Below are 121,896 nucleotides of genomic sequence, written 5' to 3'. Positions count from 1 at the left end.
CATCTCACTTTCCTGAACTGTTCAACATTTTGTGAAACTTTATTAATATTTTTATCTGCTTCAGAGGTTGTCCTCTTCTCTTTTCTGCTACAATGTGCAGGTTTATTTTAAAAAGGGCAGAGATCCTTAAGTTTGATGATGTCTCAAACTGTATAACTGAATGTTTTTACCAAATAAATGTTTTACCATTCATCTTACACCATTCTATCAACCTGACCCAGTGTAAGGGTTTATGTGTATTTTCTTACACAAACTACATTGGTGCATTCTCTGAAACCCAGTGGACCATGCAAGATGTCATAATGACACACCTTAACAGTTTCTGATGTTGGCACACTGGCATCAGGTTTGAAAACCTGGGAAGAGGAACAGGATATTATTATGCCATACTTTTTTGGCTGCTGAAACTGTGTTGTAGTTTAGTAACCAGAATAACATTCAGCTGCACAAAGCAAGATCACTTCGTGTAAGTTGTGTCTTAAGCCATACACATTTAGTATGAGTGGTTATTTGTAGCACAGCCTTGCAGGTATTACATACTGTTCTAAGACAACATGATCTCTACTGAAACCATTGTTCCTTGTATTTGGTTACACATTCCCAAACAGATTTATTATAGTTTTTGTTTTTAGTACAATGGCAAAAAAGATGGATTCCCATAAAAGTAAGAGCTTACTGGTGGAGGGTGGGTGATGGCCAATTGTGGGAACAATTTTATTCTCAGATATATGCCAAGTTGGTAGACTGACTTCTGTCTAAATTCACAGTTTGAAATATTATTGGATGTGTTGAGCAGTACTTGCTCAGATGTGGCAAAGCATTCATATAACCAGTCACCACAAGCTCTCCAAGTAAGCTGTGGCTTAATGAAGCCATCCATAATCTTCAAGGGACGTATGAATCTACCTTAAGAGCTGAAAATAACTATTCAATATTATATGTTCAACTGGATGGCTTCCACTTTTGCTTCTTCTTCGTAGCAAGCGGGGGGCAAACCAATACCAGTTACCCACACCTTGTACCCAATGAAGTAAGCTAAACACCCTATAGGATCCAGACATAGAGGTCTTAATACCAAAGCCTAAAAGGTTTGTCCCCCCCACCTTTTAATATCCTGCCTCATAGAGTTCTTGCAAACTCAAAAGCTTGCACAACTGGTTGTGTTATTTTGTTGGTCTTAAAAGATATTACATGATTTCTGCTTTCATTTTGCCCAGAATAATTTTTCTCTGAATATTTGGGGCATCACAAAGACAGGTATCTCCACATAAACCCTACTGAAGAATTCAACTTGGATCGACAACATTCTATGATTTTTGATCACTCAGTACGTAGAAACTGGTTGAGCTAGTATCTGGAAGCCATATGCACTTTGGGGGCATTATTTTCCAAACGTCACTAAATACTGAGAAATTCTCTTATTCTGAATGACTGCTAACATTGGTTCTTGTAGGTTATCCGGGCTGTGTAACCGTGGTCTTGGAATTTTCTTTCCTGACGTTTCGCCAGCTTGCCTGCCACAGTTGCTGGCGAAACGTCAGGAAAGAAAATCCCAAGACCACGGTTACACAGCCCGGATAACCTACAAGAACCAATGAATTCTGACCGTGAAAGCCTTCGACTGCTAACATTAGTTATGAATAATATCGTAGAGGAATTCTTAAAGGATGCTTTTTTCCTATTAAATATTTTTAATTATACTATCAAAGGAGATGGAGGTTGCAAACCATTTTTATGTTTAAAGCTTTTCTACACGGAAAAGCCTGTGGAGTTGTAACAAAAGGGTAGTGACAGCATCCTGGTCTTAGTACAAACAAACAGCACCACAGCTACTAGATTTCCTAGAGGAGTAATCTGGACAGCATCCGGAACCTAGAATAGAAGAACTGTGAATGCTAACCTACTCGAAGTTATGGAAAGTTACCACACTCATGAGATTTCCCCACGGGATCGTAAGGAGGTCACAGGCACTTTTCTTGTCTTTACATTGGACACTCAAGTTAAAGGAGACAAACAATATTTTTTAACTAGATCCATGTGTTATTTGAAGAGGGAATTTTCTCTATAGTGGTATATTTACATAGTCCTATTCAAGGGACTGTAAAGTCTGTTGCTTGAACCTTAAGAATCTATATTCTTGAAAAATTCCAGTCAGCACATACCAAATCCGGTGCTGTACTATGTAGTTGTAGGCAAAGTATTTTCCACCCCAACCCACAGACAATAACAAGAAGACCTTTTGGCAACCAAAGCGACACTGAGAATCTTCAGCACTTATGTGCATATTCAGCTACAAAACCATGAACAGACTATAGATAAAGTCAACTGTGTCATGTCTCTTTCCCCCCAAGTGACAGCTCTTCATCAGATAAAACTTGTCTTTTAGCTTTACAAGAATCTCCATGGAAAATATTTTATATTTGCCACAAAATGTGTGTGTCAAGGGGACAAGGATTAACAGTAAGTGCTCAGGTTTGCTGAATACAACCCACAATCAATGAATATATAAACATCATTTGAAAAAAGCAGTGCTGTTAGGCAACTTACTAAGTATACGTCCAGCACAGAAGCATTATCATTCTCTGTCTCTACTGTGCTCTGTTCTGAAGTCAAGTAGATAGCACTGTCTTCTAAGGTGAATGTTGAACTTGAAGGCAATCCTTTACTGGATATAAAAGGAACACACAAGGAGCATGAAAAGAAAATCAAGTACAGTGTTAGAATACACATTTATGGTCTCCCCTGCAGTGAATAATTGTCATTTAACTTTGTGCAAAGGCCTTTGCTAGCTATGCATAATTCACTGTAATTGTGACTAGAAGGATCCATTCCTTTGCAGCTGAAGCCCTCCTTTGTTTTACTATCAACATCCACCTGGGGTCCTGCCCAATACCCCCAAATACTGGCTAATTTTAGCAGAAAGACCAGAGTGCACAAAGGTCTGGGGAACAGCTGGGAAGAGGATGCTAAAGGCAAGGCCCAGAAAAGATTTGGCTGGTACTGAATAGTTAACGTGGGTTTCAGGAATTACTGTGTGTTCTGAACTGTATGACTGCAGAGTGCTGGATCATACCTTAAACATAATTTTTCATTTCACAAAATGCATCTAATTGTAATGTTTGGCTCTTCAGCGTGGTTCAAAAAATCTGCCAGAAGGGGACACCTAGGTCTACATGATATGTTTCTGCGAAACTAGAGTAACTGCCAGACTTGCAGAAAAATACAAAAAGTTTTAAAATATATGCAGGTTACCTCCCACCCCAACAGCAGGGATCTGTCAAGGGAAGTGGGGGAATTTGCAACTAGATGGATGGGCAAGGAAACGGCATGAACAGGAAAGTGGGGGGGCGGAAGGGAAAGAAAACAGGCCATCAGGAAGAGCAAAGAGGGGAGGAAGCAGTGACCTTCCCTCCAAGTTCTCATAGGCCACCCTCTTGTTAAGTGAGAGGGGGAAAGGGGGGAGTGTAATTTTTATGCACTATTCATTTGATCCACTAAAAATGGTATCTTCCTAAATCTGCAGAGATTCCAGTGGCATCAGAACAAAGGTTACTGTGGGTGGGGGGGGGGATGGGTGTAACCTGTGTGCCTGTGTTATTTTTTAAGCAATATTTAACATATCCACCTCATCAAAAGCTTGAGGCAGCCTTATGACATTTCTGCTTTCTTTCAGTCTGTTTACATACACACAATATTTAAAAGACAATTTGTGATTATAGTTATTGAGGGAAACAGGAAAAGCTCACAGAATGGGTCAGGCTACACAGAGAGTCATGTGTCATGGCTTTTCCTGTTTCACTCATCTTAAGCTATAAACAAAGATACTATTAATGCTGTGGATTTTTTCATGTGATATATATTGCTAGCCAATATGCCACATAAAGAAACTGAATGGAACAGGAGCCCCAGAAAACAGAATGCTGATGTTGAAGTTGAAAGCCTGGTTTTCCCATAAGAAATTCATAGGATGGAGAGTATTCTCATCACAGAAAGTATGCTTACACAAGTCTGAATGAGAAAGAGAAAATACAACTACTGCAGCTATATAACAAGGAGACTAGCCATTGCATATATAGTCCCCATGGTTTCACACACACACAACCGTATGGGCTAGAGCAAGTTCTCTATTCATATCCCACATAGCAACATTTTACTCTTGCTGGTACTTTCTCCAGTGCTGAGCTAAATGCAAACAAACAAACATTGTCTGATTGCTAGAAGAACACTAGAATGGCTTGTTTAATGTGCACTATATTTCATCATTTTTGCAACTTAAGACTCTGGCTTAGAAAGCAGTGCCGACTGCAGAAAATAGCGAGAGAGAGCGCAAGAGAGAGAGATCATTTTAGAGAGGAGTTCATTTTAGATGGGGCATAATAAATAGTTGGCAGTAAATGCAAGCCTGAGACTGTGCATAGTGCATGTCAAAAAAGAGAAAGCATTAGGAAAAAAAAACTGAGAGGTTATAAGTTTTATCACAGCATTTATCATCCTTAACAAACAATAATGCCAACTAACAAACGGATTCAAATTAGGGTATGGCAAAAATTGCAACATCTTTGGTGTTGGATAAATTCATGGAGAATTGGGCAGTTGCAGCATGTACCCAAAGCTTTCTCCACAAATTTGAAAACCATTTAATTCTAGAAGCTCAGATGAAAGCAAAGCATAGAAGCCAAGCCACATCCCAAAATGGTTTACCATGAGTTAGGGTAATTTACAACTGCAACTATTAAATCTACTTCACATGTAACTCTGACATAAATACTCAAAAGTTGCACAATTATATTGAAGCGGTACCTCCCTCACTGAAATCACTGTTTTCAATCCAAAAATCAGAATTAGAGAATACCTGCCAAATACATTTCTCAGCATCTTTGCTAAACTACTGTCCCCATGATACTTTGGAGAAAACTGGTAACTATTAAACACTTAGGGAAAAAATCAATCTATGTTTGTAGTAGAGCTATTTTGAAAGACGGCAATTTTAATACTTGCCATTTATGGAATACAGAGTGAATGATCAAGTATTAAATATGTCTTGTGTGTGTGTTAAGTGCTGTCAAGTCGCTTCCGACTCATGGCGACCCTATGAATGAAAGTCCTCCAAAATGTCCTATCTTTGACAGCCTTGCTCAGATCTTGCAAATTGAAGGCTGTGGATACCTTTATTGAGTCAATCCATCTCTTGTTGGGTCTTCCTCTTTTCCTGCTGCCCTCAACTTTTCCTAGCATGACTGTCTTTTCCAGTGACTCTTGTCGTCTCATGACGTGACCATGTCTTACACTTAGAGTTAATATGTGTACAAAAGATGAGTTCTTTTACAGAATTTTCAGGGCTGTTTCACACATCATATTTCTCATAGCGATCACCTACATATATCAACATCCCCCACAAAAAACAAAACAAACAAAACTGTGCACACAACTATATGTAGAAATGGAATAAACATAATTTTATCTCGATATGTTTGGAAGCTGGCAAAATAGAGTACCACGGCCTGTGAGGCCAGTCTGGTGCTATAAATAGGACCGTGGCCCTCTCTTGGCGAACCTTCCTCAGGGCCCTCAGAATGACTGGGAGTGGTGGAAAGGCGTACAGTACCCCTCTTGACCACGGTGACAGTAAGACATCGACCTGCTTGGCCCGGTGGTGAGCATACCTCGTGAAGAAGCGTGGCATCTGGTGGTTGTTCGGGGAGGTGAAGAGGTCCACTGCTGGCATCCCGAAGCGATCTGTGAGCAGTGTGAATGTTTCCTGGCTTAGGCCCACTCCCCCTCGTCAATCCTCTGGCAGCTGAGCCAGTCATCTTGGATGTTCAGGTCTCCAGTATATGCTCTGCCATGATTGACAGCAAGTGTTTCTCTCCCCAGAAGAGGATTGCCCCTGCTTCCTTGTGGAGTGTCGTGGACCTGGAGCCGCCTTGCTTGTTGATGTGTGCCTTTGCCGAGATGTTGTCCATCCGAATCAGGATGTGTTGACCCTGGACGATGTGGCAAGAGGTTGCCAAGGCTCTGCGTATCGCCCTGAGCTCTAGGCGATTGATGTGCATTGTCTGTTCTGCTGTGGTTGATGCTCCCTGGGTCAGTTGTTGGTTGACGGTGCCCCCCCATCCATCCAGACTGGTGTCGGTGAAGATCTGGATGACATAGTCGTGGATGTAAGGCTGCCCCTTGCTGATGGAGGGCTTGGACCACCAGGGGAAGCTTTGCCTTGTAACTGTTGGGATGACCAGGCAAGGATTCTTCCTTCGCAAAATCTGGTTTTGATAGGGTTTGAGGAACCATTGTAGTGGGTGTGCGTGTAGCCGGGCCCAGGGTACCGCCTCTATGCATTCAATCATCATGCCTTGGAGCTGAGCAAGGGCTGACAGACCTGTGGACCTGGATCTGATGGCTTGCTTGGCCAGGCGTGAAATCCTGTCAATCTTCTCTCTGGGAAGGGCGAAGGTGTTGTGCCTGGTGTCTATCATGATGCCCAGGTGCTGAATTTGCTGTGTAGGTGTAAGTGTGCTCTTGGTACAGTTGAGGAGGTATCCATGTTGTTCCAGTACCTGGATCACCCTGGTTGTGTGAGAGATGGTCGTTTCTGCGGTGGGGGCACAGACCAGGATGTCATCCAAGTAGGGATGAATCTGGATGAGCTCTCTCTGGAGCAACACAACCAGTGTGATGAGGACCTTGGTGAAGACTCTGGGTGCTGATGACAGATCGAACGGAAGTCCTGTGTCTGGTACGTGAACTGGAACTGGCCTTGAACTGGAAGTGCTGTGTCTGGTACATGAAGCATAGGAAACGTTGGTGTGTTGAATGAATGGGGATGTGCAGGTACCCTTCCGTGAGGTCAATTGATGACATGAAAGTCCCTGGGCCGAGGGCCTCCATAATGGACTGCAACATCTCCATACAGAAATGTTTCGGCAAAATGAACTTGTTGAAGAATTTCAAGTCCAAGATGGCGCGCCAGTCTCCGTTTTTTTTGGGAATGGTGAAAAAGATGAAGTAAACTCTGGAGGATTTCTCTGCTGGAGGGACTGGCTTGATGGCCTCAATGCTGAGGAGATGGTTGATTGCTGCTAAGATCCTCTGGTGTTTTTCTGGTTTGTGTGAGGTTGGTGACTGGACGAACCGGTCTGGGGGGAGCCACTGGAACTCGATGAGGTGGCCCGCCTGGATGAGCTGTCTTATCCACCGGTCTGGCTCTGTTTGTTCCCACTGATTGCGGAAGAGTTGTAGTCGTCCCCCCAACTTGACTCGGTTTAGCATCACTGTTGCTTTGGTTTGTGGAAACAGTCTGCCTTGTCGGATTTCTGGCTTTGGCACTGATTGAGTTTGTTGAATCTGTTTTCTCCTCTGAATGAGCCCCTTCTGCTTGACCAGTCCTGGTGTCTGGGCTCGTGTCTTGTACGTGGCAGGGCGTGGAAGGACCGAAAGGAGGGAAATGAAGAACTCCTGCTGTCCTTCTGGAGACTGTGTGGCATGGCTTTCTTCTTATCCCTGGTTTCCACCAGGATTGAGTCCAGCCTATCCTCGAAGAAACATCTGTATTGGAATGGGTAGGCTAGTAGAATAGATTTGGAAGCGTAGTCTGCCTGACACGCTCTGACCCATAGGGCCTGCCTGGTGACTGCACTGGTGGCCAGCTTAGGCCTTCTGCCGCTCTGTGGTGTTCCAGAGGTAATAGCTTGGCCAGTTTCCTGGCCCACACAATGGCTGCCCTGGCAATCAGGGTTGCTGTGGCTGAAGCTTGGAGAGAGACAGCCAAGGCCTTGTGGGTTTTTCCTTGATGTGAGGTCAGCATGCCTGTCGAGAGGGTCCTTGAGTGCCTCCATGCTGTCCTTGGAGAGTATGCCTGAGGACTGGAGCGCCGTAAGGGGAGCTGCATTAGTTCCATGGCATGCAGGGCAAGCGTATACATTTTCCTGGGCCTGGTGGGAAAACACCTATTAGCTAGGGGCTTTTTCCATTCAATTTTTAAAACGTCCTCGAAGAACTCTGGGAACGGAATGGTTTTGATGGAACTCTGTTTGCGTGGAAAGAATTCCTTAGGGCCCCTGGGTCGTGCCTTCTCTCTGGTCTCCTCCCCCTGTTCTGTGGGCTCGGATAGATCCAGGGCCATGATGGCCTTAGCTAGGAGACTCTGCTAGTCCTCTCCTGAAAAAAGCCTGATTTGTAGCTCCTCAGGTGGGATTTCGTTCTCTTCAGAGAACTCCCCTTCCTCCCGTTCCTCCTCATCTGAGTCCCAATGGGAGGGGGGGGAAGCTGGCCTGTGGGTAGGATCTCTGGAAGGTCCTGGCTGGTAGGTGTCCCTGCTAGTACTGGGCCCTTCCCCCCCCCATTCCCTTCCCCCCCATGATGGAACCAGCTCATGAGGTCTCAGATCCCCCCATGGGTTAGGAGGTGGTTGGGGCCTGTAAGAAGGGGAACTCCTCCCTGAGGGCCCTTCTCATCAGTGCCAGTAGTTCCCCGTTTTTGCCCCCCCCCCCCCCCGGTGATCTCAAGACTGGGAGCCAGTACCTGGTGTTGTGGTGGCTGGAAAGATGGTGGCGTCCAGGGGGGTGCTGCCTCCGCTGATTGCTCTCAGGGGCCCTCATTGCCTCTCTGGGCTGAAGGGACCAAACAGGCCATATCCAGGGCCTCTCCTTCCAGCCACATCTTTTTTGTGGCCTTGTTGTCTGGTTCCTGCCTCTTCCTCTTTTTGCTGTCTTCCTTGGAAGCCGGGTCCTCCGTGGCTCTGCATTCACGGCCGTGGGAAGGCTGAGCGGCCGTGTGCCATGCCTGTTCTTCTTCTTCCACTTGGTCCAGGCCGCAGGAGGGCTGGATAGCTCCCTGCCGCGCCGCGGGTTCTTCCTCGCTGCGGTCTCGGCTGGGGGGCCCCTGAGTGGCTGGCTGCCACTTTGATGTTTCCTCCTTTTTGTAGTCTCTGCTGCGGGAGGGTTGAGTGGCCGCATGCTGCGCTGCAGCCTTCTCCTCCCTGTGGTCCAGACCTAGGGAGGGCTGAGTGGCCGTCTGTTGCCTCATTGGGAGGAGGCCTTCCAGGTGTTCCTCAGGAGCAAGGAAACCATCGGCTCCTGTACCCTGGATGTCTGCCATTAGGTGGGTTGTGTCCCTGGCTTCCTGGAACGGCGACTCAAGAGTTGCTCTGGCTGGAGCGTACTGTCCCCCCCCCCTTCTGGAGGTGGTGGAGGAGGAGGGGAATAAGAGCCAAGGAAAAAACAAAGAAAAGAAGAAACAAGGTAGGATCTTTGTCCACAGGGTTGCCTCTGGAGCAACTGCAGGTGCTACCTTCCCTGTGCGAGGTGGGAGGAAAACTGGAGAACGGGCGATTCTGGGCAGGAAATGAAAATTGATCCTGCCTACCCTGACTACAGGAAGGGAATCATCCGTCTCTCCAGATGCCCTCCCCCTCAGAGTGAGAACGAAGTTTGTTCATAATGTCCAGATGCAGCCATTTTGCTTCAAATGCATATAATTAAGAAAATGGCACCACAGAGGAACATCAAGGTGAGCTCAACTAGTGGCCTTTCTCATACTAACAGCGATCACAACGTGTACTTAAAAAAATCTTTTTAAGTAGTTGTTAGAAACTGCACTATTAAAAACTCTAATATTCAGTAATATAACTTGAGGCAAAATTAGGGTTGGTTAATACATTTATTAATAGTTTTAAAATTGGATTTTAAGGCTCTTTTTTCATCTATACCACCATGAACAGAAGCACATAATACTTGCATTTAACACAGACCTAAATGTGGCAGCTCATATAGGAGCCTTAACCAGGCCTCATGTGAACTATCTGCCTAACCAGAGAAAAGTCTGGGCACACACTCAAGATCACTCCTGCAATTGGCGTGACTGCTCCAATAAAATGATGAATGATCCTAGTAAATAAAAAAATAGGGAATTCTACACAACATTCATGACTTAGGAGTAAAAAATCATGGCTATTGCAGTTGTTGAAAATTGCACTCCATCATTTTGTGGATGTAATGTTTATCTCCATTTCAGGGCATCAAAGTAGGGACAGAGGAGAAACACAGTGTTCTACACAGTAACTGTTCGTGTGAAGATAGCCAGAGACACAAACAACAATACAGATTGTTTTATTTTGGACAGTGATGCTTTGCTTAAATTATCCGATTTCACACATTTATGAGCAAACATTTTAATGTACGCTACTGGAAGCTGCCACTTAAATCAGCTTATCTTAAAACATAGCTATTCAGTCTTAATAGTGCTTAAGACTGGCTTCTAAGTTACTTAAAAGGAGGCTGACATATAACTTAGACACATTTCAATTACTCCTCCCTAGCCAGAACAGATAAAGAACGGCTTGAAAAACCAATTACTTGAGGAGAAATTACTGGGGCTGTCAAAATTTCAAACAAAATGCCTGGCCAAGCACTTCACAAAAACATCTTGAGCACACTATATTTCTCCTTATGAAGCATAGTACACAAAAACGCTCTTTAATGACAACCTCCTCCTTCCTCCTCAATCTTTTTTTCCACTGTATAAATACAGCTCTATTAGCTAAGTCAGTGCAGGAATCCCTAATGCAGCACTGTGGAGCCGTGGAAGAGAGAATTCTAATCTAACGACTGTATTTGCTACCGCAGTATAATCAATCTAGTATTTTGTCCTGAAAAGAAATATTATGTAATTAATAGTACAGTCCTATGGGGGGGTACTCCAGTCTAAGTCCACTGAAGTCAACGGACTTAGACTGGAGTAACACTCCATAGGATGGCACTGTAAATGTTCATTATAAAATGGACCATATGACCAAAAACCCTGAAAGTAAAATGTACACACAGCAATTATCTTGCTCAACCGATGAGGTCCTTTGTGCTGTTCTTATACTCTCTCTGTTAAATCCAGTGTGTCAACCAGAAGGGGCAAATGGAGGTTTCCTATCAGTTCTGGATGGTATATTGAAAACCTCCAGTGCCTTGGAGCACTGGGGACTTGATCTGTAAATAATTTTTTGTTCTGGGATAATAATAAAATCAAAACAGGGCAAGGCAGGGAGAATACGTTATCTCCATCTCTAGTGTATACAAATTAAGTATTTTGATTACCTGTTAGAATAAAGCCTAGTTCCATCATGTTGGTAACTGTCATCTACATACAGGGAAGAAGAAGAAATTGTGGTTGCTAAAGAAGCTGCTTCAAACAGGGACGGGGTGCTTGGCACTAAGTCTGGCCGATGTTGCGAAGCTAAGACTGTACAGAAAAGAAAGGAAAAGACCTCTTTAGATAATTTTTGCACATGTTTCATTTTAAACATGCGAAATGAATTACACAAATTTAATCTACTATTATGGGAAAAGATCATATAGTTACTTATTTACCAATAGTGAAGACACATGAAAACCAGTCAATGAAAGTTCATTTTCAAAGGCCAATTAACTGACATTAATGATAGGAGGATGATCTAGGCTTCTTTTGGTCCACATTTTGGAGAAAGCTGGGTATAAATAAATAATAAATATAGCTGAAGATGAAGGGGCAACTAAAGGATAGATTGGTGGGTCGATGGGGAGAAGGAAGCAAGGAAATGGGGTTGTTAGGAGGGAATGAGAAATAGTGTGGGGAAGGGGACAGAGGAGAAAATGAAGTGCCTTCAGAAAGTCTTTGTGAGTTCCCCACCATGCAACTGGGCCTTGTGGCTGGCACCGCACAATTCAGCCATAGTTTTCTTGGGTAGAGGCTGCCAGGGGGAGGTAAGGAGGAAAAGATGAAGACAAGCAGATAAAGGTAGGCTGGTGGGTGGGTGGGTGGGAAGGAAGGAAGGAAGCAGGAGAAGAGAAGAGGCTATGAGGGCTTTCAGAGAAGGGAAAGAGGAAAGAGTGGGGGAGGGGAAAATAAAGTGGTCCTTGCAGGTACCCAACTTGTCAATATATCTCAACATAGCCCGGGAGATAGGTTTCTAGAAAGATCTGTCATGTGCCCATGGCACCTAAGAAAAGCACTAAATTTGCCAAAAAAATCCTAAAAATTATTGGGTGATTTAAGAAATCCCCAAAATGATAGGAGCAGTGCCTGTAGCTTTAATTAACAAATGACTGAAGTTGCCATTGCTAGGCAACCACAACAGTATTACTAGCCTACAAGCCCTGGATTCTGTCATTAAAGGTAACGGGAGGGGCAGGGCCCTTTCCAGGGCTGTTTTAGCCTTCGAAGGAAGACTCATCGGGACCAGGACCACCAGCACCCACCAGGCTACTTGCTACTACATGACTTTTTTTAGTTGTTTTTATATGCTGATTTTCTCTACCTTTTTAAGGAGTATCAAACCAGCTTACAATTGCCTTCTCTTCCTCTCCCTACAACAGACATCTTGTAAGGTAGGTGGGGCTGAGTTAGCTCTAAGAGAACTAACTAGTCCAAGGTCACCCAGCTGGCTTCATGTGTAGGAGTGGGGAAACCAACCCGGTTCACCAGATTCACCCGGTTCACCAGAGTCTACCACTCATGTGGAGGAATAGGGAATCCAACCCGGTTCTCCAGATTAGAGTCCACTGCTCTTAACCACTACACCATGCTGGATCTCACTTGCATGACTCACTTGCATGACTCACAGGAGCAAGGGAGGTGACCCAACAAGTCCTTACTGGGCTCAGTCTGTCTGACACCAAGCAACGTGGTCCAGCCCAGTGGCTGGCACCATGCTATTGGGCCAGACTTTTCCTGGGAAAAGGCTGCTAAGGGGAAGGAAGAAGGAAAAACTGGGGGAAGATAAAGGCAAGTTGGCTGGTGGGTGGAAAGAAGTGAAGGAAAGGAAAAGAGTTATGGGAGCTTTCAAGGAAGGAAAATTCAACTCAAACAAACATCTTATTAACTATAAATGTTCTCTTGCCCAAACAGCAACTACTGTCTAATGTTGTTCTGTGCCAATCAATCAACGTCAGTGTTCTCCCACTACCAAAATATAATACTTTCCGAAGTCACAGATCTGTTTCAAGATAAGATGTTTTTCCGGGTAAGCTCTCAGAGAAAAAGCATAAGCCACGCAGCAGAAAATTTGGACAAGGATGCAACAGCCAAGAATGATGCAAGAACTTTTGGGCAGACTGCTGAAATATAAATGGCATCAAATAGTAATCCAGATTGCTCAGGAAAGTGAAGATTGTGAGCATGGAAACCAATCACTGGGGGGAGGCCACTGGACAGTGGGAAAGGACAGTTTACAATTCCAGGTCAGTCGCAACCAAAAACAGTGACCAGAGAAGCAAGTGCCTGCTTCATAGCCCAATGACTGTTCAACTGTTTGCTAGGGCCTACATGTCTTGATATTTAAACAAAAAATATAAGTGGATAAGAATGCATTCCTGAAACAACAACAACAAAAGAATCATTGTATTGTCGAAGGCTTTCACAGTCAGAGTTCATTGGTTCTTGTACGTTATTCGGGCTGTGTGACCGTGGTCTTGGTATTTTCTTTCCTGACGTTTCGCCAGCAGCTGTGGCAGGCATCTTCAGAGGAGTAACACTGAAGGACAGTGTCTCCTTTCGGCCCGACCGCGCCACCCCCCTCGCCTCCTTCGCCAGCTCCGCCGGCACCCGGTCGCCCTGGCAGTCCAGCCATCCAACCCCCCTCGGGGACATCCCCTCTCTCCAACACGGAGCCCACACCTCCAGATGGGGTGGATCTAACAGACTCTTTTTTGGCCTCGCTTCGTTCCGATTGCCAAGCCGAACTCTCTGCGCAAACCCTTCCCTCTGCTCTGACTGAACGTGGAGGTTTTTGGTACAAAGACTCTAAGCTGTATGTGCCTAAAGGGCTACGGAAGGAAGTACTACAGCTAGTCAATGGAGCCAAGACCACGGGACACTTTGGGTTTCTAAAAACGTTACATTTGTTAAGGAGGCAGTTTTGGTGGGCGGGCATGTGAACTGACGTGGATTTGTTCATCCGCAGTTGTCCAGTCTGCGCTACTGTTAAAAGGGCCCAAGGGAAGCCTCCCGGATTATTGCAACTGTTAGAGACCCCCCTAGACCCTGGGAAGTAATTGCTATGGACTTTATGACTGACCTCCCCCTCAGCGAGGGAAAAACTGTACTCTGGGTAATCACTGACCTGTTCTCTAAACAGGTGCATCTCGTCCCTTGCGCAGGTATCCCGTCTGCCCCAAAACTGGCCCGCCTCTTTGTGTCACATGTCTTCCGTCTACATTCCTTTCCGCGCAAGGTGGTGAGCGACCGCGGAAGTAACTACGTGGCTAAGTTTTGGAAAGCTTTCTTAAAATTAGTGGGGGTAGAACAAGGTCTCTCAAGTGCTTTCCACCCCCAAACCGATGGCCAGACGGAACGAGTAAATGCTGTACTAGAATGCTACTCGTGCTGTTATGTTAACTATCATCAGGATGATTGGGTTGAATTGTTACCCTTTGCTGAATATGTGTACAATAATGCTGTGCATCAATCCACTGGATTTAGCCCCTTTCGGGCTGTTTATGGGCAAGACTTCGGACCCATAAGCCATAACGATGTCTCCAGGGTGGAGGGGGGTGAAAGTGTTGCTGACTGGGTGCACACGATTCAGACAACCTGGCCTTGGCTGGTACGAAACCTGGAGTGAGCTAAACGTAAATACAAGGCTCAAGCTGATAAACATCGCTCACCAGGCAAGGACTACTCAGTGGGGGACATGGTTTATTTGTCCACCAAAAATCTACGGTCCAACCGCCCATGTAACAAACTCGGTGCCAAGTACGTGGGTCCCTTCCCCATTGCTCGTATCATTAACCCAGTGACTGTGGAACTTTCACTCCCAAAATCACTCAGGCGGATCCATCCTGTCTTTCATGTCAGTTTGCTAAAACCACATGTACCTTCTCCCGAGTGGCATCCTGAACCGCTTCCTGAAATACCGGTGATGGTTGGGTGGGGAGGAACATTTTGAGATTGCAAAGGTCTTGGACTCATGTATCCGTCATGGATCTCTCCAATATCTAGTTCGTTGGAAACATTTTGGTTCCGCTCACGATGAGTGGGTAAGCGCACGTGATGTGTCTGCACCCCGTTTGGTCCGCCAATTCCATACTGCCTACCCTCACAAACCAGCGCCCCCGGATGGAACAGTGGGGGAACAGCGGGGGGGGGGGACTAAAGGAGGGCAGGATGTCAGGCCTGCTTTCCACTGCTCTCAGCAGCCTGTCAGACTGAGAATGTTTTGGTTTTGGTTCCACCAGGTGCATCTCAAGGCCGAGCCTGCTAACTGCTGAATTCCTGTTCCAGCGCTATCTCCCGTGGGAACGGCTCCTCGTTAGGAGTGGGGTTGCCATGACTCGTTGTGACTAATGCTTTCCCATATAGGCCCTGTACTGTGCTACCAGTTCCCATTCATGCCAATTTACCTGTTAGCTCTGTATACCTGTAGGTTTTCTAATAAATCAACTCTCTTTTGGACTCCTCGTCTGTGGATGTTGTTTGTGGGATTACCACGGGGACAAGTGCTTACACAGTGTCCTTCAGTGTTACTCCTCTGAAGATGCCTGCCACAGCTGCTGGCGAAACGTCAGGAAAGAAAATACCAAGACCACGGTCACACAGCCCGGATAACCTACAAGAACCAAAGAATCATTGTGTTTGTCCAGGCAATCTAGAATCAATTGCCATTATTCTCAAAGAATAGCTTTAAGCTGGTCATCTTTTCTTTCTTTTTCTTTTCTTTTTAAACCCTACAACTTTAGGAGGACTACAGCTAGCTTTGGAAAAACTTTGGATTTATTCACAGTGCCTGAGCCACTACTGAAGCATTACCTTCTTCATCAAGACTAGAATAGCTCTGTCCTTCTGTAAGCAAGTCACGCTTTTCATCTTTCCAATCCTGGCTAACAGCAGACACAAATTCTTGTGATGTTGCTTTTAGAGCAGCAATGGAATTGCATCGTTTCTTGGAGGGAGAGGATTTTAAAGCTGTGTTGAAAACAGAAAATTAAAGCAAATATAGTTTAAATGAGGGTTCTTCTTAAGCCCAATCTATATTTTTCTACAAGCTCATTCACAATCCTTTTTAAAATTCAATTTCACATTTCTGTTGGTTCTCTTTCAATTAAAGTCCTTCAATTATTAGAACAAACTAATAGTGCCATTTCTCCCAAATATTATGCAAAAATGTTAATTGGCTTCTGACATTTTTAGAGTATAAGCCAACATAAATCTAAGAAATACTGGCTTTTATCAATATTATAAAGAACCTAACTTTTTAGTGGAAGGAGCTATTAAGAACCTAAATATCTGAGTTTCACCATATCATCTTTTATGGTTGTATAAGCATAAACCCTCTTGTGAAATAAAATAACAAAAGAAAACTTGATTGGATTCAAAACAGAATCCCAAATAAACAAAATATTTATGGTCATTCTTGATGACATAAGGCATTCCTTAAGGTGAAGAGCTTCAACAGCATTTTAAAAAAATAAAATAAACCCAGAATCTGCATAATTTATATTAAAGAAAGATACAAATATCTGTGCCTGTGTTAGAGTTGCCAGCTCCATGTTGCGAAATACCTGAAAAGTTTGGGGGTGGAGCCTGAGGAGGGGAGGGACTTCAATACGGTATAATGCTATAGAGTCCACCTTCTAAAGTGGCAATTTTCTCCAGGTGAACTGATCTCTGTTGCCTGAAGATCAGTTGTAATAGGGCGAGATGTCCAGCCACCACCTGGAGATTGGCAACCCTCATCTGTATAAATCCACCCCTATTCTAAAAGCACTGCTATCGTACCTGGGCACTATGGAAAATGGGAAGCCTTTGAGGGTTTCACATATCTTCATCAAGCTCTCCCTGCGACTGGGTTAAGCAGCGCAAGTGCTGAGGTGATGCTTCTTTTCCAAGCAGAGGGGGAAACTCCAAATAAGGGCATGAAAAGCATGCACAGGCTTTCTACTTCCTACAACAATCAGGCATGCTGACTAGTGTGGTGTAGTGTGGTTAAGAGCGGTGGCTTGGAGTGGTGGAGTCTGATCTGGAGAACCAGGTTTGTAAGTGAAATAATTACACTGAAACTATTTCCAAGTGGTCTCCCATGGAAAAAGACGTGTTGCCTGGCCCTAAGGTAAGTAATGATGAGATGGTACCTACCCTGATTTTTTTTGAATACCCTTGAACTCATAAACTTTAAAAACCTGTCAGCATAGAAACTTGGTCTGTGGACTGAAACTGTGTCCTACAAGACAAAACAAGAACTCAATATTAAGAGAGAAATAAAAGGGGGGACTGAACAACAACAGACCACATATACCTTTTTTGACAAATGGGATTCTAAATTAAGTTGTGAATCTTCAATAAATCATGGATATAAAATTCAATGTTTGCACCTCACTATACACATCAATCTACTATTGAATTATCATTGGCAAAATATACTACACGTCTGCAATTCATTAAGTTTCCTAATGTTTATAAAATACTGAGATTCATTTTTTTACATCATCAAGAAAAGTTAGATTCCTCCCTCTGTTTAAACACTAAGGTAATGTTTACTGAAGTGTTCCCCCCTGTTTTCTCTGACAGATCCATAGCATACAGAAATTCCAAAGACAGTTGCCTGAATGTCTCGCCAGCTCTTGTATGTATGCTACTCTGCTGAGGCCTGAGATAAAACGTGTCTCTATTGGATAAATTACCAACACTGTCCAATTTGACAGGAGTCAAGATTTTGCCTACACGTATATTTGCTGCATGATAAGACATTATAGTTAAGGTGCATTATAGTCACTCATGTCTAATCCAGACTGCATTTGCTCATATTTTCTCTTTCTTACCCTTGCCTTTTTCTCTCCCTTCCTCCCAAATTGTCTCCTCCACTTTAAAAATGTATACTGAAAATTCCATGGCAGTAGGAAGCTAGGTTTCTTTAAAAATATATTATTCAGTACAGTATCATATAAATAACTAAATCCATAATGTGAATAACCTCCAAGTGTATAATGATACCCATATAAATATGGAATAAGGGTTTCACTGGAAGAAACTAATGAAAAATCAAAAATGCGTATAACCTAAAACATGGCTTACCCCATCATAAACAAGTGCCTTCCAGGAATGTTCCAACTTCTTTATTAACCTGATTACATAACAACAAAAATTAACTTGGTGAAGTATGCTTCATCTTACAACATCCATATTTTAATTTGGTGTCTGAGCAGATATTAAAACAGCAGTGTTCTATATTACCTGTAAGACTGCAGGATATCAATAATGCCCATGAATAGCAGCAGTTTTTCTCCTTTGTGGCTTTTAGCAGGTATGCCTCCCAGTCTGATGGCAGTAACAAAATAATTTTGATATACTGTATGTTAAAAATCACCACTGAATTGTACTAACTCAATTAAAAATAAAAACCTACGCTGCTTAGATTTAAGAGTTCAGCGCCGCATGCCAGGAAAACATGACTTGGGCAACAAAATGGACTATGAATATTCCTATTTTCTTGTCAGATATTTTCACTGCATTTTCATTTAGATAGCTGAAATGGACTCAATGTGCCCCCCCAACAATTACTGTTATTTTTTACTCATTGTTGCCTGAGTAATTGCATTATTGATAATACCAGGACTTAGATTACCAATTTCTTTTTAAATTTTTAGTCTACAGGAAAACAGTCTAAATGCTTTCTCAAAATCATTTTGATTTAATGTATTTTTGCATTATTCATAAACTGAAAGACAGCTGGCCTATTTTGAATGTCAATCAGGTGGAAAACGTATTTAGCCCTTTTCTAGAGTAGATTTTCAGAAACTCACGTGTTTGTACTTTCTGTGATGACACAGTCTCCAGTTTTTCCTGGACCCTGTATGGATTCCATAGCAGTAGAATAAAGAACTCTCTGACCTCCTGGACGTTTAGAATCAGATACATTCTGAGAGCTCTCGCCTTCTCTCTCTTTTGCAGCACTGTCTAATATGTGGATTCCAAGCAGCAAGCTATAATCCATTATTTTAAAGCTTTCCAGCACCTATTAATAAACATTTTTAGATCGAAACTAGTTATTTTGCATCAGGCAAAGGTATATAAAAAAGACAGCAACAAATGCATTCAAGTAAAATGTATCTGCATACACTTGGTCAATAAACAATTTGCACCACAGGAAGACCTATGTTAAAATAACTAACATAAAATCCAAGTAAAAAGTACTATACTTCCACCTATAGAACAGTGTGAAAACATAAGAGAGACAGAAGATAGTCAAAATAAATGAGACCTGACCTTTGAAATAAAAGCAGTGTTTGTACTGTGGAATGCCAAGATGGCGGCACCTTAGCTATGCATTTCATAAAACCTGAATAAAGACTAATTAATAAGAACATAAGATCAGACCAAGGCCCATCAAGGCCAGCAGTCTGTTCACACAGTGGCCAACCAGGTGCCTCTAGGAAGCCACTAACAAGACGAGTGCAGCAGCACCATCCTGCCTGTGTTCCACTGCACCCAAAATAATAGGCATGCTCCTCTGATACTAGAGAGAATAGGTAAGCAGCATGACTAGTATCCATTCTAACTAACAGCCATGAATACCCCTCTCCTCCATGAATATGTCCACTCCCCTCTTAAAGCCCTCCAAGCTGGCAGCCATCACCACATCCTGGACAGGGAGTTCCACAATTTAACTACGCGTTGTGTGAAAAAATACTTCCTTTTATCTGTTTTGAATCTCTCACCCTCCAGCTTTAGCAGATGACCCCGTGTTCTAGTATTATGGGAGAGGGAGAAAAACGTCTCCCTGTCCACTCTCTCCAAACCATGCATAATTTTATAGACCTCTATCATGTCTCCCCTCATCCGCCTTCTTTCCAAGCTAAACAGCCCTAAGCGTCTTAACCGTTCCCCATAGGACAGTTGCTCTAGTCCCCTAATCATTTTGGTTGCTCTTTTCTGCACCTTCTCAAGCTCTGTAATATCCTTTTTTAGGTGTGGTGACCAGAACTGTACACAGTATTCCAAGTGTGGTCTAATGTAAATAATTTGCATGTTTACTTATAATGAGATGTTCAAATTTATCATTTAAGCATGACAGTTAGCAGAATCACCAGACAGCAGCTTTCACCACTTCTGTGAATTCTTCTACTTCACTTGTTGATAAATGTGTTGAGACATTGGTTTCCAATGGAGGGCTCTTGAAGAGGTTACTAAAACATAGACCTGAAAGCCACAGTCAGTCATACTAACAATCTATCTAGCTCAGTACTGTGTAAATGGGAAATGCTCTGACTCCAAGGTAACAGGAAAAGGTCTTTCCCAGTTTTACTACAGAAATTCCCTGGTTGAATTGGACATGTCAGGGATTGAACCTGGGACCCTGTCAATATTTCACCAAGCCCTATAACTATAGCCTGAATGGACAGTGTTGCTCATATGTCTGGATTTCCTTTATAATTGGACATTTATGTGAAGAGCTAAAATAATTCTCAGAATTTAATTTTTGGAAGAAAGTTCAGTGTTCTTTTCTAATGAAATAAAAGGCAATAAAGGCTGTGACAAGCACAGCAACTCTCAATGGTACAAATACTAACATAAGAATGCTACTATTCAACATGTGTCTTTGCCTACAGCAATTCTTATATTACCGGTTAAAATAATTTACCTAATATAAATCTGTAAATAAAAAACAGCAATGCCAACACGAACACTTATATTTGAGTAAAATTCTTCGATGTATAATTTGGGCAGTAGTCAACTTCCAGATGCATAGTCATTCCAGTCTGATCCCACTGATTTGCGTAGGTTCAGACTGGAGTGATCCTGCATAAGATAGTACTGCTTATATCTTAACGAGCCATTGATTTCTTTTCCTGTTGTGTCAGCTTGACTCCAGAGAAACAAACATTTGTCAATTGACATGAAGAGTTGTTGATTTTCTGATTCAGCTAATGCTGCAATATTTGCTATTGTATAAATTGTAACTGTACAAACCCTAAAACACAAATATATGTATATATACCAATGCAGGATATTCAATATGCAAGTTGTAGAACCACAACAAATTGCCATGAGAAAGTGGAATTTGGGGGGAGGGGGGGACAAGAACCATCTCTCCTTCCAGGATTCAATCTACTTTTAGAAGCCTGAGTGGCCTAATCCTCCCTTATGCTCCCTCCTCCCTTTAAGTGTCACTCCATTGCTCTAAATATTTTCTACTTACTTGAGTGCAATAACAATGTTTCTTCCTCTTCGGGTCATTTGAGTGGAGGGGGGGGGCGTGGTGCCTTTTATACAGTAAATTTTTATACAGTAGTATATTTTATACAGAGATTTTTATACAGTAGTATTTTCCTATGTACTCGGGGAATTCCCTGCTTTGTTCCAATGCCTACTAACAGGCACTTGACTATCAAGTGTGCTTTCGAAAATTTAGAGAAGAGCAGAGACCTATTTCATTATATGATTACTGCTGCAAGAGTGACATTGGTAATGTTCTGGAAACAAGAAGATATCCAGGAACTGGAAAAATGGCAAGATAAGATGGCTGAATATGTAGTGATGGCGAAACTATCCAATTTGTTAAAAGGAGAATTGATGGAAGATTTTCAGAAGAAATGGGCATCTTATTACGAATATACAAAGCTTAAGGTGTAATACAGTAAAGTAGAAGTTAGTAGATATCAGTATTTAGATGCTTAGTAACATGTATATCCTAAATGGTATAAGCTGAAATGATTTGATAACTGACTTCATATGTAATAAAAAGTAGAAATAGAGGGTGCAGCAAAGCCTGAGGGGGAGAATAAGTTTAATTAAGAACAGCTACAATAAATATTGTATAATCTTTAAATGGAGAATGGGAAAGTAGTTGGAATAGTCACAAATGCAATTATAACTACAGTAGATATAATGGCAATGCCAACAGAACAGTATATTAAGAAGATTAACTTCTTTTTAAAATACAAAATGCGAGTTTTTGAAAAGACAATTATTTACCAAGAAGGGTGAAAAAAGACTGTGTGAATGTGTATGTTTGTTATTGTCTTGTTTGTTTTATAAAATTAATAATAAAATATGTTTTTAAAAGTTTGGTTTCGGAAGGATGATAACACATGAACACCACCAACAAAAAAAACTTTTAAATGGAATGCAGGCATTTCGTGGTTATATGATGGAACTGAAAAGGTTGTAAGAATAATTTTTAGACAGATATTTGCTGAAGAGGAACTAGAAGAAGAGGCACTAGAGATCATATTGCAAATATACACTGGTTACTGGAGCATACAAGAGAATTTCAGAAGAAAATCAGCTTGTGTTTCATAGATTACAGCAAAGCTTTTGACTGTGTGGATCATGAAAAGCTATGAATGGTTTTAAAGGAAATGGGTGTGCCACTACATCTGATCGTTTTGATGCGCAACCTGTACTCTGGACAAGAGGCCACAGTTAGAACAGAATATGGAGAAACGGAATGGTTTCCAATTGGCAAAGGTGTCAGACAAGGATGTATTTTATCTCCCTATCTCTTCAATCTATATGCAGAACATATCATTAGGAAAACTGGATTAGATTTAGAGGAAGGTGGAGTGAAAATTGGAGGGAGGAACATTAATAATTTGAGATATGCCGATGACACTACATTATTGGCAGAAAAAAGTGAAGATTTGAAACGACTACTACTGAAAGTTAAAAGAGAAAGTGCCAAAGCAGGACTACAGCTGAACATCAAGAAAACAAAAGTAATGACTACAGGAGAATTACACAACTTTAAGGTTGACAATGAGGAAATTGAAATTGTTCAAGACTTTCTATTCCTTGGCTCCACCATCAACCAAAAGGGAGACTGCAGCCAAGAAATCAGAAGGAGATTGGGACTGGGAAGGGCAGCCAAGAAGGAGCTAGAAAAGATTTTGAAGTGTAAGGATGTGTCACTGGCCACCAAGACTAGATTAATTCATGCCATCGTATTCCCTATTACTATGTATGGGTGTGAAAGCTGGACAATGAAGAAAGCTGATAGGAAGAAAATAGATTCCTTTGAAATGTGGTGTTGGAGGAGAGTGTTATGGATTCCGTGGACTGCCAAAAAAACACAAATCAGTGGGTTATAGACCAAATCAAGCCTGAACTGACCCTAGAAGCTAAAATGACTAAACTGAGGCTATTGTATTTTGGTCACGTCATGAGACGACAAGAGTCACTGGAAAACACAGTCATGCTAGGAAAAGTTGAGGGCAGCAGGAAAAGAGGAAGACCCAACAAGAGATGGATTGACTCAATAAAGGAAGCCACAGCCTTCAATTTGCAAGATCTGAGCAAGGCTGTCAAAGATAGGACATTTTGGAGGACTTTCATTCATAGGGTCGCCATGAGTCGGAAGCAACTTGATGGCACTTAACACATACACAATCCCGTGCCCACAGCCAGCTTCAATATAATTTTAGCAGCCACTAAAGCACACTAAGGGCCAAGTGACACTTGACACTGGGGACCCATGACTAGAACTCCACTGAATATTTGAACTGATAAAAAGTCCTGTGGGGCCAGATGTACATTGGGGCTGTGGATTAAGCACAATATAAGTACCTCTCTTTTAAGCTGCCCCTTCCCTGGCACTGGAGCTCTAACCAATATTAGCCCCCACACACAGGTGTTCGCTGCTGCTATCAGGAGATAGGTAGTTCAAGGACCCTTGAACATCCTATGTAGTTGTAATTTGGCTGAACGTGCTTTTATCCCAACTTCCTCCAAAGGAGACCAAGTCCTATGAGGAAAGGTTGAAGGAGCTGGGTATGTTTAGCCTGAAGAGGAGAAGACTGAGAGGGGATATGATAACCATCTTCACGTATTTGAAGGGCTGTCATATAGAGGATGGTGCTGAGTTGCTTTCTGTTACCCCAGAAGGTCGGACCAGAACCAACAGGTTGAAATTAAATCAAAAGAATTTCCGCCTAGACAATAGGAAGAATTTTCTAACAGTTAGAGTGGTTCCTCAGTGGAACAGGGTTCCTCGGGAGGTGGTAAGCTCTCCTTCCCTGGAGGTTTTTAAGCAGAGGCTAGATGGCCATCTGTCAGCAATGCAGATTCTATGATTTCAGGCAGATCATGAGAGGGAGGGCACCTTGGCCATCTTCTGGGCATGGAGTAGGGGTCGCTGGAGGTGTGGGGGGGAGGTAGGTGTGAATTTGCTGCATTGTGCAGGGGTTGGACTGCTGGCCCCTTCGGACTCTTATGATTTTCTTTTTAGTTATTTTATTAATTTGTCTTTTAATTTTGAGCTTGAAGTATTTTATATGGAGAGAACAGATTTAAGAGTACAGGTTGAGTATCCTTTATCCAGAAATCTGTTATCCCTTATCCAGAAATCTGTTATCCAAAATGATCCAAAATCCAAAACTTTTTGAGCGCCCACAAAGGGTAATAAAATAGCACGTGTGCAGGCTGGTCGCACCAACGGCAGGTTCCCCACAATGCCCCACATGTAGAAAAATTATTAAAACTATTGTATAAAATTATTTTCAATGGGTATAAGGTAGTTTGAAAATAATTTTATAACACATAAATTAATTTCGTGTTTATACTTGGGTCCCATCCCAAGATATCTCATTATGTATATGCAAATATTCCAAAACTCAGACATACGGAACACTTCTGGTCCCAAGCATGTTGGATAAAGGATATTCAACCTGTACTTCAAAAATCAAAGTATGCTCCCACACAAATACTCAAACAGACCAAATTCCTTCAGCATTGTAACAGGGAATAAGGGGAACTGATAAAGCTTTCAATACTGCTTTCCAGAAAAATTCAGTGCATGGCTAGTGAGTCCCAGCATGTGGTGGGATGTGGTAAATAAAGGCTTCAATTTGTCAAATGGCTAGGGCATCCAGAAACCTAAATGTGTGTCTGGTAAGAGTGGAAAGATGCACTCAGTTACATGAAAAGTTTGCCAAAAAAGGGTGTTTGTGTGCCAGGAATGCTGCAGGGGAGGAAGGAGGGAGGAAGGAGGGAGAGAGAGAAAGAGAGAAAGTGAAGAGAGAGCACAGAGATTACATACCAGTATATTTAAAGGGAGGGGCTGAGTTCAAAAGTTTGAGAAAGATGGTTTTATGAGGTAGAGTAATATTTGGTTTGGGGTGCTAGCTGAAATTCTCTGGGGGAACAAGGTCTTAATTCTTTGCTGTAATGTGTTTTGTTTGGGAAAGAAGTTATCTACTCTCTTTGGTACGAAAATAGCATCTGCACAACAGAGCTGATATTGTATCGAAATAAAACTTGTTTGCTTGCATCTGCACAAAGGGAGAGGATATCCTGCTGGTACATACACTGCTTTAGGGCTTACACTAATCAGAACTTTTTGCCCAAATATTTTAAAACACCAAGCAAAACAGCTTTTGGCCTTATTCTTCCAAAGCCAGGGATCAGAAAGACTTACATGTGGAATAAGACAGAGACAATGAACAGTGAAATGTGATATTCTATTGTGATACAAAACATTTCCTGAACATTAAGCTGATACATAAGAAGTGTGGAACATGCACAAGGAAAGAGAGGTGCAGCTCCTGTTTCTAGGGAACAGAGTCTGAAGCCAGATGTGCAATTGAAAAGAAGCTCACAGCTCAGCTCAGTGGTTACGCTGCCAGCTCTCACTTTATATCTGTCTCCAGCATACGAGTGCAGTGAATACTAAAATGCCCTTCCTGCCCCTCCTGACTGTTGCTTCCTAAGCACTCCATGTCTGGGCACTGCCTCTACTATCTGAAACTATATGTGCTATGACTTTCAACATAATCAATAGTAGCAATCAGAGAGGTGTGTGGTGAGGGACAAAAACAGCCTATTGGCAGTTGATTTGTCAATTTAAAGGAAAGAGAAAGAAGAGATTAATATAAAAAGAGAGAGGATGCCATGTTTGAACGGCTCCATTTCTGTACTATGCCTGTCATTATATAGAGTGTTCCAATGGAAAAGAAACCTGGATCAGAGACAGCTCACAGTTCTGAAGAGCAACAATGACCTTGAGATCTTTACTGTCTGCAATCCATGGCAGTACCACACAGAATTTCAGCGCGCTAGTTAGCTGGACTCCTGTGGTGTGTAAGAGCTGCACATTCAGGGGACTTTCAGGGCAGGAAAGCTTTTAACAGAAGTTGGTTCCTCTATTCTTTTGGGACATAAACAGCTCATGTTACTGTAGGTGTGGGCGGGCAGGCAGGCAGTAATGCTTTTTTGGACAAGTCTTCTGTTGCATAGTCCCAGATAGGTTCCCATTAGAGTACCAGTTCAAGCTGTACTGACTGGTGGCAATAAGTAATGCCAAAGTTTTACAAAGTTAAGACTCTCATGAGAGTTTTTAAAGCACACTGGTGATATTCTGTTTATTTATTCAGATATTTATATCCTGCTTTTCTCCCCAATGGGGACCCAAACGGCTCACATCATCATTCTCCTCTCCTGCATTTTATCCTCACAAGCACACTGTGAGATATACTAGGCTGAGATAGACTAACCCAAGGGCACCCAACAAGCTTCCATGGAAGAGTGGGGATTGTATCCTAGTCTGCCATTTTAAGCACTATATTTCATGCCTTGGACTCTAAACCAAAGCTCTGTATGTGCTATACACAAGGTGGCCCTGCATGGGTGATTTCCACATTAACTAGAAGAACCAAGGCAGTTCTGTTTGCGTAATACCATTGCACACCCTCTGCATCTTCTAAGAAATTCTGAGATATATATATAGTGTCAGAAATTACTTCATATATTGTGTCAGAAATTACTTTATCTTGTAATGTTAAAAACTATGATTTTCTCATTTAAATAATCTATTTTCAGAGTGGTACATTTTGCTATAGCTACACATTATTTAACAATTAAACTTTTGACATAATAAGGGTCGAAGGAGCACATACATTTGCAGAGCAGATATTCCGATGCATTCTGCGTAATCATTAACTGCTTCAGTTCACAAAATATTCAGTGTTAGAGACTAGGAGGAACAATAATGTCCTTTGTTGGGAAAACCATCTGATGAACATGCAGCTGATTGTTAGGTCTCCAGTCTTGTTGAAAATGAACACAGAATGTAACCTTCAACTTCAGCAACAGAGTGACAATAAGCACCAAACTTTGCCCATGAAGAACTGTCTTACAGCCCCAAGGCAGCATTTTCATGCAATACACTTTCAGTGCATTCCTGAGCCTGGGGGATGAATGGCTTAGGAGGCGCCCAGATCCTAACTCCAGCGTCCGTGCCATTTGTGCCGTGCAAATTGGCACAGACCCCCAGGACTGCCATGGCAGCACGGCCCTCAGACGCTGGCTCAGCCTCCCACCGGCATCCTGTTGGCGCAAGTCCTTGCGCTGATGTCTTGGGAGGCGTTCCCAGGGCCTTCTGGGGGGGGGGAGAGCTTCCTGTAGGCAGACTCCTAATCCTTTTCAAGGCGGGAATGCCCCCTTACGCTTCAGCAGTGCTGTGCCAGGTTTTTGCTGGAGCAGCATCGCTTTTCTCTATGAGGCTTCCCTCCCTTTTAATTTTTTAGTTAAAAAATGCCCCTTTTCCCCCCTGCAGGGCCACAAAACTTTCTTGGAGGTGCCGTGGCAGTGCCACAGCTACGCCATGCCCGACCACTGCAGGGCTCAGGAATGAGCTGTTAATCTTCTACAAATTAGGACTTTTATCAGCTGAGAGAGCCTTACCTCATTTGGTTTATGTTCTCCAGTGCTATTCTCATAGGATTGATTCTGTTTCATAAGAGGAACTTTGGTACAGTATCACTTTAGACTCCTACACCACTTTCTGAGATCATCCCACATGTTAGAAAGAGCACTTTTTAAAAAGCAGTAGCATGTATCTGCATGCCCACAGTGGCAACTGGCCTCAGGCTCCCAGTATATGCATACATAGTAACCCCTCCCTCCACACACACAAAGTCCTCATGATAATCCATACATGAGAATATAGAGAATGCAGAGATTAACAATACCTCAGAACTAGATAATGAATGTATTTGAAAGTAAGTTACAAAACTGTATACTGAATATAGAAATAAAAGGTAACCAGTGTAAAGAAATCAAAAGTGAAGCATTTTCATGCAGAAAAAATGAGATGGGTAGAGAATGCAAAGTAGAACAAGAGGCTTAAGGAGGTTAATAGGTGTATTATAATCCATTCAGAACACCCAAAGTAAGGCAGGGTGATTCAAAACACTAAGGAAAAGATGATGAAAAAAGAAACACAACACATACAAAATATTGTCGAAGGCTTTCACGGTCAGAGTTCATCGGTTCTTGTAGGTTATCCGGGCTGCGTGACCGTGGTCTTGGTATTTTCTTTCCTGACGTTTCGCCAGCAGCTGTGGCAGGCATCTTCAGAGGAGTAACACTGAGAGACACTGTCCTTCAGTGTTACTCCTCTGAAGATGCCTGCCACAGCTGCTGACAAAACGTCAGGAAAGAAAATACCAAGACCACGGTCACACAGCCCTGATAACCTACAAGAACCGACAACACATACAGTTTGACAGGTAAGAGAAAACCAAGACCAAACTATGTGCAAAGACCACCACTTCTGCTACATGTCGTTGTGCTTTATCTTATGTTTCAACTCTTCCCTTTATACTGTCTAAAAGTAACAATTATCTTTCTGAAGTGTTTACCTAGGAATATAAAAGCAGGATTCATGGTCTGAACAACTATCGAAAGGTTTCACTTACTCGACAATCCCTCTGTAGTGTTTTCATCAGTGCAGTGTATGTTTCTGAGTCAAAATATAATCCTTCATGCATGTCTTGCAAGAAATCCAAATCTTTAAAGGTAGGATTAGACTTCTCCCTCTCTTTCCTGGATGCTCTCCTTTTGTACGTGGAGCCTTTCAAGTCATAGTTGAAATGCATTTTCAGTACTCGAGGCAGAATATTGTTCATCACAACTATCCTGATATTAATACCTCCTGACTGAACACAATAGAGTCCATAAAACTTTGGTAACAGTGTCCTTGGATTCTGGTTCAGATTCTTTAAAAAAAACAAAAAGATAGAAACATTACAAGTGCCCATACTAACAACTGCAACACCAAACTCATTAATAAACACAAAGGAATAAATTCTAAGAAACTTAGTAGCTATTTTCAAGACTACCGGTAACTTGGTCACTATAGTTGTTCAAAACATGTTAAGCCTTAGTGACTGGTTTGCCTCATAGTCTACACTGTTTGGGTGGTGAACACAAAACAAAGACAGCTGCCAGATTGCAAACTCCACCCCACTCAGCTTGAATGCCTCTTGCCTAAATCATGGTTAAATATTTTATTGGCACTGACTTTAAGCAGTGCAAAATAACCAAAGTTCCCCTTAAGCAGTTTTCACTCTCTTCTTTCAGCCTCTGCTTAAAAGAGAAAACTGGCTAGTGATAATGGAGGTTAATGTTGATAATGTAACCCTTAATGGTTCCAGATTACAACTAGGGGGGAATTCTCACTGGGTGTGTGTGTGTGTAATTCTGTGTCTGCTCCCAATCTCTCACCACAGTGACGGATCAGGGAGCCAGTGTGGGGTAGTGGTTAAGAGCGGGTTTGATTCCCCACTCCTCCATATGAGCAGCAGACGCTAATCTGATGAACAGGGTTAGTTTTCCCAGTCTTACACATGAAGCCAGCTGGGTGGTCTTGGGCTACTCACAGCTCTCTTAGAGCTCTCTCAGCCCCACCTACCTCACAGGGTGACTGTTGTGGGGAAGGGAAGGTGATTGTAAGCTGGTTTGATTCTTCCTTAAGTGGTAGAGAAAGTTGGCATATAAAAACCAACTCTTCTTCTTCTACCCAATTAAGAGCAATAAGGCTAGAACAGAAAAATGCTGCAAATTTGACATTATAGGTCACTGGTACTCATTCTGTGGCTCATGGACAGCCACATTCACAATTACCACCCACCAAAAGAGCCACAGGACTACGGTAACCCCTATGATCCACCTCAACCACATACACACAATAATAACTATTAATATTAAGTATATAACTATAACCAAGTTTTAAAAACTCCATGAGTACCTCTGAACATGTAGGGCTGTCTCTCCCCACTATAGCTGAACTTTATATATCTTGTATATCTGGACTGAGAGAAAGGGCTGCCCTTGCTGCCTTCCCAGCATGAGTCCCAGTAGGTCAGGTGAGAGTGAGACTGTCAAGGCACCTGGGGGAGAGCAAACTAGTCATGGAGAAAGTGGAGCAAAACCACCATTACCCTACTATGAGCAGCTAGCACTTCTCCTGGGTGGCTGCTGTGGTGGCGGTTTTACTCTCTCTTCCCAGGACTGGATTGCTGTCTTCCTGGCAGCTGCCCAAATGCTGGGATGAGAATGCACAGGCTACAGAGAAGGGGGGATGATAGAGAGGATGGGCCCTTTATTTCCATCCATGACACAAGACCTGCAGTTTAGGGAGGTTCACAGCTTACCTGTCCTCCAGACCCACCACGTGGCTAACCCTAACCTGCCAACCATAAGCTGCACAAGTCAGTGGCCTTGACCACTTCTCTAAAACATGTGTGGATGCCACATTGGGGAACAGTGCCCAGAAGAGCAACAGTTGGCATGTCAAAGAGGCATATGTGTTTCTCAAGCCACTGAGTATCACTGTAAAAGGTCAAACCTATGATTTATGTTGCTAACACTCATATACATATGACAGAAATGCAAGCACAAAAGCACAAATTAAACAGCATGCAATGGTGATATCACAAAGGTAATGCCACAGGCACATACACCAGCTCTTAAGATCAGGAGTTCGTCTATTCAGACTGAGATTTAAAAGTTCATCAACCTCACGTGTATGAAGCACAAATATACATAACAAAAGACATATTAAAACACACACACACACACACAAATGGGCAGTGGTTGAGCACTGTTAAAGAGGTAAGTAAAAATTAACTAAAAGAAAAAAAAGAAACCAAACAGGGAAAGCCTGGCACTTGAATTTATTTACCATATAGTAGCCAGGCAACAGCTTCTGAAGGAACTCAGCTTCTTTGTGTTGAACTGTTTTGATTATGAACTCATCATCACTAGTGACAAAGAACAAGGATCCGCTGGCACCAGGGTTGGATAGTTCTATCAGAGGTTCACTGCAAACTGAATACTGAACACAAAGGGGGAAATGTTAATGACAATATGGGTGACAACAATAGAAAAGTTATTTTTTTAAAGTAGGTTAAATATGGCAAGCCTTGGTGTTTATACTTTCTGCAATACTCAGTTACTTTGGGAAGGCAAGCCCAGTTAGAACTGATGAAGCACAAACAGGCTCTCCCAAGTCTCACAAACCGCTTTCTTTTCCACGCTGCTTGGAGAGAACTGGCACACAAGCACCCAGAAGACTTTTCAGGTACTACTTAAAAAGTTTCCTTATTAGGTGAGTCTCTTAGGTAACTTCTCCTGTGCAAGAGCAATTAAAATCTACAGAGACTGTTCAACAGCACAGTTTCTCCCCCTTGCCTAATTCTCAGTCTCTGCTATTGGATGCGTGCAAGGAACATTCCAGGCAGATTGAATCCATTGTGAGAAGCCTCTCAAGGCCATACAGAGTTGGCTTTGGCAACTTTGCCTTCATGAATCTGAGGGACTGGAATTTACGTAACAATCTTTGAATTGTAATACACAATTCATATAATGGGGTCATATTAACTGGCCTCTAAACATTTATGTGAAATTAAGTTTTATTTATGCTCAGTAAGCACAGAGATTGATTCCTGTGTGTACAAACTACAGTTGCTGATGTGAAATATGACAAAAAATAGGACCCTTTAATGCCTCCGAAAATTAGACAATTTTTCTTATCAGCTTTGAAGGGAAAAGAAACAAGCATAATGCAGAAGAAATCCATCCAACTGAAACTTTTGAGGTATGGCAATTCAAGAGAAAATATTTAATATAGAATTTGTTAATGCACATAGATCTACTAGAGCAAATGATAGTATTTTGACAGTCCTAGCTACCAAGCATGTTTAACTAGGTTAAAAAGTGTCAGCCTAGATTCCCATTTAAGGGGCTCTCTCTTCATTAACAAAATAAATAATCTTTAAAAGTTGCCAAATTCCCTAACACATTAGCAGTGAAATGACAACATTCCTAATTACAATATGTTAAACAGGAAGTTTTTGTAAACTGCTATATCAGTTCTAAAGTAGTGCTTAAATACTGTAGTAATTTAAGAACTTATATTACAATTATTGTAACCTGTTCTTTTTGTGACAGAACTGTGAAGTATGCAGAGGATTCTTAACACAAATTTCCAACTTGGATATCATTTTCTCATAGGAAATTGCATACGTTTTACATACACACTTCATCAAAAGTGATGGTGCTCTTAAAATAGCAAAGAGAGACAGCAATGAAAATAAACAGTGTCAGTGGAAAGTAAATAACTGAACATGGTAGGATTCCCCCCCCCCCCAATATAGAACCATAATAAAATGTGAAGCAAGTTAAAATTAAATTAGCCCCCCCCCAAAACCTAACATTTTTACACAACACAGCTTTGAAACTATTTCTTCCAACTATAGCTGTGTTAATGGCAGGAGCAGAATAATGGGAGTTTAATGCCTCAGGTATGGACAGCAATTATAGGGCAGTGAGATTCTAGAGTGTCCGCAGAGTACTGCATGAAACAGGATTGTGGACAAGCCCTCATGAATAACGGTAGCCCAAGTTCCAAAATTATTATTGCAACACTGGATTATCTGGTATACAGTACACAAAGGCACCCAATCCCCTCAGTCATAACTTTTTGAGAAAGCCTATAATAAACTTGAAAAAAAGCTATGCCTTTTTGCATAGAACATACATATTTATATTCATTCAATGAACTTCATTGTCAAATGCCAACATTTTATATACTTTTCAGCCACAATTTGTGTAAACTATTCCAATGTATGTATTTCTTGTTTCCCAATTCCCATTGTGCTTCCTACTCTTTTGGTAGACAACTGAAGAGTGGATGCAGAAGCAGAGCTGTGCCACTGCCATGCCCTATCAATGTAAAGCTAACATTCCCCATCTTTCATCCTCCATTCTTCCTCCTGCATAAAAGAACAATTCCAATGCCTCTAGTCAGCTCACTGCTGTGAAAATCTCAGTCTAAAGATATGACAGGCTTTATATCTTGCATGATGAAGAGGGGCTGTAGGTAGACACTGGCGGTAGGTAAATATTTATGACACAGTAACCTCTAGAATATGCACTTTCAAAGTAAAATGCTTCTGGCTGTGCTTAACTTCAAACTTAAGTTGTTTTATTTACATATAGACAGAATATGCTATAATTCTTTGCTATTCCATTATTACTCATCATACAACCAGGAGGGCAAAACTGTACCGTAACTTAATTTGAGTATATTTCACATTAAGTTCATGATTAAAACAATTGGAGGTAGTTTTGGAATGGATGAGGGCTAACATGCTGAAACTTAATCCCAACAAAATGTAGGTGCTACTGGTAGGGGGAAGGTCTGACCCAGGAAATTGGTTATTCCCTGTTCTGGATGGGGTTGTACTCCTGCTAAAGGAGCAAGTTTATAGTCTGGACCCAGGCCTCCTGTTGGATAAACAGGTGGCAGCAGCGCCTTTCACCAGCTTTAGCTGGTGATCCAGCTGTGGCCCTTCCTGGGCAGAAAAGATTTTGCCACTATGGTTTATCAACTGGTAGCATCTAGATTAGATTAATGCAGTGCACTCTACATGGGGCTGGCCTTGAAGACTGCCCAGAAACTACAGTTGGTACAGAATGCTGGAGACAGAGTGTTGACTGGAGTGGCTCATAGGGACCATATCACTCCAGACTTGTTCCATCTACACTGGCTTCCAGTTTGCTTCTGGGCTCAATTCAAGGTGCTAGTATTAACCTTTAAAGCCCTATATGGCCTGAGACCAACATATCTTAAGGACCGCCTTCTCCCATATGAACCTATCCGTTCACTCTGGTCATCTTCTGAGGCCCTGCTTTGATTGCCCCTGTTATCTGAGGCTAGATGGATGACAACCAGAGAAAAAACTTTCTAGGTCATGGCACCAAAACTTTGGAACTCCCTTCCCAGGGAGATTCTTCTGTCTTCCTCTTCTGACAGTAGATGAAGATTTTTTTGTTCCAATTGGCATACTCTCAATAATGGTCATTGGCCCTGCTCTCTAGTTCTGGTGTTGTTTGTGTATATGTTTTTAATTAATTATTTTATAATTTAACCTTTTTATGTTCACTGCCCTGGTTGGGTGGAAAGGTGGCATTAAAATGTTTTAAATGAATAAATAAAACTGGAGGGGAAATCTCTTACTTGTTACACAATAACATAATGGCACCTGACTTTAGGGTAGAGGGGAATTCCAGCAACTGTTTTCAAAAAAAGTAATTTTTTTCAAAGCAAACTGGACAATGTATTCACCTGATTTTTCTCTCACATAATACATTAGAGAGTGGCTCTCTTCATATGAGCAGACAGACCTAACTGAATAACCCTGCTAACGGTCCCTTTACATAAGAGTATCAACCGCAGGGCTTTTTGGGTGGGACTCTACATAAACTTTGTTTTGAAATGCTCTGGCCTGGGAAGCCTATTAGAGTATACACAGTGCATCGAGGGATCTGAATAGGGCAATGCACATATTTGTATGTCTTCCTATTCCCCTGCACAATAGATTGCTATAGATTTGATACCAAGGTGATCATGCGTTAAAAAAGGCACAAGAGATGATCCCCAATTTTCATCAATTCCCGCCTCCTGTTATAGCACCTCCCACTAGTGACAACCCACCCTCTGACCAGCAGGATCAGGTGTTCTCAGTGGAAAGAGACGCAGAAGGAAGAAGATGAGTTCTTCACAAGTGGAATTCTACTCAAATTCTGTTGGGTACATGATATTGCACCCATTACTCCCAACATGTGGATGCCCGTTTTCACATTTCACTGTGTATCAATGTGCATGACTGCAAAATTAAGAACTGCAGATAATTATTTATAGTACAGTGGTTATATTCTAGAGATTATATGTCTCTTTTTCAGGTCAAGGTTACCATATATGAAAGCAAATATTTATGTACTTCATAATGCAATTATAAGGCAATTAACAGATGGAGGTCTCTGGACTAGAATTCAATCAGCAAAATCCACAGGAGTATTTAACTTCAATTATAATATTTCCAGTAGAAATAATGGCATGAACCAGCAGCTACACACTGGTTTCTGATCTTTCAATTAGCACATCGGTTTTTAGGGCAAACAACTGAAAGCTGAAAAATTAAATACACAGCCAAGAACTAAACCTATATCCGAGATAGCCTTTCAATAGATATAGATTTGATAAACAGACAGACAAACCCAGACTACAAGGTGCTTTTAAAGAAGAGAATGAATACAATTGCCCTGGGCTTGACAACTGCAGGGGATCTTGTCAGTTTTGACAAATAAGACTATGTTTCCAATTATTAGGACTTTTTCTTTTTTAGGCAGGAATACTTTTCAGTTAAACCAATAGCTTGGCTGACTGACAGTAAGTATTCATTCTTGCAATTAGCTCCGTTGCCCTAGCAAGGCTAAGTTCAAGCTCCTGATGGGCAGTGTTGCCAATATTTGTTTCAAAAACCCATTATCTTTAGGAGGATTCTAAAGAAGGATTAAGAGGACAACGGGGGGATCCCATTTGCAGAAGGTGTGCAGCACTTTGCTAGTGAATCCAATTGTAAATTTTGGGGTCTTTTAGTTAAAGACAACTCTTAACATATTGCTTTATTAAATTCTGATGTCAAATACAGATGGTTTTTCAAAAGACTGCAATGATGGGCTGCAGTGGCGGGGGGGGGGGGCTCAGACGACTGTTCAGACAACTCTGGGCATCTCAGAATCTTTAGAAGGGGCAGCAGGCAGCACATGGATCTCCCTCCAGACCCCAAGCTGGCATTCATGAATGGCTTCACCTACCAGGGAATTCTTCTTAGCCCCATTACAGAACAAATTATTGCACTACCTCCTTGGATATGAATCATGCAACATTTAGTAAGTCGAATTCAACACTCCTTATCTGATAAGGAATAAGCACTGAGAAATGGTACTCAGAAGAATGCTGCTTTTCCTATCATAGAGTAAACCAATCTGCTCCTATTATTTCAAACACAGATATTTCTTTTTCCTTTTTATAGAAAAAATGTAAATCTTTACCAAGTAGTCATCAGGCTTAATACCAAAAAGTTCTCTGAAGTAACGGAAAGCTAGAGGAGCATACGTCTTGAATCTGAAGTCTGGATAATGGTGAGCAGGGGTCAGATTGCTCCCTTCCCTGAACAAGAAAGAGAAAAGGCATTATACAACAAATGGTTAAGGGGCAGTAACATCTCTCAATTTGTCCACTCTTTCCCACCTCATTTGCTTTTCCCACAGCATTTTTGCTTTCTTTTAAATGTATCACTGAAAAAATATTAAAATAATAATTATGAAATGTAATCAATTCGCCTCCTTATTTTCTTAGATTATAGACCTGAATACCCAACATATATTTGCAATTCCCACATTGATCCTTTTTTGGGGGGGGGGGGTGCTGTCTTCCATTTTTTCCTTCTTGTAATTCACAACACAGAAAATGGGAAATGTCCCAGGGAAAGGCAAGTACCTCTTCCCTTAAAACACCCCACTGTAATCAAGGCAGGAAGCCAGCCATACACAATGGGTAAATTACTCTCTTGTCAGCACTATGAACCACTGAAGAACAGTGTTTATTGAGTTAGACTGCAACTCCAAAGTGAAACAGAATTTATGGTCTGTTAAATTAGGACCATTAGCTGAATTGACAGAAAAGCCCCATAACAGAGTGGTCCTTTCTTAGTACCTGTGTAATCAGATGCCATAATAGGAACCAAACATTAATGTCTTCAGTGCAAACTTAAAACCTGAACACTTACCATTTTACCCCTAATGGAGAATAAAAGGTACAAGATACCAAAAGGAACAGCAGGCACAATGCATATACCTACAAGATTGCCAGTCAGTGACGGGCACCCAGAGGAAGACGGGGGAGGGGGGGTTGCTCTCACAATGTGACGTCATTTCCTGGATGAACCCAGAAGAGACATGAATGTGTTGGAGCAATACTCTAAGATTCAAAAGAAGCTCTGTTAAAGCCACAGTGTTTCTGGTGAATCCTAGAGCATCATGTCAACATAATGATGTCACTTCTATGCTTGCTCTGGAAGTAATGCTGTTGAAGAGACAGCGATTTTCACCTCATTTTTTCCCCCAGGCCCACTAGTGAACATTGGCAGGGGTTGCCTGCTATTGCCCTCTACACTTACCATTTACAACAGCACAGCACAGATCGAAGGCAATTATTTTCTCTAAAACAGTGCAGTTTTTAGAGAACAGATATAGGGCAAATCCCATGGAAGAGAATGAAAACTGCATGTAGCAAGCAATTAAATAATTGTAATGTAATTTTAAAACATTTTTGCATAGTCAAAATCTGTTTGCCAACTATACTGATAGGCTTTGCTGCTTAAGACACTGCTCTTCAGGGACCAGGAAGAATGGCCTGCAATGCAGAAGAGCTATACAGGACATAAATGTGAGATTTTCTTTGCCAAAATATGCTGCATTAGGGAAATGGGCTATAACTAGCTTAAACACAGTGCCAACAGCACTTGATAAAGGAAGTCCTTCCAAAGCCCTTGCAACTACTGAGAAGATTCTGGGAATGACACACGCTTCAAGACAAATAGAAAAGAAAGAGAGAGAGAGAGAAGATGGAGAAAGTGCTCTATTAATAAAACAGAATTTGTCCTTTGAAGCTGAGGTTGCTGACAATTCTCATAGCGTTATTCTAACCCAGAATTCTTTTTATTGACTGTTCTTCCTACTCTCTGTTTAACCTTTACCAATGTGACAAAAGAAAACAGGAGGGAGTACTAGACTGTGACAACTGATGTTTACAACATCAAAAGAAATCATCGATGAATAAATGTGTTGATGCCAGGACTATTTTTGTTTTTTGTTATTTTTTTCTGTAATATTCTTGTTTAGGAGGGAAAGTGGCATGGTACATCCCGATCTCGGAAGCTAAGCAGGGTCATTGCTTTATACATATTTTTTTGGAATTTAAAATTATTCCTCATGCAGATAATCTTTTATTATTTATTTCAGAACCTCAGTCTTCCATTCCTCCATTAATGAATACAATACATACCTTTGGAGACTTGTCTGGATATTCAATTAATTGGAAAAAATCTGAGTTGATGCCACTGGGAGACAATGTATCACAGAGTGTATTTGCCTATGGACATTTTCGGTGGTGCCCAGATGTCATTACTTATCTTGGAATACTGATTCCTAGAAATATTATTAACATGATTATGCTAAATTTTAGCAAGCTAATTGCTGATATATCTTTGGATTTAGACAGATGGGCAACTTTAAACTTGTCTCTATGGGGCAAAATTAGGGTTGCCAGGTCCCTCTTCACCACTGGCCGGAGGTTTTTTGGGCAGAGCCTGAGGAGGGTGGGGTTTGAGGAGGGGACTTCAATGCCATAGAGTCCAATTGCCAAAGCACCCATTTTCTCCAGGTGAATTGATCTCTATTGGCTGCAGATCAGTTGTAATAGCAAGACATCTCCTGCTACTACCTGGAGGTTGGCAACCCTAGGCAAAATAAAATACATTCAAAATTAATATTATACCTAGGATTATTTATATTTTATGAGCCATTCCTTTCTCTATATATATATCTTGCAGATATATTCATAAAATTAATACTTTTCCCAGAAATTTACATGGGGTTCCTCATTACCTTGAATTTCTTTAAGAGGATGCAGCTTCCATTTAATGAAGGAGGATTTGGTTTCCTTGATCTTAGTTTATATAATCAGACATACTTGTTAACTTGTACTAATTATTGGGATCATTCCTTGCAGTTGGACTATCCATCTTGGGCTCATTTGAAGGCTTCTTGTCTGAAGCTGCTCTCTGAGTGGAATGCATTAGGGTCTACTTATGCTAAAGTGGATCCCATTCAGTCTTGCAATTTCTGCAGCTAAAGAACAATGGTGAATAATGGCACGACAATATCAATTTGATCCATTTTCACATGCTAAATTAACATTATGAGTCAATCCAGATCTAAAAACTGGGAAGAAATCTTTTTTATGGAACCGATAGCGGGATTTTTACACTGGACCAATTGATAGGTTATGAGGATGAGTTTTTGCCATTTTCTGACCTGAAGCCTAGATATGACTTGCCACCTTCTGTAGAACCTAAACCAAAAAACTGAGCAACTCAGGCTATGAAGTTATAACATGAAATTCTATATTAACAAATGTTTCACAAGTAGCAGTCATGTACAATCATCAATATTTCATTCACATTAGAAAATCCAATTCCATGGAACAAAGTTAATTATGACATAAATTCATTCATGTGTAACTACAACATGACAAAAATACATGATGTACCATATGCACAATTATTTGTTCTTGCACGTATATTTGACAACAAGGTAAGTACTATGGTTGTGCATACTATAAGTACATGTCCATGAATTGTTTCTTCATTAACATTCTTATTTTCTCTTTTCTCTTAATAGGATTCCGGTAAGTCCTGTTTCGACCCAATATCTTCCTCAGAAGACTAACATGGACCTCTTGTAGAACAATGATCATTCATTGATGGTTCAGTTCATACATGGATGTACCATAAGTTCGTAGTTCCGTCTAAAGGGGATGCATAAACTGGATTCCGGTAAGTCCTGTTTTGACCCAATATCTTCCTCAGAAGACTTAACATGGACCTCTTGTAGCTAATGATAAATACAACATTTCATTAATAAACTTAATTCTAAATAACTGATTCCTTTTCATTTATTTTCATACTTACAACAACGACCATTCATTGATGGTTCAGTTCATACATGGATGTACCATAAGATATTTAGAATATCTTTAATTCTAAATAACTGATTCCTTTTCATTTATTTTCATAATTAAAGATATTCTAAATATCTTATGGTATATCTTATGAAAATAAATGAAAAGGAATCAGTTATTTAGAATTAAAGATATTCTAAATATCTTATGGTACATCCATGTATGAACTGAACCATCAATGAATGGTCGTTGTTGAAAGTATGAAAATAAATAAAAAGGAATCAGTTATTTAGTTATCTTTAATTCTAAATAACTGATTCCTTTCATTTATTTTCATACTTACAACAACGACCATTCATTGATGGTTCAGTTTATACATGGATGTACCATAAGATATTTAGAATTAAGTTTATTAATGAAATGTTGTATTTATCATTAGCTACAAGAGGTTCATATCAGTCTTCTGAGGAAGATACTAGGTCGAAACAGAACTTACCAGAATCCTGGTAAGATTAAGAGAAAAGCGAAAAGAAGAATGTTAATGAAGAAACAATTCATGGACATGTACCTGTAGTACGCACAACCGTAGTACTTACCTTGTTGTCAAATATACGTGCAAGAACAAATAATTGTGCATATGGTACATCATGTATTTTTGTCATGTTGTAGTTATACATTGAATGAATTTATGTCATAATTAACTTTGTTCCATGGAATTGGATTTTCTAATGTGAATGAAATATTGATGATTATACATAACTGCTACTTTTGAAACGTTTGTTAATATAGAATTTCATGTTATAACTTCATAGCCTAAGTTGCTCAGTTTTTTGGTTTAGTTTCAACATATTGTGCAACTTTAGTTCCACCCTTTTGTTTTACTACCTTCTGTAAAACGGCAATACTTACAGTTGCAACATCTGGTGGTATCTAGCTAGCTAGTTTATTTATGGCCCTTGGCCAGATAAAACAAAATACATGGACTAAAATAGTTTTACAGAGAAAGGTTTACAATGGTGGTATCTAAATACGGCCCTGAAGCATTAAGTGTCTCAGAGTCCCTTTTGCTCCTGGAAGCTCTAATTGAATCAAGGCAGAAAACGAAACCTACAATATTTGTTTATAAATATTTGATGTTGATTAATAAATACGATATGCAAAGTCTCAGGAATGAATGGAATAAGGAGTTAGATTGCCTTATTTTGCCAAAGCAACAGGATATGACCTTAAAGCTTATACCTGCTCTCTGCATGGATCTTAAGTTGAGATTTATTCAGCAAAAAATTATGTTAAAGATATACTGGCCACCACAGCGACTCTTTAGCAAAGGAATGAGTAAAGTGTCTAATTCCTGGCATTGTAACTCACTGACACGTCCTCTGAACATATGCTTTGGGCTTGTCTAGTCAACAAGTTTTTCTGGCAAGAAGTTATCACTCACATCAATTTTGCATTAAAATGTTCATGATTTTTGAGGATGTCTATGTACTTTTAAACTATTTGCCTGTCTCTTGGAGGCTAACCAATGGTCAACAAAAATGGACCCTCTGTGCCCTTACTACAGCTAAAAGACGTATATTACAGCATTGGAAAGATAAAAGCCCACCTATGGTACATCAGTGGATTGAGGACCCAGAACTCTATCAATATTTGAACACATGGCATACAGGTGGCAATTGTGCATGGACTTATTTTTAGAAATTGGAAACCATTCATAGAAACTTTTGTCTAGATCTGCCCCCGCTGTTATTATATTTTTGTCGTTTAAGAGAAAAGTTTACAATAAAATGAATTATGAACCATTTACATTATATATCCCAGTAACAGCATAAAATATATAGAAACCCAAATAATATTTAATGATGAACTCTTGTAATTCAATATTATTTTAGGAAGCCCAGATTTTGTGTTGGCTGTTTTTTACACTTCAGCTCATGCAGAGCTGGCAACATGATAGACTGAAGCATCTTTAGCTTGCAGGGGCAGAAGGAGTGATGATTACCCCCATGGTATCTATGAATTACTGTTCATTGAATAAAGGTACACTTTTTAACTTCAATATGTGGTTCTGTGTTTGCAGGTATACAATGAAAATCCACAACAACTATTCCAGAAATCTAATTGGAAATTCCAGAATAAGTGAGTACCAGAAACAGAATGGCTAGTCTTCATCCCTTATCTCAAAAGTGCAGCAATTAGTTACAGCCATTCTAGTGCTGTGAGGTCAGGAGAGGAAAGCAAAAATATTGAATTTGCCTAGGAAATTTTTGCAAAGAATATGAGACCTTATTTGCACGCAATGCAAATCTCAGTGCAACTTCATGGCACTACCCAAATGCAAAGCAAACCCTCATACGTTTATGCCACGGCCACTGTCAGTTAGCACACACAGCATATGTCTAAACTTGTTTATATTTTACCTCCAAATTTAGTTAATTCAAACCTCTAGTTTGGGATTCTACAACTAAAGTAGCCTCTAAAAACCAGTAAGCTACTAACTTCTTTCTGGACAACTTGTTAGGAATAAAGAGCTTGCCAAAGGGAGGAAGAAGTAGCTTTTAAAAGATAAAAAAAATATCCCTTACAGGTGAAATAGTTTGCATTGTCTGTCCCTCACAGTAACCAACTGAATCGAAGTAATTATCTGCTAGAAACAGAAACAAAAAACAGAGTTGCACTTACCTGTAACTGCTGTTCATCGAGGTCTTCAGTGCAGGCGCACATAGGGGCGCTTGCGCAGGCCTGCCACTGGAGATTTTTAAAGCTTTTAGCCACTAGGAACACGCAGGCACGCGAGCTGCAACAGTATGTGTTACTGTCGAGGCTGTGCCCCCTTCCCTCAGTTCCCCCTGAGCTGCCGGAGTCAGAACAGTGAAAGAGCTCACAGTGGGACAGGAGGGAGGGATGTGTGCCTGCACTGAAGACCTCGATCAACGGCAGTTATAGGTAAGTGCAACTCTGTTTTCATCTTCAGTCTTTCAGTGCAGTCCCACATAGGGATAGTACCAAGCCTTACCAGGATGGCGGGGGGAGCTCTGTATGTCACTGGAACAGCGATTGGAGGACTGCCTTCCCCACTGATGCTTCACTTCTTGCCTTCAGGTCTAAGGTGTAGTGGCGAATGAAGGTATCAGCCGATGAACAAAGCTGTGCTCTGCAAATCTCCTTGATAGAGACACCCTGCAAACAAGCAGCTGACGAAGCCTGCACCCAAGTAGTGTGTGCCCAGATTCCAATTGGGCATGGAATGCCAGCCTTCTCATAACACAATATGGGATGCCAAGCCTTCTCATAGTCAACACTATCCACCTAGAGAGGGTCTGAGGGGAATCCTTCTTACCCTTGATGAGCCCCGAATGGCAAACAAATGAGACATATCCCTTCTAAACTCTTTAACTCTATGCAAATAAAACCTGGGAGAATGACTTCCTGATTTAAGTGGAAGTTGGAAGCCACCTTAGGGAGAAATCTGGCTGACAACCGGAACACAACCTGTTCAGGAAAAAACTTCATAAAGGGTGCATCCATTCATAGTGCAGCAATCTCGCTCACCCTATGGGCTGAAGTGACGATCACTAGAAAACAAACCATCATGGACACCATGTATATAGGGCATGAAGGAAAAGGTTTAAAGGGAGAACCCATGATCTTGGCTAGGACTAGTGACAGGGACCACTGGGGGACGATGGGGGCCCAAGGTGGAAGTGTACTGAAGAGCCCCTTAAGAAAGGTCTTAGAGGTCCTATGAGAGAACACTGTGGAGCCCTCTACCCGTTCATGATGTGCTGAAATCACAGCGAGATACACCTTTATGGAGGAAAAGGACAAACCCTCCTTCTGGCCATCAATCACTATCATCTTCCACAACTGCAATATCTCACCTAGCCTGAAGTCTCGCAGACCTTCTTCCTTCGCTCATTAGAGCTCTTTTTCCTCCTGCGAGCTCCTGGGGAGGATTCCTCTCCTTCTGATAGCCGGCTTCCTGAGAGGGTCTGTAATTCCTTTGCCTGACTTGGCGTTGCTGCTTCTGTTGGCTCCTGTAATCCAACAGCTGGTTCAGGAGGCTTGTCGGATGCATTCTCTGGAGAGACTGCTAATTGCTCAAGCTCTTCATCTGAGCTCTTAGGTTTGCGTGGGGTTATGACACACAGGATAGTGGTAACAAGTTGTTCCCACATGAGCCTGGATGCAAGCGTCTGCTTAAATAAGCCTAAGAGGAACCAGCTGTTGCTGATTTCTCTGATTCAGCACTCTCTGCTGGAGTGAGTTCATTATTCTCATCACTTTCAGCTGGCAGTGCTCGTAGTAGTGCTTGTAACCTAGCTCTCCTTCTATGCTTGAGTAGGAACGTTCTGCACCTTTGGCACTGCTGCTCCAGTGGCTGTGGGGGGCTGCTGTTTGACACAGGTGAGTCTCCTGCCCTAGGTGGTTGTAGGCATGGGGGACATGCATCTGTCTGTGCCTGCTCAGCTTGCTGCTGTTCCTCTCTTCCACTGCCTGCTGCTTCAAGGTCCTCTTCATCTGACAAAGCCTCAGCAGGCTGCCTCACAACACTCTCTGCACTGATTCAACGGACCGATTCCTCCTCTGATCCGAAAGTCCCTTTGGATTTGAACCCCTCTTTGGGTCCAACTGCTTGTCCTTCTTCTCCTTTTTAGTCTTGGCGCGCATGACTGGAGGTTCTGAGAAGCATCTTGGAACCAGAGAAATCGACTGGTTCCGACATGGCTTCGGCTCCGAGCAGTGGGTCAGCGTGGATCTCACCGATTCTGCTGAAGAACCCTACAGGGGACATGTCAGTTCCAAAGCAGTCTTTGACAGGGCATACGTCGAAGCGAGAGCCTGTTGTCAAAGCACGGCTTTGAATTTAGCAGCTCTATCATTCCTCGCCTGGGGTGTGAATTTTTGGCAAGTCCGAAAGGCGAAAACATTGTGCCCCTCTCCCACGCAGAGCTCATGCTCATCGGTCTGGGTCATTTTCGCTTTACAGCTCAAGCACTTCTTGAATAATGCTCTCTGTGCCATAGTCAAAGAGGCCGATAATGTACCTATCTCGAAAAGGGGACAAAAGTACCACGGAACAACTCACAAAGACGACAAAGACCAAAGCAACTTTTCAGCGACTGACTCTGATGTCGGCAAAAGAACTGAGGGAAGGGGGCGCAGCATCGCCAGTGACATGTGCTGTTTCAGCTTGTGCGCCTGCATGTTCCTATGAGCGGTGCCCCTTAATGGCTAAAAGCTTGAAAAAAATCTGGTGGCAGGCCTGCACAAGCGCAGTTCCTATGTAAGTATGCACTGGAAGACCGAAGATGAACTGTAAATTCTGCTTTGTTTGCTACTCCAGCAAGGATGCAGAAGTCCATTGAGGTACACAGTATTTCTCAAAACCAGTGTCACAGAGCACTATGGTATGCTTACACCCTTCAACACCCATTGACTTCAACGGACTTAGAAGGGTGTAACTCTGCCTAGGATAACACTGTTAATTTCCTAACAATTTTTCTGGAAGCCCATATTGTTTCTGTCAACATAACTTTTCCAAATATGAGTATTCCAGAAATAAGCATCTGGTTGGAAATACCTGATTAGCTGAGCACCACAAACAGAATGACTGCTCTTTTTATCTTATCTCAAAGTAAAATTACTTAAAGACAATCTGGTGCTGTGGGGTCTGGCTATTAAACCTAGTTGCACAGAAATGGGACAGTTTTATAAGCAGAGAACTGTGTACAAGTTTTGCTTTAGAGTAATTACTTAATCAAGAAAAGTATCTGTTGGCTATCTTGTGAAGCAGCTCTCTTACACTGGTGAATCAGTGTCATTGTACTGAAATGCAAACAGGACTCCTTTACTGAATTTCAAGTAGGCAGAATCTACTGTAACAATGCCTATTCATTGTCATAACTGAGTGCTGGGGGCAGCATACAAATTCTGCCCCTAAGCAACTTGGCATTGCCATCAGCAAACTCTCACAATTCCAACAAATATTACCAGATTGTGTTCATAATACAGAGCAAGATCACAGCCAGTGATTCACAGCTTAATGTCCTGGTCTACATATACAGAAGAATGATGTGATAGAATCCCTAAATAGTAGGGCTGATTATGCCACTTCGGCCTGCAGAAAGGAGGAAAATAAGTTTGGAAAATTTTCTTTAAGTAAATAACGATTGCAGCAAAGAGGAACCTTCTAGCCTTGCCTGCTCCGTACTGTGTTTTAGATTGCTTCCTACAGGTTGCTTTTACAAAGCTGAGCATTAAAAATTATTATTCCCACGTGTAACCTTCATTCTGCTGCAGGTATAGATCTGACACACATTGCAAACAAAAACATGTTATGACGCCAATATCCCCCCCTTTAACAACAAAGAAATGCAGCCTAAGAAAGGGCAATCTAGATCAGAAAAGAGAAGGAGGCGGCAAAGATCAAGCTCCTTCTCCACTTCCCATTTCCATTCTGCTTTTCCTTTTAAAATGTAACCATGTTTATTCACCGAGAGGGTAGAAGGCCAACTTGCAGCGTTGGGTTATTTCCTATCCATTGCCAGGGGAGGCAGGATCCTAATCTTTTACTTCCTGTCTCCTGGATGGAAATGACCTCAGCTTCCAGTTTTCTAACCGAGCTAAGTACTGGTACATAGACAGAAGTAGTGTAATAACAGACATATATAAACAATACTAGTAACATGCTAAGAGCCTCATGGCACAGAGTGGTAAGCTGCAGTACTGCAGTCCAAGCTCTGTTCACGACCTGAGTTCGATCCCGACAGAAGTTGGTTTCAGGTAGCCAGCTCAAGGTTGACTCAGCCTTCCATCCTTCCGAGGTCGGTAAAATGAGTACCCAGTTTGCTGGGGGTAAAGGGAAGATGACTGGGGAAGGCACTGGCAAACCACCCCATAAACAAAGTCTGCCTAGTAAACGTCGGGATGTGACGTCACCCCATGGGTCAGGAATGACCCAGTGCTTGCACAGGGGACCTTTACCTTTAGTAACATGCTATAAGAAGCAGGAACACTAATATAGCCAAAAGGTAGAAATATCAACAGTATTGGTAACATGCCATAAGAAACAGCAACTTAGAACATTAGTTTTAAGGATTAGTAAGAGGAAAAAGCAGGTCTGATTTTTCCGTAACTGCCACATTCGTAAGCCTGAAATGATCTCTGGCAGCTCTGGTGCCTCTTGACTGGTATCGTGAAGAGTATAGCCACCCTCTTTTTGGGTGGGCAAGATGGCCTTCTACCTCAGAGCATAATGAACCCTCTCGGTGAGTAAACATGGTTACATTCTCGCTCTCAGGGAAGGCCATCTTGCAGCTTTGGGATGTCCAAGAGCTACCTTATATTGGGTGGGAATTAATCATCTTCTTCAGGGACAATGTGCTGTAGGGCTCTGCGTCCGAAAGCTGCTTCTGCTGAGGCGAATGTGTTAATTCTATGTTTAATGAATGTGGAAATGTTAGCCCACGTTACTGGAAGCTTACTAACCTTGTAGGCTTCCATGATGCATTGTCTGATGGTGGCACTGATAGCAGGTCTAGACATCCTTTTCCCTTTTTTGGGAACTGACAGATTAACAAATAGGGATTCGGAAGATCTAAGCGGGGCCGTTCTGCTGATGAAAACCTTGAAGGCCCTGAACACATTGAGAGTGTGCCATTGCCTCTCCTTACTAGTTTTGGGTTCTGGACAAAAGGAGGGTGGCTGTAGTTCCTGTTGTAGGTGGAAGTGGGAACTGACCTTGGGTCGGAAGGTAGGGTCTGGCCGCAGAACCACCCTGTCTTTGTGGAACATGCATAAACCCTCTTGGATTGAGAGGGCTCCCAGCTCAGAGACTCTCCGAGCGGATGTAACTGCTACCAAGCAAAGGGACTTCATCCACAGACAGCGCAGGGGCACCTCTTGGAGGGGTTCAAATGGAGCCCTGGTCAGGGCTGACAGTACTAAATTGAGGCGCCAAGTAGGAAATCTATGCACCGTAGGAGGGTTAGATTGGAAGACTAATTTTAAGAACGCCTTGAGCTGAGGATGTTTAGCCAATGTATATCCTTCCATAACAGGTATCATGGAGGAAATGCCAGATACTTGATTTCGCAGAGTGTTCACCCAGAGCTTTTGTCTAATGCCATCCTGCAGAAAAGCCAATCGTTTGGGCAGGCCTGGTGACATGGGGTCTGTGTTCTTCCTCCTGAACCACTGCACGAAGGCCTTCCAAGTGTAATTGTAGGTCCTCTGGGTTGAAGGACGCCTTGCCTCTCGGATGGTACAGATGACCTCTGAGCCCAATCCCATCTCTACCAGCAGTTGCTTTTCAATCTCCAGGTGGTCAGCCTGAACCAACCTGGATCCGGGTGTATGATGGGGCCTTGATGGATCAGGCCCGGCTTCGCTGGTAGCGTCCAAGGTTCTTGAATGGAGAGTTTCATCAAGGTGGGGTGCCAAGGGCAGCATGGCCAATCTGGGGCAATCAAAACTACCTCAGCTCTATCTCAATGGATCTTCCTCAGTACTCTGGGTAGGATTGGAAGTGGAAGAAGGGTGTATGGGAGTCCTGGAGGCCTTGGAGACATCAGGGCATCCACCTTCTTCACTTTTGGATGCGAGTACCTGGTGAAGAACCTTGGTAGAACATGGTTCCTGCTTGAGGCGAACAGATCTACCTGGGATTCTCCGAACCTGTCAATCACCGTCTGGAAGATGGATGAGTTAAGGGACCATTCCCCCTGGTCGACTGACTGCCGGCTCAACCAGTCCGCTTGGATGTTCTGAATTTTCCTGATGTGCTCCGCCTGAAGGGAGGCTAGATGTTGTTCTGCCCATAGGAGAATTTTCTCTGCCTCTAGGTGGAGGCGCAAAGATCTGGATCCTCCCTTGCGGTTGATGTGTGCCTTGGCGGACACATTGTTGGTCCTGATGAGTACATGGACTGCTTGCAGAAATGGGGCAAAATGCAGTAGAGCCCGATGAATCGCTCTTAACTCCAGGAGATTTATGTGGAGTAGTTTTTCCTGCAGTGACCATTCTCCCTGTGCATACTGTTCCTTGAAGGTTGCTCCCCAGCCCACCAGGCTGGCATCTGTAAACAGCTGTACTAGATCTTGGTGCAAGTATTCCTGCCCCTTGGTTAGGTTGTTTCTCTTGAACCACCATCTGAGGCTGTGACGAACCTGGAGAGTCAGTGGAACTGGTTTGTCCGCTTTGTGGATAATGTTCACCTGATGAGGTCTGAGCAACCATTGCAGTGGCCTGGCATGCAGCCGAGCCCATGGGACAGTCCCGATACAAGATATCATCAGGCCTTGCAGTCTGGTCAAGGCCATGAGACCAGCTGTGTTGGATCTTGCCAGAGTGGCTAGCCTGTTTGCTTTTTCCTCTGGTAGGAATAAGGTGTTGGCCACTGTATCTATATTGACTCCTAGATGATGAAGTCTTTGACTTGGAAGTAGATGGCTCTTTTCTTTGTTGATAATATAGCCATGGTCCTCCAAGGTGGAAATGACGACTTGGGTAACATGAAAGGACTAATTCGGTGGTGGCGCATACTAGGCTGTCGTCTAAGTAGGGATGTACTTGAATACCATCCCTCCTTAGCAGTGCCATCAGGGTGATTAGGATCTTTGAAAACACCCGAGGAGAGGATGCCAGACCAAAGGGGAGGGACTTGAACTGAAGGTGTTGTTCCTTGAAGGAGAATCGAAGGACCCTTCGATGTGCCGGGTGGATTGGCACATGTAGATATGCCTCTGTGAGATCCACCGACATCAGGAAGGCCTCAGGACGAAGAGACTCAACTATGGATCGGAGGGTCTCCATCCAGAAGTGCTTGGGTTCGATGTAAGTGTTGACATACTTTAGGTCAAGAATAGCACGCCAGACCCCATTGCTCTTGGGGACTGTAAAAAATAACGAGTAGACCCCGGTGGAAATTTCTTCAGATGGAACTGATTTGATTGCTCCGATCTGTGTCAGGGGTCTTTGACTTGGCCCATACCATCCGTGCCAGCCTGTCCGCCTGGAATGACATGGGAGAATGAAGGATGCGATCCTTGGGTCTGGATTTGAACTCAATGCAATATCCCTGTTGAATAATCTGCAGCACCCAGGGGTCTGGTTGGGACTGTATCCAGTGGTGTAGGAAGTACTGCAGACGACCCCCCCACTGGGTAGGGAGGGGAGTCATTGTTTCCCGGTCTTGGTGAACTTGCCTCCCTTGTCACCTCAAAAGTGTTGCTGTGGGGCACAGTTGAAACGATCCTGGCGATGAAAGGAGCCTCTCGTGTTGTTCCAGGAGGTACGTCTTTGGTTGGACCTGAAGTGAGGCAGGGCGTGGAAGGATCGAAAGGACTGGTTCCCAGAGAAGCCCTTGTTGTCCTTCTTGTTGTGCCTTGGCATAGAACGTTTGGTGTCCTTGGTCTCTGTCAACATTTTATCTAGGCGCTCCCTGAAGAGCTTCCCACCCATGTAGGGGTAAGCCATCAACACTGACTTTGACCTGAACTTGACTTGCCAAGCCCTGAGCCATAGGCTGTGTTGGCTGCCATGGATCGAGCCGAGAAGGTGAGTGCATCTAAGGAGGCATCTGCCAGAAAGACTGAGGCTTTTAGGATTCTACCCAGACTGTCAACCACCCTTCTATCATCCCCAGTTAACATCTGTATCAGCTTTTTGGTCCAGGCCATGGAGGCTCTGGCAATAATGGCAGCCGTGGTTGTAGCCTGGATAGCCAGGGCAGATGCTTCGTGGGCCTTTCTGGACAAAAACTCTGCTTTTCTGTCCAACTGATATCGAATGGAGCCCACCCCATCCTCTGAAACAAGCTCCAGTGGTTGCAGGGCCGCTACCAGTGCGTCACTACAGGGTCCTTCAGCAGGTCCATGGAATAAGCTGGCATGTCATATAGCTTCCTGGTACTGGAAGGGAAGGAACGGTTGGCTATGGGTTTGTCCCATTCTGCCTTTATAACCGGCTCAAAATACTCTGGTAATGGGACCTTCTTAGAGACTGTCCCAAAGGAAGGGAAGGATTCCTTTGCCCCCCTCCATCCTGATTTAGGTTTGGAATCTTCTGAGGGCTCCGGGTCATCAGAGAAATGTAGTGCGATCAAAGCCTTTGAGAGAAGGGCCTGATAATCCTCTGGGGAGAACAGCCATGGCTGCTGCCCAGCTTCTTCCAGGAGAACCTGGAACCTGCAGTCCCCATCCTCCCTCCATTCTAGCTCAGAGTCTGTGTCGTGCTGAGTTTGAGTTTTGGTATAGTTAGTTTTCATGGCTGCTTTAGTGAGCCAAGGCTGGGTAGGGGTGGGTTGTCCACGAATAGGCTGACTGCAGCCAGATTCCTCTGAGCAGGATGACTGGGAAGGAGCCAGGAACCCCCCCCCATGGTAAAATATATGTGGGTACTGAAAGGGGAAGGGAGGCTGCCAAGATTGCAAGGCAGAGCTAATCATTTTTGCCACCTCCTCTTGAGTAGGGGACTTTACTCCTCCACCTTCAGCCGAAGGGGGGTACAGTACCATCCGAAGTCTTCCCCTTGGGAGCGCTGTTAGAATCCACAGAATCAGAAGTACGGCGTTTGTAACCTGCTCTGGAGACCTTGGGAGCCTTTTTGTCTGCCTTGTCTTTTTTCACACCTTTCTTAAAGAGCGGCTGCAGCCGGTGCTTTTTGGGCACGCCCGACAGAGACTGCTCCACTACTTCGTTCCACTCCGAAAGAACGCAAAGGCAGATATCGGAGATATCTCTGGGTTCTTCTTGTGTCCGAGGGCGCATGATTGTGTTACTACTCCATCGGACATGAAATCTCTCCTGAGAGAGAGAAATCTCTCTCTCGCCCGTTGTTTGTGGTGGCTATTTTGGCAACCAGGTCTTCTCCGATTGCAGAGAAGATGAAAAAAGGGCAGGAAGACTAGATAAGTACAGAAAGGAGGAAATTCTTAGAAAAACAAGGTGTTCAGTAATAGAAAAGACTTAGTGTAAGTGTAGGACAGAATAGAATAGAATATTAGGTAAGAAGTCGGGGAAAAAGCCTCTCTAAACGAAGCAGCTCTGCTGCAAGACTGCTCTCCCCAGCAAAGGCAGGAGGAAAACTGGAAGGTGAGGTCATTTCCATCCAGGAGACAAAAAGTGAAAGATTAGATCCTACCTCCCCTGACAATGGATAGGAAATAACCCAACGCTGCCTTCCCTCAGAGCGAGAATGCAGCTATTTGGGTTTGGTACATCTGCTTGCAGATGGCAGGTGGTGGTATTCTGAAGGCAGTAGTAACACAATCTAGCACGTTATTCCAATCATCTTGCATATCTTTTGATGTTTCAAACATAGCCTTTAGAGTACGAAAATAAAACTGAGAGTTGTGAAGCTTTCTATATTGGACGCATCTCATAGAATCATAGAGTTGGAAGGGACCACCAGGGTCATCTAGTCCAACCCCCAGGCCCTGCACCATGCAAGAAATTCACAACTACCTCCCCCCCACACCCCCAGTGACCCCTACTCCATGCCCAGAAGATGGCCAAGATGCCCTCCATCTCATGATCTGCCTAAGGTCATAGAATCAACATTGCCGATAGATGGCCTCTCCTTAAAAACCTCCAGGGAAGGAGAGTTTACCACCTCCTGAGGAAGCCTGTTCCACTGAGGAACCGCTGTGTTAGAAAACTCTTCCTAATGTCTAGACGGAAACTCTTTTGATTTAATGTCAACCCGTTGGTTCTGGTCCGACCTTCTGGAGCAACAGAAAACAACTTGGCACCATCCTCTATATGACTGCCCTTCAAGTACTTGAAGATGGTTATCATATCCCTTCTCAGTCATCTCCTCACCAGTCTTCTCCTTCAACCTTTCCTCATAGGACTTGGTCTCCAGACCCCTCACCATCTTTGTTGCCCTCCTCTGGACACATTCCAGCTTGTCTACATCCTTCTTAAATTGCAGTGCCCAAAACAGAACACAGTATTCTAGGTGAAGTAAAGCGATACCATCACTTCGCATGATCTGGACACTATACTTCTGTTGATACAGCCCAAGATCGCATTTGCCTTTTTAGCTACCACATCACACTGCTGACTCATGTTCAGGGTTTGGACTGCTATGACCCCAAGATCCTTTTCACACACACTACTGCTAAGACAAGTCTCCCCCATATTATAATTATGCATTTGATTTTTCCTACCTAAATTTCCAAGTAAGAACAACACATTTTTTCTGTAAAGATAACATACACCATGACAACTAGCGGAAGTTTCAGAACTGCTCATGTGAAAGGTATATCTCAGTGAAAAAAGAATTGTCATAAAGGCATATCAAGAGAAATTCACAGCCAAGGAACTAAGTGCTTCACACCTTTTAGGGCTGTTCTGAAGTGTCTCTCAGAACTATGTTTTGTCTAAGCCTAACCTCCTTTCCCCTACCGAGCAACTAACCAAAAACCCCTTCAACACTGATTATGGGTCAGCTTTATTTAGTCTAATAGATGAATCTGGATGCTCCACAGGTTTCTATGTGCTGTATGCACTAAATGATAGGACTATGAATGATAAATGCTATTAAATTATGTTAGGAAAATGGAGTAGTCTAGCTGATTTTCCATTATAGCAGCATCCATCACCATTCGCACACCCACCCATACAAACTCCTTCCTCAAAACACAGATAAATGTCACCTTCACCACTGATGAAAGAGGAGGGTGGGCCTTATTTGATCACCAAAAAGAACTATGCTGGGAATCATGGACAAAGGCTATGTGGGATGGAGGCTGTAGTAAGAAAGGGAATTCAGTGAGATTGACTGAAAAAAACTGGCAGGATCCAACCCATATTCTAACCATAAACTGAACTTGTATTTTAAATTTGCATTTGTTATTGCAAAATTATATTCCACAAAACATAGACTCCTACTGAATCGTCATTGTGTGTGAAATTATGCCCTTTCAGCTATTTCTGATATAATGCTCACAAAACAATGCTTCTTTTCTTGCAGCAGGAAAATTTATGATTGTTCTTCAACATACATCAACGTACTAGAAAAAGTAATACAATGAAGCCAAATAATTAATTATTTGAAGGAACAATGGAAGTTGTAGTACATGGATAAATAATACTGCCATGCTTTAGTTGGAGAGAGAAAAAATCTAATGTTGGCCTTACCTGGGAAGAAATACACTTTCTACTACATAGAAGTCTTGCATAAGAACATCTCTGTCTGGCTTAGAGGTGAGGTTACCCACAGTGTAGCCTATTCCCAGTTGTATGGCACCTTTAATAGCTGAGGATGCAGTCTGAAAAGAAACAACAGAACATTTTCAAGTACTAGCTTGTTGTAAATGAGTTCCCGCACATGTGTTTGCACAATACAACATTCCTGGGAATGTTGGCTTCTCACCACCTATAGTTCAAAATAGTCTGTCTTGAAATCCAAAACATTAGTTGGAAGCTACAGCTTCAGAAACTATTAGTCCTCAAAAATCCCATATCACAACTGTGAATTGAAAGTCCAGCATTTAAGAGATGTTAGGATACTTATATACACAGACGTGAGCTGTGTGAATCACTGCTTGAAAGCTGGCATCCAACAGATATAGAGAAAAACAATTGAGGGAAGATGGGTGAATGGTTCTAAAACTCTCCCCAAATAATTAAAACCAAAATACAGGCCGAGTATTTGCTTAGTGATTCTGGATTTACCAGACAGCTGATAACATCCACCACATTCCTGAGCCTAGATTGGTTCCCTCTATAGCAAGAAGTCTCTAACAACTCTTAAAGTTTTGGAGGAACCGTAATAGCTTCCACACACCATTATATTATTCTAGCAAGAAAGAAGAGGGGGAAATGCTCAGCTCCCCTGCTCTCCTTTCTCTTGAGCACACACACCTCCAAAGCTCATTCCCGTTCTTTTAGAGCTGTGTCTATTTGTTCACCTGTGATATAAGAGTTCTTGGATCCTCCATACTATGGAGGTGCCCATTACCAATTAGTTTATGCGGGCAATAGGAGAGTGGAGAAGGCAGCTAATGAGTGACAATCAGTGGACAGCTCTGATTGGAAAAGGTGACTAACAGGATGAATCTGATGGTTACATCAAAGATGGTGGATATATTCCTTGTCGGGAAAGCAAGTGCTGGCTGGGCCAAGAGTGGCTACCATTAATGCTGTGTTGGCATCTTACTGAACAACACATTAATGAGTTGAATGAGACACAGTAAGTCAAGGAAAAAGCAAGTAACAGCCACTGTTAGTGAGCTGTTGTATAAGAAGGCTGAGAACCAAGTGGGAAGCAAGTTTACTTTTAAAAGATTAACTTTCATGCTTACTGAATTGCGTTTGAAAGGCTGAGAGCTTTTCATGGGTTTGTACTTGTCAAACTTTAAAAAAAGATCCCATGCTATTCCATTAAGTACAGATTATTCTTTTATTAAGGAAAGTAAAAGCTAAACATTCCTACAAATCTCCTGAAAATTTTTTCTCCTGCCACTTCTATCTTAGATAACTAAATGATACAGAGAACTGTATCATGATAATTTTATTGAGCAAATTTTATTGATAAAATGATAATTTTATTGAGCAAACTTGTTTATAAAAACATTGCAAGCTTTTAAACTTGAATACTCTTCAGAACAAAATTAAGTGAACTTGACTGTTATTCAGCCATAACTTTGTGCATACCTGGCTGCACATGATGCTCTTAAAACCAAGAAAAGATCAGTTTAGCTAATTAGATTACATAGCACGAGGCCTTTGACAGATACATGGTTCTGCTTACTTTAAGCCCTAGAAATTCAACGTTTTTTAATCTTTTTATGTTCCTTATGTTTCTTATCCCTTCCCTGTTTCCCTATCCCTCCCTCCTTTCTTGGTCCAAGACTGTGGTCATAAACCTAATAAATAATTTGTTGTAAATTTGTTGAAACTCAACGTTACAAGCCAAAATATAATAGAGCCTTGTTTACTCACGTGAGGGCTCCTTCTGTTCTGGGGTCTCCAGGCATCTTGCAGTAGCGGGTTTTGCCGTCACGTGCCCAGGGAGGCAGGACTAAAGTTTTTAACTTCCTGTCTTTCTGGGCGGGAAAACCGCCTGAGCCAGTTTGCGGACTCACCGAGCTAATAAACATGTAAGTATAGAAACAAACCACACTACAAGAAGAAACATCTGGAAAATAGAAAGGTAAATGAAAACCCAGAAAACACATGCAATCACAAGGGGTTCCCTGGCCTATTGGGAATACAGCTGGTTTGGAAAAAACTATAGACTTCAGCTTAGACTAAGTCTGAGGCAGGATTCGTCCTATGGAGTGAGATTTTGCAGACGTCTTTTTGGGATGAATACTCTTGGGCGGGCAAGATGCCCTTCGACCCCAGAACAGAAGGAGACCTCACGTGAGTAAACAAGGCTCCATTCTCGTTCTGGGTCTCCAGGCATCTTGCAGCAGCGGGATCTCCAAGAGCTAGACCGTTTGGGTGGGCCTAGGATTCATCCAAGACGTGCTGCAACACCCTTCAGCCGAAGGATGCATCAGCAGAAGACATGGTGTCTATTTTATAGTGTTTTATAAAGGTGGAGACCGTGGACCAGGTGGCCGCACGGCATATCTCCTCCACGGAGGCTTGCCTGTCGAATGCTGCCGAGGTGGCAGCACTGCGTACGGAATGAGCGGTAATTCCAGTTGGAACCGCGATCTTGCTGGCCTTATATGCCTCAGTTATGCACTGTCTGACAGCACAGCCAATAGCTGCTCTAGATATTTTTAACCCTTTTGACGGGTTAGTCAAGGAGATAAACAGTGAGTCAGATCTCCTAATGGGGGCTGTGCATTTTAAGTACACTCTGAGGGACCTCCTAAGATCCAGATTGTGTTTACTCCTTTTCCCTGGGATGGTCGGGATTGGGGCAAAAGGAAGGGAGATTAATTTCCTGCTTGCGGTGAAAAATCGAGTTGACCTTCGGGATAAAGGTGGGGTCGGGTCTAAGTACCACCTTGTCCCTATGGAAGGTGCAAAAACCTTTTCGGGCCGAAAGGGCCCCGAGTTCGGAGACCCTCGGAGCAGAAGTGACTGCGGTTAGAAAAATAGTCTTCATCCTCAATAGGTTCAGGGGAATCTCCCGAATAGGCTCGAAAGGGGGTCGTGTAAGAGCTGACAGAACTACGTTGAGCCGCCAGGTAGGAAAACAGTGCACTGGAGGAGGTCTAGTCTGGAGCACTCCTTTTAGAAAGGATTGGATGTGCGGGTGTCTGGAAAGGGCCGTGCCATCAATAGAGGGAATGACCGTAGACAGGACGGCTATCTGCCTGCGAAGAGTGGCTGCCTTGAGACCCTTTTCCGCACCCTCTTGAGAATCCTGGGTAGGCCCGGAGAAAGTGGATCCACCTGTTTTCTTCTACACTAGAGGGAAAATGTCTTCCTGGAGAAATCATAAATTCTCCTGGTGGAGGGGTTTCTGGACTCGATCGTGGTTTGGACGATCTCTGAACTGTAGCCACAACTCAGGAGACGGCCCCGCTTAATTTCCAGGCGGTCAAACGAAGCCATTGAGGATCTGGGTGAAGGACAGGTCCCTGGAGGAGTAGGTCTGGCACAGGAGGGAGCTCCCATGGTTGTTGGACTGAGAGCTCCTTGAGGCTGGGAAACCAAGGTCTTCTCGGCCAAAAGGGAGCAACTAAGATAATAGTGGCTTTTTCCTTCCTGATTTTCCTGATGACTCTCGGGAGTATTGGAAGAGGTGGAAAGGCGAAGAGAAGTTCCCTTGGCCATGGAGACATCAGAGCGTCCAGAGCTTCTGCTGCTGGGTGAAAGTATCGGGTGAAGAAGCGAGGTAGAAGATGGTTGCTCGCTGACGCAAAGAGGTCCACTGAGGGTCGGCCGAACCTCTTCATTATTTGTTGGAATATGGACTTGTTGATCGACCATTCTCCCTCGTCAAGGGTCTAACGGCTCAACCAATCGGCTTGCAGGTTGAGGACTCCTCTGGTGTGTTCCTCTGATGTGTTCCGCTGACAGCGAGTGAATGCGAGACTCTGCCCAAGAAAAAAATCAGTTCCGCCTCCTGGTGTAGCTTCGAGGACTTCGATCCCCCCTGTTTGTTTATGTGAGCTTTGGCACTCACATTGTCCATTCGTACAAGGACATGCCGGTGAAGGAGAAGGTCCTGGAGGTGGAGTAGGGCTAGGCGTATAGCTCTGAGCTCCAGAACATTTATGTGGAGCTTCTTCTCTGCCTTTGACCTGGGCAATGAGACTCTGACATGTCGCTCCCCAGCCTTCTAGGCTGGCATCTGTGTGGATCTGAACTTGGTCCTCCACACTGAAATATAGACCCTTGCTGAGGTTCTTTTGGCTGCACCACCACTTAAGGCTGAGACGGACATCGTTGTCCAGGGGGATGGGTTTGTCCCTCTTCCTGGCTATGAGGTGTTGGTGAGGTTGTAGCAGACGTTGCAGCGGCCTCACATGAAACCTGGCCCAGGGAACACAACTCAGGCAAGATACCATTATTCCCAGAAGCTTGGCAAGAAACATCACCCCTTTTGTTCTGGACTTCATAGTGTCTAGAACGATGGACCTGATCAGTTCTACCTTGTCTGGGGGAAGGATGGCTAGGCTTTTGCTGGAGTCTAGTATTACTCCGAGGTGCTGAATTCTCTGGGTTGGGAGCAGTTGACTTTTTTCTGAATTTACTAAAAAGCCATGCTCTGTTAGAATTTGAATCACTCTGGATGTATGCTCCCTTGCTGCGTCTCGGGACCCAGCACAAGTTAAGATGTCGTTGAGATAAGGAAATATCTTTATCCTTTCCTGCCTCAGGAGTGCCACCAGTGTAACTAGGACCTTGGTGAAGACACGTGGAGCTGAGGTCAGGCCAAAAGGGAGGGCTCTGAACTGGAAGTGCCTTCCTTCATAGGAGAATCTCAGGAATCTCCGATGTAGGGAAGAAATGGGTATGTGCAGATACGCTTCCTTCAGGTCTAAGGAAGTAATGAAATAGCCTGTCTGTAGAGCTTCTATCGTGGACCTGAGAGTTTCCATACGGAACTTCCTGTACTGGACAGACCTGTTTAGGTGTTTTAAATCTAGAATGGCCCTCCATTCCCCTTTTCGCTTTGGGACTGTAAAAAATATCGAATAGATTCCGGTACCAACTTCTGGGTTTGGAACGGGTTCTATTGCCTGGATGGAAATTAAGTGGTTTATGGCATCTAAGGTCCTGAGATGTTTTTCCTTTTTCAACAACCTTGGGGACATTACTAGTGTGTCTGTTGGAATACTGGTGAATTCTATCTGGTAGCCTGTTGAGACTACCTGAAACACCCATGAATCAGTGTAGGGATGTGCCCACCTCTGGTGAAAACATTGGAGTCTCCCCCACACTGCCATTGTCCTGGCGTCATTGTCTAGAATTTTTGGAGAATTTGTCTCCTTTGCTGCTGTTGAACTGCTGTTATCCCTGTTGGGGACGAAAAAACCCTACCTCCTCCTCTACGAAAGGAACCTCTATTGTTCCAATTTCCCCTGTGCTGGTCAGGTCTAAAGAGCGCAAGGGAATGAAAGGATCTGAAGCTAGGAAAGGAGGAGGAGTGGGACTTGCCTTCCTTTCTATAGGACTTAGGCAGTATCTTTTTCTTATCTTTGTCTTCCACAAAGTCTTTCCCCAAACAATTTTCTCCCTAGAAAAGGATAGGAAAGTGTGAGAGACTTCATTTTGAATTCGTTCTGCCAGGGACGTAACCAAAGGGCCCTTCTAATTGCCACATTGGAGGAGAGGGCCTGGGCAGTGAATGTCATGGTGTCAAGGGAAGAGTCTGCCATGAACGTAACCGCTCTTAATAGTCTGTTGAGGCCCTCAGCTATTCTGCGATTCTCCCCAGTGTAAAGCTGTGCTATCTTCCTGGCCCAAACTATAGAGGCTCTGGCCATAATGGAGGTGGCGGCAGAGGCCTGAATGGCCAGGGCGGAGGCATCATGGACTTTTTGGGATAGTAGTTCTGCTTTCCTATCCATGGGATCCCTAACGGTTCCCATTCCATCCTCAGCAGGTAAATCTGGGGAATGGACTGCCGCAACAGGGGCATCTATTAATGGTGTTTGCAGAAGTTCCATCGCCTGGGGCACCATTGAATATAATTTCTTGACACCAGCTGGAAATTGTCTGTTAGCCAGAGGCTTATCGAATTCTGATTTGACCGGCTTTTCAAAAAACTCTGGGAATGGGATGGCGTGGCTCTGGGACCGGGATCTGGGAAGAAATTCCTTGGTTCCCTTCTTTCTGGCCTTAGGACTGGGATCCGGGGCTGGCTCGGGATCCTCATCCAAATCCAGGGCAACTAGCGCTTTGCTCAATAAGGCCTGAAAATCCTCTGAGGGGAAGAGCCGTGGCTGTTGCTCTTCCAAAATAATTAGATTTTCCTCGTCTGAGTCAAATTCGCCATCCTCTCTGCTTTCCCTATCAGAATCTGCCCCTCCCCCCCCCGAGGGCACAATCCTCCCTGAATTGGTAAGGGAGGCCCTGGAGAGGAGCCTTCATGGCTGCCTTGGTGGGCCATCTGGATACGGATGGGATAGGCTCTGCCATAGAGACCTGGCTTGTCTCTAGAACTACCCTGAGGAGTTGCGTTTCCTTTGGCTTTAAGGAGGGGAGACAGGGAGTCACTGAAAGCCTGAAGCATTTGAGACTGTCTATCTAACACGCCACTAAAAAGATCAAAAGCCTCCCCCGAGACAAAGGTAACTCTGGTCAATTACATTACCCGTGAGTTGGTCAGCTGGGAGAGAATTGGAGCCGCCAGTCCCTGCAGGGCCATCCAGCCTGTGTGCTGAGCCGGCTGACGCAGCTCGGCTCCTTGCGCCCTTTTCAAGCGGCTCAACAGAGCGCGCTTTTTTAGGCGCGCTGGGGCCCTCTACGGTTGGCTCCGCGGAACCACAAGAGCGGCCGTTGGAGTCCTCCCAGCGACCTCGCCCTGTCGAGGCAACGAGGGCTCGACCGCTATCCTCCTCAGAGAGGAGTTCTTCCTCCGATTCCCTCCTTTCGCTCGTCATTGTTCCCGGGAGCGAGAGGGGAGGGGGCAGGGAGGGGGAAGAAGAAAGGGAGGGAATAGAGTCTTGGAAGACGGAGAACGGGGTAGAAGACGTACAAGGAGAGGGGCTTAAGCAGAGGAGGACGGGGGATTGAAAAGAAAGTAGATCAAAAATTCCTAACGCACTGGAGCTCGGTGACAAAGCTACCTCCCTAGAGCAAGGCAGGACGGAAACTGGCTCAGGCGTTTTCCCGCCCAGAAAGACAGGAAGTTAAAAACTTTAGTCCTGCCTCCCTGGGCACGTGATGGCAAAACCCGCTGCTGCAAGATGCCTGGAGATCCAGAACGAGAATGACTAGGAAGTGTCTCTACTACCTGGGTTTCACTGAACTCTTATAAGAAAAAGAATACAGAAGGTACAGCCCACACATGACAGGACTGCTCCTGAGCAGGTGGAGCATAATTCAACAGAGCTTGCAGAACAGTAGAAAACAAACACACAGTGTTTTCCTCAGTGAACTCTTTTGAAAGTCACAAGAGTAAAGGCTTAGCACAGAAAATGGTATTTTCATTAAAAAGGTACATTGTCTAGTTTCAGTTTAATGATCATATAAGAAACAATGTCCTGATGGGTCATTAGTGTGTTATTATTTGAACTAATTAAATTAACATTGAAATCTGCATAAATTCCTAATAGCCAATTTACTAACTACAAGACAAAGTTGGTAATTCCTGAACTTATACTTTAATTGGTAAAAGAATTGCATGATTTGCTCAGAAATTCCTCATTTCTTCCTCTGAAAAGGTCACTTAATAAAAGATGTCTTGCATGAACACTAAATTATGTAACTTTAATTAGACTTTGTTTCAGACAGTCGGAACCTTTTTCGGTAACTGAGCATGCCAAATTGCCGCAGAAAATAGAAGCTAATTGCAAAAGGTTGTAGATAAAAGAAACTGAATCCTTTCAGGAAATATATTTCACAAAAGCAGTGTGCAAAAACAACTGAATAAAATATATGAAATGTGGATTCTAGTCTGTCTCTAGGCAAATAGTATACTAATGTGGGAGGATTTATTTGACTAGTTAAGGTGATGATCATAAAGTCTTAGCAAGGAGAAAAACAAGGCTTTATGATCATTGTAAAGTTTATCATTATTTAGGATTTCTACACTGTCTCTTCAGAGTCCTGCTTGAGGTAGTTTACAATTAAAACCACATCACAAATATTAAAAACAAGCCACTGGACATAAACAGAATAAAAACAATGCTGGTATGTTGTTGTTGCTGGTATGTAAGGAAGTGTTTTGTTAAACTCCCTATGTAACCATTCTTGAAAATAGAACACTAGTGGCATATTGCCAATCTAAATATCTGTTGAGAATCAAAACGTATCATAGCTGTATTCTGTAATGTACACAAGATTTCATGGACTGCACATTATACACACAACAAAATAACCCTGGCATTATTTTACCTTTTGTATCGCTACACAAAAAAGTATTGCATATTATTCATACTTCAGATTGATTGCACAAGCAATATATTGTGTTCATCAGAATCATATAGGGCTACATCTTCCAAATGCTATTCATATTTAGCCATATTTCACTCACGACTTAACAGCTGCATATTAATGATAATGCAAAATATGTCTTGTCCTCACAATCTATAACTAGTCATACTAATTGGTAAGTAACTGCTCTCTGGCTTCACTGCGCCAAACTATCACGCACAACTTCTAAAGAAGCTCACTTGAAGCAAACTGGAGAGTTCCAAAGCGTAATACAAGACACATTGCTGACAACTATGTAGTGCCATGAGCTAAGGATGTACAAGCAATCAGGATCTAATGTCCAGAAAAGCGAGAGGGAATTTTCCCTAGGGAGGAAAGGAAGAGGAATTTCTCAAAGCAATTTGTCAAAGCATCAAAGAGCATTTATATAGATTCTTACATGATGAGCAACTCCAAAACCATAAAGAATAAAAAACAAGAGATACCCAAGGATAGTTTCAGAGGGTAGCCATCTTGGTCTGTAGTAGAACAGTTAGATTTGAGTCCAGTAGCACCTTAGAGATAAGATTTTCAGGGTATAAAAGTTTTGACTCTCAAATGATTACACCCTGAAAACCTTGTTGGTGTCGTGGGCCAGAGGCAGGGAAGCAGGGTCAAGAGTGGTCCAAAGTCAAAGCTGGTTTATCTGTGGAGTTCCATTCTAAGTAGTACAAACACAGTCCAAGAGAGTACTCAGGAGTCAGTCCAGAGTCATAGACAAACAGAGTTCCAAGGTAAAGTCACAAGGTGGTAGCACAAGTTGTTTCCACACCCATCTGGATGCAAGCCTCTGCTTAAATAAGCCTAGGAGGAACCAGCTGACTCAGCACTCCTTGCTGGAGGAGACTCATTATCCTCACTGTTGTCAGCTGGCAATGCTCTTAGTTGTGCTTGCAACCTAGCACTTCTCCTACGCTCGAGTAGGACTGATCTACTTTTCCTGCGTCGCTGCTCCAGAGGCTGTGGAGGGCTGCTGTCATACGCAGGTGAGTCCCTTGCCCTGGATGGTTGTAGACATGGGGAACATTCATCTCTTTGTGCCTGCTCTGCCTGCTGTGGTTCTTCCCTTTCACTGTCTGCTGCTTTCAGGTCCTCTTCCTCAGAGGAAGCCTCAGCAGGCTGACTCATGACTGTCTCTAATGAACAGTCATGAACATGACCACCCGTAGCAGCCAGCTGGCAGTGGCCCCGTGGGAGAAAGGAGCCCTGCGAGGGCAGGCATTGCAGCTCTCACCCTCGCAGCATGGCCGGGCGCTCCTGCCCGCCCCTCCTGGCACTGCACTATAGCTTTGATCTCAGGCACTGTTGGCTTCAGCCACTGGTACGTGGCATCTTTCAGGACTGTCACAAAGACCCGTGGCCTACCGCCTTTCTTCCAGACCATTGACCTAAATTTCTGATGGTAGGAATCTGGTGAAATTTCGTACCTCCCAAGGATGGCAGCTTTCAGCTGGTCGTAAACTGCACTATCTTCCTTAGGTAGGGCTTTTAGAGTAGCCTGGGCTTCGCCCATCAGGTACAGACCAAGAATAAAAGACCTGAGGCCAACCCGCGGCTTCAGCCATACTCTCAAACGCCTCGAGATACCTATCAACTTTGTTAGGGGGACGGGTGGCATCCGTCCTGCTACCATATGGCCAGCAATACTACACAGAATTCTTAGGCATATACCACATGCCAAACCCTCCAACCCTTTCCCCAACCATCGCTTTCTCCTGTAGGTGACACACCATTGAATGATTTGCTAGATATACTATACAATCACTATCTCCAGATTTTCACAGATTTAACCACAATTCTAAGAAGTAGTTCCATTACACATAGAAGATCTAACAGTAGATGCGCCAAAAAAACTCAGGTTATGCTTCTAGTATACTAACCCAAAGAGTGATTTTGTGCATTTTCTCCATGGTAAGATGTACAAATTCACAACACACATGAAGTTCATGCAACTCAATGAGATTTAAGTTCCCCATTTGGATATTATACAGGAAATGCAAACAGAGGACAAACAAGACCCTCATCCACTATTGGTACTTCTGTGTAGTATCTGATGTTGTCCAAAGACTACTAAAGCATTCCTTCATGCACTTTAAGATTGCTTCCCTATTGTGATTTTAAACAGAAGTTATCTTCTTTCTTGCAATGTAATGGTTTTATCTTCTGCTTGCACAACACACCAACATCAGGTGAATAGAGTCAAAGGAATTATATACTGCAGTTAAAATCACATAACCTAATTTAGATATTAAATATCACACAGCATATAGTGATATTAGAATTTCTGGATCAACCAAATTGCTTTAAACATTGCAATTCCAATGCCACAGAGCAGGCCGGGTTTGAGTAACATTCTTGCTTTAGGAACTCCTGATTAAAGAGAACTATTTGTTCTCTAAGCCATATTTTATTGCAAACAGCATTCTACTAAGACCTCCACTTTCCATTCCAAACAGGCCTCTTTCCAACTTTACAAAACATAACCTCAGTGAAGTTTTTCCTTCTTTGAGCAATATTTACTTTGAATTTGGTGTACAATCTATATGTACGTTATACAAAGCAACAACTGAACGCTCAAAATCCAAACTATTGACTAGAGAGAACTGGAAATAGATAAGGGGGATGTGGGCTACCTCTTAACTTTATAGGTGTCATCTGGCATTTAATTAGAAACCACAACATACAATGACTATAAGAACATCCCCTGTGTTGTGCTGACCTTAGAATTTATTTGAATGCTCTTAGTGCAGTAATACTAGTAGTTAATAGCTAATAGTTAATAGCTAATAATCTGGTACACTTTTTAAAAAATCCCCAGAAGAAAGTTTTTAAGACAGAACTCGGATTTCATATTTTAGACAACTTAGTTTATAGAGCTGGAGATAAAGTCTGGAGAAACTTTGGATCTGACCCCATACTGGGTAGGCAGTATTTTATGCAATGCATTCTGCACGCTATGGTACACAAATGTGGCTACAACTCACTGCATTTCCAGAATACCTGCATAATTACAATTACAAACTCCAAAGGCTGAAGGAGTGGTTTTCAACCTGTGTTTTGGGGAGCCTGCGATTCTTTAGAAACTTATCAAGGATTTGCACATGGGGAGTGTTCTAATGGCTCTTCCTTCAAAGCCTAGCTCCAAGGGAGTACTGCATGTGTTCTAGAATGCACATTATTATAAACAGAATACCTGTGAGGAGCAACAACTGGTCTAGCAGTATCTTACATAAACTGTGTATGCACGTTAGCATATGCTTACAAGTCCATGGCAATATATACAGGTTCAACAGCAGAGTGTAGGAATTTCTTAGCAGACAAGGTGTCATGGAAAAGGGTCTCTGAAGGTCAAAATGTTCAAAACAACTGGTTTAGATTACTGGTGTGTCTGAGTAATTCATGATCCTGAAGGAATTAAAAAAAACTTTTAATGAGACTGACTTTCTGGTAAATCAATACAAATATGTCTTTTCTGAAGCATGTCTGTTTAGTACAGTCGCAGTAGCCACTGCAGGGGTCTGGAATGCAATCTGGCCCACGGGACAGCTCCTATGTATGCCACCATCAGTCCTAAAAGTCGTGCCAAGGTCATGACTCATGCTGATTTGGATTTGGCTCTGGCTACTTGTATCAGCTTGTTTATCCATTCCTGCGGTAGTGATAAGCAGCTGGTTGTTCTGTTTATGATGACACCCAGATGTTGTGAATGGGTTCAGCGAGCTTTTCTCCCTGTTCACTAGGTAGCTGTGGTTTACTAATACTTTGATGACCCTGGATGTGTGTTGTGCCAAAACTTCCCTGTAAGGTGCACAAATCAGGATGTCGTCCAGGTACGGGTGTACTTGGATACCCTCCTGTCTTAACAGGGCTATGAACATCACCAAGACGTTTCTGAATATGCAGGGTGATGATACCAATCCAAATGGGAGGGCTTTGAATTGATAATGTTGATGGCCATATGCAAAACATAGGAACATTTGATGATCTGGATGGATCGGTACATGCATGTTGGCCTCTGTGAAAAACATACCTGGACATAGTGCCTCTACGATAGACCGTAGCGTCTCCATACAGAAATGCTTGGCCAATATGTGCCTATTTAGATATTTCAGGCCCAGAATTGCCCTCCAGTCCCTGTTCTTTTGGGGGACCGTAAAGAAAACTGAATACACCCCTCGGAAATATTCTTGTTCTGCCACAGGTTCTGTGGCTGAGATGTGAACTAGATGTGAAATGCAAACACAAGGGAAAAGAGGCCATAGGCCCACTGTTAGGTGAAAATGGAGAAACTCTGACAGAAGGCAGAGAGAAAGCAGAAAGGCTCAATGCTTATTTTACCTCAGTTTTCTCCCTGAAAAAGAGCACAAGCTCATCTAAAAATGATAGTAGGTAAACCCCAGATTCCGGGCTGCTGGTTGACAGGAACAGGGAGGTAGCTGAGAAGCACAAGGCTGCATTGGATGAGGACAGACCCCTTGGGCCAGACGGTATGCACCCAAGAGTGCTCAAAGAACTTTGTAGAGAGCTTGCTGAGCCTTTGTCCATCATATTCCAGACCTCTTGGAAGACGAGAGATGTGCCACAAGACTGGAAGAGGGCGAATGTTATCTCAATTTTCAAAAAAGGGAGGAAGGATGACCCAGGAAACTACAGGCCAGTCAGTTTGACCTCTATCCCAGGGAAGATACTGGAGCAGATATTAAAGAGATCAATCTGCGAGCATCTGAAGGAAAACTTGGTGATCCAGGGAAGTCAGTGTGCATTTGTTCGCAACAGGTCCTATCAGATTAACCTTGTTTCCTTCTTTGATGGAGTGACCAGCTTTCTGGATCGAGGGAATGCAGTTGATGTTGTTTACCTGGATTTCAATAAGGCTTTTGACAAGGTTCCCCATGACGTTCTGATGGGTAAACTGTGGACTGGAGCCTAGGATAGTTAGGTGGATAGAGAACTGGTTGCAGAACTGCACTCGAAGAGCAGTTGTCAATGGCATTTCATCTGAATTGAGGGAGGTGTCCAGTGGGGTGCTACAAGGTTCGGTTCTGGGCCTGGTACTTTTCAATATTTTTGTAAATGATCTGGATGAGGGTGTGGAGGGACTACTCATTAAATTTGCAGATGTCAACAAATTGGGAGGAGCAGTGAACACACCAAAAGATAGAGATAGAATTCAACAAGATCTGAACACACTGGAAAAGTGGGTGGATGTGAACAGGATGCAATTCAACAAGGATAAGTGCCAAGTTCTACATCTGGGTTAAAGAAATGAGGGACATGCATACTGGATAGAGCATTTACTTTTGGGCAGCAGTATGTGTGAACAAGATCTTGGGGTACGGGTGGACCGTAAGTTAAATATGAGCAGCCAGTGTGATGCAGCAACAAAAAAGCTAATGTGATCGTGGGGTGCATCAACAGAGGCATAACATCCAAATCGCAAGATGTCATAGTTCCGCTGAACAATGCATTGGTCAGGCTGCACCGGGAGTATTGTGTGTAGTTCTGACGGCCTCACTTCATAAAGGATGTGGACAGTATGGAGAAGGTGCAGAGGAGAGCGACGAGGATGATCAGGGGCCTGGAGACCAAGACCTACGAGGAAAGGCTGAGGGAGCTGGGAATGTTTAGTCTGGAGAAGAGGAGGTTGAGGGAGGACATGATTGCTCTCTTTAAGTATATGAAGGGATGTCACTTAGGAGAAGGAGAGTTGGTTTTTATATGCCAACTTTCTCTGCCACTTAAGGGAGACTCAAACTGGCTTACAATCACCTTCCCTTCCCCTCCCCACAACAGACACCCGGTGAGGCAGGTGGGGCTGAGAGAGCTCTTAATAGAACTGTAACTTGCCCAAGGTCACCCAGCTGGCTTCGTGTGTAGGAATGGGGAAATTAACCTGGTTCACCAGATTAGCCTCCGCCGCTCATGTGGAGGAGTGGGGAATCAAACCCGGTTCTCCAGATCAGAGTCCACCACTCTAAACCACCACTCTTAACCACACCACACTGGCAGGGAGCTGTACCTGTTGGCAGCAGAGGATAAGACTCACAATAATGGGTTTAAATTGCAGGCGGAAAGGTACCGGCTGGATATTTGGGAAATTTTTTTTGAGTTGTTCTACAGTGGAATCAGCTACCTAGGGAGGTGGTGAGCTCCCCCTAACTGGCAGTCTTTAAGCAGAGGCTGGACAAGCACTTGTCAGGGATGCTCAGGCTGATCCTGCATTAAGCAGGGGGTTGGACTAGATGGCCTATATGGCCCCTTCCAACTCTATGATTCTATGTTGAATTGCCTTCAATTTTCTCTGAAATTTCTCTGGTCGAGATGAGAGTCCTAAAGGAATGAAAGGATGGGTATGTAGATGCCCTGCCATCCTTTCTAACATTTCTAGGTAATGCATGTTTCTTGTCTCTTGTTTCCACCAAAATTTTATCTAACCTATCCCCAAACAGACATCCCTCTTGAATGGGGTATGCCATAAGGATTGCCTTGGACTTAAAGTCTGCTTGCCACTCTCTCAGCCAGAGGGCTCTCTTAATGCCAGATGTAGAAGCAACAGACCTGTCTGAAAAAGTCATGGTATCCAGGGAGACATCCGCAAAAATGATTACTGCCTTCAGGACTCTATTTAGGCCTTCTGAAATCCTGCAATTGTCCACTGGCATTAATTGGATGAGTTTCAGCAAAAATGGATGTGGTGGCACTGGCTTGTATGGCTAGGGATGAAGACTCATGAGCCTTTTTAGTTAAAAACTCAGCCTTCCTATCAAGTTAATCCTTGAGGGACCCCATGCCATCCTCAGACACCAAGCCAGGGGTCTCAATGTCTGCCACTGGTGCATCTACTAAGGGCATTTTTAGCATATACATTGCATGAGAAGCTAATTTATACAACTTTGTACTAGTGGGGTACAAAGGATTTATACAACTTTGTACTAGTGGGGTACCTATTTGAGGTAGGATTTTCCCATTTGGATTTCATTGATCTTTGAAAGAACTCAGGAAAAGGAGCCACATTGTTTTGGGTATGAGTTCTGAGAAATAACTCTTTAACCCATTTCTTAATTTTTGTTTTAGGTTCTTCCAGTAACTTAGGCTCTTCATTAAGATCTAGAGCCAGCATAGCCTTAGAGAGCAGTCCCTGGAATTCTTCAGGGGGAAATAGTCTGGGCTGCTGATCTTCCACAAAGGAGGGCTCTTCTTCTGAGTCAAATTCCCCCTCCTCTCTTTCATCCTCCTCAGTCTCTGGGTTGGAAAGGGGAAAATCGGCCCAGTAGCTGGACTCAGCCCCAGTACGTGTAGCTTGCATTGCTGCCTTAGTGGGCCACTGTCTACCCACAGAGTTGTTAGTCTGGTAGTAGTTCCTCTCCTCATTATCCATTAACAGGAAGGTTGGGGGAAAACACTCCCAGGAGATCCCAAGGGGCCCAACTGGGAGAATGGAGGTATTCAGGGTTGCATAGCCTGAAAGGCTTGCCATTGCCTATCCAAGGCCATGTGAATAATGTCCACCACCTCTGTATGCATGACTGAGTGTCCTCCCACCGCTTCAGCCAAAAGGGGGGAAACAACATTACCAGCAGTAGACGCTGCCTGTGAGGAGGAAGGGTACAGAACGTTTGGTGCCTGTGGCTGTCTCTGCATTAGCAGTGCAGCCTCCGGCGCCACCACAGACATTTTGCCACTGCGCCCTTTCTTTTTGGCGCCAAGCTGAGCCAGCATGTCCTTCCATGCCTTCTTCAAGCCTCTGGGCTCCTGACTGCTTTCCTCCTCCTCTGCTGTCTCTAATATACCACAATTGCAGCTGTTAGGGGCTTCGATGTCATGCTGAGTGGACTGAACCAACCCAATCTCATAGTCTTCTCCGGATAGAAAGTCGTCCTCGGCTTGTCGGTGTTCAGCAGCCATTTGGCTCCAGACAGAATAAAGGCAATGTAAAGAAATGTAGAAATGAAAATAGAAGGAACTAGACGTTGAAGTATAGTTAGTTAGAATAATAGAAAGTATAGCAAGTAGAGTAAGTTGTATAGAGAAAAGGTAAGCTAAGGTCGATTTTCCCCCCTTTCCCCTATTCTAAACACAGAGCTGTGCAACTAAGCTGCTCTCCCCTCAGAGGCAGGACGGAAACTGGATCCACCAGGGCGATTCCCACCAAGGAGACAGGAAATGAAGACTGGTCCTGCCTCCCCAGAAGAGCAACAGGAATCACTCAAGCTTCCAAGATGCCCTTCCCTCAGAGGAGAACTGTGACTAGCCCAAGGTCACACACAGCTGGCTTCATGTGTAGGAGTGGGGAATCAAACCCAGTTCTCCAGATTATAGTCCTCTGCTCTTAACCACTACACCACGCTGGCTCAGACCGATCAGACCTGAATAGTCTAAAGAAAAAATTAAGTTACTTTCAAAGTATCAATTTCCATGCACAAGGAAATAACAGCCAGGAAAAGCAGAACACTCCTTAGCTAATATTTGTTGTTCTTAAAAAAAGAATTTAGTAGGTTTTTTCCCTCTTTTAAGTGCAAGCTCAGACGTCTTCACATCCTGCTTAAATCAGAACACTGCTGAGCCTAAAATTCTGCATGGTCATGTTGTCAAATTGATCCAGTAAATAATATGCCAATTTTAATATTCCTCTTTTAATTACTTAACTACCTTATCTTTTGCACACCGTAGCCATATTAAATTTATGCCTAGAAAATATTAGACCAGATTCAACAAACACTGTACATTTGCACAGTATAGCGAGTAGTTCAAACACAGGCTACATAACATATGCTAAACTTAGTGGCACTAGACTAGATAGAGTTCAGTTATTCAACATGAGAAATGCTGAAAACTAATTTTTCCCAGAAGCAGAAGTAATCTCCTGAAGAATTATGGGGAACCTGTTGCAAATGACTCCCCTGTCAAGCCATTAATTCAACACTAACAGTGCAATCCTAAAGACACTTTCCTGGGAGTAAGCCCTACTGAGTAAGATGTTAAGTAGACCAGCCTAGGATTGCTCTGTAAGACAGTGATGTTCACTACTAGAACCATGCCAATGCTTTTGGACCTCTGCATGAACTGAGCAAGCCGATATACTGTTCTGTTGTAATCTGCCAACACATGAACTTCAAATGGTTAGCACATTGGGGCAAAAACGTTGCAGTGAAAGGCAAACACCCCACACTAGAAATCTGCCTCTCCAAAAAGTGCTGTCAGTCCAAATAAGAACAAGTTTTTTATAAAGACACCAAATAACTCTGACATCTTCGCCAAAAGATTCACAGCAACATCTAATTAAACTTTAAGTCAAGTCAGGTGGGTCATGGAGAAGCCACAAGGATATTGGGATAATAAACAAACAAAAAAACATTACACTACCCAATGTCAGGGATTGGGCTCCACACACAACTCAAAATACCCTTAATTTTTTTCCTGCAAGCAAGGATCAAGAAAGTTCCATCCCTAGCTGTTTTCCTTCCATGCATGCTCTTTCCTGCAATGACTTGAACTGGCACCCACAACTGGCACAGGTAGACTACTGAACATTAAGCATATCATTAAGAGGATAACATGCAAACTGTTGGGATCTATGAAAACATCATGACTATCAACTTTCCCATGCTCAACACAGAAAAAATATATTCATTTTGATACATCTCAAATAAACAAAAGAATTTAGACAGAATTCTGTACAGGCTGGCTTATAAAGAAAATAATCCTGACAAAAAAGTACATGTGTAACCTTTTTATATGTTTTCTCCTCATTTTGTTTTCCAGAAGAAGGATCTCCATTTTCAGTTACAGACTGCATCTGAAAAGAGAGAATAAATCAAGTAGCAGGGTTTGAAAATGTTACACTAAGTCGACTGCTTAGCAAGACATAGGGAAGAGCCTCCCAATAGCAGGGACAGCAAGAAAGAAGTTCACATGCCCAATGGTAGCCGCTGGATGTAAGGGGGCTTCTCTTCCCTACATGTATAGCAGTAACTTGTGCATATGGCAAAGCAGATCCATGCATAGGCACATTGTTTCAGATCCTATTTAAAAACAACTTATTATTTACTATAACTAGTGCTGATGAACTGCTTACCCATGGTTAAGGGGGCAGAACAAGGAAATCCGTTCTGAGGAGGAAACTGTGAGTGCAGCTGCGGCACCAGCCCTTTGTTTCTGTTTCTCCACCGAGTATGACTTGCAGCGGAGTTCTAAACAGAGTTCCACACTTCTATGCCCACTGACTTTAATGCACTTAGAAGAGTACAACTCTTCTTAAGAGTTTCACTGATAGTCTTATCTGGCCTTACATGGAATGCACATTCTCAGGCCGTGCCAAAACACTGGGGCATTCTTCACGGTAGATTTTGCTTCTGTTTTGCCACGGACTAAAGAAAAACACGATTTAAATGTTTTTTTCATGGCCGCGATTTATCCCCATCAATTATCTGTAGTTTTGGTTTTTCATGGGAACAAAGCACGCTGTATTTGACAACGGTTTGGTCTGTCCCTTTTGCAGGAGCCCTCCCCTTCCAACAGGCTCATTGTTTATGCCTGCCCCCAGCTCCGCCCCAACTCCGCCCAGCAGAATACCTCCTGCGGTTCACCAGCCCCAGCGCAAAAAACAAGCCCCAGTCCCTCTGGTCTCCTCCATTTTTCTTCCACCCTCGCTCTGTTCTGCTTTGGGAACAGTCAGATTCCAAATTGGGGGGGGGGGGAGGCAGCGCTTTCCTCAAAGCTTCCCTCTATTTTCTATAGATGTGGAACCCATTGCCCTTTAATGATAGACAGGATTGGGGGGGCAGGGAATCCATGTGCCCAGAGAAGTGTTTAGCTGAAAGTGGGAATGGGGGGTGGGGGGAGAGGAAAGAAGGCCCCTGGATTGCACGCTGGCCATGATCCAGCCACATTGCATCGTGAAAGACAGGAGGGCTCCTAGTTTGCGTGCCAGCCCCGATCCAGCCAGTGTGCATGGCGAGGGGGGGGAGAGGAAAGAAGGCCCCTGGATTGCGCGCTGGCCATGATCCGGCCACATTGCATCGTGAGAGACAGGAGGGCTCCTAGCTTGCATGCCAGCCCCGATCCAGCCAGTGTGCATGGCGAGGGGGGGAGAGGAAAGGCCCCTGGATTGCGAGCTGGCCATGATCCGGCCACATTGCATCGTGAGAGACAGGAGGGCTCCTAGCTTGCGTGCCAGCCCCGATCCAGCCAGTGTGCATGGCGAGGGGGGGAGAGGAAAGAAGGCCCCTGGATTGCGCGCTGGCCATGATCCGGCCACAGTGCATCGAGAGAGAGGAGGGAGATAAGAGGAGGCTGGCCGCCCCTCTTCAGAAAAGTGATGGGAGGGAGTTTTGACTTGGGTTTTCCGCTCTCAGGATGCACATGTTCCCCATCCGATTTCTCAAAAATCCCCCCTCCCCTTTGGGGCAGAAGAGCCAACAGCCTCTTCTCTTGAAGATCCCCCCCACTGCCCTAGATTGAGCTGCCGCCACCACCACCCCCAGCGCGCGAGGAGCACATGGCGTGGCCCCGCCAGTCTCCCCCTGGAGCCGTCCGTTCAACGTCCCCCTGGGCTTGGAGGTGTGGGCCCAGCTCCAAGACCCATCCCGGGCGAGGGGCGGGGAAGGCGTGCGGGGATGGAGGGAGAGAAGTGCCAGGATTCTAGGCAGGAGGGCAGGCAGCCAAAGGGGCGGTATTCTTGTCCGAGCGCAAAACTCCCCCAGCCAATCACCGTTCTTGGGGGAGGAGAAAGGAGACGTCCCGGGGAGCGAAGCAAACATTTTTTCATGGGCATCCGCGCAAGAAAACACGTGTTCACAGGAAAGATTGTTTCAAAAGTGGTTTGGATTGCCTCTCTTTTAACCCGGCTTATTTTGCTAAGGGGGGAAACCACGGATCTGCAGTGAATAACCAAAAATAGACTCCGATGCAAATCAGCATCGAAACAGCAGCAAATGTCCGTGAAGAATACCCCACTGCTTTAACAAACAATTTCTAGAAAAGCTACAATTTGGCTTCTCGACAGATTCTGTAGGAAATTTTTTTATTTGTGCGCTACAGACACTGTTAATCAAGAAATACAAGCTTGTGATTTAACATTTTTTACCTTCGAAAGACCTATGTTAAAATGAATAATTACAAACAAAGCAGCAAGGTATTGCATGAATACTGCCCCTTCATTTTGCAGTGTCATGAATATTCCATCTTCCTTTTCCAAGCAACATGTGAAAAAGAATTGCCCATTTAAAACACTGGTAGCTTTTTATGATAGTTAACTCACCTTGCTTAGCTACGTTGCAAGTAATGTGAAGCTGAGAGGGACCGTCAACCCATTCATTGACGCTGTTTGTTTTTCTCAGTTCCTTTTAAAAGAAAACAAAATTAAACACTTTGCTAACTGAGACTGGAATCTAATAAGTGGTGAATACCTATAATGCTGGTTGCATATTATGTCAATCAATACAGTCTTCCTTTGAGTGTTCTAATATAGATTTTGTCCTAGATGTAGTCTATGACCTTGTTATAAAATATTTATATAATGTAGAAAATTAACACAGCTTTGTACAAACTGCAGTTAACGTAACACCTGTCTCAAAAGCTTTACAAAGAAAGGTCATGATCTTTTTTAAAAAAAGGACTTGATGGGCTTTTTTATAAACCTGGGCCATGTCTGCACTGCACGTTTGCAGCTCCGAATTCTGCAGGCTTTCCCTGCATGTTCCCACTTCAGCTCACCCGAAGGATTCCGAGAACGTCTCCAGAGTGCAATTTCGCCGCGTTAAGCGCATCCGCTTATACGGCGAATTAAAAAAATAAAGCGTCCTCCACACCCGGTGCCTTTAAGTGGGAACATGCAATGCATGTTCCATCCACTTCCTGCTGCCAGCCAACCCCCGCACTCCCCCTGCCTCCCTTACTAACGCAGGACCAATCGCTGTCCTTGCTTGGAGCGCCGACTGGGCATGCGTGGAGAGAGTGCCGGTCTGGGCTTATCAAATGCAGCGGAGAAAGGCGGCGCGTTGGGAACAGAAATTTAAACTCGTCTTGGATGCTTTCGTACTGGACGTGTGTAAATTGTGAGGTAAGTTGCTGGTGTGTTCACGGACCTGGTTAGAATTCTTTCCTGAGAAACTGGTTCTGCAGTTCCTGCATTCTGTAAGTGATCCAAGTTATGAAAGAGTCAAGCCAATTGATGTATAAAACTGGTCTGTTGCCAGGTTTGTGTATGCATCTTCCGCCACCCCTTCTTGCATAGAAAAATCCAGTTATCCATAGCTTACAAAAGCATTTGTGTGAGAGTTAATCTGAGTTAGCCCCAGCCCTATGGAGAAAGACACACAAACCCACCCTCTTTTATTGGGCACCCTTGTTCTGTTCTTTGAGCCCAGTTAGCCTACTTCCAACCAGAGCAGTAGGCCGCCAACCACCTCAACAGGCTCATATACAGTGCATGTATACATACAATCATGCAAAAATAATCAGTTTTGTTCTCACTTTTAAGTCTCCAATTACAACAGCTGCCCAGAGGAAAATACCATTCTGATATGGTTGGTAGGATTCTAGTGCAACTGTTTTTCTTTCTTTCTTTATGGCTGGTGAGATCCCTCTCACAGCAAGAAAGAAAGAGTGTGTGTAAACACAAAAGCCACAAAGGTCCCTTCTCAACTAAGGTAGTTTCTGCATCTCCTGCCTGTCTCTTCCCCAAGGAGAGCACATGTGTGCACACAAAGGTGAAACAGTGCCTTAGTGAAAACCAAAAGCTGCTGTCAGTCTGCAAATGTGCATTGTCTCTTTGGGGAGGGGGGAGTTCATGAACAGGGTCACACCTCAGATAACTGTTACTTGCCATGAGCAGCTAGGGGAGAACCTAATAACAAGGTTGCACTGAATTCCTGCTTTTAAAAATCTTGCTATGATAACTTAAATACCAGTTGTCATACGCTAAACCTTGCACATAGTTGTTTCCGGCTTTGGAATTTGAGACTTGTATAATAGTAACTGTAGGCCATTTTATATATACAGCTTTTCTATATAGATGATGCCCCCACAAACCCTAATACTACTTAACAGAATTCTCACTTCCAAATTCTTAGAATGCTACACCAATATTTGGAAATTGACAGCCATAGTTTTCTTTCTATCAGAGCTGTACATGTGTATTTCCCTTCTGGAAAGTGATTTTGTTTTTCTCAGGTAGGCAAATTCAACTAAAACACTATGTCTCCAAAAAGCACTATATATGTATTCTGCATTAAAAAAAAAATCTGCATTCAAAGCTTTAAAAGTTTAAATCCCGTGGAAAGGATAAATCCTTCTAATGCCAGGAAAGCATTTTCCTGCATATCACAAGACCTTTCTCATTTAACATCAGATCTAATTATTCCCTATATTATTCCCTGATGTTTCTTAATGCAGTCTTTAATAGGATGCTTCCAAAAATGGAAAAAAACAACTAAATAAATGTATTACTACATTTTGCACACTCACAAAAGATTCATGCACTAAACTAAAGATGAAAGCCCTCAGATAATCTAGAATATTTGCAGCAAAACTGTTCAAGAAGCTTATCTCAAGGAAATCTTCACACTTTATGTTTAACATCAGGGAAGAGCAGCTCAAGCAGCACGTTTTACAGAATACGCAAAAGACTTCCAACTCAATGCCAGGACATTTTTCCAGTGCAGAAAAGGATGCTCCCATATCCATCAAAATGACAAACAGGGTACATAAGCAATCCCTCTTAAAGAAATTTCTACTTTCACAAGTTTCTTGGACAGAACTTCTGAACTCCATCATTTTTCCCCTTGTGCAAGAGAAAATCTGGGTCTCTGCTGGCACTGCACAGCAAACCCCAGACTCACCTGGGAGTGGGATTGTGGAGTGGGGCTGGGGACTCATGCAAAAAAAAAAAAAAAAAAAAAAAGGTACATTTCGGGTTCGGGTTTATTGGGCCCAATTTTTTCCCATACCAGTAAAGGGGTATTTTGGCATTACTTCTGGGTTTACCCAAAGAAATCGGGTCCATTATAAGTCTATGGGGATTTTTTTCAAAGTTCCTGTGGGGATACTTTTGGAGGTAGTCACCAAATTTGCAGCGTGGCTGCACAGGACTCTCCTTAGATAGTCACCAAAGTTTGATGAACTTTGGGACAGGGGGTCTAATTTTATGGGCCAGCAAAGGGGTGGCCCCCATCTTCTAGGCATTTGTGAGCCAAGCTGTCCCTCAGTTTTCAGGTTCAGAAGTTCAGCGTCGCCAAGGACTGGCAGAAAGAGCTGATTGGCAGGCTGGTGCCTCAAAGTCTTGGGGTTCCCTTCGTATCTGGGGGCACATAGCATGATGACCATGCAAATTTGCTTCTAAACTGAGGGAAAAGGCTTAAATGCAAGAAAAATAAGGCACAGAAAACATTTCTTTGGTGGCAAATGACATCCTGTGAACAGTCCTTTATTATAGTAATCAAAAATCAGATTTCAAGAAATAGTCACAGTGCGGGGAAATGAAGCCTCTACTTGGGACGACCTTCAGTTTGACAGCGGGTTTTCAGGGCGCAATATTGGAGCCAGCCAAAGTCATGACCAAGGCAGCTTTTGTGAAGAAGATTGCTCATCCGCGTGGGTGAGAAGTCTTCTTCAGAAGCCTGGTGGTCAGCAACTGTAGAAGCTGGCATTTTTTAGTTGGAGGGTATATCCCTCAAGACGGGACTGGGTGAACCCCATCTTTTAAATAACCCTTATGTTTGATGCAGAATTGCAGATCAACCCACTGAATGGTTGTCAGATCAAGTTGGCTCTGTTTACACAATCCCTACCTCAAAAGTGCCCCAACTGTGGGGCCCTAGAAAAATGGGAGAAACCTCTGCATCTGAGCAAAGGCGAATAGCTGAAACCCAGAAAAGCCTAATATCTATTCAGCTTTTCAGGAATTGCCTATTCGGCTTCGGGCAGATTCCCAGGTTTTGGTATTCGGTCTACCCAAAACTCGAATATCGCCGAAACGGCTAATTTCAGGTTTATTTTCGGTTTGGGTAAATCGATATGCACAACCCTACTGGGACTGAGGAGGGGGAGGCCCGTCAGCTGGCCAGTGCCAATGGCCAGGTGGGTTGCCCTGCTCTTGTGCCAGTTTGGGCATTGGAACAGCTCTATTTGGAGGGAGGCTGTGCCTGCGTACCCATCTTCCCCTAGGGACTCTCATAAGGAGTCTTGGGGGTGGAGCCATACAATGGCATGCCCACCTCAGGAGCTGTTGGCTGGTTCTCACCACCAGGTAGCAAGGAACCATGCAGTGGCTTGTGTCCTTACAGATCCCGGGTTTGCCACTCCACTGTTTCCCCCTTGGCAGGAAGGCTGGGGGATGGGGTAATATTGGACAGCAGGCAGGTCACCCTATACAGGGATCCATCCCCATGCTGAGCCAGTGATCCTGCGACTGTAGTCAATAAAAGCTGTGGCCTATTTTGCCTCCAACACATTGTAGTGTGGTTCTTTCCCCTGGGCCTCATAATCAGGTTTTTAGTAGAATTGGTAAGTTAGAACCATTTTCTGTTAATACAGCCACCATACCTACTATGAGCCAGTTATGAGCGTATATCATCATTGTGCACACCTCTGTATATCATGCTAAACATGGGCTAGCACTGGGGTAATAATCCCCAGCATGGGAATGTCTGCATCTAGCTGACTCAACATGGGAAGGAAGGGAGCCAAACCAACCCTCAGAACTGTGATTTCAAGTACATCTAAACAAATGATTAAGAGTCAGGGTACCTGACAGAAGGCTTGTTGAAAGCACCTTAAAATGTAATCCACCACTATCCTGGGATACAATCAGAACAAATGTGAACACCCATGGGGGGTTTTCACCAAAAACATTCATGCTGGATACAGAAGGTTTATTTGTGAACAATATAATTGGATAAATTGTTCGAAAATGTTTTTATCTATGTGAAAACCATGGTGCTGTAACACTTCCAAGGTTAGGGAGACAGATGGTGATATCCTGACTAAAGGAACGATTTGCCATGCAACTGATTAACTTGGCTGTTTATGAAAGTTTTTTCCATTAGTGAAGTTACGTAGCATGTCCGCACATTCTCCATATCTAAAAACTGGCCTAACTGTTAGTGTTGCGGACAACAAGAGCCCAAAAAGTTATGAAGAGTACTTAAAAGATAGGTTTCTAAGAAAATCTGCTTGGAAAGTACTATTATGCACTTCTGTTGAGAATATTCTTACGTCTTTAAAAAGCTGTACCATTTCCAGTCCTTCTCAGATCAACAAAGTTGTCTAAAGATTAGTGGGAATTCCTAGAGTACAATCCTAAACAGAGCATTAACATCAATGGATTTATAAGAGCATAACTTTGCTTAGGATTGCACTATTAATTTTGTAATATATTTCTACTGAACAATGTGTCATATTGCTGTACATTTAAAAATTCATTCTTTAGCTGGAATGCACATCCACTAGTTGTTGTAACTTTTATGCAGCCCTTCAATTAAAGAAAAAGGAAACGCCTGGAGTGCCACACTATTTGATCTCTGCATGCAACTTGCTATGGTGATTAGAAGGTGATCACTAAGATTAAAGAACACTGGAAGAGGGTGTTTTGACAAACACCAAGCCCCGGTATCAGCGTCTTGCATTCAGTTTAAAAGACTGGCTGCTAACAAAGTTTCTAATGGAGACCTTTCCCCAGTTATGCATATTCCAAGCAATGAGTGAGGACCCTCAGCTGGGTCAGGACCTGCAGAGGTCATGTGCTTCGTTCTATAAAACTACTATATACTTTTGATGCTTTTTGGAAGGATCTGGTTCTAGAGCATGTACATAGAGATCAAAAGCTCCATGCCTCATTGTAAAGAAAAGCAGCCTTGCTTTTCTTTTAGTTACCAAAGATTGGTTCAGGCTGAGGCCTTCTATGTCTTAATATCAAACTCTGAGGACTGATGACAGCTAACAGCCTTCTTTCAAACCATTCCCATGGGAAGTAACTTTTGGTTTGGGGGAATGTCTTTGAAGGCCAGATACAGCGATCTCCACTTCAAACTCATACTCCCTATAGCAAGGGCCATAAAACAGCTATCTGTTTCCAAGGAGACAAATGTGTCAGCGGCTTGTTACCTCTTGAGCCATGAGAACATCCAGGTATTTTGCATTGCTGCAGAAATGCAAATTCACCCTCAGCTTCAAAGGCATTGAGGTAACATGCCACTTAATTTACCAGTTTATTGATTTCCTAGCAATTCCATTGGCTGGATGGCCATCAACTGATGTAATTGAGGAGAATAAAAATGAACCTGTTCTGATCCACAGACATGAATGTCTTGGCGTGCTGGCCGCGTCATGGCTTCATCACTCTTTTGGGATTCCCCTTGCCCTTAGGGGGAAACCAAATGTTTGACGGAAACTCTGGATACTGAAACCTACAGATGCTTGGAACTTTGGAAACTCTGGTAAAACCTTTGAACCAACAATCTTGTCTTTTGTAACTCTCTCTGACAAGCTGTGCCAATTGCTGAACTTAAGAACTAAATGTGTAGTTAGTAATATGAAAAGCTTTGTTGTTTTGTGCTGACTGCTCCACAAATATCTTTCTTTCCTGTAACGAAGCACTATCTTTTAAATAAATTTGCTAGCCTTTAATTGGCGTCTTGTAATCTTCTTGGGGTCTCAGGCCTAAATCCATAGTGCCTTTTTGGGGTTTAGATAAACCACCTACCAAACTTGTGTTTTGTGAAAGCAGCCCTCCCTTGCCAGAGCCTCTACTCTGCAAGGTCGGTGTTGAACTTCCGGTGCTGATGCTGGGCTGATTGCCATGTCCTCCCAGGGGCTCCTGGGGAGAATCCAAGTTTGCGTGTAATTTGGGGTGTTTTACCGCACCCCAATCCAGCCCTTGCAAGTGGGCTGAGAAGCAGGAATTCCCTGCAGCCATATATGCGGTTTGATCTCCTGAATACTCCGAGGAAGCTTTATTAAGTCCCCCGGAGTTTCAGACGTTTGATCCCGTGGGCACGAAGGGATTGAAATCGCCAGCGCGCAACTTCGGCTTTAGAATCTACCCTCCAGCACCTTATAAACATCATAAGGACTACATCAAGATTAAAACCTCACCTCCAGACGCCCAAGTGAGTAGATAAGAATCCTTCGCTTTTCACTGGCGTTATCGAATAACAGGGGGTTGAAGAAAACATTCCTGGTAACCGTTTCCCTCCCTTAATTGAACTAGATGATTTTGCTGCATGAGATCCATCAGACAAAGCAGCAGGAGCCTTATCAAACTGATCAACTTAAACTAAAACAACGAGCTTGAATGATTGACGTAAGATCTGCCAATCCGACGCGTTCTTAAAGGAAGGGGAGGGAGAAACCTTTGAGAATTTGCTTGGGGTAAAAAAGGTCCTCCAGCCACGTTTTACAACAAAGAGGATTTCTTGACCGGAAGACTCTGTGCTTCATCCAATATCCCTCTCTATTGTTCTACAAGCAAATCAACAGGAAGAAGGTCGTAGGACCGGAAATTCATCTTACTCGTGTTACACCAAAACCATTCCTGAAGGTAACAACCATAGAGAAGAGACGATAGAAGGTCCGCGATGAGGCAACTCCTGGAATACTTCCTGGTTCTGCCGATCTAGAGCGTCTGGTAAAACTCGTTGGTATTTTCAACTTTAAAAAGTTATTTTAAGCTTAAATACTCACTTCTTCAACCCGAAAAAGATATTAAGCTGGTCAATGAAATATTCTCTATCAACTATATGTAATGGACTCCTGCTAGATGACCATCAATTTTTTAACTAAGTTACATATGTAAATGTCTGGAACCTCTCCCTGATCTGGCTAAATTCGTAGCCCTGCCCTTATGAAATTAAAGGAAACTTTACAGAATTTAACCATGGAAAAAAAAGTACAGGACATGCTTGCTAAATATTCTGAGGCGATAATTAAACAAGTAAAACAGATATCAACACAGATGGCTCAACTGATTTCAATGATGATGACTCTTGACCAATCATCACAGGTATGTAATCAGAAGTTGGATCTGGTTACAGAAGATATAAAAGTCATGAAAATTCAAATGATGGCCACAAATACAGACGTACAAGTAATGGATTCTTCTGTCCAAAAAGTCATGGAAGAATACAAGGATACAAAGAAGAAGACAGAAGTCCAAGAAGATAACCAGCTGGTGACAAAGGGATCAGACATACAAGAAATGGACTTTTCATCTAAAAAAGTCATGGAAGGACGGGTGGATATAAGGAAGAAGAGAGCAGGTCAAGGAACACAGATTGAAGCCATGATGGAAATGAAGCCCAGAAAGAATTATTTTTGGACACGCACCCTGTCTGAGGAAATGAGAGAGCATAAAGAAATCCTGTTTTCATACCTGACTGACTTATTTCAGTTGCAGAAGGAAGTATTAGACCATGGTTAAAGGACTGATTTAAATATGATTGGAAGGCTTTGACAGTGTGGATGGGTGGCATGGCTATTAACGATGTAGTGGAATTAAGATTTAGACATCATTTTGGGATTATGTAAACAAGTCCTCCTTATATAGACTATCAATTGATATAAAAGTATACTGGAAAATGTGATTATTACTTTAAGGAAAATGTTGGAATGTACTAAGGATATTGGTTTTTTCTCCTTTTTTATAAGGGGTGGACTTGTGATATGGATCTGGGATATTATTTACACTGAAATAATATCGATTAAACAGGAAATATCCCTAAAATATTGGAGAGGATGTTGTTTAATATGATTAAATTTATGTTATACTGGCTGCAATCTTATGCAGCCAAATGGAGAGGGACAAAGGTTTCAGAATAAAGGGATTAAATCATTTAAATGTTAGAACTGGTGGAGTTGGAGAAACTAGGGAAAAGGGGAGAATTGAAGGAATCATTGTGATAATGTATAAGATCTGGGAAAAATGGAAGGTTACTTTTTACTCTGATCCAGAATGTAAAATTTTATATAACATGAAACTTTAGAATGAGATTAATACTAGGATCAGAATATGTTAACGAAGGATAATAACACTTCATTAAGAGGTAGATGGAGGTGATGGGGAAGTCGATTTATTTTTTATGTTTAATGGTAATCAAGACAACAATTAATGTAATTGTGATTGTGATATTATTTTTACATTGTTGTTAAAATTATGAAGAATTTATAGTTTTAAAAAACCAATAAAAATTTATATTAAAAAAAATACTCTGCAAGGTCGGTGTTTGCCTTTTGTCTTTGGAAACTAGCTAGGGAAGAGGCGCTCTCAGCTCCTCCCTGGAAAAGCTAAGCCTTTTGGGAACTGGGAGCTGGTGGCAGAACTACCTACACTGTGCACTAGGAGGAATTCTGGAGCCCAGTGGGTGATTTGGGTTTTCTGAGGAAAACATTTGGCAACTTTTGAACCAAAGAAGAACCGGCTTGGCGGAGGTCAGACCGGGTCTCCTCTGCACTCATCTGTTTCACACACGCTGAAAGGATAAACAGATTAGGAAGGAAAAATAATCTGGAGGAGATGATTTCTCCATGTTTCTGCCCCTTGACTTGTTCCTATGCTTCAAGAAGTCAGATTGCATCTCTTGGTCTCAGTCCATGTTTCTGCCATTGGCAAAGGTAAGGTCATAATTTTGGCACCATCATCCTGCTACATGACATTCTGTCACATACTTGCAGTGGGTGCTAGGTCTGGAAACAGCAGCAGCAATGCGATTTGAACTGGGGACCTCCCAGACCACCGTTCATTCTCTTGGCCACAGAAGGGATTGATCTAATGTTTCCTTAAATCGACATATGACAAAGTCTTATATACTACAGGTCAAAGACAGACACATGCCAATCCCAAATGCACAGTTTTGTTCCTCTCCTGTTACTATCAACACAACAGTTTCTGTTCCCTCAAAATGAATACAAATTATTAGCCTTTGGTGGTCAGTATGTGCAAACTATATTTCTCAAACAAACCAACACACCAAGACCTTGCTACTGCTTTCACAGGGGTGTTCAATCGGAAGATCAGTCTTTTAACATTATCTGCCCTATTTAATAGCAGTAATTTTCTAGTAAAAATTCCCATTTAAAAATCAAGTAGATCATAATGATACTGAAATCAAGGAAATTGCAGTTTATTAATAATATCAAACCACCGCATAGCAAAATTATTTTACCAGGAAATGGCCTAGTAGTCTCAAATCCTAAGCTAGTGAAATATGCTACAAATATTAAACAGCTTTTAAACCCAGATGCAAAATCTCTCTCGATAACACCACATGACAATACAGTTGCCAAAAATCTTCCTAATCAGCAATTCCTTTCCAATCTATGCAGAGGGTTTTATTGAGTCTAAATCAACTGAATATTGCAGCTCTACCAAGATCACGTCTCATAAAACTGTAGAAAAAGGGAAATTGTAATATATTTTCAGAATTTTGGTTTACTTATTTTTCGGGGTTCAAACTTAACAGTTTGTGTTTTACCTGGAAGACAGTAAAAAAATCATTAAACTATTGGCATCCATTTTTTTCCCATTTCTGCACCATTTATTTCAAAAGTCTTTACTGAGCTATTCAACAACAAATTAAATGGCCAAATAATGCCTTAACAACTTTTTTTTGTGAATCATGTTACACTTTTCTATCTCTGAATAGCATTAACCAAGACCAAAGAATATATTCCTTTGTAGCTACTACAAAGGAGCCAAAACTTGCTGTCTTGCTGCTACAAAACTAGATGCTCTTTGTTACAGTATAATTATGGAATGGCATTTGCTTCAGCCATTATTTGCTTAGTGTCCATTTTAATTTTCCAATTCTACATCTTTTATATCTTTTAAAAGGCTTATAAGTCTTTTTTATGGTCTACCATCAAAAAAGTCACGCACCTGATTCACAAAAATAGCGCTGCATTGTCAAGGATAGGAAACAGAATCTGTAGGAACAAGTTTGTTCCCAGCATCAAGTTGCTAAATTCCTCAGATAAAGAGTGTACTCAATGTAAGAAGTGGCTCAGGTCATCTGAAGACAACTTGGAAGGGGGGCATTCTTTTCTTCCTTGTGATCTTGATGTTCATGCATACATTATACACCCTCCCTCTTCAGAAATATGCAGGACTAAGCAACAAATCGGGAGAGGAGTGCAAAAAACACCCTTCATTTTAATGATTTTGGCAGGATTGGCAAAAATATTTGCTCTTACCTGTTAATCATACATTAACTGCCACAACAGAAATGATAATCAGAAGGCAGGCTATTACAGAATGAATAAGGTACTTGCATTTTCTGGCCACATGGCCCAAGCACTGACCACACTCCCACCCCTCCATTCACAGTAAGACCAATTTCATTTGCTTTACTTTGGATTGGCTTGTGACATTATAGACCCTTTCAGTTATTACATTCCTGGTGTTATATCTGTGCATATGGAATGAGTACACTTCATGGGACTCTCCCAATATGCACTACTACCATTTCTTCTGAATGTGTCAATACACAATTTTTCTACCTCAATCATGTATCATGATGTCTGTCAGCATGTTCCTAAACAGTAATATATGCACATTGCACCTTTCAGAAGCAATAGCAATTGTGCAGCAATCGGAAGGTTTGCATATAGTATGCTTCTCCCATATGCACAGTCAAACATAACTTGAAAAGGGTTTATTACACAGCTAAATCTGATTGAATTTGTGACAAAGCCAAACAGCCAGTTCAGAATAGAAACCACTGGCCTCCCTCTGAATTGGTTTTGTTATGTGATTTCTGTCTGTCTGGAATCACATTCTTCTTGCTGGAGACGAAAACAAAACAGTTGATTGTTTGTTTTACAACATGGCTCTGAAGCAGTCACTAAGCGGCAGTGAACTTCAGCAAATTCACGTGAAAATAAATGGGGAAATTCTGAAAGGCATGTTGGGGGCCCTAAATGCACTATACCTTTATCATATGGAATAGGCTTTCTTGCAAATATTTACTGCAACCCTATAAAGAAGCTTATTGTGTTCATAGGATCATATTGCTGAGTCTCCTCCAGTTTCTGCAAAGAATTATCACCAGTAGCTGTTCAGCTCATAGAATTGACATACGTCAACTTTGAAAAGCAAAAATGTTGCAAACAGCTTATTCTGAATTTATGAAGCTGCCTTGTAGTGACAGAGACCACAGGCTCATCTATCTCCCTACTGTCTAACTCCAGCTGGCAGCGCTTCTTCAAGGTCTCAAGCAGAATTCCTTGTCAACCATCCTACATGAGATCCTTCTTAAATGGAGAAGGCCAGGGAAACCTACACAACAATAATGTCTTCAAGGAACTAGCTCAGATGCATAAAAACCAGAATACAGTTTGGAAAGACAATGCCAGTCTTACTGGCATAATAGAGGCAGACATTGGCTGTTACCGCACTAGGTATTCCCAGCGATGTATTAAGAGTTTGGAAATGTTATAAAAAATACTGTTCACACTTTGTTTGGCCCCTTTAGCTGTGAAGACATCTTCCAACCATTTTTTAGCCGTGGCATCCAAAAACCCTTTTAAAGCGATGTTTTTTATAACATTTCCAAACTCTTGATACATCGCTGGGAATACCTAGTGCGGTAACAGCCATTCTGTAAATACTGTAGCTGCAATCTAAAGCAAGTAAGAATCTAACTAGGCAACCTTTTTTCAAAACCAGATCTCAATCTTTAGATCTCTTCTTGCCTATCAGCATGATAAGGATGATTCACGCATACTTTAGAGAAGAACATGTGAACAGCCTCAATTAAAAAGCTTGTGGTGCTGCCAGTTACTATGACAGTTGTGTCTGTGATGACTGTTTCACACATGCAAGTCATGACTCAATATTGGGCATTGCTGTGACTTTATGCATGAGTAAACACCTTTCATTTTCAGTTCCGCAGACTTAGTTAGCTTAAAATAAGACAGAGATTATAGGTAGCTGTGTTGGTCACAAAAAAATTGAAAGTAATGCAATTAATAATCTTAATACAAAGTACAAAATGTTGCTTTCCAATACAGGTTCTCACCCAAAACTGTGAAACCATAGTACATCAGAATAATCAGACTTCTGTCCCAACCATCAGCTAGCACCAAGGGGAGGGGGAAGGAAAGGTGACAATCTCTTTCATGTTCTGGCGAACACAATTTATCACTGAGGTCCTGAAGTTCACAGTTTCCTCATTTATCATGTGCCTCACTCCTTTGTCATACAGTGTCTGTTGTCTTGCAGTTAATTGTACTAATCTTTCCAACCCCGATGAATTCCAGAAGAATTTATAGATTTCCAGGGGCATAATACTGATGTAGGAAGTAATAACATCTGTTTCCAAACTTTTATAATTGCTTCCCATCATACATTATCATTTAAAAATATGGGGGATCAGATAAACAGTAAGGGAATGCTTTTAAAACTCCACTGACTAAGCTATCCTTGGCAGGATGAATTTTAAACAGAGGTAATAATTTGTTTTTTCCTGGCCTGGATAACCTAGGTGGCTAGCCCGATCTTGTCAGATCTGGAAGCTAAGCAGGGTCGGCCTTGGTCAGTATTTAGATGGGATGTACGAAGAGGTATTTCAACTTCCCAGAAACTGGAATCTTGCAATTAAACGGGATGTGGACTGCAAGCAAGGAGGTTAAGGTTCTGGCTTTTTCTTCCACTGAAGCAGAGAGTATGATAGGTAAATGAGAGACCATGGCTACAGTGTAAACAATTTTGAAAGAAACAACCAGATGAGTTAGAGATTTCTCCTTTGAAGAAGCATCATTATATCTGGACTCTGTGTCATGTCTAATATGCTATGCTCATTCAGATTTCTGTAATCCTAGTTCTAGCTCACTGCTTATTAGTTATCTCTTAATATTGATTATTATCTACTTATACGGTGTAATCCACTTTGAGTCTCAAAAAGAAAGATGGATTCTATGTACAGCATAGAATCATAGATCATAGAGTTGGAAGGGGCCATACAGGCCATCTAGCCCATCCCCTGCTCAATGCAGGATCAGCCTAGAGCCTCCCTGACAAGTGTTTGTCCAGCCTCTGCTTAAAGACTGCCAGTGAGGGGGAGCTCACCACCTCCCTAGGTAGCATAGAACAACTCTTACTGTAAAAAACCTTTTCCTAATATCCAGCCGGTACCGCTCCACCTGCAATTTAAACCCATTATTATGAATCCTATCCTGTGCTGCCAACAGGAATAGCACCCTGCCCTCCTCTAAGTGATAGCCCTTCAAATACTTAAAGAGAGAAATCATGTCCCCCCTCAACCTCCTCTTCTCCAGACTAAACATTCCCAACTCCCTCAGCTTTTCCTCATACAGCTTGGTCTCTAGGCCCTTGATCATCCTCATAGCTCTCCTCCGTACCCACTCCATACTGTCCACATCCTTTTGGAAGTGAGGCCTCCAGAACTGCACACAATGCTGGTATGGCCTGACCAATGCTGTGTACAACAGAACTATAACATATTGTGATTTGGATGTTATGCTTCTGTTGATGCACCCCAAGATCGCATTAGCTTTTTTTGTCACTGCGTCACACTAGTTGCTCATATTTACCTTACGGGCCACCTGTACCCCCAGATCTTGTTCACACACAGTGTTACCCAGAAGTGTATCCCCCCTCCAGTATGCATGTCCCTAGTTTTTTTTACCCAGACGTAGAACTCGGCACTTGCTCTTGTTGAATTACGTCTTGTTCACATCCACCCACTTTTCCAGTGTATTCATGGAATTCTATCTCTATCTTCTGGTGTGTTCGCTGCGCCTCCCAATTTGGTGTCATCTGCAACTCTAATGAGTAGTCCCTCAACATCCTCATCCAGATGATTTATAAAAATATTGAAAAGTACCAGGCCCTTGTGTAACAGAACCTTGTGTCACCCCACTGGACACCTCCCTCAATTTGGATGAGATGCCATTGACAACTACTCTTTGAGTGCGGTTCTGTAACTAGTTCTCTATCGGCCTAACTATCCTAGGATCCAGTCTACAGTCCTCTAGTTTGCCCATCAGAACATCATGGGGAACCTTATCAAAAGCCTTACTGAAATCTAGGCAAACAACATCAACTGCATTCCCTCGATACAGTAAGCTCGTCACTTGTTCAAAGAAGGAAGTGAGGTTGGTCTGGCAGGACCTGTTGGAGACAAATGCATGCTGACTGTGGAAAATGGCAAGTGTGAGTGCTCAAAGAAGGAAAATAATGGTGATGGTGGTGGTGCTGACTAATTATTATTATTATTATTATTTCTATCCTGCCCTTATCCTGGCTTAGACTGGGCTTAGTTGGCTAACAACATCAAAACAATATAATAAAACCACAACACAATAAACCTTAAAAATGTAAAACCAATTCCTAGTTATTAATCTATTAAATAGTTAAAGCAATTTAGAACAAGTGGCACTCAACACTAGAGCATACTGCCACGGTGGGCCTAGAGAAACAGTCAGGGCCCCCAGCTGAAACAGCTGGGCTGAGAGACACAGCAGGAGTCAGAGCTGCTACAGAGGTGAGTGCTAGTTTTTGTTTTTCCTAAGCTGCTAGGGAACAGTAGCTGAGGAAGCTGTGTGAGAGGATTGTGTGTGAGAGTGGGTGCTTGGGGCCTGCTGGAGAGGGTTTTTTGATTAGTCCCCTTTGTTCTTTTGTCTAGTTGTTGTTTCCTGAGTGAGGAGGGCTTGTGTGACTGGGGTTAATTGCTGGCCCCGCCCTCTGCTGTTGGATGTTGAGGGGCGGGCCTGAGAGCCTTTAATTAACAAGGCTGCTCTCGCCAGAGGTGTGAGCCGAAGGGGAAGAGCTAAAGGGTTCTTGTTACTCCTTTTGCCTTCAGTAGGCAGTGTTTAGGCCTATTAGTTTCAGGTTAGATCAAGACACCAAAGTCTTTGTGTGAAATAATTCACTATGAGGGTGATGATGGAAACTTGTGACCCATTTCCAGCCACTTGCACGGAGTGTGCCATGTTTGTTTTCCTCCCTGAGGAAGAGGTGCACATCACCTGCCACAAGTGTAAATTGATAGGTCTCTTAGAAGAGAAGGTTTGGAGCCTGGAAGAGAGGATTGCTACTCTCCATGGCATCAAAGAAGGGGAGGATTTTATTAACAGAAGCCTGGAGGCCCTGGATAGGGGAGACGATTCAAAGGGACAACAGTGAGGTAGCTTTCCCTAATGAGACTCCTCAGAGCATTGCAGCATGTCCCCAAAGGCATCGAGCAATACGGCACTCTGTGCCATTAGAACTCAGGAATCGATTCCAGGTCCTTGCAGTGGCAGCAGAGATGGAAACACTGCCAGTAGAAGAGTCACAAACACAAGGAAGACAGAGGGAAGGGAAGAGGGGGACAAGAAGAAACAGCAATGGAAGGAGAAGAAAAGTGTTGGTTGTAGGTCACTCCCTGCTGAGGGGTATGGAACGTCATGTGTCCAGACCTGACCCCATGGCCCAAGAAGTGTGTTGCTTACCAGGGGCGAAAATTAAAGATATTGTAGAGCAGATACCAAAACTGGTCAAACATCAAGTAAGAAAATTACTCTAAAATGGGTTTATGTATTGATCAGTAGACTAATAGATGGAGTACTATATATTTTAATGTTATATTTTAATAGAATGACTGGGTGTACTTTAAGATAAGCTGATCTTGAGATATGCAATGAATGTATATACTAAACTTGGGCACAGAAACTTATCTATTTACCCCCTTTTCCCCTTCCTATATCCTTTTAATTTTTGTACCCTAAAAAACCCAATAAAACTGTTTTTAAAAAAGATCATTACCCATTTGTGGGAACCAACGACACAGCCATGAACACCATCGAAAACATTAAGGCAGACTATGAAGCTCTCAAGAGGAAGCTGAAGGGAATGGGAGCACAGGTGGTGTTCTCTTCAGTCCTTCCTGTCAGAGGAAGGGGAATACGACAGGAACACAAGATAATGGAGGTGAACCACTGGCTACATTGGTGGTGCAGGCAGGAGCAATTTGGATTCTGGGACCATGGGCTGGGTTTTCTAGATGACGACCTACTAGCACGCGATGGAATTCACCTTTCAAGGGTGGAAATGATGTTTCTAGAAGAATCCTGGAGAGATTCATTAAGAGGATCATTTAATGAATGATACATTCATTTAAACTGATACTGCAAGGGAAAGGAGACGATCAACGTACGTATTTAAATGAGAGAGAGCAAACAGCACAGGCCCCCCTTGGAGGGATGGGTCTAAAGGAGACAAAGGTGTGGGGCTTCAGGTGTTTATGTACCAATGCCCAATGCTTGACCAATAAGAAGGAAGAGCTTTAGCTTCTAAAGAGCTTTAGCTTCTAATGCAGCCAGAGGGATATGATTTAGTAGGCATTACAGAAACTTGATGGGATGATTCCCATGACTGGAATGTAGTAGTGGATGGATATGAGTTGTTCAAGAAAAACTGAAAAGGTTGAAGAGGTGGCGGAGTAGTGCTGTATGTGAGGAGAGGGATTGTTTGTCAAGAAATACTAGAGGAGGAGGATGACAGCCCAGTGGAAAGTATCAGAGAGAACATAAGGGAAGGTAGGACAAACAGTATTGTGGTTGCCACTATGAGCCCAGTCTCGGCCGGGGAAAGCGGGGTATTAAATTGAAATAAATAAATAAATAAATAAATAAATAAATAAATAAATAAATAAATATTATCTCCGTCTTTCAATACTTAACAAGTTACAAGTTTCTGAAAAGAGATATGACCGTGACAGAAATTTCAGACTCAGAAAATTTGTTGCAGAAGAGTGTTAAAAGAGTCAACATTAGCTGAAGTTAGGATAGTTGGGATCTGCTGGGAAAACACTCTCCTCCTAATGCTATCCCTACAGGTCCACCAAGCTGAATTAAAAGCATACCTCTCCTGGCCTTTGAATTGGATTGAGGAGTTTTTATTGAGATGTGGTAGGATTTCAAAACCTGATTTTACATTGCCCAGAGCATCTTGAAGTGAAAAGGAAGTTGATTAATAGCCTAAATCAGCTAAGCAAAACAACGAATAAAATACATTCATTGCTTTTGTCTCACCATCCTCTGCTCAAATAAGCATTTCAGGTTTCTATAGTACTTCAAAAACCTATAAAATCTGTTCTGAGAAGACAGTGTGATTAAAGAAACAGGTACACAAACAATATACATTAACTGCCTTATCACCTTGAATCTCATCTGTCTCCAGCCAAGTTCCAATGACTAATACAATAGAACATGTTTGTATTCATACAACTACTTCACAATATATATGATGCTTTGCAACAATTTTTTTTAAAGCCAGTCAACTTTTGAATGGTGCTTTGCTACTAAGAGCTAAGAATAATGAGAGTTGTTATTATAAAAGGGTGTGGGAGGAAGGTTTAATTAGATATAACCCTCCCAGCTATAGAATTAAAAAACATGAAAATAATAATTAGTATTTTGCTTGGCTATAAACAAAGATCATGAGGGATACTCAGATGAAAGTATCAGCAAATAGAAAGGGAAATTGTAAACCATAACTAGATTTTGCCACTGAGAGGGACTCCCCCCCCCAAAAGGCAAAGGCACTCTAAATCCAAGGATTGTACAGTGAGACTCTTTTTGGGTAGGACGCTTTAAAACTTTAAAACATGGATCAGCAATAAAAGACTCTGATTTATCATTTGTGTGGACAACTTGTACAGTGGTTAAATCAGACATCCAAAATCCATCCTCCAAATGTGCTGCAGATTCACTCATTCCTTTCTCTTAACTAATGCACACATAGCCTCTCCACCCCATCAAAGCTTCCATGATTTGTTATAATCATAGGTTACCATAATGTGTAAACCTGAGTGAACCATGACTATGGCCTAAAGTGGGTTTGCAAAACATGGTTTGAAAACAATCCATGTGTCTAAACATCTGCCCAAAATTAATACACCCCAACCCTTATAAGCAGCCAAAGCATTTTCTTTCCAGTATTTATGTACAAATATAGTAGAATCTCCCTAACAAACATACCTCCTGACCAAAAGTTTCTTACATATTTAATCCAACTTTTTATTAGGAATTTTTGCCTACTCACTGAACAACAGTTCCTGTCTTATTTCTAACATCTTTGCAATGTCTTTCCTCCTGGCAAAACATACATACATAGATCCCTCAGCCTGTCCCTCGCATGATTTATCTTCCAATCTCTAATCTCTCTAGTAAATCACTTAAAAATCATTTTTCAACTGGATGTTATTCTTGAACTGTACTAACAACATGGAGGACCCAACAGTACCTTAAACGTGCATCAAGCTTTCTTTAAATAGGGGAAATTTACAAAAACAAATAAGTTTAGAGAAAGGTAAGGTAAAAGGTAAAGGTCCCCTGTGCAAGCACCGGGTCATTTCTGACCCATGGGCTGACGTCACATCCTAACGTTTACTAGGCAGACTTTGTTTGCAGGGTGGTTTGCCAGTGCCTTCCCCAGTCATCTTCCCTTTACCCCCAGCAAGCTGGGTACTCATTTTACTGACCTCGGAAGGATGGCTGAGTCAAGCTTGAGCCGGCTACCTGAAACCAACTTCCTTTGGGATTGAACTCAGGTCGTGAGCAGAGCTTGGACTGCAGTACTGCAGTTTACCACTCTGCGCCACGGGGGGTGCTATATCCCAAATCTTAGAAAAATATTTCAGGTGATAGCCTTACTTATGTAAGTGAAACATGTTTAGGGTTTTGTGTTGTCTGTCAAAGCCTTCCAATGTTTTTAGAGGTGATGTTGCCTAGTAGTTTATCTTTGTAAAGTTTGATTTTATTGCTATATGTCCATCTCTCTTGATTTGGAATTAGTATTGGACTTTGAAAGGGGTAATTTTCATTTTGTAGTCTATTCTGTAAAATATCTGTAGCACTGTATCATCCGTGAATTTGTTAAGTTCCAAGATACTGATCAGAATTAAATACAGAACAAATCTACTACTGAACACCACAAAAGAAAAAGATTCAGCACTTCTGTTATGCGAGATAAACTACAATAGAGCACAAAAAAGAGCTTAGAATGCCTGCGTACCCCTTGGCCCTCGTGGTTTGAATGGCCTGGGTCTGTCCGTAAGGCCTGTAGCAATAGAGGCCTAGATAGCCTAAGCTCACACAGCCCAGTGCACCACAACTGAAGGACTATCAAGACATATATAACAGACTAAACAGACCAGAGTAAGGCCATTACATGCAGCAACACAACACAATACATATCATCTTCAGAACAAGGAGGGTTTACCTCCTTGATTTGCATAACAACACTGTGAAATATCTATTCAGTGCTTTAAATTTTCAAACAGAAAATTGCCATCCTCATATAAGCAATATTTACATTCATCCAGATTATCCGCGCATTCTTGAGGAGGGGGGCCAAATTGGCATAGGAGCTGGCGTGACCCTGCTCTGGCGCCCGTGCCATTTCATGCCATGATAAAGTGGCACAGAAAACGGTGTGGGGGCACTTACGGCAGCGCAGCAGAGCAGCAAAGCTAAGCAGGGCAGGGCCGCCAGCACAGCCCTTACGCCAGCGTAAGTGTGTCATGGGGGTAATGCGTTGGCGGCCTAGGGGGTGGTCCTGCTAATAGTCCGATTCCTGAAGGCTTTCTGCATGGAAACACCCACTTTTTGCGGTGTAAAGTTACACCAGGTAAAAAGGAAGTGCAGCCCACAGAGCTCCAGTGTGCGATTTCCCTGGGCAGTCGACTTCGTTGTGCCTTGGCCACGTCCCCTAGCCCCTGGTGTCTGTGGAATTCAACTAAGTGGGGAGCCAATGAGAGTGGCTGGGAAGGGGATACTGCCCCCAAGAAGGCAACCACTTGTCTCTCCTCACTCTCCTCATAAACGGTGAGCATAACTCACCTACCTTCCAGCAGGTAAGGTGAGCACGGCTCAGGATGCTGTCTCTCAGCTCCCTGAGGTGGGGACTTAAAGCGTGCACATCTCTCCACTCACGGTGGTGGCTACAGATCAAGGGAGCACCGTCAACATCGGGGATGACATGGTGCACAAAATCCCACCCAAGGGACTTAGTGGGAGTCTGTATGCACTCATGGTGGTGGCTAGAGATGAGGGGGAGCACCCTCAAAACCAGGGCTGACACTTTGCACCACCCACCTGGGAGAGTAAGGTTCACACACCATGTGGCCACGCCCTCCAGGTCAGAGTCTCTTGCAGGTTTGACAGATGCACACTCATTGAACCTGAGATCCCGGTCTCGCCGTTGCTGGCAAGGGTGAAGCTCCGTCCGACTCCGCACCTCCAGACCAAACCCCCCCACCAGGGCTTACCATTCCTGATGTGGCAGCCACATGTGGTAGAGACCTTTAATCCAACCACAACGGGGTGTGAGAATTGGCAGAGAGGGCAGAGAAGCCATCCCCAAGACATGCAGCCAGCTGCCCCACCACCCGCACCACACCACCCCTCCCCATGTTTCAATGGCGTGGGTTTATTGTAGTTTTCAATACATTAGTTTCAGGTATTGACATATTAAGGCTTTTCATCCACTGTTCTAGTCCTCAATTCTGTTTAGGCAATGTAATTGAAAGTTGTCTGGGAAAGAAACACAGCTGTGAAACCGCAAAAATAATTGGCTCAGTGAACAGCTGACTTCCTAGGACGGGAGCCAAACTAGGTTACAGAGAAACAACAGGGGAATAAATGATGATACACCTTTTGCATTCGGCTTTTCTGCCCTAGATGCCTAGATGATTTTTTCTAGATATTCCTTTGCTTTAGAAGTATAATCAAGATGTGATATATATAACTTTAATATTAGAATGTTTAGTCTTATTAGCCAGACAATGAGCAGACAAATGTGTGAAACTTAGAAAAGTTTTGAGAAAGGTATTGTTGATATGCAATTTCCTGATGCCATCCATCAATTTATAACATCAAGGTTAGAGTATATGCTTGAGAACAGACATTTAATCTGATCTCATACCTTACAAGTCCCTTTGAAGTCTGGGGAAATTACAATATTCCCATAACAAAATCTCATTGGTTCCCGAAGCACCAGCCTCCAAAAATATATAAAAAAGGCTCCAAAATTGAGCGAAATTGGGAAATTCTCCCCCAGGCATGCTTGTGGGATGTCTGTATATGAAATTCTCCCCGGCATGATCATTGATGGGTAAGGTTACTGGTGGTAACTGATTTGTAACTGAATTCTATATCAGATCTATATTCTTTTGCTGTAACTTGTAATACATTGTGCATATATTTATTTATTTTACTATTTTCTGAAATATTTACAATAAAAAGGAATTGTTTTTCAATTCAAAATAAGTTGTATCACCACTTGCAAGTGGCTGGTTAAATAAGGTAACGTGGTTTTTAGTGAATCACAAAATCTAAAAACCTAGTCACAAAAGTACAGTGATTGACCGCTTCAGGTTGGATTCACAGTACATGTGGGGCAGGACATGCAGGCTGCTTGGATCATCTTTCAGGAGTGGTGTACCAGGGCCTGCTTCTGGCATCCAGCCTTTGCTCCTGAAGACAGAATTGATATTTCTACAAGCAGACCCTTCCGGGCTAAAGGTGCTTAGAACAACAAACTGTAAAGAAAGATATACACCTCTTTAAATCAAGCATAATTTAGCATATAACAACACTATGCAGATATAAATTCTTCTGTTTTTAGTACTGAGTATACAGAGAGTAGACATCCATATTAACAATATGGACCCTTCAGGCTAAACATGCCAAACAGCTAATGGGCCAAAAGGTTCTCCCCTGACAGATAAACATAGGGAGACATGTACCAAGCAACTTGAGCTTTGACACTTCTATCATTCTGTACAATTTCCCTGGTACTAAACCACCAACAGTCTACGAAAGCTTCATGTTCAATAACTGAAAACCAACTGAGTTGAATCCAACCTTCCACAAGAAGGGTGGACTTCATAGAAAGGATCTTAGCTGCCTTCCCCTTCTTTCTCCACTCTTCCAAGGCCCTAAAAATCACCCCTGAAGGTCAGAGATCTTTGGGAACAATGTAAGATGTGACAAAGCATGAATCATTGTAAATCTAACCCCCTCATGCAAAAGTAGGGGACATTTCCATTTATGTCCCTCCTCAAATGAAGTTCTTCCCCGGAGCATTCTATACTCCTCCCAGGTATCTCCTGAAGTTCAGAACTCATGGGCAGAGTGAAGGGGAGTGCAGAGCAGAAAGCAGCTAAGGTTTCTTCCTTGAGAACATCTCCTCTCACAGAATTCTGGGACCAATCTGTAGTCCTTATAAGTAAAAAGAAATATAATGAAGTATCCAATAAAAGGTATCTGGGCTGGGACAAGCAGTTCTTAATATCGGGTCACCAATAACCTTCTTTGAGAAGCAGACCCTAAAATATCTTACAGCTATTGTTAAAATAATCTTTGAGGAAAAACTGCCAAAGTAATGACACATTCAAGAGCTATTTATAGATAAGTTATTATCTATGAAGACATGGTTTTGCATTTCTAGAAAATACTCATTTAAAACATAAGTACTTGGATAAAATAATTAACACCCAATGCATGTACACTTCACTGTATGCCTATTTTGCTGATGAACTGTCATCATCCTTAACTCATTTTATTATTCCATATTAAACATGATTAAATGAGACTGGAATAACATTTTTATTTCTACACCGCATAAAATTTAAAGGAGCTGTCATGGAAAGGCAATCTCTAGAATTAATCATCTCTTTCAAACTTATCAACCAGACATTCAGACAGTAGGTCAGCCTTACATATAGTGAAGTTAGGTGGGGTGGAAATATGCCATACTTTCCATCTACCTAGCATGCCAGGCAGGCCCCCAATGCTAGTGGCTGTCCACTCAGTGGTATAACATCTGATTCAGAGAAATACATATATGTAGCCATGGTTGAAATCCTAGATTAAAAGTAGGATTTTAACTGCATGTACAGAACCTATCCACATTATACTATTTTTGGCATTAGGATGGCATTGGCACCCAAGGAAGCCAGGGATGTAAAGTGCTCTTCTAACCCTTAATTTCCTTTTAGGCATGCTGAGATATTTGACGGGAACATTAACACCAAGCAAACTTAACTTGTTTGAACTCACTGATTACACGTAAATTCCTGGACTGGGTTACCTCGATGTTTCTAGTGAAACTCAATGTGAGCACCACACCATGGTGAGCACAGTAGCACTTGGTCACTGCAGCTCGAGGCTGCTTAAACCTCATTTCCCAGCACAGAGGAAGCACCCTACCCACAATCATGGTTGTTTGATAGACTGAGCAACCTCTGTAAAGCAAGGAAATGCCCAACTAGGTAGAATTGCCAGGTTTTTGCACCTATGTAGCCTCCAGCATCTATTTGAAACATGATTACAAGATTAGCCTGGGTTCATGGGCAAGCATTAGAGGAACACAGAGACACTAAGTAGTAAGTCTCAACTCAAAATTCTCAAACTGTTTTTCCATTTTACGATGTTTTGTGTGTGTAAAGTGCCGTCAAGTCGCAGCCGACTTATGGCGACCCCTTTTTGGGGTTTTCATGGCAAGAGACTAACAGAGGTGGTTTGCCAGTGCCTTCCTCTGCACAGCAACCCTGGTATTCCTTGGTGGTCTCCCATCCAAATACTAACCAGGGCTGACCATTTCACGATGTTACTTTTTTTAAAAAATCAGAAATGGCAACAGATGGATGCAATCCTAGTCACACTTACTTAGAGCAGTTCTTATTTAACATGTATTTAACATGCACAAAATTCACAGTTACACATAAAACATTTAAGCAGTACTGAAAACAAAACTGAGTGCTTGGGGTAGAAAGATAGATCACTACCTGCATAACTGTAAAAGCTAACTATTCACTACTAGTTCCTTCATTATTTGGTGGCAATATTGAGAGATCATCTGGTTTCTGTCTCACAGCTCTGCAAGTTAGAAGCTTTCAAATGTGTTTGTCCTCACTAATATCTGTCTTCAAGTAGGAAAAAGTGGAAGTAAACGCTCCTGCAATGCTGTTTTAGTTTTTTCACTTGCATGTTATTGTTCTTGGAGGAATGCATTCTAGTGAAAGGTATCCTACTTTACAGTTGACTAATGTAACAAAACAAAACACAGACAATGTGTCAAATGTCACTGAACAGATTCACATGAGCAAAAGCAGGACGAATGTTGTTGATTCTCCACTCCTGCAGCAGCCTTCCAACTCTCCCAGAAACATAATTTCTGAGGCATTTGGGGCTGCAGTGGGTGGGACTAGGTAAGAAATCTTACCACCCACAATAAACGTAGGTGGGGTCCAACCAATATATAAACATGTTATACAGGTTGAGTATCCCTTATCCAAAACTCCAAAATCTGAAATGATCCATAATCCAAAACTTTTTGAGCACCGTCATGACGCCACCTGACCTCATGTTATGGATCGCAGTCAAAATGCAGGCACACAACAGGCAGTTTATTCAGCGTCCCCAAGGGAAAATTGCTTAACAGTAGCATATAAATTCAGAGTCAGGAATGATAGTGATGCCAAACAACCACAGACTGTCCACATGGGTATAGTGACACCTTTGCTTTCTGATGGTTAATGAACACATGAAGTTGCCTTATACTGAATCAGACCCTTGGTCCATTGAAGTCAGTATTGTCTACTCTGACTGGTAGAGGCTCTCCAGGGTCTCAGGCAGAGGTCTTTTACATCACCTACTTGCCTAGTCCCTTTAAATGGAGATGCCAGGAATTGAACCTGGGACCTTCTGCATACCAAGAGATGCTCTACCACTGAGCCATAGCCCCGCCCCACAATGTACACAAACTTTGTTTCATGCACAAAATTATTAAAGATATTGTATAAAATTATTTTCAGACTATGTGTATAAGCTGTATATAAAACATAAATGAGTTTCGTGGGTCCTATCCCCAAGATAGCTCATTATGTATATGCAAATATTCCAAAATCCTAAAAAATCCAACATCTGAAACATTTTGGATAAGGCCTACTCAACCTGTAGTCATTACATAGAACTGTAAGTATAGGGATGGAAAAATACTGGACCTCCTGAAAATTGTACATTGTAACAATTGCAGCTACATGTATTTTCAAACATTCCTATGGTCAGTTTTTAATGTATTTCCCTCTCTATACTGTACGTAGTAAATCCTAAAGCCCAATATGAACGATTTTCTGCTCCTCAGAGGAGGCCTTGAACAATCAGAGCTAGAGAAGAGAACCTAGTAATATGTCAACTCAACACACTGTTTCAAGTGCTTCATTCACTACACCATACTTACTTTCTAATCATTGTCTACAGCAAAAGGATACAACAGCACAAGCAAGAGATCAAGGTTTTCTTCAGAGCATCTACACAATTCCCACAAACCAGCAAAAAGCAGTTTTACTCAAAAGATGGACTGCAAATAACCTATGACCCCTGCACAATACATGAAATGGCAAGAGAAAGTAACACAGCACAAGGCTTCCTAAAAGTAACTTATTTTGTGCATTATCCCAGTGAAACCGTCTTTAGACATACACACAAATTCCAATGGATTCAACTGTCTCCCGCATTTTCAGAAAACTGAAAATGTCAGCCTTTTTCATAATTAGTGAACTAAGATACTTTTGGGGAATTATACTTGCATAACTATGGCAGGTGCAGCCAGGAGTGCCTTTTACCAGCTTTAACTGTTTAGCCAGCTTTCTGCCTTTCCTGAGCGGAAAAGATATAGCCACTGTTGTGTATGCCCTGGTTACATCTGGGTTGGATTACTGCAATGCACTCTACACGGGGCTGCCCTTGAGAAGTGTTCGGAAATTCCAGTTGGTACAGAATGATGTGGTTCGGAAGTCGACTGGCATGACTCATAGGGACCATATCACTCAAATCTTGTCCCATCTACACTGGCTCTCAATTTGTTTTCGGGCACAATTTAAGGTGCTGTCTTGACTTTCAAAGTGGATGAGGACCAACATAACTGAAGTACCACCTACTCCCTTATGAACCTGCCTAACCATCACAGTAATCAAATTCAATTTATTTGCAGTCAATGACCAGCAACATCTGTTATAATACCAATCATGTTACAACTATCAGATACCATTACTACAATAAAATAAATCCCTAATCTAAAATGATAAATCCCTAATCTAAATACATGGCTACTAAACGCTACTTAAACATTACAGACATAAACATATCCACATACATACCTACAAATATATTAATACTGGATATTAGCAAAAATTACATTTAGATACACATAAATCTCTATACAGAAAGTGCAATTAATAAAAATGCATTTAAAATTAATAATACTTAACCTACCTTCTTCTGCCTTATTAGGCATGCCAATGTGCAAAAATTTGCCACCTTAAAGGCAGTTTCATTAAAGCAGTCAGCAAGAAGAAGGGCGGTATAAAAAGAATTTGGTCTGCCTGGAGAGTTGTGCAATATTGGACTAATATACCTGGTTCGGATCTCCTGATAAAAACAGCAGTCTAATAGGACGTGTTCAGTAGTTTCTACCTTGCCCGACTGACAGGGACAAAGACGCTGTGCATAAGGAGTGCATGCATATCTCCCTTCCCTTAGGGCAGATGGGAGTGCATTGAATCAGGCTAACGTAAAGGCTCTTCGCTGCTTAGGAAATTCCAATATATAAAGATAGTTTGAAGGAACAAAATTTTTATTATGATCTTTCACTACGGATAAATAATGAGCCCGTGACATATCAACTTGAAGGGCAGTGTCCCATAGCCTTTGCTTAATTAATGTTTGGTATCCAAGTTGTAATAAAGCTATACTACTATAGCCAAGGTGATGGAGTTGGTCCTCTATTGCTCTCAACCACCTGGAAGGAAAATTATCAGCGAGGATTAACGGAGTTAGTCTGGACAGAGCTAGATTTAGTTTAAGTCAAAGGCTTATAGCTTGAAACCAGGCGTGTGTTTCAACAGACACCAATCCTGCTTCTAACCTAAACAGGGAATTCAAGATGCAACTAGGTACCCCAAACCTAAGGAATCTGGACTGTACTCTAGTTTACGATGGTCTTTATATAAGCCATACATAAGTTGTGGAATCACTTTACCTCTAAAAACTTTCCATGTACAAGGTATGTGAGAACCCACTTTCGTTAAAAAAAAAAAAGTCTTAAAGTTGCTGTGGCCGATCTTGGGCTACCTCAGATATATGAGATAACTGAGCTGACCATGAGCCAAATGACTGGAACACTAAATACTTAAAACATTTTGACTTGCTCAATCTTGTGACCATCTATCAGTTATCTATGATTGGAGTTCTTTTTGGAGAAAACAATAATTTTAGTTTTTGAGAGGTTGATTGTTAAATGCTCTTCCTTACAATAAGTCATAAGTGCCCTGAGGGCTCTTTTTAGCCCTACTTTAGTGGTGGAAAGGATGACAGTATCATCTGCATATAAGACTGTGCCAATAAATCTACTTGCCATACTGGGAGGATGGAAGTCAGGGTTGGATAGAGATTGGAGCATAGAATTAATATAAAAATTAAACAATAAAAGGTCGAGAATGCAGCCTTGTTTTATGCCTCTCCTTACTGGGATTATGTGGGTTAAATGGCCTTAAGGGTTACATCTTACTGACAGATAGTTATTTTCATGCAATGTGTGGATAAGGAGAAGCAATCTACAGTCTAGAAGCTTCTAGTTTTGACCATAGCCTGTTGCGCGATACACTGTCAAATTCCATCTTGTAATCGACAAAGGCTGCATAAAGAGGTCCATGTAACCCTGGTGGTGTACTTCTCTACTAGGTAGCGTAAAGTCAGACATTGATCCAGTGTAGAGCAGCCACTTCTGAAGCCTGCCTGTTCCTCGGCTGAAATGTTATCCTTATCAAGCCAGTCCCACAGCTTCCAACATAGATGTCTTGGGTAAAGCTTACCTACCACACTTAAGAGGCTGATTGGGCAATAGTTAGCTGGATCTAATTTCTCCCCCTTTTTATATATTGGTATTATGAGGGCCATATTCCACTCTCAAGGGATTTGAGCAGTTCGATCAATATGAGTAAAAAGAGTGGCAAGGAGTGGAGCCCACCATTCAATATCCATTTGGATCAGTTCTGGTGGAATCAGATCATTCCCTGGGGCTTTCCCTAATTTTAATTGGCCTATAAGTCTTTTAATTTCAGCAGAAGTAACTGGGGGCCAGAGAGGGAGATTTTCCAAATTAATAAGCAAAGAAGGGTTCTGAACAGGCTCTGTATCATAGAGTGCAGAAAAGTGACTCTCCCAGGTTTTTGTGGTTATCTCACAGAATGGTTTTGGGCCATCTGTCTGGAGTCCTCCTGAGACAATATTCCAAAAGAGTGAGGCATCTTTAAGTCTGGCAGCCCGAATAAGATGGAACCAGGTCATTTTTAATGACTCTCACTTTTTCCTTTTAATTAGTTTTTTATATTGGTGTTTTAAGGCATATAAGTCTGGGGGCATTGTACTAATGTTCTGAGATTTGTAATGAGCAAATTTGATTGTTAACTGTTCTTTAACTAACCGACATTCCTGGTCAAACCATGGTTGAAAATGGTACCTTATTCTTGTAGGACCTGCAGTCCGTTTGTCTTTGGAAATTAAATGTATCCAGCCACTAGAAATTTGACAATAGGATTCCAAGACTGTTTCAGAATGCACATCATTATCACAGAGATGGAGGATCTTTCAGATTAAAAAAATTCTTTGGCTAATTTATCTACATTTTTGGACCATTTGATTCTCTTATAACAAGGAGCGAAGGTTAGATTTGCATTAAATTTCTTATTTAAATGGTTTGTAAAATTTGGAGTCTTCAATGCTAGAGTAATTGGTAGATAGTTGCTGTCTTGGCCCAACTCTTAAATACTCTACATATTCTATTAATTTACGCAAAGCCAAGACAAAGTCAATCATACTAGCTTCCCAACCTGAGCAAAATGTAAACTCTCCCGGAATGTCACCTTTAACTGAGCCATTCAAAATAAACAGGTCCAATCTACCAGATTTGTACTAGACGAGACCCTTTCCAATTGGATTTAACATCCCTTGATTGTCTGGGCGGTAAGGATGTTATCTTGTCTGTAGGAGGTAAAGCCTTATTACTTAAATATAACAATTTATCAGAAAAGCCAACTCTAGCTTAAAATCTCTGGCTACTAAAACAAGGGCATCAGGAAATTTCAAAATAAGACTAGCTATATACTTTTCTAAATTGCCCCAAGCTTCTTGTAGCCTAGGCTTATTTACTTGAGGGGCACCACAGTAATCTTGCCTCAAGTCTGAGTTGCACAGGCACACAACTGACTTGTACAATTATTACACAAAAATCCCAAGACGTGTGGAGTATTCTGCTCACAAAGTTGCACTTTCATTTTTACTGCTTGCCCCTCCCACTTCACACTTAGCTACTTGTGCAGATCTATTCCACTCCAAACAATCTATTCATTGAACCTCTTGGAACTTAGCACTTAAGAGGTAAGAGGTTGATTCTGTGTATTTAAATTTGCAAAGGAACAATGGGATTAAAGTTTTTTCCTCAACTCTGTATGTTTATTTTATAACATTTTTTCTGTGAAGAAGAGGCATGTTATCTCTGCAGACACAAATTCACATTTTTGAGAACTGCAAAACCAAGCATCTGTGATAATATCTTCTCGTTAGAAAAACTGCCCAAAATAATCTTACAGAAACCTCTTGAAGAGCATGACATTGTGAATGGATTAATGGAATTCATTTACCCCCAAAAATTAAACATTGCTTAAATATACAGCCTCATGCTACATAATTAAAAACTAATCTTTATTTCCTGATGAATAGCCTTTGGGCTATAATGTATCTTAAACAGAAAACTATATTTAGATAGATTTCTCCTCCAAAAGCATTTTATTTTAAAAAAATCAGATTTAAATCAAAAAAATCCGATTGATTTTTTAAATTTCTTTTAAAAAAACCATTTATTTTTATCTACCCTGGTTTAAATGTAAAGGTAGTCCCCTGGCAAGCATTACTGACCCATGGGGTGACATCACATCCCAATATTTACTAGTTTAAGGGGTGGTTTGCCATTGCCTTCCCCAGTCATCTACACTTTACTCCGGAAGTGCCGCCTCGCAAGGAGCCTTAGACCACTCAAACTCTTACGTAAAGAGTCGCTGTGGCCCTTTACCACTCAAACTAAGAGTTCAAGTGGTCTGAGGCTTCTTGCTAGGCGGCACGCGCATGCACACACAAGATTGGCAAAGAAACCTTCCGCCAAAGGTGAACCCTACTTACTAAAGAGGTATGATGTTTCTTGCAATGCCTGTATGGTAAGTTTACCTGCAAGTACCAGCTATAAGTATCCAACAACATACAGTAGTTTCACGATGTCTGATGCCTCTCATATGTTTTCTGCTGAGTTTTTACATATGTGTGCTGCAAAATGGAAAGACAAATTACAAAGTACATAAAAGCAGACTTTTATGCAGATCATATGGAGGCCTTTTTGTTGTTTTTGTAATAAGGTGAAACCAGAAGAAAATCAAACCAGAAGTACAGTTGTGTGTGTAGATATATGGAAGCTTAATACGTTGCTTTGGGAACATTTATTAAAGAGAGAGAGTGTGTGCACACACATGCTTGCTATTTTTAGCCAAGTTTTGTTGTGTATTTTCACTTTCATATTTTGTATTTTTGTAACCATAAAATAAAATTCAAAAGATCAAAAAGGAACAAAGGGTAAACTAAAATTGTAAAAAGAAATATGAAATTCTGCAAACATACCCTAAGTAAATATATTCTTGAAGGGTTTTTTTTACCACGCGCATTCAGACCTACTGCCCTTTGTGTTCCAGAATATAACACTTCCATAAAGGTTTAACAAAACAAACCTGAAGGAACAGAATTACAACAGTCAGCTTTAGGTCTCTATTCAAAGCTTACTTTTTTGAGAACTAAAGTGTACTGCGCTATTCTGCTTTAGCTGCAAAATATTCTAGACATATTTATTTAAAATAAGTAACATATCTGTGTTTTTTTAATCCACAGCATTCATGTAAAGAAGAAGAAAAACTCACTTACCAATGATCAATTTCTAACTAATATTTAGAGCACAAGTAAAGAGTAATATTTTAGCTGCCATAAGCACAGTCTACATTGCGAGATCAATGGAGCAAGGGAACAGAGGATCTTTGTGCCTAACTGTGTATTAGTGCAGTTGCTGGGCAATTTAAAGTTAGCAATGTACCACACACACACACACCCAGCTTAATACACAGGCCATTTCCCAATGAATATACTGGGCTTTGGACTAATTTGTGAACACACAGTAATAAAAACCGCCTGATCATCTTTTAACTGTTATAGAAATGGCAAAATCCCATTTTTGTTAAATGTATTATTCTTCAGTTCCTGAAGAAAAAATAAAATAACCTTCTTGCCTTCATAGCAAAAAGAATATTTCTAAATACTTGTTCAGATCAGGGACATTCCTTTCTGGTTTGACTCTATGCACAGAAGTTTACAAAATACTGAATTCTAGTATTCTGGGGTCACTGTGATGTTTAATATCTACTAATGTCATTAACAATTTAAAATCTTGTTTTTTGCCCGTCCCGGCAATGCCGTGGATTGAACCTGCAAGGGTCCAGATAGGGGAGGGCCACAGAATACACAGAGAGAGATGCTGCACGTTTGGTAGTCCATCCTGCACCTAGGACCTTCTGCATGCCAAGCAGATGCTCTACCTCTGAGCCACAGCCCCTGCCAAGCAGATGCTCTACCTCTGAGCCACAGCCCCTGCCAAGCAGATGCTCTACCACTGAGCCACAGCCCCTGCCAAGCAGATGCTCTACCACTGAGCCACAGCCCCTGCCATGCAGATGCTCTACCACTGAGCCACAGCCCCTGCCAAGCAGATGCTCTACCTCTGAGCCACAGCCCCTGCCAAGCAGATGCTCTACCTCTGAGCCACAGCCCCTGCCAAGCAGATGCTGTACCACTGAGCCTCCAGTTCGGGCTCAGCAAGGTCGGGATATGGAGCGCCCCACCGACTTCAGCTGTCAGCCTCAGGGGAGAGCAAGGGTAGGGCCACGGAGGGGCCCACCAAGCCGGCGGAACGGCCAGCACGCCGGCCAGCGAGGGGGAAGATGGCTGAGCAAGTTTCAGGCGCCCCAGCAGCGTCAGGCCGCAGCACAGGGGACAGGCCGGGGGATCACAAGCTTGGGAAGGTTCAGGGCTGGTGTGGCCAGAGAGCCCAACGGCCAGCGCGGGAAGGAGGGCAGTACAGGCCCTCTAGAGACGAGAGGTCTGGAGGGCCGAAGCTGGCGGAGGGTGCGGCGCGGCCAGGAAGCAGGCCGGCAAGGGGGGAGATGGCGGCACGAGTCTTGGCCGCCCCAGCAGTGTCAGGCCACGGTGCAGGGGTGCGGCTGGGGGGCTGAGCAGGGGGAGAGCTGTGCAGGTGCCCACCTTTCCAGACCTTGGCTCTCTTCGAGCAACAACCTATTTGTTTCAGTGTGTTCCTGTGTGAAAGGGGAAGGGAGAGAAGCCCCTCAGAGCAAGAGAAAGAGGAGGCAGACTACAACAAGGGAGGGGAAAGGGGCAACTGGAAGGAGAGGTGGGGAAAAATGCAAAGTCTGTTTTGAGAAGAGAAAGGCGAGCTACAGAAGGAGAGGGGAGAGGAAAGGGGCGGCTGGAAGAACAGCTGGAAAGTAAATGCAAAGTCTGTTTGGAGAAGGGAAAGGCGAGCTACAGCAAGAGAGGGGAGAGGAAAGGGGCGGCTGGAAGGAGAGCTGGAAAGCAAATGCAAAGTCTGTTTGGAGAAGGGAAAGGCGAGCTACAGCAAGAGAGGGGAAAGAAAAGAAGCGTCCTGCAAAGGCAAGCTGGGAGCGGGAGGAAGGTTCAGGGCCGGCATGGCTGAGAGCCCGATGGCCAGCATGGGGAGGAGGGCAGGAGAGGATCTGCAGGGATGGGAGGTCAGAAGCCGTGGAGCGCGGCACGCCACTCACTCACCTGGAAACAGCCAGTGGGGCGCAGGAGAAAGGGAGGGGTGCCAAGCAAGCAAAGTTGGGCTGCCGAGAGAGCCAGCCCGGCCAGGCACACATTTTGTCTCTCTCCAGGAACAGGAAGCAGGGAACAGGAAGTGGAGACACTTGGGAGAAATGCCCCCACAATCACCCAATCAGCCTTGAGGTTTGTGTGCGTGTGCTCCCGCCTGCCAGCAAAGCCCGAAGTGCTGAGAGGAGGGCCTGCCTACCGACAGCTAGCTCCGTGGAGCTCCTGGCCTCGGCAGGCGGGCCAGGGAGCTCCCAGCCTTGGCAGTCGGGCCGCGGGCCGGATAACATGATCTCGTGGGCCGCAAATGGCCCTCAGGCCGGAGGTTCCCCACCCCTGCAATAGATCATGGCACATAGCTGACAGCATGCTGGTCTGCATAATGATCAGAATGTTTCTGATATAAGATATATCATTGCTATTTTTCATTGCTATTTTTAATAACATGGTTAAATGGAGTTGCAATGACTTATTTTCTCTCCTACGACTATTTTTAAAGAAACATTTAGCAATCATTCAAGATTTGCTTGGGTTATTTTTTGTGAGTGTAAAAAACAAATGCACGCACCGAAAACCCTGCTTTTGCTCTTTGGGCCACTTTTTTCCTATACAGAAAGAGTCTCTCTCTCATTTTTGCTGTCAAGTCACAGCTGACTCATGGCAACCACGTGGGGGGAGACGTTCAGAGGTGGTTTGCCTTTGCCTGTCTCTGTGTTGAGACCCCAGTATTCCTTGGTGGTCTCTCATCCAAATACTGACCAGGGCCAACCCTGCTTAGCTTCCAAGATGTGACAAGATCAGGCTAGCCTGGGTCATTCAGGTCAGGGCAAGAGAGTCTCTATAAGTGTGGGGGGATCATATGTGAAATTATCCTTATACTATTTTAAATGTTGCCAACAATGGGAGATGGATGTGAATTTGTAATCAAAACAGACAAGACACTGGGAAATCAGTGACTGGATCCTCCCACTATTTTTAAAATATAAATAGATGCCACAGGGAGAAGTTGATTTAGATTGGGGCCACAAAGGTCAAAGTTAGACGTTTAACTCTTTTTCTCCCCAGTGCAGTTTCACTGACTGAAACTCACCCTTCCCTCTACAAACCCTGTTTTAAGTTTTTAAAGTAACAAAGGGCAAGAGGCAAGCAAGTGTCTTTTCCTCCTTCTATGGCTAACAGCAGGAAAGAGACAGTAGCTTCCATATGGAGGTAGAAGGATTAAACCCTATTTCCTCCTCAAGAGCAGCCCTGATCTGAACTGGGTAAATGTGCCCTTGAAAATTGTTGAAGTGAGCAACTCAGCATGCCTGGACATTGGGGGTGGGGCGCTAAATTACTCTAAGTGTAATCTCTTGAATGGGATGGTCCTCTCTTTGTCTGAACCTGGGAACTGCCCTCTGACCCCTCCTCCTTCCCTTTGACCCCTCCTCCTCTCTCAGTAGCCATTGTTTCTTTGTATCTTTCTTTCCACAGGAACTGCAACAGAGACAGATGTTTCTACACGTCTGTCCTGCAGTAACAAATATATCACACTTGCAGCCATGTGATGCTGGAACAGCTGGTCATTTGTGGTAGGGAAATGTACTCTTTAGATTAGGTTTCTATCTTTCTGTTAACTGCAACAAGAATGTGAACAGAATCTACTTGAATAAATGTAAGTTTTACTTTCTGCAATTTACTTCTTGGGAGGATTGATTTACTGCACTCGATATCACGCTTCCACGACTGGACAACTCTCTGCTATATTTACCAAATATACCTAATAAAAATTACACTTTAAAAAGGTTGGCACATCTGTGCTCTTCACCTAATCTAGTTTAATGTTTGCACAGCCATTGCTCCAACTTCTCAAAGCCACAGACCCTGCACAAAATCTAGTCATTGTAGCCAAACAGATCACTATCCTATTTGCAAATAAGAAGTGTAATTAGTACCTTCGAGTACCTTGCAATGAGGGCCATCCACTATATGTCGTTTATTTCCAACATGTAATTAGCTGTGTGCATCTATGTCACCACAAGTTACTATCTCAGTACTGGATATCTGCAAGTGTTGAATATGTTCTATTTTTAATTTATTTTAGCTAAGTGACATTCACACCCAAGAAAAAGTCTACCATCCCCTCCTGAGAGCCACATTCTCTTTCAGAAGCTATATTTCTACAGCAAATGAAATATACATCAGACATCTGACAACAACAATATTAAGGATTATGCACATTGCCACACATAGAAAGGAGTATCTGTAAATCTTAAAACTATTCGCATTGCTGATACCCCAATGCTTTGCAGGAACTATCTTTCCTATATAACTTCAGCATGGAAAACCCGTATGCATGCACATGCACTAACACACATCAAACTCCAACCTGAAAAACAAGTTAAAGCCAAAAATGTCTACTAGGTATTAGTATTGTCCCTTTAGGTATTGCAACTTGGTAAAGCAATAAACACGTCCACTAAAGTCAACAGAAAGGCACTTGTGTCTGTAGTATATGTATCGAGTTTCACAAGCAATAACAGTTATCAAACTTACACCCTGATACACTTACAGCATGTAAATACCACTTACCGCATGCAAGTACCACTAAATATGATGTGGTGCATACAACAGTAGCAGTATGGGCTTAAATCAGAAGTAAATCTCACTTTGTTCAACAGGGATTATTCCCAGATGCAGCCCTAGGTACTTAGAAGTGAATTCCTGAAATTAAATTGGACTTACTGGTGAACAAATTTGTTCAGGACAGGAACATTAGTCCTTCTAATCCCACTTCCATTTAAAAATAAATGAAAAACTCCTTTTTGCATCAGTTATTCAGTTATATAGGAACAATCCTGTTGTTTGTTATCTACAAACTCCTCATTGCTGAGACCCATGCTCCCTGGAGCTCCCTAAGATCCCCTAAGATTTAAAATTCAGAACATTCAAATCTGTGCATACAGATAATACAACTTTTTATGAATATTCTCAGCTGACCGGCCAATCATGCATCCAATCTTGTAGCTAAGCAAAAGTTGTTAATTTATTTTATCTAATTATACTGGGTATATGTTTATGAATATGGCATGAGGCGAAGCTGTGTACGAGGCTGCACACTAGAGAATGCTGGTACCTAGATCAAAATGGAATCATGAGAAAGGAAAAAACTATGCAGTGGGCAGCTACACAAAGTTCAAGTTGAGACATGACAGAAAGAGCATTTTCATTCAAATTATGCTATACAAAATTAGCTTCAGGTTTATTTACATCATCAGGGGCCCCAAAGCAATGAACTCAAATTCCAATGAATAGTCCCATCTTGGATTATAGTCACCAATTTTTGCTAAGGGCAATGAAGGCTATCCAGCTCCCTCGTCAGGTTTTCACCGTTAACGCAAGGTGGTAACAGGGTGCCCCCCAGAAAGCCATAACACACTTAGGGGCTCTGTTCCTTGCATATGGATTCTGTCCCAGATTTATCCTTTGATTATGTCAGTAAATTCAAGAATGAGCCAAGAGAGAGAGAAATTATTTTGAAGTAAATGTTTAACCAATAAACATAAGCTATGAGGCTGGGAATTGTGTGGAATATAGCCAACAAATGAAAGAAGAACATTTCTTTCTCATATTTAGCTACAAATCTCTGGAAACATGCTGACTTCCTACAACTACCAAAGAATTTTCTTTACTCAGTTAGCAACACTCCAATTTGTATTTTATATATTAAAATATATATTTTAAAAGTGAATTAGTCTAAACTTTTGAACTCTCCTAGTATTAAACACTGACCAGAACACACTGGCTGAATGGCACTGGAACATCTTCACAGCCCCAAGAGCACCATGTCCCAATGTTTTTTCTTACTGTCATCGCCAAATTATCAGACTAGGATTAAATGCTTTAATAATATTCAGGTTCACCTTTACAATATCCCTGTTAGATCACTGCTATTTCTACTTCATGAATATTGTTTTTACTATAACAACAGCATTTTCAGCCATGTCAGCTAGGGATCACACTATGAAAGTTTCAGCTGCTGATTCCTTCAGATCAAGCGGCTGTTAAAGGCACAGGAAGATGCCAGACTGATTTTTGTTTATTTGTTTCTAGCCACTTGGCAGTCCTATTTAGGAATGGGAAATCAAGACTGAGAGACAGTTACTAAGGCCACACAATGAACCCATGGAAAGCTCGATAAGGCAAGATTTCAATGGCTCTCTTAACAAATGAGAAAACGCCGATTGGTCTAAACATGGGGGGGGGGGGCACAGTGAAAACATACTTTTCTAATCCAAGCAAGCAAAATATCTGCAAATTGTATGAACTCATCAAATCCCTCAGCACCAGTGATTAACTCAGGGATTATGAACATAACTTCGTGTACTTTGCATAAATGGAAAGAAATAGGGATGAACTGCAGACCAGTGGTAGAAATCACAGAGGACTTCATGTCGCTTAGCTACTGTATAAACTTATAGAGTAACTATTCAGAATTACCAGTTTTAAAAAAGATGTTTCTCATACTTCCCAAGCCCCCACTGCCATCTTTTCCCAAAAGGTACAATGAGCCACCTGACATTTTCTTCAGGTGACCTAATACAACAGCACTTCTATGGAAAAAAATTAAACAAAGATAAGCACAGCAAATATATAAAAGTGTGTTTTGCATATAGTGAAAGAGAAAACTCTCCACTGCATTGACTACATAAAGCACTGCAATACCTATTGGTTCCAGGAAGCAATGCTATTTTAAGCTATTAACCCTGTGATGACACAAGGCAAACTACATATACTGAGCAGAAAACTTCCTTTAAGAACATCATGCAGCAAAATTAAATGTTTTAAAAGCCTGACCATATAACTATTTCAACATGCAACTAAACACAATCTTATTTGTGTCCCTGTCCTCTTGCCAAAAGAAACCCACACAAGAAAACACTCTCCTATACTACAGAAGAGTTCCATCGTTTGGGCCTATTTTTTCTGTTATCTTAGACTACCCCTCTGCCATATCCTTAACATTTTCAGTTTTAGAGGAACATATTCAGTGAAGTGTCACAGGAAGTACCTTCTGCATTTTTCCATATGTCAATAAATATATACATTCAACATTTTCTCTTGCATTAGGAGGCATCTCTCCTTGTTATATATGTAAAGCAATTATGCACAGCAGGTGCTCTTTGCTTATAAAAAGTATATTTGCACATCCATTTAAATCATTTGCCATACAAATCCTAAACGCACTAACCTACAAATAATCTCCCACATTAACGTGTTTATGACTGGCAGGTAAGAGAGATGTGGTTACCTTAGTTTAATCTTACTAGGAAACAGAGCAAATGCACAGAGAAATCCAATCACCTGCTGTATTATTTCAGACAAAAGCTCTCTCCTTCAAATCAGCCAAAGAAATCCCAGATAGAGAAAGCAAGAAACGGGGGATATCGCCTGGCTGTATGAAAACATTAATGCCGGTCTAAGTGTTGCTGTTCTCCCCAACAAGATGCTTCAGTTACCAGCAGAAAAAACTAATCAGGGAGCAGATGAGAGCAACGCCGAGATGCATACAGGCAGTCAAGAACTGCCGCATTTGTGCCAGTTAAGGACACCTACAGACTCAGCATGAGGTTTCTTTGGGGTTCGTTCAGGAGTTCATTGGTTCTTGTAGGTTATCCGGGCTGCGTGACCGTGGTCTTGGTATTTTCTTTCCTGACGTTTCGCCAGCAGCTGTGGCAGGCATCTTCAGAGGAGTAACACAGAGGGACACTGTCCTTCAGTGTTGCTCCTCTGAAGATGCCTGCCACAGCTGCTGGCGAAACGTCAGGAAAGAAAACACCAAGACCACGGTCACACAGCCCGGATAACCTACAAGAACCAATGAACTCTGACCGTGAAAGCCTTCGACGATATTTTGTTCAGGAGGTTTTGCTGCTGTAGTACAAATTGAGACATGTGTTAAGTGTGGTAATGACTATCCCAGAGCACTGATTTTACTGTCTGACATGCAGCCACACACCTCAACAACTTCCCTGAACTCTGTAATCATCAGCCGCCTCTGCCACCAGACAGCAGCAAAGGCAGGTTTTGGGCACCTGCAAGTCTGGATGGCCATCCTGACCTGGATGGCCCAGGCTAGCCTGATCTCATCAGATCTCAGAAGCTAAGGAGGGTCAGCCCTGGTTAGTATTTGGATGGGAGACCACCAAGGAATACCAGGGTTGCTGTGCAGAGGAAGGCACTGGCAAACCACCTCTGTTGGTCTCTTGCCATGAAAACCCCAAAAGGGGTCGCCGTAAGTCGGCTGCGACTTGACGGCACTTTACACACACACACACACACACACACACACACACACAAGTCTGTCCAGTTTGGAACAGGAAGGGGGAGCCGGAGAGACCCGCATTCCGTGCATGAAACACAACCGTCCGCAGCCCCATCTTCTAACTCTCACCGACCTCTCCATTTGGGGAGGTTTCGCATCATTTCCAACCACCGGGAGCCGGGGAGAGAAAGGGAAACCAAAGGAGCGCTGAAGCCAGCACTGCCAACAGCAACGTCGCTCCACCTGTTCAATCCGGATACGGAGCAAGAAAGGAAGCAAGCGGGAGGGGGGGGGACCGCAGAGGCTTTCCGGGGGCGCCTCAATCGGGCCCTTCGGACCCGGAATCCGGCCGCCGCACAACTCCCACCTTTGCCAGCTAGCCTCTCCCCTCACCTGGGCGCCGATCCCCCAAGGCATCGTCCCTCCCCGCCACAGCTCCTCAGGGCCATTCCTTCCCAGGCGGGCTCTGGTGAAAGGGGAGGGGGAAAGAAAGGGGGGGATCACCTCCCAAACGGGGCCGGCCACCACGGCTCCTCCGCACACCTACCTCAAGCAACTCCGAGCTTGCCGCAGGCGACGCCGTTGCAAGAGGCGGCGGCGGCGGGGAAGCCCATATCTCGGCTCCAGCCCTCTGGCAGCGACGCGCTGCGGGAGCTGCGAAGGAGGCGCCTCGCCAGACCGCTCTCCGGCCACGTCCAGCAGCCGCCGCTGCCGCTGCCGTCTCTGCCGGCTCGCTGCCAAAGCGGGGCTCCTGCCTTTCCCCTGTGTGGGGGGCGGCGAGCCCCTTCCCCGCAGGCTGCGCCAGCCTCCTCTGCGCTCAGCGCGAAAACCAGTCAGCCGGCCTCTTGGCTGCCTTCCTCCTTCTCGCCCTGGCGCGGGGAGGGGAAAGCAGGAGAGCCCCGACACTGCGCCGCTGGCTCAGGCCCCTCCCGCCGCCTGGCAGCACCAAGGCTCTTCCCCTCCCTCACCCCTTCCCTCCCTCCCTCGCCTTCGGGGCTCTGCAGCAGCCCCGCTTACCCCCCCCCGCTTTCCTCCCCTCCTCCTGCTCTCCAAGAAGGGGTGTGAAAGCACAGCAGGTTCCCTGAGAGCCCCCGGCGGAGGCGCGCAAGGCCTCTGGGGGTGGGAGGGGGTTGCACGGAGGTGCTCGGACCGTGCTCTGCCTTTGCGGGGAAGGGCCGGATTCCTTGTCCTGGAGAGTCATCTAGGGACTACGCACGACTTCTTGATTCCCAAATTTTAAGAGTCCAGTAGCACCTTAAAGACTAACGAGAATATGTTCTGGTAGGGTAGGAGCTTTCGTGAGCCGCAGCGTGAGCTGTGGCTCACGAAAGCTCATCCCCTACCAGAACATATTCTTGTTAGTCTTTAAGGTGCTACTGGACTCTGGCCCTTTTCTACTACTGCAGGCAGACTAACACGGCTGTGGCTCACGAAAGCTCACACCCTGCCAGGAAATATTCTCGTTAGTCTTTCAGGTGCTACTGGACTCTGGCCCTTTTCTACTACTGCAAACAGACTAACACGTCTGTGGCTCACGAAAGCTCCTACCCTGCCAGGAAATATTCTCGTTAGTCTTTAAGATGCTACTGGACTCTGGCCCTTTTCTGCTACTGCAGACAGACTAAACACGGCTACCCACTGTGAATTACCCAAATTTTAAGAAAGGGGTCTAGATTTCTGTTGCGTGCTTCCTTTCTTTTTCAGGGAATTCTTATGTTAGGCTTAGGTTGCATCCTCTTTCAAGGTGCCACGTAGCCCTTACTCCAGAATAGAGCAACTAGATTTTGGTCAAATATTTCTTAATAGTAAAATGTCTGCCAGGACACATGCAATTGCTGTGGAGGGAGAACCTAGTTTCTGGTTTTGGTCACACTTTTATAGGAAAAAAAATTAAGAGAAAAGTTCCATCTATTTTCCCCTTTCAGGCATTCTGGTATTGATGCAAGGAGGTAGTGCCATCTGCACGGCATTCTCCATTTCCATATTTTGTACGAATCATTTGGTTGGTCAGGACAGAAATTGCCTACTGACCATTTTCCCATTACCGTTGTCTAACTTTTCCATTTTCACAAGAAGAGCATTGAATATTTCTGGAAAGGCCCTACTAAAGCCACAAATGGGTTTGCAATAGCCACCTTGTTAATTTACTGCACTTGCTAGAGATGTCAGTCTCCAGGTGGGACTTGGGGATCCCCCAGAATCCCTACAGAATGAGGTAGCTCATCTCCAGACTACAGAGATCAGCTTCCCTGAAGAAAATGGATGCTTTGGAGGGTGGACTCTGTGGTATTGTATCCCACTGAGGTCCCTGTCCCCTCCAGGCTCCATCCCCAAATCTCCAGTAGTTTCCCAACCTGGATCTGGCAACCCTATTCCCCCACTGGTGGCCAGTCACAGAATGTTAACATTCACAATTCTGGAGTGTGGCGGCTGCTTTGGATAGGGGAAGAGACTTTTCAGAAGACTGCATCCAAATTATTGGGATGTATAACTATGCAGTGGGGTGAACTTAATGATGAGTTGGCCCTGGTTCAGTGGTAGAACGTTTGCACATTCAGTCCCTGGTATTCAGTCAGAGTAGTCAATACAGACCTTGATAGACCAATGGTTCGCCTCAGTATAAAGCAGTTTTCATGTATTCAGCTGGAAAGCAGCTCAGGGAAAATACAGATCCATGGCAGGAAAAGCTTTGTTCCATCTCGGCAGCACCAGAGAGGAATCAAAATCCAGTATTCAAAAACAAGGAATGGTATTTTAGGGACAAACCCCAAACCATGCAATTCTGGACGAAGGAAGCACATATTCATGGGAATTGAACAATAATGATTAGTATCAAAGTAGTGAGGGTCAGTAGGGGAATAAAATGAGGGAAGAGTGCTGGTCAGGCACACCTTATTCCAAAGCAGCACATCTTCACAGATCATAATGGATGTCTTTTCCCCCCAGGAAGTCACAGAACCATGTCACGCGACAGAACATAACCCTTTTCCCCTAATCCAGTTTCAGTCTTGTTTAAAGACAGAGGGCGAAAATGCATTGTCGCTTTAGCCTCCTTTATTCCCTGTTTCAGCCAGAATCCAGCCAGGATCAAACGCATGTGTTTTTGCCGAACGTGCGTTCAATCCTGGCTGAAAAGAGGCTAAAGCGACCATGCATTTTCACCCAGTCTGGTGTGTTCTTCCTTCACAGAAGAACCTACACCGGAAGCATTATATCAGAATGCAGAATTTCTGTGGTTCTTACAGGCCAGATCTCATTAGAGGTCAGTCCTGCATATGGGTCTTCGAAGCAGATAAAAACTCATTTTTCCCCACAGATATTTTTCTTCAGACAAAGGGCGAGGATAAACAAGGAGACCATCAGAAAGGGGCAATTTCCAGGGATGGGGAAAATACAACTGTGGTATAAGTGGTATAAGTCCAAGCTTTGCTCATGACCTGAGTTCGATCCTGACGGAAGTTGGTTTCAGATAGCTGGCTCAAGGTTGACTCAGCCTTCCATCCTTCTGAGGTTGGTAAAATGAGTACCCAGCTTGCTGGGGGTAAAGGGAAGATGACTGAGGAAGGCACTGGTAAACCACACCATAAACAAAGTCTGCCTAGTAAACGTCAGGATGTGACGTCATCCCATGGGTCAGAAATGACCCGGTGCTTGCACAGGGGACCTTTACCTTAATAGAGAATAGCAGCAAGGTACTGCCATCTACCAAAGGTAGAAGGTAGGACATCAACTTGTAGGGGAAAGTGTGGGGTCTAAAGGAAGCCAAGACTATGGGGATTTCAGACTTGAGATTGTTCTAGGTTTGGTTCCATCACCCTGGTCACCCTTTAGGCTTCATGGCAGGATAGAACTTCTGGAACTTGTGAACAGTCAAGCACTTCAGGGTAGCCAAGAAGCCTGAAATTGGTAAGGGAAGAATAGTGTACCACTGCATAGTACTGAACTTCTTATTACAGATTTGAACTGTAACCTTAGTCATTTACAGCACAATGTTAAACAGAGTCACGCCCTTCTAAGCTCACTGACTTCAATGAACATAGAAGGGTATAGCTCTGCATAGGATTCCACTGTTTCAAGGATCTTACTTTGTTATATTATAAATTTCATATTCAAGAGAAAGAAGTTCACCCCCGGTCTGTCTCGGTTGTTCCCTGGAGATATGCATGAGTTTTCCATCCATTAGAGATGACCTTGCTGCCAGCCCTCACAATGTCCGGGTCTTCCCATTCCTCTGTTAACCTGACTTTTCCATCTTCCCTGAGCAAAGCCCAGGTGAAATCCCCATGCATAAGGCAAAGTGTGGGGCATGCAAGCTTGGTTTCACTTACAGCCAATTACAAAACAGCATGTCCAGAGGCAGGGATTGAAATATTCCTGTTTTCTTGGAGCTCTTTCTGAGCAGAAAAGCTTTTTAAATCCAGGGCTTGAATTTCTCTCCTCCCTCCTTTCAGATTGCTCCATTTTTTATGTTGTTGTTCTTAAAATGCTTTTTTATGTAGCAATTGGGTTTGGGGGGAGAATTTTCTCTCACAGGAAGCACTACAAGTAAGCCAATTGAGCTTGGAGACTGCTGGTGCATAGATTCCCAACAGGAAGGTGTGGATCCAGTGAGTAACAAACCTGAGGTAAAACTCCCATGCATAAGTGACCATACTGTGCAATCCTAAGCAGATCCTACACCGTCTACACTGAACTAAATGGGCTTAGAAGGGTGTAACTCTGTTTAGGACTACGCTGATATTGACTTTATAACCTAGGGAGTGATCCTAAGCAGTTCTACTGTGAAGTAAGTCCCATTTTATTCAGTGGGGCTTACTCCCAGGGCTCTCCAGTGTGGTACCCATGAGCACCGCGGCACCCACTGACCACTTTCCTGGTGCCCACCATGTATTTTTATAAAGTAGGTGTGGCTTTTGCCATTGGAGATTTAATTGGCAATGCAGATTTTAAAAAATGTCTTTTTTCACGACCCCCACATTCAATTACGCGACCCACACTTTAAGAAGCTCTGGTCTAGAACATAAAGGAAAGGAAATGTGAGTATTAGACCAAGCCTAAGCTTGAAGCTTTTGGGTCAAGTTAACAAGTATTTACTCTATACTGTTTACCCTTAAGCAAATTCACAGTGGGTAGCCGTGTTAGTCTGTCTGCAGTAGTAGAAAAGGGCAAGAGTCCAGTAGCACCTTAAATACTAACAAAAATATTTTCTGGTAGGATATGAGCTTTTGTGAGCCACAGCTCACTTCTTCAGATACAGCTAGAATGTGAATCCATCTGTCTTTAAGTAGAGGAGAGTGAATTCAGACAAGCATTAGTATGTAAATGTTAACAGTATGTAAATGTGAATAGCAGGCGTGATGGGATTAGGTGTGGTATGCAGAAGAGTCTGTGATGTCCAGGGGAGAGATGGGTGTGGAGAAATCAGCATTGGTAATGAGCCATGAATGCAAGGTCTTTATACAGTCCAGGTAAATGCATTGACTTTAGTTTGAATATCAACTGTAATTCAGCAGTTTCTCTTTCCAATCTCCCTTTGAAATTCCTTTGTAAGAGAACTGCTACTCTTAAATCTGCAACAGAATAAGGTTCTGTTGCAGATTTAAGAGTAGCAGTTCTCTTTCAAAGAGAAGTGAAATAACTAAAACATGGAAACAGGTCAGGCGAATTTGCTCTGGCACAAATATGACTTGCACTGCATTCACAAATTCCACTGCATCCTCTTTTCAGAGAATACAAATGGAAAACAGCAGACTCATACTAAATAAGTATTCATGTTTGGATTTAACTACTTTTTGAGACAGCTCATGAAGCTTGCACTAAAACTGGTTTCACAAGGGTATTTGTTGTTTGGTAATTACTAATAGTGATCATACTCTAGAAGGCATAATAAGCTTTACTCAATAGGGCTGTGCTTCTTATCACAATTGGACTTTGTACTTGCTGTCACAGAGCCTCAGCAAAACAATTAAAGATAAATGTCACTGAAGGTTCAAGATTGAATACAAATTGTTCCCTTTGGCTTAAGTTTAATAGTTGATGTCCTTGTTTTACCCAGTGTGACCCCCTGCTTAGTAAAAAAAAATCAATGGACCACTTTCCTTCTTTGCCATTTTACAAGGAGCAAATACAAAACTAAACAAGGATCACTCCCTACCCCCAGTTCTCTACACTGTTTTCTAATTGACACAAACCTTTTGTTACATTAGAAATAAAACTAGTCCTTAGAAAATAACAGCCTTTTTTTAAATTCTGAAAATAATGCCCTGGGGCTTGAATGTCTTTGTGTCTATAGTTGAAGAACATTTGAAGAACATTTGAAAAATGCAGCCAGTAGATCTATAGCCGTGTTGGCGAACCTACGGCACGTGTGCCAAGTCCGGCACGCGGAGCTCTCTCTGCGGGCACGCGCCTGCCGCTCAGCTGGGCAGCAGGGGCTTTGAATCGCTCTGCGTGCAGGCAGCGAGGTGCGGTTCAAAGCCCGCCCCTTCCCTGGACTGCCCAGCTGGGCGGCGGGGGCTTTGAACCGCTGCTTGCAGGCAGCGCGGCGCGGTTCAAAGCCCGCCCCTTCCCTGGACTGCCTGCCGCCCAGCTGGGCAGTCCAGGGAAGGGGCGGGCTTTGAACCACGCTCGCTGCTTGCAGGCAGTGCGGCGTGGTTCAAAGCCCAAGGGACTGCCCAGCTGGGCGGCGGGGGCTTTGAACCGCGCCGTGCTGCCTGCCCCCCCACCGCCCCCCTCCTGAGCGATCCTGGCCCTGGAGAGGGCCAGGCTCGCTTTCCCCACCGCCCCCCCTCTCCCGTGCGATCCTGGCCCCGGAGAGGGCCAGGCTTGCTTTCCCCACCGCCCCCCTTCTATAGAAACCAATGGGTAGACCTGGCCTCAGTGACGGGGGAAGCTTCCCAATGGGGACTCCCCCCACCCCCATGGAGGCCACCCATCTTCAAAGCCCCCCCTTCCCTGGACTGCCCGCTGCCCAGCTGTTGGCACTTTGCAATAAATAAGTGGGTTTTGGGTTGCAGTTTGGGCACTCGATCTCTAAAAGGTTCGCCATCACTGTTCTATTATATGCTAATGGTGGTCAAATCAGGTTAGGAATGTGCAGCTGATTCTGTTGATCTTCCTAAAGACTTTTGTGAGGGTGAAATCAGTGCACAAAAATGCTTATAAAGCCTCCTATCTCCTTAATTATTATTTGTAATTTAGAACACAGACCTCTA

The 121,896-nt window shown here is 43.0% G+C and overlaps 1 protein-coding gene across 1 annotated transcript; it reads right to left on the bottom strand.

The window, feature by feature from the left end:
- Nucleotides 1-230: 230 nt before the first annotated feature.
- On the bottom strand, nt 231-74,750 carry PIP5K1B (phosphatidylinositol-4-phosphate 5-kinase type 1 beta). The gene is made up of 14 exons (XM_056848978.1): nt 74,645-74,750; nt 72,113-72,181; nt 53,971-54,101; nt 36,133-36,250; nt 30,917-31,069; nt 28,650-28,949; nt 18,759-18,970; nt 18,190-18,273; nt 18,031-18,079; nt 17,095-17,179; nt 15,769-15,924; nt 11,082-11,226; nt 2,548-2,665; nt 231-356 (listed from the first exon to the last, which is right to left on the bottom strand). The coding sequence occupies exons 2-14, from the start codon at nt 72,179-72,181 to the stop codon at nt 231-233; spliced, it is 1,746 nt and encodes a 581-aa protein (XP_056704956.1). The 5' UTR covers nt 74,645-74,750.
- Nucleotides 74,751-121,896: the final 47,146 nt, after the last annotated feature.

The sequence above is a fragment of the Euleptes europaea genome, chromosome 4 (assembly GCF_029931775.1).
Source record: "Euleptes europaea isolate rEulEur1 chromosome 4, rEulEur1.hap1, whole genome shotgun sequence".
Taxonomy (NCBI): Eukaryota; Metazoa; Chordata; class Lepidosauria; order Squamata; family Sphaerodactylidae; genus Euleptes; species Euleptes europaea.
Note: the sequence above shows the minus strand (reverse complement) of the source record. Positions and strands in the feature narration are given on the sequence as shown.

Excerpts from the sequence above, each read along its gene's own strand:
- PIP5K1B (XM_056848978.1), bottom strand. The coding sequence starts at position 72,181 with ATGCAGTCTGTAACTGAAAATGGAGATCCTTCTTCTGGAAAACAAAAT. Across the intron at positions 36,251-53,970 it reads GAAAGTGTATTTCTTCCCAG|GGAAGGGAGCAATCTGACCC; the intron begins GTAAGGCCAACA and ends TTTCTTGTTCAG. Across the intron at positions 28,950-30,916 it reads TGTTGCCTGGCTACTATATG|AATCTGAACCAGAATCCAAG; the intron begins GTAAATAAATTC and ends TTTTTTTTAAAG.